Source organism: Gouania willdenowi, unplaced genomic scaffold, assembly GCF_900634775.1.
Source record: "Gouania willdenowi unplaced genomic scaffold, fGouWil2.1 scaffold_1_arrow_ctg1, whole genome shotgun sequence".
NCBI classification, from domain to species: domain Eukaryota; kingdom Metazoa; phylum Chordata; class Actinopteri; order Blenniiformes; family Gobiesocidae; genus Gouania; species Gouania willdenowi.
In genome coordinates this window covers 1-144,179 of record NW_021144952.1, presented here as the reverse complement: position 1 = coordinate 144,179, position 144,179 = coordinate 1, and the positions used below count along the sequence as shown (strand labels likewise).

At 40.7% G+C, this 144,179-nt stretch overlaps 7 protein-coding genes and 1 pseudogene across 10 annotated transcripts; 5 read left to right on the top strand and 3 right to left on the bottom strand.

Moving 5' to 3' along the window:
- Window positions 1–915: 915 nt before the first annotated feature.
- On the bottom strand, window positions 916–9,624 carry LOC114458875 (neural proliferation differentiation and control protein 1-like). Of its 2 annotated transcripts, none has more exons than XM_028441257.1 (9): window positions 9,469–9,624; window positions 6,426–6,581; window positions 4,788–4,877; window positions 4,535–4,672; window positions 2,831–2,897; window positions 2,123–2,204; window positions 1,875–1,957; window positions 1,225–1,318; window positions 916–1,141 (listed from the first exon to the last, which is right to left on the bottom strand). In XM_028441257.1, the coding sequence occupies exons 1-9, from the start codon at window positions 9,572–9,574 to the stop codon at window positions 1,070–1,072; spliced, it is 888 nt and encodes a 295-aa protein (XP_028297058.1). In that variant the 5' UTR covers window positions 9,575–9,624; the 3' UTR covers window positions 916–1,069. The 2 variants fall into 2 exon arrangements, with proteins under 2 accessions (XP_028297058.1, XP_028297059.1); XM_028441258.1 differs by having other exon boundaries at window positions 1,875–1,954.
- A 909-nt stretch (window positions 9,625–10,533) lies between these two features.
- Window positions 10,534–14,297, top strand: LOC114458877 (ubiquinol-cytochrome-c reductase complex assembly factor 3-like). Its single transcript, XM_028441259.1, has 2 exons — window positions 10,534–10,689; window positions 14,081–14,297. The coding sequence occupies exons 1-2, from the start codon at window positions 10,573–10,575 to the stop codon at window positions 14,207–14,209; spliced, it is 246 nt and encodes an 81-aa protein (XP_028297060.1). The 5' UTR covers window positions 10,534–10,572; the 3' UTR covers window positions 14,210–14,297.
- Window positions 14,298–15,652: 1,355 nt separating this feature from the next.
- LOC114458874 (activated RNA polymerase II transcriptional coactivator p15-like) lies at window positions 15,653–23,851 on the top strand. 2 transcript variants are annotated; one of them, XM_028441254.1, is made up of 5 exons: window positions 15,653–15,761; window positions 18,590–18,659; window positions 19,433–19,552; window positions 23,428–23,536; window positions 23,603–23,851. In XM_028441254.1, exons 2-5 carry the CDS (start codon window positions 18,591–18,593, stop codon window positions 23,680–23,682), a joined length of 378 nt encoding a protein of 125 aa, XP_028297055.1. In that variant the 5' UTR covers window positions 15,653–15,761; window position 18,590; the 3' UTR covers window positions 23,683–23,851. The 2 variants fall into 2 exon arrangements, with proteins under 2 accessions (XP_028297055.1, XP_028297056.1); XM_028441255.1 differs by lacking the exon at window positions 15,653–15,761 and adding an exon at window positions 15,818–16,013.
- A 2,487-nt stretch (window positions 23,852–26,338) lies between these two features.
- LOC114458866 (RING finger protein 223-like) lies at window positions 26,339–29,950 on the top strand. Its single transcript, XM_028441239.1, has 2 exons — window positions 26,339–26,925; window positions 29,710–29,950. Exons 1-2 carry the CDS (start codon window positions 26,339–26,341, stop codon window positions 29,948–29,950), a joined length of 828 nt encoding a protein of 275 aa, XP_028297040.1.
- Window positions 29,951–38,230: 8,280 nt separating this feature from the next.
- LOC114458865 (atrial natriuretic peptide receptor 3-like) lies at window positions 38,231–55,752 on the top strand. The gene is made up of 5 exons (XM_028441238.1): window positions 38,231–39,055; window positions 43,745–43,867; window positions 51,064–51,239; window positions 54,682–54,817; window positions 55,619–55,752. Exons 1-5 carry the CDS (start codon window positions 38,401–38,403, stop codon window positions 55,750–55,752), a joined length of 1,224 nt encoding a protein of 407 aa, XP_028297039.1. The 5' UTR covers window positions 38,231–38,400.
- A 40,509-nt stretch (window positions 55,753–96,261) lies between these two features.
- On the top strand, window positions 96,262–113,126 carry LOC114458863 (uncharacterized). Its single transcript, XM_028441235.1, has 5 exons — window positions 96,262–96,326; window positions 100,568–100,976; window positions 101,056–101,252; window positions 108,320–109,414; window positions 110,117–113,126. The coding sequence occupies exons 1-5, from the start codon at window positions 96,302–96,304 to the stop codon at window positions 111,748–111,750; spliced, it is 3,360 nt and encodes a 1,119-aa protein (XP_028297036.1). The 5' UTR covers window positions 96,262–96,301; the 3' UTR covers window positions 111,751–113,126.
- On the bottom strand, window positions 112,082–119,443 carry LOC114458864 (protein PAXX-like). Of its 2 annotated transcripts, XM_028441237.1 has the most exons (7): window positions 119,267–119,443; window positions 117,737–117,797; window positions 117,564–117,613; window positions 117,179–117,336; window positions 115,497–115,547; window positions 114,969–115,062; window positions 112,082–114,611 (listed from the first exon to the last, which is right to left on the bottom strand). In XM_028441237.1, the coding sequence occupies exons 1-7, from the start codon at window positions 119,374–119,376 to the stop codon at window positions 114,560–114,562; spliced, it is 576 nt and encodes a 191-aa protein (XP_028297038.1). In that variant the 5' UTR covers window positions 119,377–119,443; the 3' UTR covers window positions 112,082–114,559. The 2 variants fall into 2 exon arrangements, with proteins under 2 accessions (XP_028297038.1, XP_028297037.1); XM_028441236.1 differs by lacking the exon at window positions 119,267–119,443 and having other exon boundaries at window positions 117,737–118,007.
- A 2,044-nt stretch (window positions 119,444–121,487) lies between these two features.
- On the bottom strand, window positions 121,488–143,508 carry LOC114458878 (phosphatidylinositol 4-phosphate 5-kinase-like protein 1; annotated as a pseudogene).
- Between the last annotated feature and the right edge of the window lie 671 nt (window positions 143,509–144,179).

Below are 144,179 nucleotides of genomic sequence, written 5' to 3'. Positions count from 1 at the left end.
CATGCTGCTTCAAAGCTCACAGAAACACGTTTCATTTCCTTTTATGATTTTTCAGCTTGAATAATACACGTTGTGTATAAATCTACAGTCATAATTGACAAGCTCACAGGAGCAGTAAATGCATAACGACTCTCAGGTTTTCATGCATAGAGGAGCTGTGAGGAAAACACCACGGATACGTTACATTGTAGGAAAAAGCACAGTAACAAACCAAAGACAGATCATGGAGAGCCCGAACACACAAAAGAACAGCTCGGTGACAACAGAAAAGCACAAACTGTGTTTTTAAGGGAATTCATGGTTCATTTTACCCGTGTGAGGTGTTTCCTGTAGGTTTTAAAGCTCATGCTAAAGTTTTTAGCTTTATCAAAAGAGAAGGAATCTCAGCAGCAGCTACTTGATTAAACTGAATGAGGTCCTATCAGCCAACTCATATTTTAATGACTGTAAAAAAAGAGAATGTAACATCAAAACAGCAGATCGTCCATCTGGAACAATGCTAATGCTAAGTAGCTTCAAAGACATGCCGACACATTGTAGATCAATGAAAGCAGAGACTATACCTGTATTTTTCTGACTTTATTTTTACTTTTAAAAGAGTTTGTAAAATCATTTAAAAAGAATAGCATTAGCTTGCATCCTGAATCAGGACAATAGCTAATGCTAACTAGCTTTAAAGATGTGCTGATTGACTTCAACCCATTGCAAATAGAAAACCAGAGATTTTGCCTGTGTTTTTACGTTCTTTTGACTTTTACAGAAGATGCCTATGCCTTCGCTAGCAGTTTAGCATTAGCCTGGTTCAAGGTATCACAGTTACTTATTAAAACTAAAAAATAAATCTCCACAACTAAATAAAGAAAAGTACAAGACTTGTGAAGATGTATCCGTTAGCATGAGCTTTAACATGTGACTGATGGTTGAAGTGGATCTCTTCAGGACGTTCACTGAAAAACTCAGTTCATATTTGTATAAATTGTTAATGTAACACATCCTTAAATGTCCTTTAAGGTTCCTCAAATTGTCTGTCCATCACATCGTCTCTGTCCGATAGAAAGAGTCCAAAGGTTCAGTTCTGAAAGCGCTGGAGGTAAAGAGTGGAATCATCAAAGAGAGGATTCTTCACCTCCATCTCACCTGTCTGAGAGACACACACACACATATTCTATGGGAGGGGTCATGTGACCTTGAAACAAGACAAAGGAATTAAGGACGAGGACTTACAGGTGCAAGTCCTGGACATTCATAGACGGTGAAATCTCCGTCATCATTCTCCTCGTCTGTGGACGCTCCAGACTCAGGAACAGAGTCTCTGTGTCTGAACAGGAAATAGAGGAGGACACATGGGGTTGGTTAATGGTTTAGATACTGCAATATTTAGGATGATCTATGGTTTTATTGTTGATGGTTTAGGGTAGGGGTGTCAAAATAATTTTAGTCTAATGGTCAAATATGGACCCGTTAGATCACAAGTGGGGTGCAGGTTTTAGGCGGGAAAATGAACAATTTCAACATTAATGTGCCCAAGTTTGCACTTCCAGTTATAAATTAGACAAAGTATGGAAGGCATCAACAATATCTATAAAATAAGTGACAGATATTTAATGTCCTTTGGTTTATTTAGTTTTTGACCAGATTTTATCTAATTTGGGGACATTTTGTGGAATAATTTGAGAGAAATTGCAGGATTTTGGAAACATTTAGATTTCTTTCAACAACAATTTACAACTGAATTATTTAGCAATTTACAACATTTTTCATGTTTTCCCTGTCATTTTCACTTTCTCTGTGATTGGTTACTGAGCCACAAGGGAGGGGCGAGGGAGCCAAAAGTGACAGCTAACTTAGAGGGTTGATGCTATAGAAGAACTCACTTCTCCATGGAGATCATCTGCTGCTTCTGGTGCTGGTAATGGTACATCTGAGCGTTGTGAGCTAACTTCCTGTCTCCAGGCTGCTGCAATAAAAGATGAACAAAAATAAAACCACAAATCTCAACATTAAACATACAAATAAAATACAATTGTAAAAGATACAAGTGGTGTGTGTGTGTGTGTGTGTGTGTGTGTGTGTGTGTGTGTGTGTGTGTGTGTGTGTGTGTGTGTGTGTGTGTGTGTGTCACCATGGTGTCGGAGGTCTGAGCTCGGACCAGTCCGTATAAAGGACCGCCCACTTTCTGAGTCAGACGCACTCCTCTCTGCAGCCTGAACACAAGATATAAAGAATATAAAATAAATAACAATATTCATAATAATATACAATACAACTAAATACATCAATTAAAACAAAAATATGAATTCACAAAAAACTAATACACAAAAAGCACATTATCCAAAAGTAGAAAAAGAAAAAAAATATCCTAAAATAGCACAAAAATAAGCAATTCCCACTGAAACAAATAAATCTCAGCTGATCTTATCTGATCTTATCTTGTCTTAATTTAATCTGAAATCAGTCTGAAACCGTTTGAACCAGGCCAAAAACCAGCTTAGACATTATCAAACCACTTGGAAAAGTCTTAAACCAGTTCCAATCAGCTTAAACAACCAACTCAACTTTATATATATATATATATATATATATATATATATATATATATATATATATATATATATATATAGCGCAAATTACAACAAAGTCATGACAAAGTCACGAGAATAAAATAATTTCAAACCAGTATGAAATTTGTTTTAAAAAACAAAACAAAACTCAGTTCCATCTTCAACATATCTAAAAAGAGTGAACAGATTACAATACAAACTAGTATGAAAATAGTTTGAAGCTGGTTTTATATTGGATGTGATCTGAAGGAGGATGAGGAAGATCTCACCTGACCCAGCAAGCGCCAGCTAGGATCAGCAGCAGGGACGATGCTACGATGAAGATGCTGCTCAGCACTGAGAATAGACGGAGAAACAGCATTAGTGGAGCCGCTCTGATGGCCAACGAGCCCATGACGGTCTGAGCTCTCACACTCACACCAGCCAGGCAGAGTCTGAGGTCGGTCCCGAGATCTGAGACCATGAAGATTCAGCACAAAGAGGTCATTCAACCCGAGGAAAATAGAGAAGAGCTTCCTCAGAGCTGCTGAGGACTTTAACGCAGCTTTTGAGAGTTAGCTCAACTGTCTGAAACCAGTCAGAGACAGCCTAAACCAGTATAAAACAACTCCAAACCAGTCTGAAACATTTAACACCAGCTAGGACCCATGTAACTATGAAACTCATCCAAACCAGTTTGAAACCAGTTTAAACTATATTTTAAAGAAATCTAAACCAGTGTGAAACATCTACAACTGTTTAAACCAGTCTAAAACAGATTAAACTGGAGTTTAAAAGATCTGACATCAGCTCATACTAGTCCCAAGTAACTATAAACCAGTCTGAAAAAAGTCTTAACTAATAAGAAACCAGTTTCAACCAGTTTGAAAGAAGTCCAAGCTAGTTTAGAACCAGTTTAACCCAGCTTGAAACAAGTCCAAATTAGTTTTAAGGCGTTTTAAAGCATCCGACACCCAGTCTGAAACCAGTTAAAGAAAGTTTAAATCTGAAACCAGTGTGAACAGATCAAATATTCTCTGTATGCAGATCATGTGAGGCTGTTTGTCAAAAACGCTAGAGTAAGTTTTTTCACAGATTATGACTTTTCTTCTTCGATCTTTCAAAGCTAAAAACCAAGTCAAAAACCTTGGTGTTCTGATTGACTCAGATCTTACATTCAGCAGTCAGATCAAATCTATCACAAAAACAGCTTCTACCACCTAAAGAACATCTCCAGAGTGAAAGGTTTAATGGCTCAGAAATATCAGGAGAAACTGGTCCATGCTTTTATCTCCAGCAGACTGGACGATTGTAATGGTCTTCTGACAGGAATCCCCCAAAAGAGCATCAAACATCTACAGCTGGTTCAGAATGCTGCAGCTCGGGTCTTAACCAGAACAAAGAGGTCAGAACACATTCCTCCAGTTTTAAAGTCTTTACACTGGCTCCCAGTCAGCCTCAGAATAGACTTTAAAGTTCTGCTGCTGGTGTATAAATCTGTGAATGGGTTTGGTCCAGAATACATCAGTGACATGTTAGTCAGGTATGAACCCAGCAGGTCTCTCAGATCTATGGACACAGGTCAGATAGTGGAGCCCAGAGCTCACAGTAAACATGGTGATGCTGCTTTTAGTTGTTATGCTGCAAAGAAGTGGAACAAACTGCCAGCAGAGCTGAACTCAGCATCTAATGTGAACATTTTTAAATCAAAGTTAAAGGCACTTTTTTTCTCTACTGCATATGATTGAGAGAGAGATTTTTGGTCATGTTGTTGATGTCATGATGATTTTACTGATGATTTTATTGATTTTAAACAATTGAATGTTTTATCATGTAAAGCACATTGAGTTGCCTTGTGTATAAAATGCGCTATACAAATAAATGTGACCTGCCTTGCCTTGCTTTGCCTAATTGGCTGCATTAAAACCTTTGACGAACATTTCTAGGATTGCTTTTAGCGATCACATTCAGACGGTTACGTCACTGGGACTCACCAATGAACTGGTTGTCGTTGGAGGTGTATGGTTGGATGACGGGGTCGCTGAGCAGAGCCGAGGCGTGGCTGGTGGGTGGGGCATCAGTGCTGCGGTTCGTGATGGAGGCGGGACTTGGATGCTCTGATGTCTGAGAGTCTGAGTGAAGAAACAGAAGAAGAGGTGGGGTCAGGGGGATATTAATATATCATATTAAACAATGTAAACAACTGGTGGGGTTCATGGGTGGGTGGGGCTTATGAGTGGGCGGTACCAGGCAGTCTGCTCTCCGTCTGCTGCTCACTGATGACGGCCGACAGAAAGTCGATCTCTTCATCCAGCTCGGAGTTAGCGCTGACTTTAGCTGACGGGGCAGAAACACAGAGAGGAGGAGCTAAACACAGGAAACATATTTTTATTGGACAAAGTCGTGTCCATATCACATCCCTGATAACACTCCATGTAGCTACTTTCAGCCCATAGTCCCTCCAGCGCATAGTGAGAGCAGCTGAGAAGGTAGTTGGTTCCTCTCTCCTTTCCCTCCAGGACATTTACAGCACCCGTCTCACCCGCAAAGCCCTCTGTATTGTGGGTGACCCCACCCACCCACCACACAATCTTTTCAGTTTGCTGCCATCTGGAAGGAGGCTGCAGAGTCTCCGGGCCAGGACCAGCAGACTGAGGGACAGCTTTATCCCTCAGGCTGCCGGGAAACTCAACTCTCTCCATGGACTGCAACATTTCCCCCCGGTGTTGTTATTTTACTGACTTAAAACCAAAGCAGGAATACCTAAAAATCAAAAACCAGACAAGCAGCATTTTTCTGTTTTAAAATTAAATATTCTGTTTGTGTGATATTTGGATATTTACAGGAAAACTACAGATGAGAGCTTTATGTTTTAAGCTCACCACGCAGAGTGACCCACAATCGAGGGTGGACTTACTCTGCTGAATTTGATAAAATAATCTTGTAGCATGTTGTTCACCTCACACCGATGGCAAACAGGCCAAACCTTTGTGTCAATGATGTATCGTGAAGGAGTTATTGATGCTGGAAGTTTGAATCTGTGAATATCGTGCCAACTTTACCCAACAGCGATACAGTCCAAATAGTATCCAAATCAACTGGTGACTGACTATTGACTGTGAGGCTGGTATGAGGAATAGATATTAGAACTTTTTTGACACTTTTGCAAAAACATGTAAAGCTTTTTTGAGAGCAATAAAAAATATATTTTTTGCAAGTTATAATACTAACAGCAGCTGTCAACACACATGAAATTTGATCACAAGAAACGAGGTGCACCAGTAGATTCATGACACCACCTCTGGCTCCTTCAATCACATAATCATGTGCATGTTTTACCTAACATTCTTTTATTTGTTTTGATTTATTTATGTATTAATAACATTTCAATTCAACAGTTATTCAGTTGTGAGACTTATGCATTGCTCCTTTTTTGGTCCAGGAGTAAAAGTCCACCTCCGTCTGTGGGTCCCCTCCGTGTGGTGAACTTAAAACATGAAGCTCTCGTCTATAGTTTTCCCGTAAATATCCAAATATCACACAAACAGAAGATTTCATTTGAAAACAGCAAAAATGGCTGCTTGTCTGGTTTTTGATTTTTTCTGTAAATCAAAATAACCACACTTTATTTATTATTCTGATTTGGTTTTAAAACAGAATAACCAAAGAATGAAGGGTACATGGATTCTTGTACAAATAGTGGAATTGACAATTAAGCTGACTTTGACTTTGACTTGACAGGGTTTCTATGCCAACACATAACCCATTGGTTTGCAGTAGGAACATAAACTATTCAGTGAACAAACATTTGTTATCGCCAAATAAAATAAATTATAAATATACAGTGTATAATATGTCTGTCTGTACTGCAGCTGCTGGACTCACCTGTCAGGAGATGGGCCGGTCTTCTCCGGACCACACAGCGCCCTCTGGAGTTTTCCACCAGAGGGCGCAGGCAGGGGCCGCAGTTCCAGCCGCCTGGCGGGCAGAAGTGTCGCCCCACCCGGGCACAGTCCAGACTCCGAGGGCAGAGGTGAGAACCTGAGGACGGACACACGTTTTAGTTATAGACTGAGAATGCATGGCCATCATTAGCCCACTAACCCTGCTACATGCTAAGCTAACCCACAGACTGTCAGAGAAAGCCAGCCTTCTCACAGGTTCAGCCTCTCACTTAATAAGTTCAAAGATGTAACAAAAACATTACTTGGACCTGTTTCATTAAAGTTCAAATTGGGGGAAGTTCTTCTTTTAGATCAGTTCAAGTCATCCCACTCAGCCGACATCACTGACCACACCACACACACTGATTAGATCGAGCCGCCATCGTTCTTCATCCCTGCAGTTACCATGACGACTGCCATGGTAACAGAGGAGTTGTGACATCATCAGTGGTGAGTCACCACTCTGTCAGGGGAGTCAAATGTGATTTATGTCTCTGAAAGCTCAACAGCAGCACGGCTTGGTAGAAAAAGCACGAAACAATCCACAAAATGTGCGGAATGAACAAAGATCACAGAAAATCACAGATTTTGGGAAGAAGAAACTAAAGGGCGATCGCTTCTTCCACAACACAAGAGATATGGGAGTCACAGTTTGTTTATGAACAATATAACAGATGTTTTAGTTTTACCTATGGTTTTCATACATCTCAGTCACATTCTGTGTGTCAAGTACAATATCGACTATAAGAAATACAATACATTGATCCCTTGAATAGAATCTCCTTATTTCAGTATTGAATACTTTTCACATTCAAAAGTATTATTTTCTGCACTAATTTACTCCCAAACCAGCAGCTGTTTACAGGCAGAGAAGCCTCAGAATAACATCTTCATACAAAAGGTTTACTGACATTAGCTCATGTATGTAGCCTGTGCTGCTAAAGCTAACAAACAGAGGCATTAGTTTGAACCCCTCACACGCAAGACACGTCTGCTCTGATAAAGCTGATAATCCTACACAAAATCCACCAAATGTGTAGCTACAGCACCTTCTTCAGACACTCCAAGCCCAACCTGGCAACCCAGCTTCTGCAGCGGTTCGCTCTCCTGTCTCTGTTTAGATTATTCTATCACTTACAGTCACCTCTTATTTCCCTTTAAAATAAATTAAAATCTCATTAAGTCATGTTTACCTATTTATTTTTAATCAGGCCCCTTTTTTTTATTCTTTATCAAATTTGGTAAATATAAATATATATAAATAATTAATAGTAAAAAACTGGACAGTCAACGCAGGACGTGCGTGGCAAAACCCAAACCAGAAGACAACAAAAGGCAAAATGACACAAAACAACAACAAAATAATAATAATCAATGGCCACAATAATAATAGTAATAATAATAAAAACACAGTAAACAGCCATCCTCAGGTCGCCTCTTTGTTTGGGTCAAAGTTCACTACAATAACAAAAGTGATCCATCTGTAACCATGGTAACAGAATCAGTCAGTCTGGTAACAGGGTGATGACCGTGGTAACACCGTCAGTGAGGTAACAGGATGGTGTCCATGGCAACAGAGAGAGCAAGTGGTGATGCTGCTGTTATAGGACACGTTACAATAGAAGTTATTTACTCCTTTCACTTCCATTCCTCTGTGTGATGGAGTAGGAGACGTTACTCAGGTCGGACACACGTGGACAGCAGGCAGTCCGGGGCCCTCCACCCCAAAGTAAACGCACAAAATCAACAAAAATACACTAAATGACTCTAAGAAACATACAAGATTACAGAAAGAAACACAAAAACGACTCAAAAAACACACAAAATGACTCATAAGTAACAGAAAAATACACAAAATTGCAACACACACACACAAACTCTTTGTTGTTCACTGTGTTAATGCTCTGATTGGTCGTTATGCTGACATGAATGTTGATCATGTGACCCTCAGATCAGATGTTTGTGGCCACAGCGAAACCACGACTCAGCATATACCACTGAGGCAGGCGGTGGTGTTCAAACCGTGGCTCTTCTCGACTGAGAGCCGCTCGGTGGAGCTTTGGTGGGTTTGAAAGCTTCTCTGAGAGAGTTGGAGGTGACGTGGTGAACAAATCTGAGCTCTTCATCTTCTGACAGCAGGAATGTGTTAGTGAGCGTGCACAGAGCTGACACCTCCACACACACACACACACACACACACACACACACACACACACACACACACACACACACACACACACACACACACACACACACAACTCAGTGTCCACGTCAGCAGGTGGAAAACATCTTTAGTTGAACATCTCCACAGAGGAGCAGAGAGCATGTGGACCTCCAGATGTCTTCTTTCTCCTCAGCGCTGAAAGCTCAGTGAGGAGCTTCACATTCCATGTTCTCTGCTGATTTAATTTAATAACGTGCAGCAGCTATTTCCATCTTCCCTGAGGGCCTCGCCTTCACGTCACAGCAGTGAAGAGCTGCTTTGTCTCCACACAGTTTGATTGATTGTCTCTGCTTTCACTATTTCTGTCTTCACATCTGAACAGTCCAATCATTTCAAACTAAGGCTTTTCACTTAATAAAATCTGCTCATTGTTACAGATTGATTCAGTGTACACATATATATATATATATATATATATATAAATGATGCTAACTAAAGTGAGTCTGATAACGTTTTTGTCAATGATATATAGTTACAAATTCCCACCATTAACAAATAAATAAATAAAATAGATAAGCTCCATCAATATGTATTCTTAATTCTACATCATAACTGACAAATGTGTCCACTGATTAATTACTAATAGAGTAATTAATGTTTCCATTTAACGTGTTTCGTTCTTAACGCAAAACATCCAATAATAATAATGAAAAGAAATTAACAGTTCGGTCCTCACAGCTCCGATAATTCCTTCTACTCCAGCCGCACACAGCAGCGCCTCCCCCGGTCAGACCCGGTCCGAACCCCCGCAGCCTCTCACCTGTCAGCCCGGAGCTCAGAGTCAGCAGGGCCGCTAACACAGCGGCCTGAGCGAGCAGCGGGGTCCGCATCCTGGGCTCAGGAGGACCGGGGTCGGTGCTGATCATCCCTCCATCCCCCGGAGTTTGGGAGGACGGAGGGTTCGGTGGGTCCGGAGGAGCAGCGGGTCCCGGCCGGTCACCGATTAGTCGGTTGTCAATAAGCTGTCCGTCGGTGGTCCGTACACTTGCTGTTTGCCGCAGGATGAATGAAAGTGATGCTGAGCTGCAGGAGGGCACGTAGGGGTATGACGTCAGCACGCAGCAACGCCCCCACAACTTGTTATCTATTTATCTATCTATATCAAATAAACAAAAATAAAAAAGTTTTTATGATTTTTCATCATCATTCTTCTTTCTAATAAAAATGCAATTTACAAACTGCAGTCATTCTTTAAGTGTTAAATCAAATGAACAACAACAATAAAATGTGTCATGTATTTTTTTTTTCAAATAAAAAAGTTCATATAACAATATACAGTCTTTCTTATTAAAATGTTTTAAACACAAAAAAACAAAAACATTTGATCACCTTTCATGTTTTGCATACCTAATACGTCGTAGGAGGGATAAAAGTAAGTTTGAAATATATATAAAATCATATTTACCTGTTTGCTGTTGTGATGGGCGGCCTTGTTTCCATGCACAGTTCCACATTCACTTTGATTGACAGTCTCAAAAGATCAGTTGATTCAGCTTGGCCTGGAGATTTGTGCAGTGTTTTGCAATAAAGCTCTGCATTAGTTTTCTGAAGCATAGGAGTGGAAAAATGCAGAATTGACGACTTTTCCCTCTCTGAACGTAATAGAATTTGGATTGGCCACAGTTTTAGATGAGTTTCTTAGGATTTTTGAAGAGGCATAGAATGTGTGAATCAGTCATTCTTCCACACGCACACGCACGTGCACACACATTTTTTTCTTGTCTGTGTTATACTGCTGTGAGCCTGCAGGGGGCAGCACTGCAGCCTGCTCTCCCCGTTAGTGCGCAGGTCACAGTGCAGAGTTAGAGCTCCACTTATTCAATCACCGGTCAGAGTGTGTAGCTGTATCCGGAAAGGAGGCTCAATGAGCGGCCTGCGGACCATCCTGACCTCCAGCGCCATGGTGGCGGTCCTGGGTGTCGGATACGGCATGTGGTCGGTCATTTCACCCGGAGAGGAGCGGCGGAAGGAAATGCTGAAGGTGAGGGTGAAGTCCGTGAAACACACACACACACACGCGCACGCACACACACACACACACACACACACACACACACACACACACACACACACACACACACACACACACACACACACACACACACACACACACACACACACACACACACACACACACACACACACACAGTGCTGCTGATGGATGAAGTTTGTCAGGCTTCTTGTTTATGTTGTCATGAGTACTTGTATAGTTAATTTGGACAAATGTTGCTACAATATGTAGATTCCCCCCTGGGGATGAATAATGGTGTATTGTCTTCTAATAAATTCAATGATATTTTTTTGTACTACTTTGTCACTGCTAATTAAATTTCATATGCATACACTTGTTAAAACAGAAGTTGGGGGGAAAAAACTACAAAACAATATTACAAGCATTAGTTTAACTTCAAAAACAAGCAATACATTATGTTCATAATACAGGATATTTAGATCACACCGAGCCACTATTCACTGAATCAAAAATAATTCACAATGGCAGAAAGTGTAGCTTTTCAAATTATGCAAATAGCATTTAAAGCACGAAAATATTCAGAAAATTTTAAAGGCTGAGACTTCAAATAAACTTTTGATCACTACATGCCATAAATACATGAACTGTATCTTTTCAAAGCATCCGTGTTCAAAGGAAAAAAATATTATTTTTAAACAAATAGATGTATATATGTATGTTTAGACAGATTAATGTATAGGTGAATACATTAATTGTGAATACAGATATATCAATTATTTATGTCTCTCTATGTATAGTCCTAGATATTACAGGGGGGAATAATCATAAGTTTGTAATGTTGGATTTTGTAACTATTTATTATCTGCTTTGAGTTTTGATTTTCTCTTTGTGGTAAATGCACTTTGTTCATGTTGGAAATAAAAAATACTTAAAATTGAAAAGCTGTGAGTGCTTGGAAACTAACCTAAAAAGCATAAAAGCACAAATTTTGGTGCATGATTAGCTCTACAAATAAAGTGCACTGTAACTTTTTTTTTTAGCACTCCATGTGAGACCTTTATCACTTTCAGCTCCTGCAATTGTGTACTGGGTAGGAAATAAATGTCAAAACAACTGTTTAAAAACACACACATGCACTTTACACATTTATACCTTTACTTTAAACCAGCGATTCTCAACTGGTGGGTCAGGACCCAAAAGTGGGTCGTGGAACTTTACTGAATGGGTCACAGACAGCTGGTCAAAAAAAAAAAAAAAAACACTTCATGTCTCTAAAATTGTCTTTTATTTTGAAAGAAACTTTTCTTTTGACAGACATGCTGTGAAATGCATGTTGCACAGGAAAATATATAGATTTATATTTTAAAAAAGATTATATACTGTATGTGTGTTTTCAACAGCTATTTTTGAAAAACTAAATTTTGTTGGTTGATTTAATGACCGTGGAAAAATGTGGGTCCCAGGGTGAGACCAGTTGAGAACCCCTGCTTTAAACTACGGCCTATTGTCCCTGAAAAGGTCTAGTGTTTTGTACATATCGTCTTTCCAGTCTGGGAGTATTTCCTCAATAGGTCCACAATCGTTTGGGAACGATGAATATACTCGTTTTTCTCAAAGTAAATTTTTTTCCTCCAGGTCTACTAGCTTGAAATCCACCTCTGTGTCATGCCTCTTCCTTTTTTCCCCCCCGAGGATTTGACTTGGACCTGGAGCCGCCGAAGTGCACCAAGTGTTGCCGGCAAATCCGGTGGGCAGAGGAAGGATTGTAAAGATGATCCTACTTTCTAACCTCCTCCATAAACTCTCATTTAAATCAATCAGCTCCATTGCTGATACGAAAGACTGAGTTGTGAGCTGACCAATCACAGCCCTAGCTGACTACACGTCAAGGCGTTGCGTCTTGGATAGTCAGGATTTTTGGGAGGTTACAGGGGAGGGGGTCTACGCCTACGTGCGTCTACGGCAGGGGATTTTACGCAGAACCATAAATCAAGCTTAAGGATTGTACCTTTAAGGGCCATGTTAACGTAAAGTCAGAGTTAAGTCAGATCTGCCTTCTTCTTGATTTGTACTGAGCGCATGGACAGAGTTTTATGTTACTTTTCTGTTACTGTCTCATCTGAAACAACATATAAGTAGTGTTTGAGCTTCCCCTGCATACAGTAAACGTGATCTCTGGATCTCTACTTCGCGCTCGCACACAGTTTTACAGTGAGTGGAGGAGGAGGGGCTGCTTCGTTGGCGTGAGGGAGGCTGAGCATAGTGACTGTGTATGAGACACGGGACGCAGGAGAGGCAGAGAAATAGGTGCGGATTTGCGGTCAATGGAAATAAATGTATTGCTATTTTAACGCAAAATGAACTATATCAATATAAACAATATTTTCCCGTGAGATATCGTGTTTATAAATATATTGTTATAAATTAAAATATCGAGATATCGCCCAGCATTAATCCTCTGCTTGGTAACCGTAATTAACGTCCAATATAAACAGTGTTTCAACCAGATGTAGCTTGTAGCGGCGCATGAAGCTGCTCATCATGTTTCTAACTCACAGCGGATCATTCAACATGCGCACGCACAGATGTGAATATCGTCAGGTTGAAACGTGTTCAGGCTTAAACAGACATCGGCTTCATTTGGATCGGAAAAGTTCGGGCTGTTTTCTCTCAGGCTGGGGCTAAGTTTTCTTTTTTAGGCCCAATTAAAGCTCTACTGTGTGCTTCCTCCGTGTGTGTTACATTATTACTGCAGGTCCCACATTATATATCATTTGAATTTGAAAAGCGCATCTTGGAATCAGTCTTTTTGAATACATTGTTATTTCTTGTCTCTACAGTGTCTGTTTTGTAGTGGAGGACTTATACCAAGCATGAGTAACTGTCTAACTACATCCATCATCACCACCCTTCACCATGTCAACAAATAACTTCAAAGTAAACTGAAAACTTTAGCTCTACTACACTCATTTTGACCCTCAGAGTTATACTTTTCTCCATTTTCTGCACCGGTGGCACTTGCTCGATCACCCTATGCTGTGAAGAAGCCTGGTTGTGCTGCTGCCTTTTGTTGAACTTTGCAGCTGCACTCACTCTGTCGCCACAAACCCAAACCAATTCCAGATAACTGACGATCCTGTTCTCTGTCTTGCGCTCGTTGGCAGAACCCATGTTGTTGCTGTGTGCAATTGTGAGAAACGAGGGAGGGGGGAGCTACAGAAGCTGGCTTTGTTTTTTAATTGTCTGCAACAAAATATTCAAATTTAGAAAATCAATGAATCGCGTTAGCCGCGGTAGCGTCTACGATGCCGTTAGACGTCACTTGACGACATGACACTAATGCTAATAGTCACGGTGTCACAGACAAACGTTAACGTGTGTAAATGTGTGACTCCTGCAGAACTTTCCCGAGTCCAACCCGTTGCGGATGGAGGAGACCCGGCAGAGGAACGCCATGCTGTTGCAGGTCCTGAAAGATGCTGCAGAGACCAAGGACAATATCGCCAGAGGCTATGGCCCGTCAAAATAAAAGGACAGGGTTTTTTTCCTGTTTAATTTATACATTGGATGTTTAGTCATGTGACCATTGGATGTTTATTAAAGGTGTCCAATAAGAATCTGGGATTTCCTGTTTCTTTCAAAGTCCAGAGAATAAGGAAAGTGTCCTCCAAGGGTATTAATGACATTCTCAGCTTTTACCTGTGATTTAAATGCAACATGTTTGTGATACTTTTACAAAACTTAACTTTTGAGTTTTTCTTGCAGCTAAAAATCTGCAGAACTTTAATCTAGATTTACTTTGTTTATGGACTGAGTGTAGAATGTTTTTATGCTGATGTCAAATCAGCACCATGAGTAATGCATTGAAACACATTTAGAGTCTAAGTCCCAGAGGGGAAACTTTAATCCCAATATTAACCAATCTGAGCATTAATACAGGACACAGCAAAATGGGTTTATTGTTTTAGGTCTTCTTGAAGTTTTGTGTTGTTCTGCGTATTCTCTCATTTTGTGCCTTGTGTTGTTTTTCTGAGTCAGTTTTGTGTAAATTTGTTGTCATTTTGCTTCCGTGTTGTAAATTCTCTCGCTGTCTTTCATGTTGTATATTTTTTGGAGTCATTTTGTGTATTTTTTGTTGACTATTGTAATTTCTAATGTTTATTGGGGTTATTTTGTGTGCATTCTTCTGGGGATGCACAAAATTTGAGCAAGATTCTGCATGTGGCCCCTGGGCCACCAGTTCAGCTCACGTCTACACTAAGTCTACCAATGGTTTGAACGAACATTCAAGAAAAGAAGAAAATAAAGTGGCCATTGGGTTTATAAGCATTTAGTTTGGTTCTTACTTAATACACAATAATTAATGTTTATAAATCCGTTTTTAGTTTAGTTTTTACATTTATTTTGATGTGTATGTGTATTTTATCAACTTATTTGGTGTTTTGTCCTATTATTATTTAGTTGTGTTTATTGATTTGAGTGTTCAGTACCTCGTTTTTTGAATCTCAGTCATATTTTATTGTTTTTTATTATTACTTATTCTACATTTTCTGCATACACCTAAAGTTAAATATACATCTATTCTATACACATGAGTTGTGCATGTCATAGTTAAAAGCAAATTTTGTATTTATTTTTTTTGAGAATTTTAAAGTATATTTAACTTGTTTAACTTACAGACTCGTTCACTCTACGTTTGGAAGCGGAAACAAATCTTTACAATTGCCATTGAATTTTGAGACATTCATGTTCATGCATGTGAGTAACGATAATTAATGATATTTAAATCAGTTGTACAGCGGTATATGATATATATGGTATATGATCCGTCAAAAGAAGTCAGTGCGTTGTTGCCCTATATCAACACTCTTGGAATGTCTGTCGTCCAATGAAATCACTTGGTCGGAACCAGCTGTTGTCTAAAATGGTTTATTTGTCCTTTGTACATTTGCCATAGAAAGTGTAAAACGTTATTGAACAGTTTGTACTGAACTCTCGCGATAATACGGCTATTCTCGCGGAGGCGCGCTACTCCAATTGTGGTTCCCAGTGAAGCTAGTCGCTCCACAGAAGCAGAAAACGTAAGATTTCACGGTTTTTCTCCTGAAAACTGCACACTTGTACCAACTGTTCTCCGCAGAGCGCTTTAGTGGGCTTCACCATTCTGTCCAGAGACGTAACAGTAGACCGTGGTTACCCGTAGCTCCTGCTAACCGCGCTATGTTAGCATTTAGCTCCTGAAGCTAGCGGGTCGAGAGCGCGCTGCACACAGGTTTTAAAGGAGTGCTCGCTGCGGGAGCGCGCTCAAGCATCAATCAAAGCTGAAAGTGGAGGTAAGTATAACACAGAACAGCCAAAACATGAGGAACAGTAGCCAGAATCCTAAAGAGCTGAGCCGGGAGCACGTTCGTTAGTGTTAGGAATGGATTGGTGATCATGCTATCCTGTGACTGGTTTGTGGTTTTAACGAAAATGAATGTGATTTGTGACAAAGCGTTCAGAAGAATGTACTCGCTAAGTGACAACATTATAGCATCACCACTTACGACTACCAGTTGGTTTATTACACTGACAGGTATATTGTATTTAACGTCCTAACCTCTGAACAATATATACACTAGGGGTGTGCATTGTCATGAATCTGACTAAATGATTGATGATTTGCATGTCACGATATATGTCCCATTGCTAAATGATGTGATATACATCGTGATATATCAATAACAACAAATCTCACCTTACAAGTACAAATTTTAGGAAATACAATTTTTTTGATACATGGATAACAGATAGTTAGCTACAGTGGCTGGGAAGTGTCAGGTGAATGCATTTACAGAAACGAACACAAATGCAAACAGGTCACAACACAAATGCAAACCGGCCACAACGGAAGTGTTTCCGACGGACGGGTATTATGATATGATAGCCTGATATGAAAAATATAAGAGTATCCTAATCAACTTTCACTTACTTTCATACGCGTTTCTATGGCTTCTTCTTGTTCTTCTCTGTTCTGGTGGGTTAAAAACATCCGCCAGAAACGTGTCCGTCTGTAATACCGGTCCGTCAGAAACACTTCCGTTACTGGACCGGTATTACAACTTTATTGCAAGTTTTATTTCTCATCATTATTTATTGCCATTGTAGTTGAAACAGCAGCAGTAGCTACATGTAGCCTCACGTCGGTTACGTTGTGACGCAATATGAGTTGGGCTGGGCGATATGGACCAAAATTGACAGCTCCATATTTTTTCTCAAAATGGCAATATACGATGTCACAATATATTTAACTTTTTAAAAGTTACCAGAAAGAATATTCTTGGTTAAATTTGCGGATGCAAGATACTACGTAAGCACATTTATTAAGCTATGAAAACAAAAACATAAATATAAGAAATGTGGTAATTTTCTATATTGCCAAAACACAAATCGCAATATATCTTGACCAGGCCTAAATAATATAACCTTTATCACCGTAATGAAATTAAATATGAGGTGATATGACAGACCTCACCTTCTGACATGTGAATATATATATGACACACACTAAAACTAAACCCTCACCCACATGTTTTTACTAGGACTGGGACTTTAACGCGTTAATTGCGATGAATTAATTACACAAATAATGCAGTTCATCACTTTTTTTTTTTTTGCACTTCAAACAGCGTAGAACCTTGCCTATTTCAGGAGTTCCCGGTATGACCATATTAGTGATGCACAGACCACAACAGGAGAACCAGAGGAGGAGTCGTTGCTGTACTTCATGGGCGTTAATTTGAGTTTAAATAAAAACACAGAATGGAAAACAAAAGCCCAGTTGTGTGGAAATTGAGCCAGAAAGAGTTTGTGGTTCACCGGAGCTCTTCTAGCCTCAGCTACCACCTCAATGCTAAACATGTAGCAGCTAGCACAGACACTAGGGCAGTGCTAGCTGCTACATGCTCCAAGCAGGCAGCGTTTTCAATCCACACTGGACAAGATGACGGGGTTTAGAGCCAAAATGAATAAGTCCATGAGTGACAAATAAACAAAGTCAGTGGATAAATGTTTATAGTGGACAGTCGACCACTCTCGGTGGTAGAAGATGTGGGCGGGGCTAGAAGCGTTGCTACAGATAGCATCGTCTGACTGAACTTATGAACTGCTATGTAGAAAAACTATTTCAAACTAAATTCATCAGCTTCATCAGTTGCTCTGTTTATTTCATGCCACAGATATTCTAACTATTTTGCACTGTTTAGTTTCCACTTCTCTGGAATGTTTTGCGCTAAGTGCTGTTTTTTTTTTTTTTAATACACAAAAATATATTTGTTTTAGAAAGTTTACAAAAACTCCAGAAAAGCATGAATATAGTTTAGTTAACTTAAGTTTGTGCTTTGTCAACAATTTGTTTCTTGTGTCAAATATTGTTAGGCCATTAATTTAGATTAATCAAGATTAATTTTTTAGGTTTTTTTTTACTGTTGTCCCACCACGTGTTTTGGGGAAATGTGACACATTTCCACTTGTTTTTAATTGTGAAACAGGTGGTGAGTTGGTGTAAAGTGACGCAGGAATGGGTCGACTCAAACTGAATCGGGGAACTTCTGAAATTGAAAGACCACTTAACCAAGTAGTGTTTAGACTCGGCTGGTGACTGGGTGTGGGGGGCGGGGTCATGATGACTCGGCATCTTTAGGAGCGTCACAGGTGGTTTGACAGTGACGAGTGCTCACATACAAACTGTATTTTTGTGTTTTTTCTAAGGATTATATAAGTTGAGCTGACTCCTTAATGTTAGCCTTAGCTTTAACTCCAGCAAATAAGGATAAAACCTCCACTTTGTGCATGGTAATAACAGTTAGCTCGCTCAGCTAACGCAGACAGGAAGCACTGGTATCCTAACCTTTGACCTTTATGTGTGCAGGATGCCAAAATCTAAGGAAGTGCTCTCCTCCACCTCAGGGAGTGACTGTGACAGTGACACAGAGCCCAAGGTCAGTGCTGCTCTGCTTAAACTGGGCTTTGTGTTAACTGATGACCAGCTGCTTTCAAACTGTTAGCTTCTGCTAACTAGTCAGTACTCAACAGCTGGCTCTTCTCTCTCCCGCAGTTTGTCTTTGTTGTTTTGTGTTTCTTTAGTGTATTTATGTGTCAGTGTTTTGTCGTCTTTTGGGTGTTTTTCTGTATATTTCTTTGGTATTTTTTGTGTATATTTTTTAGGGGTGTCCCGATCCGATATTGATATCTGATATAGGTCCGATATCAGCCAGAAAACGAATATCGGATTTTATCAGACTGCATCCAAAATCTCAAATATATATTATATTTATTCAATCGTTGAATACTGTAGATGTTATGTTAAAGGTTCAAATGAATCTAACCAATTGGTTAATAATAAATGGGTCAGTTTTGCTCATACCTACTGTTGCTGATTATTGTTGATCAAGCCTTTTTTAACATTCCACACTGTAAAATAAGTAATAAAAGTATGTATGATTGGTGTTGATATCACATAGAATCGGTATCGGCCAATACTCAAGGCTGCAATATCAGCATCGTATCGGAAGTGGAAAAAAAAGTTGTATTGGGACATCTCTAATATTTTTTGTGTACAATATTATTTTTGGTGTGTTTTCACGTATTTTAACTGGAACATCAGACTGAGCTCATAGTTACTGTCTTTGCTTCTGCTAACTAGTCGGTACTCAACGGCCTTTGGGTTAAAAGGGGAGGAGCTATGGGTGTTTTAAACTCGCTGTGTTTGCAGGCGAAGAAGAAGAAGGCGAGCGCTCCAGAGAAACCGGCGAAGAAGCCAAAGAGCGGCGAGAGCTCCAAGCCCGGAGGATCCTCCAAAGGAGGCAACGATGAGGACGAAAACAAGTTTCAGGTCCGACTCACAACACGACACACAACTTTCTCTTTCACACACGCTCCCAATGAAAAGACGCATTTAGTGAACAGAAAACTTTTTGTAAAACATTTATTATTAAAGATTTCAGAACCGATTTGTTGATGACCCTGACAGGTGTATTTCATACATGCAAATCATTCACCTTTCGGCGAAATTTATCATTTTGAACTCAAAATAGGTAATTTATGTGAATCATAGTCTATGCTCACTGCATGCTACTCACTTGAAAACAAACCAACATGGCAACCAAACGACACAGCTGCTGAATGATTGACTGTTTGCCTGTCACTGGTGACGTCCGGGGGTATGATAGGCTGGTTCCACCCGTCTGTTAGCTGATTGGCTGTTTGTGTGTTTCTGTCGGCTGAACCACAGACATGAATACGTGCTGAACGAAGGCAGCTCCGCTTCGATAGAATTACGGTTCAAAACAAAAACAAGCTAAAGTTCTGTCTCGCCCAGACGCACACACCGTCACAAACACTAGACAACACACTCAACATGGCTGAAGCACCGGAACCGAGCGGCGAGTTTGCCGTGGCGTCGATTGTCAGTGGCATCACTAATTTTGCTCAAAAAAAAAAACTCCAAAAGTCACCTTTGGAACTATTTTGGCTTTAAACAAGGTAGAGACGGTAAAGAGGAACTTCTATCAAGCTATAGAAGCCAAAGGAGGGAACACATCTAACCTCATAAAACTGTCGTCACACACATTAATATCTGATACCAGATTAGTACGCCCTGTTTATGTTCTAATTGGTAATATTAGTTAAAGGATGTCAAAGTATACGGCAACTACAAAATGCATAAAAATATAGTTTTCACAGGGAATCAGTGTTGGAGAACAAACGTGATTGTCAAATAGATTTTTTTTAAAAGACAGTGGATTTGTTATTCGAAGTTAATTATTTATATAGTTAAATGTGCAAAGGAAACTGTATGATTATTTAATTTCAACCATATAAATTCTAACTTTTATTTGTTTTTTATTGCTTATATACAGTTGTATATATAACTTGTACAAATATATTGGCAACTTCTATCATTGTGGGGCCACAAAAATTGGTTTGTTTGCTAGGAGAGTCACATGATCAACATTCATGTCGGCATTTAGAATAATGAGCGATCAGAGCATTAATACAGGAAAAAACAGAGTTTTTTTATCGTAATTTTGAGTCTGTCATTCTGTGTATGTTTGTTGTCTTACTCGTTGTCAGACTTTTTGTGCATTGCTGTAGTCTTTTTGTGTATTTTTGTTGTAAAATATACGTTTTCTTTGAAGTCATATTGTGTATTTGTGCTGCCGTTTTTCATTTTCTGAGTAATTTTGTGTATTCTGTCTTGTGTATTTTTGTTGTCATTTTCTGTAATTTTGTATATTTTTGAGTAATTGTGTGTATTACTGTTGTTTTTTGTAATAGTTTTTTGTTTTTTGAGTATTTTCTGTGTTTTTCTCTTGACTTTTACTGTATTTTCCTGTAATGTTGTAATTTTTTGTGTTATCTTGCTCTTGTTTTGTGTATTTTTCTGTCATTTTGTACATTTACTTTGGGGGCCACATAACATTAGACGAGGGCCGCATTTGGCCCCCGAGCCTCCAGTTGTCTATACCTGCGCTAGTACATGTTGTATTAATTAGGAAACGCATCTACAATTATCTAATGGGTTTAAACCACTTACTAATGTTAATGGCAAATGTATTAAGCAATTAAAAGTGCAGTTGGGGAATATGTCACTATAAAATTACGTATCTTTAAATTCAGAAATGGCAATAAAATTATTATTTTTTAAAATATTGTACTTAATATTTAGCAAATTTTAGGTACTTTTATATCATATATATATATATACTGTATATAATCGTAATTTTTCACAAACCACAACTTAAGTGGTGTAAATACATGTTTTTAGGCTTGAAGGAAATAGTGTATTTTGCCTTATTATACTATTTAGAGTGTTCCAGATTGCTTAATTTGTGTGTTAAAATCAAAAAAATTATCTGGGGGAGGATCCCCCCCAGACCCCCCTACAATGGCTTTTGTTGTCCCCTTTTTCATGGTATTTAGACCAGGGGGGCATTTCATCAAAGTGCTTTTACGATGAATGAGAAACCAATAGGAACCAATGCTGAGACCAACAGGAAGTGACATCATCTGTTACTGAGCAGTAAAAATAAATGGACACTTTAAAAAAAAAAAAAAAAAATTAAAAAAGGATTCTGTGTTTTGAACATTTAAAAAGTAATAAAGGTGTTATTTAGTCAATTTATCATAGAAAACAACTGAAGCATGTGATCACACACTGATCGTGTGCGTTTGATAAGTTTTTTTACACCTGTCAGCGTTAAATAAGAGATGATGTAACTCACAATTAAATAATATGTAATTTATGAGACTTGTGAGTGTTTGAATAGTTTGTGGAACTCAGCACTAAATGAACATCCAACAGCGGTGCTGTTGGATGTCACATCCAACACTGCAGGTGAGCTGTGCACGGGAGGTGCGTGCATTGCACGCACATACCAAAAAGCTTTGTCATTGGGAGCCTTAGTGCTCTGCCCTGTGACTGTCCCTGAAGCCCCTCCCTCTCTGTATATCCACAGTTTTCTCATTATTAATCTCTGATCAATGAATGGACATATTTATACCGTGCGTTAACCGGAGGCGATGGATACGCACGTATCCTTATATATTATTACTGATGGTTTAAACACATGGAGACTATGATATCTCATTAAAAATACGGTACACATAAACATGTAATAAGACAATGATTTTATCGTCATTTGTATGGATTTAAAATAATATTAAAACATTTACCATGATATTCTGTTTAATTTCCTTTTAAAATACCGTATTAAAGTGGTATTTAAAAAAAAAAGTCTCCTTGACTTATTTTTCCTTTTGTAGATCTTTATTGAGTGTTTTTAATGACTTCTTTAATAATGATGACGTGGTTTCATGAAAGTGCGTCTGCAGCTTAAGCCAAGCCTGCTGCTTAAACCTGGTCAGGAGCAGGTTAGACCCACAACTGTGTTACTATGGTAACCAAGGTGTTTTCTCGTTGATTAAACCACTGTTCCAGTTAGAACCCGGTTTAATGGAGCCGGACTCTCAGGTTAAACCTGGACTTAACCCTGAGCTGGGTTTGATGACATACCTCCCAGGGGTTCTCAACCTGGGATCGTGAAACACTGGGAGGGGGTGACCTATTTTTGAACAATTTGGGCCCATTTTTGCTTATTTTCCTTGTTTCTGCAACACCAAAACTTACTCATTATGTGCACGTAAACGAGCTCTACAGATAATTTTTCACTAAGTTGGACATTCTCGTCTCTCTGTCTGTAAACATGCAATATTTTCCCACAACCTGACTGTGAGGCAATATTCAGTGTCAGATTGACATTTCTACTTGATCGTTTTGTTTTTTAATAAATAACTAAATATAACAATATTCCCATTTCTGTTTTCTGTGATCACAGACTGTTATTTAAGGATTAAGATGAAGAAGCATTAACGCTCCACATTTGTATCAAATTATTATATTATGAAATAAATGAATAGATTAATTACTAAAATTAGCATTTATTAATAATTGTAATATTATAATTTGTCTAAATGATTCACAGTTTTGTGTATTTATACATGTTGGGTTTATTTGTTGAATAAATACAATAAATTAGTAGAATAAATGACATTTTATAAATCTATAAACTACGGTACTTGATGTTTCAGAAACGGACTCCAATTTTTAAAAAAAAACAGGAACTTTAATAGATTTCATTAAAGTTTGGATTAGATAATTCCACCCTGCTGGGATTAATAGTTACACAAACCCAATGTTTCCTGCAGATCGGGAAAATGCGATACGTCAGCGTGAGAAACTTCAAAGGAAAAGTGCTGATTGACATCCGGGAGTACTGGATGAGCCCCGACGGAGAGATGAAGCCTGGGAAGAAAGGTGAGCGACCATCACGTTCATAACACCCTCTCAATGCAATCCTAATCCCTGGATTCGTTCTTGCAGGCATCTCCTTGAACCCGGAGCAGTGGAACCAGCTGAAGGACCAAATATCAGAGATCGACGACGCCGTACGGCGGACCTAGACGTTCCCCTAGCGTTCTTTCAGAAATGCTGAGCGTGTTTTTTTTCCCTCATCTGTAGGTTGTAGCTTTACTTAATCAGATGTGTGTGTGTTGTAACGTTGGAGTTGTTGTCTCAGTTTTGTTTTTGTACTGAATAATAAAAAACGGGCACTGGCTCAAATCTGTCACATATCTTGTCTTTGTTTGAGGCGGAAAAGAAAGTTGGATTCACAAAGTCTGAGTTTCTCCAATTTAACACATTTTTACTTAATCTAAACTACACACACACACACACACACACACAGGAAGCAGTTTGATCCTCCTGCTTTGGATTGTCACCAAACAAGCAGTGAAACTCCAAATGAAGTTATCTGCCCCATGTGGTGGTTAAAGTCAGACTTTGCCTCTTTTTCATTCTAAACGTTTGGTGTTTTTTTGCAGATGAACAAATAAACCAAATGCAGATAGGAGCTCATTCAGAAGTTTGTTTCAGAAATAATAATACAAATTTCTAAATGAACTATTTAACTCGTGTAGGGAAGTAAAGTCAAACTACATGTGTGAATAATCAAGTCTGATTTGATTTACTGTATTTCACAGATAAACAGCTGATCCTAATCTCAGAGTTGGTCTCATTCAGGTTTTTGTTTTAGAATTAACACAATTTAAATGAAGATATTCATTCTCCAGAATAGATTAGTTTATCGGGTTCATGTCAGGATTAACCAACTCAGTCTTTACCGTCACTGGAAACATAAATGTTGGGGTTTTTTCTTATTAACAGATAAATAAATCTGAATGAAATTACATTATTCACACCAGAAATCATGAAGTCAAACTTAAACTCCAATAAACTAAATTCACAGATTAAATAGTAATCCTTAATTCAGACTTTATTCTATTGAGAAATTACAAACTCCAAATCAAGTTGTTGTTTTTGTTTTTTTTTTTTTTGAGTAAAGTCAGGATTAACAAACTCACATTTCACATTATTTGGACTTCCATAATTAACCTATTAGTAAATCACAGTCTGACCTTTGTCACTAACTCACATTAACCTCCTTTTGGATGATTCAAATTAAGCTTTTTTTTTAATTTACAAATTGAATGATTAACTGTGTCAGGATTAACAAACTCAGAGTTGAAAAGGCTCTGATTGGTGCCTTAATTAAAAATAAATGAATAAAATACATTAATATTGACCTGAACCCAAACTCTGGTCTGATGTGATTTCTGGATAAACTAAATCAGATGTTCCCGCCTCATTAATCACCCTCAGGTGTGCGGGTTGGTAATCACGGTGAGTCCTTGAACGCAACACACCGCAGTGTCACGGGGAGCAGAACCAGGTAAGAGCCGAGCCCCGCGCACCAGAGTGCGTTCAGAAAAACGGAGATTGAGGTTTTCAGGACGACATAAATATTTACCGGAAGAAGAATCACATCATCTTGTATGTTTTACACCGACACTGGTTTAAAATGAACTTCGGCTTGTTGGTCAATGTTAAAGTTCGAGTTAAACTAAGGAAATGTTAAATACATTTTACATTGAGACCAAGCTTTGCATCGAAACAACATTTTAATCAGTTAATATTCTGGGTTTATTAAGGCTGTTTGATTTGTTGTTTTTTGTGTTATTTTCACCCCCAAAAGTTTTTCAATTAAAATGGTTATTTTAAACTTTCAGATAAATCTTCGGGTTTTCGGACTCTATCAGACAGATAAAGAGACTCCAGTCGGAAGAAGGAAACTTTTACTTTTTCTGAACAAAAGTAAACATATTCCGACAATGAAACGCGTTACTCTGAATGTCTGACATCAGATGGTCTGAGGTTGACTTCGGCTCTTTGTTTATTGATGAAAAGTTAAATCACCAAAATGTGAAATAAACTCTGAACCTGACGCTTAAATCAATTCAGATATTAGTTCAGCCTGTTGGAATAAAAGGCTGTGCTTCATATTCACCTTAAATAATCAATTTTAATTCAATATATCTGAATCTTCATTTATTCAGACTCTTCAAAGACATTTACTAATAATAGTTGAAGTTTAAGGTTTGAAAATCTAAATAAATTTGAGGTTTTTAAAATGATGAGATCCTTTGTGAGATGTCTCTGCAGGTAAATGTGTATGAAGTTGTAAACAGAGCAGATATGGGAAGCTCGTGGCACACAAAGTAAACACACTAATAACATACAAAATGACAAATAAAAAATAAACCACGAGACGACTAAAGAAAGACAGAAAAATTAGTCCAAAAATGAAAACTTTCCCGTGTAAAATGTTTTTGGTCATTATTCTAATGAATGTTGATCATGTGACCTTCAGGTGTGTGTTTAAATTTCACTCATTCTGCAGAAGAATTAAATTCAGCTGTTGGTTACATGATGTGTGGGAACCAATGAGATGAAGAGTAAACAAAGTGCAGCTTAATCACTTAATCATCACCTCAAAGCATTTTAATCAGTTCTGTTTTATTAAATTATCATTAAAATTGTATTTATATTTACGATAATCACATTTTAATTAATTCAAATTGAACAATAATACAGAAATGTGTTTTTTTTTAAAAAAAAAAAAATTCATTTTAATTTGACTGTAAATTAAATTGTAATAAAGTCTTTTTTTTTAATTGGATGAAAGGTTTGAGCTCTACATTAATCGTCCAATCAGGCGACATGAATCCTTCCGGATATTCAACACCGGCCTCTGTCTCCGCTCCTTATTCCTCAGAAGCTCCGCCCACCTCCACACTCATCCCCACATGTCACAGCTCGGTCTTCTGTCACGTGTCTGTGCTGACCAGAGTCCAGGCAACGCCTCCTCCTCCCAGCTCTGCCCTGCCGTTCCCATACCATGCCCCGCCCCTTCCTCCTAGCTCCGCCCTGCCGCTCCCACTTCCATCCCCGGGTTCTGCGGTTCCATCCCCATTCACAGGTCCCGGTGCATCGCGGCTCTCGGTGGACTCCGGTCTGGACCTGGACTGCTCCATCTGCTTCAGCCAGTTCAACAACGTGTTCCGCTGCCCAAAGATGCTGCGCTGCCGCCACACCTTCTGTCTGGAGTGCCTCGCTCGCATCAACGTGAAATCGTCCGAGCCGGACGCCGTCCAGTGCCCGCTGTGCCGGCGCCGGACGCCGCTGCCCGCCCTTGGCCCCCCCCGGCTGGCCACCGACCGCACCGTGTTGTCCCGCCTACCGGATGCCATGCAGCGCGTCTACAGCGTCCGCTTTGTTCGCAACAAGGGAAAGCTGCAAGTGAAAAGGTCAGAGGGGGCGGGCAGGGTTGGGGTCAATTACATTTTTCAGTTACAATTACGTCTTCAATTATCCATGTTCAATTACAACTCAAAAAAATATGTGCTTGGCATAATCTAAAGTTAGCTGAAAGTGTGAATAAAAATGAAAATATAAATTATATCTAATATTTTTTATAACTTATCATATTAATGGTAGTGGTACTGTGAGATGGTGATAATACACAGAGAAGAACAGAATATATTGTATTGCCTATTTCTTGACTTGGTCAAATCTTGATGTGTTCATGACTAACAATTGATCCATATCACAGACATGTACTGTACATGTATATAAACTAGCCATTATATGACACCAGGGATGTGGCAGGTATTACAGTATGAGTTCTCAATTTGAAAAGGTACATTTATGAGGTATACCATTCATTAACCAGGTCCATGATTATTTTTTATTAAGCTATTATATTATTTAAATTTACAAATTTGAAGGAAGTGCACAAGATGGACAGGTCATTTTATTTGCACATTTTCTTTGTGTAGTCTTGCTCTTTTTTTCTGTGTATGTATAATTATCATTTAGTGTTGTTTTTTTAATACACCGCTATGCCGTTAATACTATACTTGTATATTTTATTAAACCCCTCAGTGTTTAATATACTTTTATATATATAAGTATTTTCTGATTAAGTGAAAGAGCACTGATCAGCCGATTCATGTTTACAATATGTGACTATAACCTGGGTCACTGTTTAAACGTCAGGCGAAACCATAATTTTCAGCTTGTGTGCAGCATTAGCTTTAGCAGCATTAGCTTTAGCAGCATTAGCTTTAGCAGCTAACTCGGTCTTTCTGCCTGGGAGACTGATGCCACGTTTGAGCAAAACATTATATAAAGAATCATTGCTCCAAAGGCAAAAATAATCAAAATCTCTGTCAGACTCGCTTCCTACACCGTCAGCCATGGCGAGTTTATACCTCTTGACCTTTGACGTAATGCGGAAGAACTGAACCAGAGCAAGACTATGAAAAGGCTTATAGCTTCCAGGTAGGGTAGGTTGGTGGGGGGTGCGCTGGGACCTCTCGGGTGTGTATGTGGGGGTCGGTGGCTGCCTCTCGGCTTGGGATCTTTGGGGCATCTGGGGGTGGCCTGAGGCTCCCTGGCCCCCGCTCTCTCTGCTGGCCTGGCTGCATATTTGTGTCCGTGGCAGCGCTTGGGTTTACAGTAGCAGTTCTTGAACATACATTGGTCTACGATGCACTGGCATACCTTGGACTGTGGGAAAACTTGTACCGGGCTTAACCTTAGACACGTTGATCCCAAATACCTGTTTTAGGTATTACCACTCACTCCTTCCCTCTGTCCACAGCCATCACCATTATACCTAAGCTTCACACTTGTCACCAGACTGGCTTGAATACACAACTATAACTTCACATCTCACTTTAAAATAATCAACTCTTCCCCACCCTTTCCATTTCTTACTTTGAGTCTCTCTTTCCTGTTCCCTTCCCCCCACCCCCTCACCTAGGTGTAACACTGCCCTCTCTTTTTATATTCTCCCTTTAATAAAGTGTTTCTGACCCTTCCTTAGGGAGGGCTGGTGTTGGTCACAATTATGCAATAAAATACATTCATTTATTTAATTGCAATAACAAAACATGCATTCCTGTCTTAAAGTGGTTGCACTTCTTGCAGTGTTGACCTTTGACAGCATTTGCAGAAAAAGTTAAAAAGAAAAAAAAAAAAAAAATGCTAGGGTAGGCAATTTTCTCCAGATCCACTTAAGTGTTAGGTTGAAATCTTCTTTATGTTCTGATAGAAATTAATTCAATTCAACTTCTTTTGTATAGCGCAATTTACAACAGTCATGTCAATGTGCTTATCAAAATATAAAATTAATAATAAGAAAGAAAAAAACCCAACAAGATCCACATGAACAAGCATTTAGTGACAGTGGGAAGAAACAACTCCCTTTTAACAGGAAGAGATCTCCAGCAGAACCAGGTTCAGAGGTGGCAGCCATCTGCTTTGACTGGTTGGGGTTAGTGAACAGAATGATTTGTTTGCAAAGGTTTGAAGGTAAATTCTGGAGCAGCTCCACTCTAGCTTAACCAGCTGTGCGCTCTAAAAATGGGATCGGAGCTGAAAAGTCAATGCAGTTTCACAACAAAATGTAATAACTAAAAAAGTTTAAAAGATTCAAATTATAAAAGCGATGGCATAAATGTTGGGAACTTTCTCAACGTTTTGCTTATTTGTCAAAAGGTAGTGTTGTAGTAGTCAAGACCGGTCTCGTCTCGGAAGCATTTTGACTCGGTCTTGGCGCTCTCTCTCTCTCTCCTACGGTTTGGACCACGGAGCAGAAGAGAGATAGAAACTAATCACTGGTTAAAAAAAAAAAAAAAAATCCCAGTAAAATTCCGGAAAGCACTAGGAATAAATATAAAACAAATGAAAGACAAATTAGATGATATATTTTTGTGTGTGTATTTTACAGCTGGTTTAAGACAAAAGTCAAACTGACCTGTTATCATAAGAAATGCTAACACAAGAGGAAGGTTGTTTTACAAGGTTATTTATTTTATGACATTCAAGGGAAAAACAAATAATTGTAAGTTGGAAAAAAAATGTTTGCCACTGTAACCATAATTGAGTTGAGATTGGATGAATATTTAAAGACAAAATTGTAATTAAAAAATGACCCCAATCTAGCGGTGGGGTCAGAGGGGGCGGGGTTATGCTGAGTATTAGCCTCGGTTCTTTTATTCATTCTGTTTAATCTTCTCTGTAAGGTCATCTGAAGGTCAGTGGGGCTGGGGACAGAGGTCACTGGACCACTCCCTGGACGTGGGGATGCCCAGTCCTCCTGCGGTGACACGTGGCGCTGAGGGCGAGGCCAGCCAAGGCGTGCTGGGTGTACTGGGCCGGACCGCCTGCAGGGCCATCCTCCTCACCTCCATCGTCCTCATGGTGCTGCTGATGGGAATCATCATCTTCCTCCTCATCTTCCACAATGACACCAGAGTGCCGTGAGAACATGCAAACCTGCCCTGAGGACAGTCGCTGTTAATGATGATCAGAACTCTTTCCTGTGCATGAAGCTACCAGCAGGTGGCGCCTTTTTACCAGACTTTATACCCAAAGACAGCTGAGGAACAAACTGGTTCCTCTATAAAAGAACAACAAAAGAGAAAAAGTGTCGCTGAAAACAAAATGTCTTCCTGTCTACAGTTATCAGTCACAGGACTGCAACCCTCCAGGACCACCTTCACATGAAGCCACCACCAGGGGGCGCCATTCAGCAGAAAAACGGGCCTAACGACAGAAAGGAGAACCTGCAAACATCCCCCCAACCATTTAGTTCTTGCTTTGTTCCAAGACAAACTGCCTTTACACCAACCCACCAGCAGGTGGCGCTGGGAGCAGAGTTTAGACTTGGTTCTCGTCACTGGAATTGGACTCGGGTCATGACTAAAATCCAATGTCAGATTTTGGTTGCACTACTGTTAATTTCATTCAAACGCTTTGGTGCATTGCCGTGTTTGTCCTGAGGGGGGCGGTATTGCACAGTCTAATTCTCACTGGTCCTGTACTGGTTCTGATGGTTCTGCTGTCTATTGGAGGAATGACCTTTGACCTTTTTACATGTTTTAATCTTTTAATCTTATTAAAGGTGAATTTTTACATATTTATAATATCAATGTTTTATCTGTAGATCAACTTTAATAAACTCCTGTTTTTCACTTCAACACTTTGCTTCATTATTTGGTAAAAACAATATAAACAGATATAAAGAAATCAAAAAATGATGATGTGATGAATCTAAGACGTGAAGCTCAAAATGATTGTAATATGAAAGCTAAAATTAAAAGCTTAGATATATGTAACAAAATTCTGATTTAATTTTAATGTGAATGTTTGGATGCCATTGGTGATGACCTTTGATTTAAAGCCTTCAGTGGTGGTTGGAAGCTTTTTGGTGACGCATTTGGGTTTTTTACAATGAACATACATTTTCTTACATGGATTTGTCTTACATGTGAGGAGAAATGAGCTGAATGTCAAATGTGATAGTTTTTTTTAATGTTAAATATGTTGGTAAACTGCAAATGTAACTATCTTTTTAAATTAAAGATACTGCAGAAATTAAAACAATGCAAGAACAATATTTAAATATTAAAATCACAAGTGACTTCAATAAATAATGGATCATTAATCATCTAATAACATGTGCGTGTGCACACATGCACATCCTTCACAATTATGAGTTAAAATAAATCAAGTTTATGAAAGTTTTTCATCTGGATAACTTAGCTTAACTTGACTTAATTGAACTTATTTATGTATCTTAACCTAACTCAACTTATTATTTTAATTCATCAAAATTATTTTATTTTGCGTTAATTTGTTTGCAGGATTAAGTCAAAGGTGCTTCATTGTTTTCATGTACTGTATATACAGGTATGTATATATTTAAATTACATTTTTAGATCACCAGCCAGCATGGCTCGTAGATTCTTAAAATTACCAGCCAACCAGAATTTCCACCAGTCAAATTTTTTTCCTGCAGAAATAAACTACATTATGAGCCACAGAATATATTTAGGCGTTCATGTTTCTTTAAACAGTTTTTAGGCCAGGCTACTGGACTCAAAACGCCACTCTGTTCTAATTCTTGTTGTGTACACTATTTACAATCGCTACTACTCTGTTATTCGTGGACGGATCGGGCTGAAATTTGGTAGGTATAATCTATGGATGTGTACGCATCAATGCTCGGAGCCCCTCAAGTCAAAAATCACAACTGTTGGTGGTATCAATACCAATATATAAATGGGGTTCATTACCCCGTACGTGTCATGGGGCGCCCCATTTTTCAAATGACTACTCATCCATTAGTTCCCGTTAGATCGGAATGCAGTTTATTACAAACACTCTATGAATGAATATGATGAGATGCTTGGAGCCCATTTCCGGTCATTTCCAGATTCATGGGAACATAGTCGTGTGATCAGAGGCGTTGCAACAGGGTAGGCAACACAGCCAATTGCCTAGGGCCCCGAGCTGAAGGGGGCCCCCGACAGATGGCTGACAGTCAATTTCAATGACAAAATAATGTAACTGCTTTGAGATGCTGCAGCGACAGAGCATCAAAAATCCTCTGCATGGGGCCCTTTCTGAGTAGTCACTGGCTATTTGCTAGTAGGGTGCCCTGACAGACATCAGTGACACAACTTGAAACCCCCCCGGACACATTAGTGATACGTCGGGAACCTCCCTAATGGGGCCCCACTACTACCGGTCCCTGCATCAACGTGCTGATGTTATCAAACACACACAAATGAAGCGGACATATCCCTCAGGGCTCATGAAAAGAAGAAAAAAACAAGAAAAGGATGAAAAGAAAAAACGTGACAGTGCTAAGTATGAACGTGTAAGCTATGTGTGTTAAATTATAAAAAAGTTTGTCCCAGTTAGTATGGAATCAGAACAGTATCATAATGAATGAACTCTTGCAGGGTTATTCACAAATGCACATGATCTGTTTCACAAATATATATTTGTTTCGCAGGTGTATTTCAGATTCACAAATGCACACGATCTGTTTCACAAATACAGTATTATTTTGAGGCACACTTGTAATATAAATCCACAGCTAATGCAAATTGCTGAATGTGCATTTACAAACCACTTCTGTGAAATCGCTGCAGTGAATTCTGAGACTGCCCTGACGCCGCGGGTCAACGAACATCACCATTGGCTGATAAAACTAATTGACAGATTCATCAGCCAATCAGGTGTGTTTGCTTTCAGCCTATCATATGGCTTCTTACAATTGCAGAGCTCTGATATTTGCTCATGCGCAGTGTTCAAACAAGACGAAGACGCGCTACAATGGCGGACAGAAGAGACAGCATTGAGAGACCGAGTCATCCCCAATCTGTAATATGCTTTAGACCATATTTGTAAATGCACATTCAGCAATTTGCATTATCTGTGGATTTATATTACAAGTGTGCCTCAAAATAAAAATTGTGAAACAGATCATGTGCATTTGTGAAACAGATCGCGTGCATTTGTGAATAACCCTGCAAGAGTTCATTCATTATTACTGTTCTGATTCCATAAATTAGTCCCAGGCACTTTGTCCCAAACTCCCAGTCATCCACCCAGCACCAGAAAACTTCACTGCACATTTAAGTCTGTGTAAAGTGAATTCAGCCATTTTATTCTAAACACATTCATAAAGTGTGTTTATATGTACTGTATATATTATTCATTCAAATTTGACAGTGTGGTTAACAACAAACTTCTGTGTTATGACAAAGCACATATTTATTCTTACTTTACACCAATTTTAACAGCTTTCTGTTAAGAAGTATTCCAGCTTTGCTTACACATCATAAGTCTTGTTGCCAATGGCTGTGTACATACTGTACATTCATAGTCACACAATAAGTCAGTCCTTTGCTGCCAATGATATTTTCTCCCAGAATAAAGTGTTTGTTGTCCAATGGTAAAACTGATACATCCATAAATGTTCTGCTATTGCCTAAATATTACATTAAATAAAATGTTAACATGAAGCATTAAAGATGTTATTGCAAATTAATGTTCATTAATTATTCCATACATATCTCATATGTTTAGTGTTTGTGTAGCATGCACATTTACAAATACATTGTGCTCTTTTCTTTTTTCTTCCTTGAAGTTTTTTGGACCACCACCACCACAACAACACCAACATAAACAGCAGCAGACCTCTCTACATGAAAGTAGGAACTTATTTAGTTTAACTTTTTAAAATACATTTTAAAGTTTACAATATATCATGGGAGCTATCTGATTTAATATGACCACAAAAATATTGGTCTTAAACAATTGCTTCTTATACTATTTTCTTTCTAGCAATATCAACCTCAGATCATGAGGGGGGTCTTGAAGAAGAAGACATGATGGCACCACCTCCTCACCACCCACATGACACCACATCACCAGAACAGAAGGTACTCAAATAATAGCAAATCAAATAATATCAGATGATCCTGCACTGTGGCCAAAAGCTATCAATGACAATGCTTGGTGTCAAATTGTGAGAAAAGAACCACTCCAAATATATAACAGACATGGACTTCCCCAAAGTTCAGAAAATCCATCTCGGGAGATTCACCAAAGAAAATTACAAACTGACAATGAGACATGGTTAGAAAATCCAATGAGAAATGGTTAGTGTACTCTTGCTTTCCACTTCAATTTTTTTTGCTTGGTAGCCTTCTTATCATACTTAAAAATTGCACATTTCAGTTGTGTTTGTTTTTCTGGCATTTAATGTATATATTGTGTGTAAAGTTTGCATTTAGTTTAGATAGCTATGTTATTAATTTTATATGTTAATTATTTAATAAAGCATTTCTTTACTGATCCATCGTCCAGGACTTCATTCATCACCATTCTGGGGCCGGGAGGCCCCATAGTCCTTCTTGCCTAGGGCCCCCAGGGGGTCTAGAAACACCCATGTGTGATATATCGTTTCAAAGGTAATTCAACATAGATTACAATTATGCCAATTTGATTAGGGGCCCTTTTTTTTTTTTTGGCAATTTCCATTAAAGTCGTTTTCTCATTTATTTGTGAGTCAAATTTGCGACAGTTGGAGGTACCGAATCATTGACACATACCAATATATGAATGGGGCCCATTACTCTGTATGTGCCACGGAGGCGCCAGGGGCCCCCATGTTTTTAACTTGGTGGAACCATGTCATTTGACTGAACTCACGGGAATGTGGTACGTGCTATTCAGTGCGGAGACGTTCCGCGGGCCCAGCCGTAGTTCATTCAAACTTGTTATTTTAGTTGATTGCAGAAATACATTAAAATGGTAAAAATATAAACATTTATTTTAAAAACAATGTTGTAACAATGCGTAAAAGATGCAATATGGGTGTGTCAAAGTGAACCTTTTATAAAATATATTCTAATAACTTAAACTTAACTCAGATGAAAATTGGTTCCCTGGAACACTGTTCGAAGTTAAAAAGAATAGAAATAATCAGTACTAAGAATTACATGTACTGTAGAGAAAAATCTTTTACTAACATTCATTCTCTTTAAATGTAAACAAATCTTACTCCCCACAAACTGCATAGTGCACATTTTAAAGGTAAACAAATGGTCGAATACCAGCCACTCATGACCTGACATCCATTTAGTATTAAAACTCCTCACTTTCTTCTTCTTTTCAGATCCTCTTTCATCTATATTTTCCCCTGTGTCGGCAGCAGCCTTTCTTTTTTGCAGTTCAGGTTTTTCAAAACCCGATAAATATCTCCAAGTTTGTTTGTTTTTTCCTAACTAATATTGCAGCTTAATTTCAGCTCCTTTTGTTTGTTTTGCGCCATTCCGTTTGTCCTCTCCGGTACCAAACTATAACAATCACGCTAACGTAAGCATGTAGCCAATTGTATGACACATCCCGACATAGTGTTTATGGGAAATGCTGGACTAGTACAACCAGCAGTGTTACCAGATACAAATTACATTATAAAGTCTAAACACACACAAAAACCCTCAAATTTATTGGTGGAAAACAGCCCAATCTGGCAACAATGACTTGTCGCATCGTTTCTGCATCCTGCCGATTCAAACAGACGCAGTGGTATTTGTTTCATTCTTCACCAGGCAAATAGGCTTGTAACACTACAATGTTACCCGCCAAAGTAAATTTTTACCAGCAATAGGTAGGTGTTCATTTAAAGCCCTGTATATACAGTATATATTCTAATCAAGGAACATTAGGACATGGAAGATTCCAGATTCCATGTCCAGATTTGGATCAATAAACTGATTCTGGATCAGTTTGAACTTTTTTTTTAAATCCCTCTCTCTCATCATCGGTGAAATTTCAAAAATTCCTATCTTGATTTGTAATTGATTGATCTTTATGAATCATGACTCAGCTTTGTCGAGCTGGTTTAATCTGGATCAGATCTGGATTGTTGCATTGCGATTTTTCTAAAAAAAAAATGTTTAAATGATCTCAGTACCAGGATCATTCACACTTCGATATAAATTCAAAGATCAAAGTGTGATCTTGAAGGAGATATTTTAGACATTTTTTCCTGCTGTCATCATTGTATAGTTGCCGAGTCATGTTTTACGCTCTGGCCTGTTTCTCAGGGTTTTTCCAACGATGGGATCGCCTGAAATGTCTTGTAATAATAATAAAAAAATACTGATTTAATTATATCTTTTTAAAAAACGTTATAATTTGTATTTATTCATTTTGCACAAAATTATCATACATAATATCACATAAATAGATATACAGTGCAGGAAGAGGCAAAGAGCTAAAAGAGATTACATAAGTATTATTCTTTTTTCAAATTACAACACCACTATCTCAAAAAATGGTATTCTGTATTTTCAATTTCTTAAATATGATTCTAGTTTAAAAAAAAAAAGGAAAAAAAGCAATATAATAATATCTGAGCTGGCACATATTGTCACTTTGTGCACTGATACAACTCTGTATTGGTAACAACACAGAACAAAAAAAAACATGTTTAAAAAAACTAATTTTTTGGGGGGAAAGTGTCTGGGGTCGCCAGAAATGTGTGATATAAAAATGGAGTCACAACCCAAAAAAGGTTGGGAGTATCTGATCATGCTTTGAGGGAAAGTTTCCTGCTAGTCTGTAAAATAACTTTCCTGTCCAACAAGTAGAAATAAAGAATCTCTAATGATAAAGAACAAGAGCTGAAGCTGCAGTGGAAACATGGACGTCATGAGTGACACGTGTTAATGAGCAGCCACTAATCAACATTATTTACTCCAACCAATCAGTATCTCTCTCTCTCTCTATCTCTGTGTGTGTAAGCTGAGTGAATGGACCAATCAGCATGCTGTGTGTGTGTGTGCTGAGTTAACAGACCACTTGGCAACGTGTGTGTGCACGCTCTGAATGAACGGACCAATCAGCATCTTGTGTGTGTGTAAGGTGAGTGAATGGACCAATCAGAATCCTGTGTGTGTGTGCTGAGTGAATGGACCAATCAGAATCCTGTGTATTAGCACTGAGTTAACAGACCAATCGGCAACGTGTGTGTGTGTGTGTGTACGGACCATTCAGCATCCTGTATGTGTGTGTGCTAAGCCAATTAATCAATCATTATCCTGTGAGCGCGCGCTGAGGGAACGGACCAATCAGCAACATGTGCGTGCTTTAGACACGTTGATCCCAAATACATGTTTCAGGTAAAACCACTCACTCCTTCCCTCTGTCCACAGCCACCACCATTATAGCTAGGCCTCACGCCTACAACTTCACATCTCACTGTACAATAAACTCTTCCCAACCCTTCCATTTTCTACCATGAATCTCTCCTCAATGCTCCCTGATTCAGAATAATGTAAACACTGAGTGACAGCACTAAAGAGTCATCAAACAGACAAACTGGAAGTGTAACAGATGGATTGGTGATCAAGTCCTTTTGTGACTAGCTGCTGAAAGCGTAGTTTCTGAAGTTTTACTAAAAGAGTCACAAAGTGTTGCTGGAGAATGTCTTCTTTTATTAAAATTGATTTAAAATCTTTAATATGTGTTTTTAATTCAAGTCTTCAGCTGAATGAACATAAACGTTGGATGTTCAAAGTTAAAGAGCTCAGAGGCAGCATGTGCGCTAACTCCCATTTCTGCCACTTCTCCGTCAAATTTCAATGCCTTTTCTGCACATTTCTTCCACTTTCAAGACATTTTTACCACTCATAAACCATTTCCACCACTTTTCCCACCTAATTTTGCATATGTTGACCCATTTTTGTCACTTTTAACTTATTTTCATAATTATTTTTTGCCAATTTAACTACATTCATGATTTTTCATGCTCATTGTTTGCCAAGTTAAATGAATTACTCCTACTTTTTAAATTACGATACCCCCCCCATTTCTGCCACTTCTCCATCAAATTTTCCAAATGTCACCACCATTTTTGTCACTTTTAACCAATTTTATTTCGGATCAAAACAATGATTTACATCTTTAAGATGACTATATACAGTATATGACCCAAATATTACTAAAGTTTCTGGATAACAGTGGATATTACTCAGATCAATAAATAAATATGGTTAACCCAAATTCATAGAACTGTGGATCACATCAATTTGCTGTGCGTGTGTGTGTGTGTGTGTGTGTGTGTGTGTGTGTGTGTGTGTGTGTGTGTGTGTGTGTGTGTGTGTGTGTGTGTGTGTGTTTGTGTGTGTGTGGGTGGGTGGCGAAGCGGCTCACTGAGCACGTGTCGCTTTAAGGAGGAGGTGCGCGGCGCCCCCGATGACGCACGAGACACCCTGAAAAAGGTGTGCGAGCGCTCCGGGCCGGAGGCTGTCAGCTGCCGGCGCTTCAGTCCGAGCGTGCACTGAGCGTATGCGTGCGCGGAGGGCTCAGCGGACCTGCGTGAAGACAGCCCGGGAACCAGCGGCAGCATGGCGCGTGCGCCCACCCTGTGCGTCCTGCTGCTGAGTGCTCTGAGCCCGGTGCTTACCGTCACAGAGGACGTGAACGTGCTCGTGTTCGTGCCCCTAAACGACTCGTTCCTCTTCTCCTACGCCCGCGTGGCCCCCGCGCTCCGTTACGCACAGGAGCGGCTGCGCGCGGACGGCTCTCCGTTCTCCGGGCTGCGCTTCCACGTGCACTTCGGGGACTCGGACTGCGTGAACGCGGCGCTCTTCTCGCTGGTGGAGCGCTCGTGCGCTCACCGGCCGGACCTGATCCTCGGACCCGTGTGCGAGTACGAGGCGGCAGCGGTAGTGCGGCTCGCGTCCCACTGGGGGGTCCCGGTCATCTCCGCTGGCGCGCTGGCCACGGGCTTCGGGGCCAAGGACGGGGAGTACTCCCAGCTGACCCGCATCGCCCCGTCCTACGTGAAGATGGCCCAGACGTTCACGGCCATGTTCGCGCACTTCAGCTGGAGGAGCGCGCTGCTCGTGTTCGAGGACGACAAGCACGAGCGCAACTGCTTCTTCACGTTGGAGGGCGTTTATCACCTGATGGGGGAGCACAGCATCAGGACCGTGTCCGTGTCCACCGAGGAGCCGCTGAACGTGGACGAGCTGCTGCAGAACATCTACGACACTGAGGGTACAGCGCGCGCACACACGCACTCAGGTTCAGGTTCGGCTCCGGGGGTCTTTGGTCCCTCACATCAGTCCAGAGGTTACTTAAGTAAAAGTACTGTTACTAGATAGGAATTGTACTCAAGAACAAGTACAAGTAAGTCACAAATAAAATACGTACGAGTAAAAGTAGCTCAATTAAAAATTATAGTTACTTTCACCCCCCACGTTTTTTGTTTTTTTGTAGTAAATCTCGCCACGTTTCCCTTACATACAGTAAACATATCATGGAAGAGACCAAATCTTGCACAAATCCTAATTTATTTTCCTCAAAGGCATCTGTATAAAATAAAAGGTTTTTCAAAATGTACAATTCTTTTCAGAATAAAATAACACAAATTAATTCAATTCAAAATAAAGAATTATCAGGCTCTTAGTAAAGCCACATTTATGAACTCTGAAACAGAAAATAACCCTAATTCGCTGTTTTGGTAACGTGCATTACGTTTAATCTGATTTGTCGGCTGTGATGTGATGCATTTGATTGTCTGGTTATTTAATTTTTTTTGTAGTTTCACAATGTTCATTTTAAAACAAATAATAATTTACTCGGTAATGGTTGGGTGTAGAAATGTAACAAATGACTTCATTTTTATTAAAACGTATAATTACTGATTTAGAACCTATAAAAGAAAGTAACAGGAGTACTTAATACATAATCTGTTACTTTCACCTCTGTGATCAGGTCAGTGTGAGATTGAGATCAAACTCAAAGCCAAACATTACAATCTGTCCCACAGGACAAAACACGACTCATTCAAAGATATCTCAGTCCCTCCGTTATATATTCACTCAGACTCTGCAGCTCATATCACGTGATGACACTCATTTTTATCCTCAAACGCTCAAAATAACTCAATTCTTTTTCCAAAATCTTGCATATTTTTTTAAAATATTCCACAAAATCTCCCCAAATTGAACTAAATTTGGTCACAAAAGTAAATAAATGAAAGTGAAGCTGCTGCAGGGACTGATACCTGTCAGTTATTGTTGGATTGTGTCATTTCTAAGTCAAATTCAAAGTCAGGCACATTAATGTTGAATTAGCTCATTTTAATCAAACCGCTTCATTTTTGGCTCGTGAACTACAAAGAGTTGATGATGATAATAATAATAATAATAATAATAAGAGTTGGACAGTCTGAGCTTGTCTCAGTTCATCGTAATGACTGACACACACACACACACCTAATTATTTAATTCATTTAAAGAGATTGAAGTATTTATTGAACATGTTAAATCAATAAGATTATTCTGTTTATTAATCTATTACAACTGTTAAAGTATTTGTTTTTTAAGACGGCGTGGAAGCTACTTCCTTTATTTATTACCACATTAATAAATGAATGAATGAATAAAAACAGAATGAGGAGGAAGATGCTGAACTCTGAGAACTCAGACTAACTGGTGTTACGGTCAAAATGGGGATGGTGCTAATTTGTGACTGTAATCTAAAATGTTTCTTGTGTGAGGAATGAGTGGTTCCCATTATTTTTGACCAGTTGAAGTGATGCACCAACAGGTGCATCTGAAGTCAGTCATCAGTTAACATGGACACCAGCTCCTGCTGCACAGCGCTGTCCTCTGCCAGTCACACTGATGAGTGTAATCTGATTACAAAGGCACAGCCTCAGGCTCATAGGAGCGATAACGATGATGATGGTCAGATGGTGTTCAGGTTCACTGTCAGGTCGTATCTGGATCACAAATGTATTCAGGTAAAAATAATAAAACCTTATTATTGGTTTTATTTAAATCCTTTCAACGAACATGAGCTCATTTAGGAGTAGAATTTACGGAGTTTGTTTGACTGACTTAAAAAAAAAGAAGCATTTACTGTAAATCACACATTTTAAACTCAAGGCCTGGAGCCCAAATCCGGCCCTTTAGAGCATCCAATTCGTCTCAGAGCAGAAAGCAAAAAAGTCTGAAAAACCATGAACCATTGTGTAAATTACCAACTAATTCAGTTGTAGATATCTCCAAAATAATACACAAAGTAAATGAAACTCCAAAATATTAGCAGGGCTCTCATTTGCCCCATGCTTACATCACGTGATGGAAGTCATTTTTAATCTGAAATTGTTGAAAGAACTCTCAATTTTTCCCAAATTCAGCAATTGTCTTCAAATTATTCCATAAAATTTCACCAAATTACATAAAAATTGGTCACAAAATCAGTTAAATTGAAAATGAAGATTGTGCAGTGACTGATATCTGTCTCTTATTGGTTTGATATTATCAGTGCCGTATATTACAAATTAGAGTACAGTATTGATTAAATTACTCATTTTCCACCTAAAATCTGCAGCTCACTTGAGATCAAACTGCACCGTCTTTGGCCACTGAACCATATGAGTTTGATAGCCCTGGTTAAAATAGTTGAGGACTGTTGTTTTTTTAAGTGAAGGTTTGTCTTCATCCTCCTCCTCAGCATTTCACTAACACTGTTGCTATGGAGACAGAGACACAACAATCACTGAGGTTTAAAAGCGTTGAGATTCGGTGTTGGATGCTGGAACTGTACAGATCTACTCAGAGGAGGTGAAGATCAGAGGACGGCGGTGGAAACACTGTTACATACAAACATGCACAGATGCACACATGACGATGGTGATGACTAGGGCTGCACTGAATGCAATCTTCTGGCCGATCACCGATTTTTAAAATGCCTGACCTGCTGATCCCGATATTTTTTTCTGACAGCCTACACCTTGAATGTTCCAATCTTATTTTAAACATTGAACAATACCCGTGAAACAATACAAACTTGTTGTTTTAACTGCACATGAGGTAGTTATTTAAAATATAAATAAAAAGTTTAGAGCATTGCTGTCCAAAATACTTAATTATGATAGTTCCTTTAGTCTTTCATTTTTCACATTTCAAAAACAAACAAAACTTGTCCAACATGTTACACTGCAGACCTGTTTGGAGCTCCTTGCCAAAAAATAAAGTGCACAGTCAGCAGTATTTTGGTTTTTGAGGTAGATGATAAAATAATCTAAAGAACAAACTAACAAAACCTCTTAAACCACAAATAAAATGTCCTGCATTTTAGGTTTTCTTGTAACACAAAAACAACAAATGTCCAAATGCAGCAGCTTTGTGGATATTTAAATATAAAAATATTAAAGTCAACATGTAATGAGTAAAATGAACATTGCTCAGGTAAGTTGTCCTCAGACTTATTTCAGTCACTCGTGCATTGGTGAAATGTTTTTCTTCATGTCTAAGGCCATGAACTTCATTTTCTTTCTAGTAGCTTTGCTCTTTTCACTGCTCATAAGTGCTAACAGCGGCCTGTGACTAGCTCTTAGCTACCGCAAAGCATTTACCATTAGCTTGATTGCTAGCTTCAAATGCTGCATACTCAGCAGTGTGGTGGTTTCTTAAATGCAAATGAGGTTTGCTGTAATGTTTTGTTTGCCGTGGCACCACGACTTATTTCCACGTTACACAAATTAAAAATTGCGATCCTTACTATAAAGTGACCTTCCTTCAAGCGACGCAACTTGTGTGATTCCAGCAGCTCCATTGCGCGATCTGAGTCACTGGAAGTCACTCAAAGATGAAAATTTGGAACTTTTCAAGTGACTTTGAGTGAGGCTGTGTCGCGACATCCAATCGGCAACAAGTTCCTCCTTACGTCACTCCCTGGTTGTCACTGTCTTTAGAGCCGGAGGTTGCACTGAGAGGGCTTTACACTTCTTCAACTTACTGGGGCCAAAATTAAAGTGGCATACTCCTTGAATAAGCCTTTTAAATTCTAAGTATATTTTGAGTGAACTCATCCTTTAGTAACTCCGTAAGCTGATCCTTTAAACCGTAAGTACAAATGGTGCTGTCTATTAGGGATCGACCGATATGGGTTTTTTAGGGCCGATACCGATTTTTTTTTTTTCCATTAGCCTTAGCCGATGACCGATTCGGGCTGCCGATTATCTTGAGCCGATATTTGGAGCCAAAAAGAAACACACACACACACCAAACCTCCGGACAGCTGCTCGTTAACTAGAAGTGCGACACAACACGTGGACCCACGGAACAGCTAAGTTACAGTAAAAAGATCCTTTGAAAGTTTAAAACCTGCTGTTGGGATTGAAGAACTTGCTTCACGCTCTGCTCGTGGGGGGAGGGGCTCTGCTCTCTGTCTGCAGCAACACAGAGCCCTGGAGCAGCCGCTCTGTTAATAAATTGGATCGGCGAACGCAGAAGCGCGCATTAGCCAATGCCAATACACGTAAAACACGCAAAAATCGGCCGATTAAATCGGCCTCACATGTGTTCCTGTGAGTGAGTGCGGAGCTAAGAGCTATAAACTAATCACAACATGTGGGACTGGTGGTGAGTAATAAGTGAGTCCTTAACGTTGTTAGCTTAGCTCACATGTTTGGTTAGCTTCTCATGTAGCCACTAGTCCTACAGTGGTGCAGGATGTAGCAGTGCTGGCTGAGGTCAAAGGATAAATAGATATGTTAAAACTGTTCCTCAGATCAATAAAAAACTAATGCAGTACCCCTCAGCTCTAACTCACAGATAAAAAAAAGTTTAAAATAAAGACTGAGATTCAGTTTTAGTGGGGATGGAGAAGCTGGATTTCAACCTCTGACCTGATATTTGACAGTTGGATGTTCCATTTGTTTTCTTGCAGTGGTCATCATGTGCATGGCGGCTGATAAAATCAGAGAGGTGATGCTGGCCGCGCACAGACGTCAACTGACCAACGGAGGTTGCATGTTCTTCAACGTGGAGCTCTTCAACGCCTCGTCGTACGGTGAGCCAATCGCCATCGGCGGCTTGACTTCGCTCTGTTTTTAAAGGAATCTTCCACTGTTTTCACAAATGGAGCCTAAAACATTTGAAATGTCCTTATTAGAAGATTAATGCCTAACAAAATGCATTATTTTGCACCATATTAATTTTTAATAACTTTCAAAATTGGGACTACCCTGTGCACCGCCATGTTGATTAGCCCGTTTTATTCCATTGAGTCCTATATGAGTTTAAGCATTCAGGATCATTTAGCTGCTTTTTCAGTCAAAATGACATCTTGTGGTGCTTTGGGTTGCTCTAAATATCAGTAAAACTTAAAAAAAATGATGTAAACATCTTGTTTACTAAGAGATGATCAATTAAAATCGTGATCCAAAAAAAAATCTGTTGCCACAGGTGGCGACAATTCCCACTCTGCTGTTTCATAGACGCCATTAAGGAGAGAAGAAGAGCTCCCTGTGCATGGAAATAAAGGCAACCAGGATTCACTGCTGCTCATTAGAATCAGCAATGAATCCACTGCTGCTAAGTAGCAAGCTAGCTAGCTATAGCAAGCTAACTAGCAGAATAGCATCTTTCTACAACAGAATACAGCAGTTTTCGCCAAAAGATTTCTGAATTGGAGACTACAGTGCGAGGAATACAAGTAAACATTGAGGTTAATGGACACTGTGGATATGGTAATGATACGACTGTGCCATTGTTTCAAAACAGCGGAGAGGATAAAGCTAACTTGCTACCAACCGGTGCTATCAAAGCTAAGGTGGATTCTCTTGCCGTTGATAAGCCAACAGGTGCGAATCCTCCCTGGAATACACTGGGAGCTAAGCCTAAGAAAAAGTAATATCCACTTCAAAGGCTAACGGGCCGAGGAAAGGGCCCTACTATCAGTAATGAGACGGACTGGCCTGCACTCTCTTCTCAGACTGCAGCCTCAACGACAACTCCATTGTCTGCCCAGGCATAAAAGTAGACATCTGTTCAAGGCAGAAGTATCACCAAATCACAAACCCAGTTTCATGTAGAACTGGATAATCGATTTGCCCCACTGCTGAATGACCTAGGATCTTGCTCTAATAAGGTCAACACACAACCTTCTGGAACTGCAAGGACTGAAAGGGCTTCAGGAAAACAAAAGCGACATGGTAGGCCAAACCAACAACCTCACACACTGATATTGGGGGATGTTTCTGTTAAAGATGCTCAGAAGATGTTCAGCAACAACGTGAAAGTGATCTGCTTACCTAATGACAGTATCAGACCTGGCTGACAAAATCTTGCATATTGTGGCAGATTACCCACATTTGAAGAATGTTGTGATTCATTTTGGATTAAATAATTTAGCCAAGCAGAAGTCTGAGGTGTTAAAGCAGGATTTCACCCATAAAAACTGTGAGCTGTTTGCAGCCTAAAGTGTGCATTAGAAATCGACCGATATGGATTTTTGCGGCCGATGCCGATACCAATTTTTTTTCCATCAGCCTTAGCTGATGACCGATACGGACCACCGATTTCCTTGAGCCGATATTTGGAGCCGATACTACTTTTGCTCCCTCAAATTTACATCATAAAAATTACACAATGATGATAACAAATGTTGCAAGTCTCAATTTAAAAAAAAAAGGAACATTTATTGAAATTAACAAAGGTGAGGTAGAACGACACCAAGTAAAACGTATTTAACCTCCAAGGGCGAGCCCCCGGGCCAAGCCCTGCGGGGGCAAACCCCCCACCCCAACCCACAAACCGGCCCCAGCCCAGCAGGACTGCACAGCCCCAGCTGGCGCAAGGACAGCAGCCCAGGCCCCGCCCCCCCACCAGACAGTGCAAGCCACGGGGCAATGCCCCAAACCGGCGCGCGAGCGACTGGCGGCCACCACCGCGTGAAGGAAGCAGCCCAGCGGCACACATCCAGTCCCAGCCAAATGGTACAAGTCTCAATTTTTTAAAAAAGGAACATTTATTAAAATGAACAAAGGTGAGGTAGAATGACACCAAGAAAAAATATTTAACAAATAATAAAAACAGGTGACGTAGAACAAGAACAAGAACAAACTCTCCTCAGCGCAGCACTGAGTAAGAAGCAGAGAGGGAGAGAGAAAGAGAAACACACACACACACACACCACCAAATCTCCAGCCAGCTGTTCGTTAAATACAACTGCGACACAACACATATCCACGAAACAACGTCAGCTAAGTTAAACAGTTAAAAGCCTATGCGTATCTGCACCGAAACTGCTCCGCTGCATGATTTCAGCGCATTCTGCAGTCAAGCAATCCCCACCGCCTCCGGTTTTGCTGCTCACCTGTGTCATTGAGCGATACTGTAGGGATGGGAATCGAAAACCGGTTCTTTCTGAGAATCGGTTCCCAGTCATCCAGTTCCTAAGAATCGTTTGTTTGCTTGCCTGTCGATTCCACTTATCAGTTCTTCTTACGTCGCAAATACGTAATGATAAACTCCTCCGGGTCCTGTATATTGGGATTATGCTAGCACCAAGTGAAGCTCCATATAGTTGTAAGCTTTCCACAGCAAAGAATTTCACCCGCAGCTGTGCTGTCCTGTGTGCTGTGTTTGTAGCGTCTTTTTTGCTACGCTACTCACTTCCGGATTCTATACACCAGGGGTGCTCACACTTTTTCAGCATGCAAGCTACTTATGAAATTACCAAGTCACAATGATCTACCCCAGATCTACCCACCTCAAAAATGCAAAACATATATTTCACATGTATTTATTTTCACATATATTGAGGATTCTTTACATGTACAATGTATGTTGATGTACCTTGCATAACCCCATGAGCTAATTTTGTACAACACAACATAATTAACTATGAACATTTTTTGTAATTACCTGAGTTTACTTTGATGACTTGCACTGAACTAAATCAGCGAGGGATGCATAGTCCGGAGAGTAGCTGCTGACAGCCAGCCTCAAGCACACTTCCAAATGTTCATCAGTCATGGTGGAATGGTACTTGGACTTAATGATCTTCATGTGGGAAAAGGCTGACTCACATAAATAAGTGGAGCCGAATAATGCAGTCAAGGAGGTAGCACATTTCCTCATGTTGGGGTACTTTACCTCTGTGAGTAAGTTCCAGACTGTCCTTGAGCTCTTGACTTCAGCTCAATGTCGGCTTGTAGAGTCAAAATCTCATCTTCCACTCCAGAAGAGTTCCGGTCAAACAGTGTTGCAATTTTTGATGTGAGTGAATCAACATCAGCATCTTCCCGAAAAAGGATAGCACATGAATGTAGCGACTGGCTCGAGCAAAGAAAGTCTTGAAAGCCTTTGTCAAAACTCTGACAGACAATTGTCAATCTGCTCCGTGTAGCGCGCACTGTCAAGTTGCACGCAGGCCTTCCCTTGCATCTCCAGCTCTGACGCCAGGTTCTGGAAATTTGCCACATCCATGATCTTTTCATGTTGAGCATTTTAGCGCATAACGCTGTTGGTGGATTATGCAATGGTAATTCAGGAAGTCTGGGAAAGTATCGTCCTGCCTGCACTTGGCAATAAAATCCATTCACGCGGCCAACCATTGCAGGTGCTACATCCGTGGTGATGGACACCAATTTGTACACTGGGAGCTGAGTTTTCTCAATAAAGTTTTTAAATGACTGAAATATGTCCTCTCCTCGCGTGTGTTCTTTCATGGGAAGTACTGTTAATAGCTCCTCTTTTGCAGTGATATCACTAAACACCATACAAATAAAAATGCACATCTCGGCTGTGTCACTCACGTCAGTAGATTCGTCCAACTGCAGTGAGAAACACTCACAATCTCCGATGTCCTTCCACATTTGCTGGGTTACATCCTTAGCCATGGCTTCACAGCGCGGTGTATCTGTGCTTCTTGACAGCTGCAGAGCTTTGATTGAAGATAATATTTCTGCCTTATTTTTAAAGTCTCGAAACAATGAGTCAGCTGCTTCAACGAATGCCTCTTTTACCATCTCTCTGTCTTGGAAGGACTTCATGTTATTAACGATGTCGTGACTCACCCGGAACGATGCTTCGGTGGCAACTTTTGCTTTTGAAGTATGTTGTATGAAAAATGACTGCTGTCCGGACAACTGGGATTTTAGTTCATTCACCTTTCTCTTTCTCAGCTCGCTTTTTGGTGGGAAGTCGGTGTCGTATTTTCCATGAACAGTCCGGAAATGCCGCTCCACATTTCCTTTCTTTGGTATTGTGATGGCAGACCGGCAGATGAGGCAAACGCACTTAGAAAATGACATCGTGAAAAAAAGTCCACCTCCCATTCCGTATGAAAGTGATACGTTTTTGCCTTCTTACTTGGTCCAGCAACCCCGCTCATTTTTGATGAATATAGGCTTTCTTTAGCTTAAAATCGGAGGTAACTTGCTGACTAGCTTGTTAGCTTTGCTGCACTTAGCGCTGTTGTTTGCGCATGCGCGATGACCTAAAGGTCAGGAAAATTCAGTACTCATCTGACTGGCTGCCCTGCATGTCAATCAAGTGACGGAATGGCTGATAGGCTGACCTTTAGGTCATCGCGCATGCGCAAACAACGGCGCTAAGTGCAGCAAAGCTAACAAGCTAGTCAGCGAGTTAGCGCCGATTTTAAGCCCTCGCTTTTTTGACAGGATGGATGATAGGCTGACATCAGCCGCTGACGTCTGTTTTTTTGATGTCATGCGATCTACCAACACTACCTTTGCGATCGACGTAGTGAGCACCCCTGCTGTACACTCTCACGCAAAAGTTGCTTCTTGCACCGACTTTATGCCAAAAAACAACTAACTTCCATAAGAACTCACATCTCATCTGCAGTTTATGTCCTTATAACAAGTAATCAGACACGGGAGAGGGACTCGTACTGATCGTTATCTTTATTTTGTTCCTTCACATGATCACACACAGGGCTAATGACGTCACGTAACAACCAGGGAAAAATGTGTCATATGTTGTATTATAATAGTAATAATTCATCAATTTTATATAGCACCTTCTGTATATATTATCCAGTGAAAAAATCTGGTGGAATAAAAGAGAGCTGATATTCCTGCAGGAAATTAAAGAGACAAAGATAAGATAATTAAGAATTAAAGCAAACAAATCCATTTGTATTATTTCATTCCCTCACCCAATGAGAATTGATAGGAGAATTGATAAGGAATTGATTAGGAATTGAATCGATAAACAGTGTCGATGATGGAATTGTAATAGCTAAATTCTTATCAATTTCCATCCCTATACATATGTGTGATTCAACCATGGATAAATGCAATATTTATATGTGAAATACAATTTTAAAAGTGCTTGGATCGGGCCAACCATGGTATCAACGGAAAGGTCTGGTCCCCTCGAATCCGAATTTGTGCTTGGTTTTTGGGTAGAGTCAGAGTCAGGACAGGTTTTACTCCCGAGTTCGAATATGTGCTCGGTTTTTGGATAGAGTTTGAAATGGGTCTGTTGGAGATTCCTATTTAGATGCCTGAACAAACACCCCCGAACACAAATAAACACAACATACTAATTGCAAAAAATAAAAATTGACCCATTAGAATCAAATGATACGACCAGTTTAATATGCTAGTTACAGATAGCATTTGGGTTCATTATTTTTTAATGTTTGACCAAAGCATTTCATGTAATTCAAATAAAGTTAGCATGAATAAAAGCGGTAAAGTGGAAGTAAAATCTGTTTTTTTTTGTTTTTACACTTTAGGGCGGAGGTCAGGGATCTTGGACTTGAAAAGGTTGGAGACCACTGCTGTAGACCAACAATTTTGTTGCACAGATTGCAAAGATGGGTTGGACTAAATTAATAAGTAATGCAATGGTTTAAATCCTCCTTGGAGGAGCGAAGTTATTTTAGAAACATTGTAAACTCTGACAGATTACCAATATCCTGTGGGGTTCCTCAGGGATCTGTTCTTGGACCCTTTCTGTTTAGCATTTTATGCTTCCTTTAGGACAAATTTTACAGAACTGTAAGGTTGATTATCAGAGCTACGCAGATGGCACACAACTATATCTATCACTGAACCCGATGATTATGGTCCCATTGAGGTGTTGTGTGTGCTTAGAAAAAGTAAACTGCTGGATGAGTGAAAACTTCCTTCAACTAAATCATGAAAAGATGGAGGTGATTGTTTTTGGTAATAAGTAAAAGAGGACTGCTGTCAGCGAGTATCTTTTGTCTTGATCTTTAAAAGCTAAAGACCATGTTAAAAACTTTGGTGTTCTGATTGACTCAGATCTGAAATTCAGCAGTCAGATCAAATCTATCACAAAAACAGCCTTCTACCACCTAAAGAACAAATCCAAGTTTTAATGACTCAGAAAGATCAGGAGAAACTGGTTCATGCTTTTATCTCCAGCAGACTGGACTATTGTAATGGTCTTCTGACAGGAATCCCCCAAAAGAGCATCAAACATCTACAGCTGATTCAGAACGCTGCAGCTCGGTTCTTAACCAGAACAAAGAGGTCAGAACACATTACTCCAGTTTTAAAGTCTTTACACTGGCTCCCAGTCAGCCTCAGAATAGACTTTAAAGTTCTGCTGCTGGTGTATAAATCTGTGAATGGGTTTGGTCCAGAACACATCAGTGAGATGTTAGTCAGGTATGAACCCAGCAGGTCTCTCAGGTCTATGGACACAGGTCAGATAGTGGAGCCCAGAGCTCACAGTAAACATAGTGATGCTGCGTTTAGTTGCTATGCTGCAAAGAAGTGGAACAAACTGCCAACAGAGCTGAACTCAGCATCCAATGTCAAAGTTAAAGGCACTCTTTTTCTCTACTGTGTAAGAAACAGCAGAGTGGGAACTGTCGCCCCCTGTGGCCACAGATTTTTTTGGGTCACGGTTTTAATTTATCATCTCTTAGTGAACAAGAGGTTTACATCATTTTTTTTTAAGTTTTACTGATTTTTAGAGCAACCCAAAGCAGCACAAGTTGTTATTTTGACTGAAAAAGCTGCTGAATGATCCTGAATGCTTAAACACCGATAGATGACCGATAGTCATTTCAACATGGCTGCGCACAGGGTAAAGTAGCCCCGGTCTAAAAAGTTAAAAAAACAAATATGGTGCAAAATAATGCATTTTCATTAAGCATGGATCTTCTATTAAGGACATTTCAAAGGTTTCAGGTCACATTTGTAAAAACAGTGAAGGATCCCTTTAAGTCCGTCTGACCAACATGTGTTCTCTCAGGTAATGGCTCGTGGAGGAGAGGAGATGAACACGACGACGAGGCTCGTCAGGCCTTCGCTGCTCTGAACACGGTGACACTGCTGAGGACCGTCAAACCCGAGTTTCAGAGTTTCTCCATCGAGATGACCAAGTCCGTCCAGCAGAGTAGACTGTACGACTGCCAGGACTGTGGGAACGTACGTTCAACCTCAGTGATCACGTTTGAGTTCCCTGGGTGTACAGAACCAGATGGTAGTGGTTTAGTTGGTGATTGGCTGTCAGGAATTGAGGAAGAGGAAAACCACATGACACTCTGAGGTGGAAAAGTAGCTAACCTGAGGTGTATCACTTCAACTGGTCATCCTCATAAGTGGTGACTCTTTAATGCTACCACTCAGTGTTTACATGATTCTGAACCTACGAAAGTGTATTAGGGCCACATGAAAATAAGAAGAAATTTGAGAATTAAAATTTTAAAGTTGTAATATTTTGAGAATAGAGTTGTAATTTTATGAGAATAAAGCCATATCTTAAAAACTGGTAGTGATACAGCGCTCAGAATTCCCTGTTGAAGTGAACGCAACTAGGAAGTCAGTGTCCCGTCTATAGACACGCCCACTCATGAATATAAGTAGGCCGCAAATCAGCCTGTTTGTGTAGAGTTGCTCAGAAAGTGACTTTTCAGAGGCTAAGACTCTGGAAAACAGGCGAATTTGGGGGAAATAAACCTATGTTTTTGGGGTTTTTAGAACAAGTGGAGATGGGTGAAAATTAGCATGATATAGGACCGTTAAAGTCCTTAAACTGATAACAGTGTAGTGACGATGGGCCAAAAGGTGCAGTATTTCACCATGTGTGAAACATTATCTCACTAAATGTTCCACATTCTCCATAACACTAGTGACCACAACACACGCAACATTCTGTTTGGATTTAAATTTTATTCTCATAAAATTACCACTTTTTTATTCTCAAAATATTACAAATTTAATCTCTAAATATTATGACTTTATTCTCATGATATTGTGATTTTATTAAGATACAGCTTTGTTTTCTTAAAATACAACTTTATTTTTGAAGTATTATAACTTTATTCTTGTAATGCCCAGGTCTTGATTTTATTGTGTCCATAATATGCCATCGTATGAACAACTTGTTCATCACAACACAATAAGAAGACACTATAAATGCAGCTCTGTATTCACTCGCAGTTTCTACATCATCAGTCACAAGATTACACCATCACTTGTTGAACTGTAACCTTTCCTGATTTTCTCTCTTCACAAAGGTTCACTGTGTAAAAGGGACTTATTTAACTTTGGAATCAGAACAGTATCAAAATGAACTCTTGCAGGGGTTTTCACGAATGCACATGCTTTGTTTCGCAGTTGTATTTCAAATTCACAAATGCACGTGATCTGTTTTGCAAACATATATATTATTCAAACTTGTAATATAAATTATGAAATGCACATGCTCTACTTCACAAATATTATTTTGAGGCACACTTGTAATATAAATCCATGGATAATGCGAACTGCTGAATGTGCATTTACAAACTGCTTCTGTGCTGTGAAACCTCTGCACATTTGTGAAAGAAATCTGTGGTGATTTGCCTTGACGTTGCGAGTCAACAAACGTCACCATTGGCTGACAAAACTGATTGACAGATTAATCAGCCAATCAGGTGTGTTTGCTTTCAGCCAATCATCTGGATTCTTACATTTTCTCCACACTTTTAAACCAATTGCAGAGCTACTGATGTGTGCGCATGCACAGTGTTCAAACAACAACAAGACACGCTAGACTACGATGGCGGACAGAAGAGACAGCATGGAGAGACTTACGTCACATTGACGACATGCCACCGGCGTAAGTCCTGACGCTGAACCTTAAACCAGGCTTAAGGTAAAGTTAGAAAGATATTCACAGATTAGGCTGTTCCGGACCAACCGATAACTTGTTGCAATCACAGCAAGGTGGACTGCAAGCTACAACCGGATTTTCCTCAAAACGAGCCATCCTCCGCGCTTCGGAACTTATATTGGCCTCTACGGGGAGCCGACTGTGGCTGGAATGCGCAATGACCATCTGCAAATTGCAACACCGGAAAAAGATACAAAAAAAACCCCAATAACTTCACACAGGAGAGTGGTAGTGTCATCACGCATATATGTGTGCTGTCATACATAGTATGATTATACTTTAGTTTCAATAAATGTGCTTTCATGTATTTTTGGTGATTTTTATCATTACATTAAGTACTAACATAATGCAATAACTGTATTATAGCATGTTGTAGTGTCAAACTCAGAGCACACGTAAATATCTTTCTAACTTTACCTAAGGCCTGGTTTAATGTTCAGTGTCAGGACCTACGCCGGTGGCATGCCGTCAAGGTGACATGGAGGTTGGCCCTTTTACTTCTGCGTAGAGGGAACGCCTCGCTATGCGATTGGCCGCCCTGCCGCTCGGGGGTTGTGGCTGTGTGTTATAAATGATATAAACATAAGTAACTCGTAAACAAAGTATAAAAGTGTATCGAGTGGACTTTCAATTGCTCCGATCAACAGTCAGGCCGGGGTTGAGGGGGCCTTGACCCCTCCGTAGAGCGGAGAGGGAGCAGTGAGGTAACCTGGTCCACGGCCCCGGAGAGTTGGGAGCAGGACAGCGCTGTAAAGATCGCTTTAAACATAACATCATGTCTACTCCTCTGGCAGACTCCATAGCATGTTGGTCATTGTTTACTGTTAATGAAACACACAAATACACTGTAGGTACAGAGTCAAGGTAGAGTAGCGATAATTACAGTAAATACACACCTTTTGTCTGTGGTTGACTCCTTTTGGCGGTGCTTCACGTGCTGCGGCCATGAAAGGAAATAATAAAACTCTGGCACTTCAAGTCCATCTCGGTTCTCTCTGTGACTCAGTCCACTGTCAAAACAACTCTTGTATTGCTAAGTCTCTCCATGCTGTCTTTTGTCTGCCATTGTAGACTAGCGCGTCTTGTTCTTATTTGAACATCAGTAGCTCTGCAATTGGTTTAAAAGTGTGGAGAAAATGTAAGAAGCCATATGATTGGCTGAAAGCAAACACACCTGATTGGCCGATGAATCTGTCAATCAGTTTTATTAGCAAATGGTGACGTTTGTTGACCCGCGACGTCAGGGCAGTCTCAAAATTCACCACAGATTTCTCTCACAAATGCACAGAGGTTTCACAGCACAGAAGCAGTTTGTAAATGCACATTCAGCAATTCGCATTATCCGTGAATTTATATTACAAGTGTGCCTCAAATAATATTACTGAAAGTAGAGCATGTGCATTTCATAATTTATATTACAAGTTTGTATAAAATATATATTTGCGAAAAACAGATTGTGTGCATTTGTGAATTTGAAATACGGCGAAAACAAAGCATGTGCATTTGTGAAAGCCCCTGCAAGAGTTCATTCATTATGATGCTGTTCTGATTCCATATTTAACACCTTTATAAAAAATGTGTAAAAACCAAAGTAAATGAGGAATGAAGAATTGACAATAATAAAACATATCAGTAATGAATAAACACTGAATAACTACTAACAGTGAGGGAAACATTTCTAACTGGTCCAACTCTTGATACTCCTCTTCTCAGGTCAACGTGTTCGTGGAAGGCTTCCATGACGCCATGCTGCTGTACGCCATCGCCCTGCACGAAGCCATGAAGAACGGATACAGCAAGAGCAACGGCACTGAGGTCACAGCACGCATGTGGAACAGGACCTTTGAAGGTTCGACCCCCTCGGACACACACGTTCACTCAAGAATACCAGTACAAATCAGTATAAACAATACAAACAACCAGTACAAACCAGTACGAACCAGGACAAAGCAGTATACACCAGTACGAACTACTATAAACAAGTACAAACCAATACCAACAAGTATGAACCATTATAAACCAGTATACACTAGTACAACCAGTATAAACCAGTACAAACCACTCTAAACAACTACAAACCAGTCAAACCATTATAAAACAAAACAAACCACTGTAACCAGTACAAACCAGTATAAACCACTACAAACCACTATGAACCATGACAACCATTATTAACCAATATAACCTGTATAACCAGAATAAATCAGTATTAAACTGTAAAGACAACTATATCTAGTATAACCTATTATTAACAAGTACAAGCCAGTATATCCTATATAATCAGTATAAACCAACCAGTACAGCTAGTATAACTAGTATTATCCGGTATAACCAGTATAACCGATATTAGCCGGTATAAACCTGTATGAAGCAGTATAACCAGTACAAATCAGCATAACCATAAACCAGTATAAACCAGTATAGAAGTCGTGTCAAACTGATGACACGTGCGTTAACTGATCACCAGCTGACTCTCGTACTCAGTCACAAGTTAACACGATCACCAGCTGGTTGGAAACAGTGTTTTGTCATTACAAACAAGTCAGTACTCAACGGCAGGCCGAATGTGGACCAATAAGATGTCTGATTAGAGGACATAGTTGAACTGAAGTTGCAATGTGTCTTTGTCTACTTCTTCATTGGTGGACAGGAATCGCCGGTCAGGTCTCCGTGGACGTCAATGGCGACAGAGAGGGAGACTTCTCTCTGATGTCCATGACGGACAGAGAGGCGGGAACCTATGAGGTGAGGACCTTTAGGGGGACTGGTCCGACAGGACCTTAGGCTGCAGAATGACACACCTACTCCTTTTCAGGTGGTGGCCAATTATTTTGGCGTAAATGGGTCACTGCAGCTGCTGCCGGCCTTTGACCCTGAGCACTTCACCCTGAGAGAACGGCACAAGACCAGAGCGGACACGCCAAATAAATCATGTACTTACTTCCTGTAGCCGATAAAATAAAAGCCCAGAGAGAGAAGGAGGCGTTACTCATGATCTCTGCTTACTTCAGGTGGACTGGGAGTGTCGGCCATAACGGGAGTCGTAGTGGGAGCCATACTGGGAGTCCTGATGCTCATAGCTTCCTACTTCTCAGGTGATTGTAACGTCCATCACTTTGTAACAAGGCTGTACATTGCCATTAATCTGACGATATGATTCCCGATTTTATGTCACGATATGATATCCCAATACTAAAAAATACGATATACACTGTGATATATCACAATATCGATAATTACAAATTTCACCTTTACAATTACAAAATGGTATCAAATACAATTTATTTCCTTTTTTTTTAACTGGTGAGAACAAGTAAATGGTAACTAACTGTAATATAAGTACAAATATCAAAAACATACGGTATGTTTATTAAACTGTCAAATTACTAAGGGTGTAAGAGAGAATTGATTAAAAAAAGTTTAACTGGGGGTGGCTACTCTTGGGGGCGGCGATTGCGTCCTGGGTTGTTAGGTGGCGGGGTGTTGCGGTGGGTTGCTCTGCCGGCCGGTCTGGGCACCTTGGCCTGGTCCACTGGGGCGCGCCTTCGCTGAAGTGCCGCTGGCAAGGTGGGCCGGGCCGCCCCCTCCCCCCCTCACCGGGGCTCACTTGGGGGACCGCAGGGGCCGGCTTGTGTTGCTTCGGGGGGAGGGAAGGGTGAGTTGTGGGGCCTCGCCCTTGGTCCCTCGGCAACTATGGGCGTGGTCGGACGCTGCACTTGGTGCTGCTTCCTTTCCGGGTCCTTCTGGCCTGGAGTCTGGTCCCTGCTGGCTCTGGGCTCGCCGGCGGGTGCCCGCTGTCTGCTCTGGCCATCTGCTGGGCGTGGGCCTTGGCTCCGCTGCTGGGGTCTCGGGCGGGGAGCTCTCTGGGCCCTCCCCTCGGGGGTTGGGTGGTTGGTGGGGGTGGGTGGGGGGGGGGGGGGGGGGGGGGGGGGGGGGGGGGGGGGGGGGGGGGGGGGGGGGGGGGGGGGGGGGGGGGGGGGGGGGGGGGGGGGGGGGGGGGGGGGGGGGGGGGGGGGGGGGGGGGGGGGGGGGTGGGGGGGGGGGGGGGGGGGGGGGGGGGGGGGGGGGGGGGGGGGGGGGGGGCGGGGGGGGGGCCTTGGGGTTGGGGTTGGTGAGGTGCCGCGCCGCCTTGTGCGGGGTGGCCCCGCTGTCTCCGGGCTGTGCTGTGCGTCGGGGGTGTCTCGTTCGGTACGTGGCTGGCGGGGTGGCCCTGCCTGGGTGGTTGGTGGCATCGTCTCGCGTCGGGGGGGCGGGGCCGTCCACCTGTGGAGGGTGCTGTGTCGTGGTGTCGTACGGGCCTGCGCTTCCCCTAGTGTGGGAGCTGGCCTCTCCTGCTCGGCCGCCGCCTGCTTTGGCGGGTGGGCCGCTCTGGGCCAGCAGGCGGTGGGGGTTGCCTCCTGGGCTGCTGGGGATGTGGTGCCTGGTTTCTGCCTGAAGGGGGGGTCCCGCCATGCTCCGTACGGCCGGCATGGTTCGGGGGGGGGTGCCGTGGGGGGTCTCCGTTGTGCTGCTCGTCGCGTCACTGGGCCCGCAGTGTCACGTACCCGTCTGTGCCATCTACCCTCCCGTGGCCTGCCATGCCGATGGGCCGGGCTCTACCAGAAAGGCCTCCTACATGGGCACGTCACATCACCACTCACTCCCAGCTGGTCTGGCTCACTCACATACCCAACCCGGGGGCCTGGATGGTGGGCTGGGGGTGGAGGGGGGCCGCCGCTGTGCTACTAAGTAGTGGCACGGGGCGGCACTCCCACCTCTGGCTGCCCTACTAATCCCTCCAATTTTAATTACACCTCAACACAACCACCCCCCGGAGGGTGGGACAACCACTTCCACCCTCTGGAGCTATTGCACCACATACACATATACACACATAGGCTGGATGGGGAGCACCGCTCCCCTCCATCCACCCTTTTAATAGCACTTCATACATTCACTAAACACATACATTCACTCAGGGGATAGGGAAGTGCCTCTCCATTGGGGAATGGGCTCATTGATCGGGCGGCATCACGGAAAGGCAATCTGGGCGCTCTGGGGTGCCTGGTCGGTGTGCCTGGGGGCCGGCGGGGCAACTGCAGCATCCCCTTGGTGCCCCCGGCGACTATGGCGTGGTCGCTGTCCCTGGGGGCGCTGCTCTTGGTGCTGCTTTCGTTCCGGGTCCTTCTGGCCTGGGTCTGGTCCCTGCTGGCTCTGGGCTCGCTTCCCGCTGGCTGCTCGTTTGGCGCGGCACTGGCCGTCTGCTGGGCGTGGGCCTTGGCTTCGCTGCTGGGGTCTCGGGCGGGGGGCTCTCTGGGCCCTCCCCTCGAGGGTTGGGTGCTTGGGTGTGGTTGGGGGGGGCGGGATGCTGGCGGGGGGCGTTGGGGTTGGTGGTTGGGGGTGGTGGCGGGATGCGCTGGGTGCTCGGCTGCTTGGGGCTTCCTCGGAGGTGTGTGTGGGGGCGGTGGCTGCTCTCAGCCTGGGATCTTGGGGCGTCTGGGGGTTGCTCGGCCGTGGGGGGTGGCCTGGGGCTCCCTGGCCCCAACTCTTTCTGCTGGCCTGGCTGCATCTGCGGGCCCGGGGCAGTTCCTGGGTTTGCGTAGCGTTTTTTTGCACATACTGGTATATCCTCCCTATAATAAAAGCTTTTTACCCTTCCTTAGGGAGGGCTGGTGATGGTCATAATTAAGCAATAAAATAAATCAATTTTTTATTGCAATAACAAAACATGCATTGCTGTCTCATAATGATTGCACTTCTTGTCTCCTGACAGCATGTGCAGACAAGAGAAAAAAAAAAGTTTAACTTTTGCTTCTACAACAAATTCTAATTGTGGGTAAGTTATATCTATAAAAGTGCACAGTATGTTTTATGAAAATAAAGTGCAATCAACTTAAATCTAAAATTCAGGCGTGTGGTAGTTTAACAAGGTCTGGTGTGGTTCACTGACACTAGTGACTGGGAGTTACGTGCTATGCATATGTTAGCACAATTAAATAGTTTTTTTATTAAAAAACTAAAACAATTGATTTGGTCAACAATTTTTTCTTACACCCCTATATGTAACCGTTCGTCCTCCTTTGGTGGAACAGAAGTAAAAACAAAGTAAAGAATAGTGGTTATTTGTGTAAGAAATCACTGAAGGAGGAAAGTAACACAGTACCACAGCCTCCCTGTTGGGGGAAGCGTTATGCATGTAAAACACACTGAGATTATAAACAATAAACCAGGTTAGCATAACTTCTATTCTTAGTACAGATACAGAAAAACGATATTGGAAACATTAAGTTTAGATACGTTCCCACAGATTAATTTGTTTTTAACTCGTTTCTCTTCAAAGTAAATGTACATTTGTCTACATATGGAGCTTTTTCAAGGGTGTGGTACAAATTGATTACTATGTTTTCGTATTTCAGCTTTGCTTGTTGATAATTCTGACTGTTCATTACCACAGCAACTAGCAATGCTAACAGAAGGCAGTCTAGAGTTACAGTGGTCGCCACCTAAACCACAACTGTACCAGTTTTACATGTTTGGCTAGCTTAGCACATAATGACCAATCCACATGTTTGGTTAGCTTAGAAAATAGCAACCAGTTCCACGTGTTTGGTTAGCTTAGCACATAACGACAAATCCACATGTTTGGTTAGCTTAGCACATAATGACCAGTCCCACATGTTTGGTTAGCTTAGCTCATAGCAGCCAGTCCCACATCTTTGGGTCACCTAGCACATAGCAAACAGTCCCACATATTTGGTTAGCTTGTGGGACTGTTTGCACGTAGCTACCAGTCCCATATGTTTGGTTAGCTTGGCATGTAGCAACCAGTCCCACATGTTTGGTTAGCTTAGCACATAGCGACCACTCCCATATGTTGGGGTTAGCTCAGCATTTACCGACCAGTCCCACATGTTTAGGTTAGCATAGCATGTAGCAACAAGTCCCAAATGTTTGGGTTAGCTTAATATTTAGCTGCACTGGCTAAGCAGGATCAAAGAGAAAAGGGCGTGGCTTCACTTAATAATTGCCACTGTATAATCGGTCCAATAAAAATAACTAGGACATGTGCAGTTATTTTGCGATATTTTATCCGATGTTGTAGTTGGTCCGTACACAGATGCTAATGCTGTAGTTTTTTTCACAATCTTTTATCCCTTTCAGGAAAAATTACCGTATCACCATTGAGCGCCGCACACCTGGCGAGGACTCTGGAAAACACCGTCAGCTACGAGAAGATTCCATCAGATCCAACTTCTCGGCAGCGTAATGCTTCCTGGAAGATCATGTGACCGTAACCAAAGACTTTGTTCTGGTTCCAAACCAGACCTTTGTGTTCTAGTTCTTCAGTGCTTTACTTATCACCACTCAGGACAGCTGGAGCACGCCGCGGGAGCAACACACAGCTTTAGCTTCAGTGTAAGATTACCATTGCAGCAGTGACGTGTGGTCAGGAGAAGAAAAGGAAAAAAATATTGATAAATTAAATGCTGACATTTATCACAGATTTATTTATTTTACACATTATTTCCACAATTAATAAAGTTTTGTTTTAACAATGGATATTTTTGTCTTATGAACATTGTTTTATTGCAATTTCTTCTAACCAATGTTTTGTCACAAAAGGATTTTGTAAATGAAAAAATAAAATAAAATAAAAAAACTAAACCAATGGAATGACGAATAAGTGCTTTTAAAAAGTCAGATCCCAGTTGCACGCCACTACTCTCTACAAACAAAGCTAAAGCTAACTGAATAACAGTTAGATGATCTCAACCAATGGGTTGGGGACCCCAAAGGATGCTTCTCTGACTCATTTAAAGAAAAGCACAGGATTTCAAAAGCCTGTGCTTTTATTTTGAAGAGGACATGTTTTTTGAGGCATGACTTATTTGTTTTAACAGTAGGTGGTGCAATTTGTTACATTTACGACATCAAACTGGTTTGTCTGTGAGCTACTGATGCTAGCTACTGATGTTTTATGGTTTTTATACATGCACCAGCAATGTTCGGATAGGGACATGTTTTCCATCCTCAAACTAATCAGACAACGTCCCTAAAAACGTCCCTTTAGTCAACGCTGCTGTTTTAAGATGGCGTTACATTTGTGCCACTATTCTGCGTGAGCAAAGACAAATTTTGTGCAAGCTGAGAAATTTAGAGCAAAAAAGAAAATTTTTTGTGCAAATGAAAATTTTTGAAGAAAAGATTCATGCAAAGAAATATGACAAAGTTCTGTGCAAGAAAAGACAAATTATTGCGTGCAAAAAATAAATACATAACTAAGAAAACAAAGAAGAAAATTGTGAAATAAAATAACTTTACATGAACAAAAACTAATTTTACACGAGCAAGGAAAAGTTCTCAATTAGTAAAGACAAAAATTCCAGAAGCAGAAAAAAATTCTACACAAGCAAAAAAAAAAAAAAGGAATTGCATGAAAAACGACAATTTTGCATAAACAAAAACTAATTGTATGATTATTTTTTGCTCGCACAGTTTTATAGCATGACAATAAAATTATTTTGTGTCTCTGTCCACATATTCATGGACAAGTGTCTCCTGTTACTGTTTCTATGAGCTCAGTTATTGGTTTATGTTATTGTTTGTTCTTTACTGGGTTCTGTATTAACATGAAGAATAAATTATTCTATGATGAAGTTCTTTCAGCTTGTCTGAGTGTGTGTTGACCAACTAGGAGCTCAAACATCCCTCAAAACACATTGATCATAATTAATCGTCAAAGCCACAAATGGCTGAAGTGCGTAAGCAGTGAATGCTGACATCAGTGTGGTTTCTCTGACTCTCGTCTGTGTTTGATCCTCTCACAGTCTGAGGAATGTGTGTCAGTCAGGCCAGCAGCTGCTTTCACTCCACACCAATAGCTCTTATTTTGGCGGTCAGCCCGACAGATTCATCTGTTTCCATCCGAATGCATGTCTGTCACAGCAACCACAAATGAGTGATCGTATCTGATCTGAATGTCACATGGTTAGCGTTCATCAGAACAATGACCGATCATTAGCATTGTGTGTTTTTTTAGTTTTTCACTTTGGGGGCCAAACAAAATTAGACCAAGTGCCGCATGTGGTCCCCGGACCATTAGTAGCCCATGAGCTCTCACTGCTACTGCTGTTTTGACTTTGACTTGGCGGCCATCTTGGTGAGGTCCAAAGCTAAGCTTCAGTGAATGTGGGAAATACAAAGTCAATGAGTAGATACGGTCTACTACAGTGGATATAAAAAGTCTACACAGCCCTGTTCAAATGCCAGGTTTTTGTGATGTAAAAAAATGACAAGATAAATAATTTCAAAACTTTTTCCACCTTTAGTGTGACCTATAACCTGTACAATGCAGGTGAAAAACAAACTGAAACCTTAAATGGGGAAAAATAAAAAACTCAAGATAACCTGGTTGCATAAATATGCACACCCTTAAACTAATACTTTGTTGCAGCACCTTTGGCTTTTATTACAGCACTCAGTCTTTCTAGGAAAGAGTCTATCATGGTGACACATCTTGACGACGCAATATATGCCCACTTTTCTTTACAAAATCGCTCCAAATCTGACAGATTGCGAGGGCATCTCCTGTGCACAGCCCTCTTCAGATCACAACACAGATGTTCAATCGAATTCAGGTCTGGACTCTGGCTGGGCCATTCCGAAACCTCAATCTTATTCTGGTGAAGCCATTGTTTTGTTGATTTGGCTGTGTGCTTAGGGTCATTGTTGTGTTGAAAGGTAAAGTTCCTCTTCATCTTGAGCTTTCTAACAGAAGCTTGAAGGTTTTGTGCCAACACAGCTTGGTATTTGGAAGTGTTCATAATTCCCTCTACCCTGATTAAGGTCCCAGTTCCAGCTGAACAAAAACAGCCCCAAAGCATGATACAGCCACCACCATGCTTCACTGTAGGTATAGTGTTCTTTTGGTGATGAGCAGTGTTGTTTTTGCGCCATATATACCTTTTGGAATTATGGCCAAAAAAAATTCAACCTTGGTTTCATCGGTCCATAACACATTTTCCCACATGCGTTTGGGAGACTTCAAATGTGTTTTTGCAAAATGAAGCCAAGCTTGGATGTTTTTCTTCTTAAGATAAGGCTTCCGTCTTGCCACCCTACCCCATAGGCAGTGACATGCCATCAGGGTAGGCAAGTACCTACCCAAGGGTGAATTGATAGTTTGATTATTTGTTTTAATTATAATATAATTATAAATTATTTATTTTTCCATTTCCAATAGCCGGCAGTACCTATAAGTTTGAAAGTGTCCGCATTTTGTTTGTTTCATAGCCCAAATTACTAAACAGCGCTATTTCCTGGAACGACTGCCGTCTCACTCCGCTGTAAGGCAGGAGGAGGCCACGCCCCCTCCCAAAAGCACACGGCTGCTCTGCCTCTGTTCCCATTGCGTTGTTTTTATGTGTTTGCACATGCGCAGTCAGTTCCCCAAGATGACAACCATTTATGTCCAAAGGCAGCGTAGAGAGCTGCCTTTGGACGTAACCACGCCATGCTAAATGCTATACGTAAGTTCACAGTACATTAGTGAATTGATCCCACGTGACCGCTGCTGCTACGTTCTCTAGCTAGTGGGCGGGATAACACTACAGTCAGGATGACAGCGCTCGAGACGATAGAGAAACTTTTTTTTTAGGAAAAACGACAGCTTTTAAAAGATGGAGACCAATACCTGAGTTACCAGAGCTTCAGCAAAGGTAAGGTCAGAAAATGTTTCATTCTTTTCTACAGTGAATGGTACAAAAGCAAGGATTGGCTTTGTGGATGCTCCTCACTGAGGCTGTTCTGAGTTGTTGTTGTTGTCATTTTCTCCGTGTTTCTGCGTTTCCAGCACAAACAACGGATGTGCTGCCGTGTCATGAGATATTTTTGGGGAGAGTATGGAGGCTGTAATAAATAATTATTTATGTTTCTTTAATGGTGTTTATGATGTTGATTTTGTGAGATGGCTAAATGCTTGTTCATGTGGATCTTGTTGGGTTTTTTCTTTCTTATTATGAATTTTATATTTCGCTAAGCACATTGAGATGACTTTGTAGAATTGAATTGAATTAACACTTGCCAGCAGAAACAAATGAAATTGTCATTGGTGGTCTTGATTTGCAAAGTGCCTACCCAACCCTAGTGGTCACGACACGTCACTGCCCATAGCCCAGAGACATAGGAGAAAGACAAAGATTGTTGTCACATGTACTACACAGTCAGTACTTGCCAGAAATTCCTGCAGCTCCTTCAATGTTGCTGTCGTCCTCTTGGCAGCCTCCCTGAACAGTTTTCTTCCCGTCTTGTCAACAATTTTGGACGAACGTCCTGTTCTTGGTAAAGTCCCTGTTGTGCCATATTTTCTCCACTTAATGATGACTGTCTTCACTGTGTTCCATGTTATATTTAATTATTTGGAATTGCTTTTGTATCCTTTACCTGACTGATATCTTTGAACATTGAGATCCCTTTGATGTATTGGAAGCTCTCTGCGGACCATGGTTTGTGCTGAAAGATGTGGCTACAAAAATGTCAGGAAAAGTCTACTAGAACAGCTGAACTTTATTTAGGGTTAATCAGAGGCACTAAATGGTGACAGGTGTGTGCTGACTCCAATTTAACATGAGATTGAATGTGATTGGTTAAATCCGAACACAGCCCCGTTACCAGTTATAAGAGAGGGGTGCGCACACTTTTGCAACCTCATTGTCTCAGTTTTTTATTTTTTACTTCACCCTCCTTGAAAGGTTTCAATTTGTTTTTCAATTGCATTGAACAGGTTATAGGTCACATTAAAGGTGGAAAAAGTTGTGAAATTATTTATCTCGTAACACTTGATTTTTTTTACATCACAAAAACCTGGCATTTGACAGGGTTGTGTAGACTTTTTATATTCACTGTATATACTATAGGTATGATTAGGATGATAAGCGTTCCCACTTAAGTATACAATCATTTTTCTGAACTGCATTTGGAACCTACAACAACAAAAACCTGAAGCACACTGAAGCTAAATATCTCTGTTGGTTCTCCCACCTTTGAAAGTTGTGAAAACATTTAAGTGAGAAATCTGTCGTAGAATATCAACATGTGCTCAAAGGATACACATTGCAATTTTAGTCCAAAGATCTTTAGTGTTTTAATAGTGTTTTTATTATTCATATTACACATATCCAGACTCGAGGAGAGGACCAGGGTTTCCGCTGATGCCACTTTCGGCCCGATCCGAGCACTTTTAAAAAACGATGGGAGCAGCACAGCAGCAGTATGGAAGTCTTATGCTTCCACACAGGTTACCTCTGGTGGACAAAAACACCCAACTCCCTGGGACTCTACCCAGGAATGATGCACACATTCAAGCACTTTAGTGAACCGATGAGAGAAGCAGTATCAAAGCGACAGACCTCCTCTGCTTCCACACTCCTCTCCCATTGATGGGACTAAGGGGCAGATTCACAAAGGTTTAGGGGTATTAAAACGTGTGCAAACGTCACTCCACGCTCTAATAAAGAGTACAAAGCCCAAGGAATCAGGCGTGCGCCGCTGCTGCACTTCCAAATGCTCCTTATTCCATTTAGCGCGTTTTCCCTCTGATGAATATGCATAGGTAGGCGGATCTCCCAGGGGGACCAAAAATATGGGAGGAGTGAATGCAAATAAATGAATGCATGCGATGCAATGCGCTTCATGAAATCTGAAACTGTTTGCGGTGATAGTTTTAGTTCTAGAAAATACCACGACTGAGAAGGAGGAGCAAAAACACACATGCAGAGATCATTGTTGCCGTAAATGTGGACAGAACACACAGCGGGAGATGGGTACGAGTGTGTGTGTGTGTGTGTGTGTGTGTGTGTGTGTGTGTGTGTGTGTGTGTGTGTGTGTGTGTGTGTGTGTGTGTGTGTGTGTGAGAGAAAGAGGTTCGCTGTGTGCAGAGATGAATATATGGATATGACCATGGAAAGTGTTTTATAGTTTTTGAAAAGTGCTTATAAATAAAATGTAATATTATTATTATTATTATTATTATTGATGGGACAAGCGAGATTTCCGAGTGTGGAAAGGACAGTGAGAGTTTTCACTTTGAAAAGGTAAATTTACGAGGTCCACCATTCACTAACCAGTCATTGATTATTTTTATTAAGCTATTATTTTAATTCCATTTACAAATTTGAAGGAAGTGCACAAGATGGACACTAAACAGGCCGATAAGTGACCAGCTGATTGATCAATCCTTGAAAAGCCAGGAAAAATCTGAATTTTCAGCTTGTGTGCAACATTAGCTTTAGCAGCTAACTCAGTCTTTCTGCCTTAGAGATTCCACGTTTCTGAAAAAAAATCTTTCAAGGAATCAATGGGAAAAATGTAAATCTCTGTCAGACTCGCTGCCTACACCGTCAGCCATAGCGGGTTTATCCCTCTTGACCTTTGGCCTCATGCGCTGGAACTGAACAGAGTGAGATTTCAGAGTGTGAAAAGGCTGTTTTATCCTGCCCTATGCTTCTTTAAATATGATGATATTGATTTACTGTGTATAGAATCCATGATGTTATATATGTTGATAAAGATTTATACACAATTTATGAGTTCTTTGTGTTTGGTCTCAAGTCCAGTGTTGTTTTTTTCTTCCTGCTGTTGTTCGCTCCATCTTTGATCCTGTCGTTCTGCTCCAGTCCTTCCTTCCTGTCCTTCAGGCTGTTACTGTGAGTCGTCCGCTGATTGAATCTGACTTCCCGGTCCTCAGAGGATCCACACGCTGGGAGCTACTGGTTAGTAACTGCTCTGTGTTCCAGCAGCAGAGGTTCTGTGTTTGGGTTTTCAGCGTAAACACATCCATGTGTTGATCATGTGCTGGAACAGATGACGTCAGAGCGCCGTTATCAGATCTGCTGCTCGCCGCGCTGACAGGAACGTCCGCCCGTGCACCTCCTGCTCATTAGCTGGTTCCACTCTGTCAGGAACCAGGAGGAGAAGAGAGACTTTCAAAGTAAGAGCATGAATCCATCCTGGACAAGTGTCAGCATTTTTTAGTGTGATCATGAGATGTTTGCCTCCATGACGGGAGCTGATCTCTGCACTCTGTAGGACGGAGGACAAGTCCTCACCTGTAAACAGCAGCTCTGCAAAGGTCACTGATCTGTGAATGGAGGAGATGTCAGTGTCAGGAACCGTGTGTGTGTGTGTGTGTGTGTGTGATCTCCTACAGCTGCAGGCCTGATAAGATAACATACCTAAAATACTTTCCAGGTTGTGTCAGAGGTGAGAACCTGAAGGAACACAAACGTGACACGCCCTCACACCTCACACAGGTTTATGCATCCAAACACAACCAGTGATGCTGGGTTTCAAGATGGTCAGTCAGAAAAACACTTTCATCCTCCCCCAAATTTTAACTTCCAAACAACTTCAACAGTTTAACATTTGTTTTTCTGCAAACGGGAACCATGATGGTACATTAACATACACCTGTTTATGTCTCCTCCACGTCTTTCAGGGCCTTTCCTGACAATCTGTGCAGTGGCCGTTTTATATTCCTTCCAAACATGTTGTGTAGAAACCAGCCCCACATGTTTAGTTATGTTTTAGTCCTTCATGTTTGGGTTAGCTTAGCATGTAGCCAACAGTCTTACATGTTTGAGTTAGCTTAGCATGTAGCCCCCACTCCCACATTTTAGTTAGCTTAGCATGTAGCGACCAGTCCCGCATGTTTGTGTTGGCTTAGTATGTAGCCACCAGTCCCACATATTTTGCTTAGCATAGCATATAGCAACCAGTCCCACATGTTTGACTTAGCTTTGCAAATAGCGACCTGTCTCATATGTTTGGGTTAGAATGGACTAAATGGTAAATGGACTTGATTTATATAGCGCTTTATCACCACACTGAAGCAGTCTCAAAGCGCTTTACATATCAGCTCATTCACCCAATCACTCTCACATTCATACACCAGTGGGACAGGACTGCCATGCAAGGCGCTAGTCGACCACTGGGAGCAACTTAGGGTTCAGTGTCTTGCCCAAGGACACTTCGACACATAGTCAGGTACTGGGATCGAACCCCCAACCTCTCGATTAGAAGACGACCCTCTACCACCTGAGCCACGGTCACCACGGTTAGCTTGGCATGTAGCCACCAGTCCCACATGTTTGGGTTAGTTAGGCATGTAATCACAAGTCCCACATGTTTATGTTAGCTTAGCATGAAGCAACCAGTCCCACATGTTTGCATTAGCTTAGCACATAGCAAACAGTCCTACATACAGTATTTGCCTTAGCTTAGCACGTAGCAAACAGTCCCGCATGATTGGGTTAGCTTAGCAAGTAGCCACCAGTCTCACATGTTTGGGTTATCTTAGCACATTTCATTACTGGACAAGCGGGGTCAAAGGCTAAATGGGCGGGACTCTGTAAGCTGTTTACTCAGAGTTATTGAAGGTATGAGACGTGATGATGATGATGATGATGATGATGATGATTGTGCTGCCTTCCTCCTGCTCTGAGCTGGGCGTCACTTTCTCTCTCTGTGTCTGATCCTCATCAGACTGAAGCTGTACGTTAAGGTAACGCCACCGAAACCCAAACGTGGACCTGACGCCTGATTACAGACGCTGGGATTACATAACCCTCCCATGTGTGTCATCTCATCAAAGTGAAATGTTTGCTGCGGTAATCTGGGAGTCATCAAGGAGACAAACCATCACACGCGGCTCATTTCCCAGCACTTAGCATGTCACGGGAGGACGGAGGGAAAGGGAAGCCAGGCGTCCTTATCGGGCCGCGTGAGGCTCTGCAGGCCGTCCGTCAGCGCCCGCTCTGCTTTCCTTTGATTCCTGTTTAATCGCTGCTTCCCCCGCGCACATGGGACGTCTCGTGCAAACAAACAATCCATTTGCTTTGTGCCTTCATTTCCGAATGCAGCGTATCGTTAGTATTGCTTTAATGGAAAGCAGGTGCAGCAGCAGCAGGAGCACAAACACAAACCCTGAGAGCGCAGGAAGTTTGTTCGTCTGACTGCAATCTGCTCATTTCCTTGTTTGGATGGTGCTTCTGGTTCTGTGAGGATCTGAATCTGATGAAGCTGACCTGGGTCCAGAAGCAGGGAGCAGCTCCTCCTCCTTCAGTGCGTCACATCAACGCAAAGGTCAGAGGTCAAAAAGGCATCTGTAGGCTGTTCTGGGACAATATCGCACATTTACAAACAAAGAAAGTGGAACAAATACGTTCAATTACGCCCATGGACAAGTTCAAAATCTCACGCTGCGTGTTAAGCTTTGAGAAGTGATCATGTTATCTGTGATAACAGGAAAAAGAATGCAGAGCTTCATCTGAAGTGTTGTTCACATTAATATGACTGCGTTCAAATGTGAAAAGGCTCTGGCATGAAGATAGGTTTAGCTGATGGTGTATTAGCTGAACTGGTGATCAGTTTACCTGGTGACACGTCACAGCTGAAGCTTTCCAAATCACACGCTGTGCAGAATTGTTTTCAAAACGTGAGGGTGATTCTTTAAGTTAAAGATTTCATTTCTCACACATTTCAGTGGGATTTTTCCAGTTTAACGGGTGGCTGAGGATTAGCATGTGGCTATAACATCGCTCTTGCTCATGAGAAGGAGGAAGTGGGTTAAAAAATGATGGACAGGTTAAATGAAAACAGGAAAAGTCTGAAAAGGATGACAAAGGAGCATCTAAGGCTGCTGACAGGCACAGTGCTTGGATACCACAGCACACCTCTACAGCTCTGCAGCAGCTGTGTGTTAGCGGTGCTAACATTTCCCAGCTGTGAGGCTCAACCACACCTGCAGCACAGATGTTCTCCCAGTGATGGACTGGGAGGCGTAATGGTGTCACCTGGAGGTCAGACCAGCAGTGACTTATTTGGACATGAAAAGTGTGAGTGAGGCCCAGACCAGACCCTGGACCAGTGAAACCAGTGAGAACCACACGCTCCCACTCACAGGAGGAAAATAATCAGCGGCAGCTGGATTTGACGTCAGAGGACATTCCATGGACGCCGCTCTGCGAAGGAGAAACATGTGCACGCTGGGGCTGTTTTTACCTGCACTGGGCCTGCAGGCAGACTTCACCTGTGAGCCACAGCAGGCTGTTTATCTGTCCCTGCACACACACACACACACACACACACACACACACACACACACACACACACACACACACACACACACACACACACACACACGCACACACACACACACACACACACACACTCTCCCAGTTTTTTTTAATTCTTTGCACCAACTACCAAGTCAAATTCTTTGTACTGTTTTAAACTGTACTTGGCAAATAAAAAAAACTTTCTGATTCTGATTCTAAGCATGTATATCTCCATCACTGACAATGATTCGACACATACCTTGATACTCTACCAGCGATACGATACATTAGTGATACATTGTAGCCCCTGACGATAGATAAAATGCAATACGATTCATCCTTGTTCCTGATTCAATGTGATTGATATTGACTTGATGGCGATTCAATCCTTCACAATGTGATACAATGCGATTCAACATGATGCAAAGAACGTATACCAAAAATGTAAATAGAAAATATGAAGCTGTAATTCATTATGGTACTACAGGCAGATTATTTATTGTATTCCTTAGAAGCAGTGAATTTAACAAAAAAGTTTTGCTGATAATCTCTAATAGTAGTATGCAAAATAATGACCTTTCACAAGTAGGTCTTTCACAACTGCTTGTGCAAAGAAAGATGCAAACTATTATTTGTCACTAGTCACAGCTGCTGTAAACAGACCCTCACTGAGTCATATTCAATGTCCAGAAGACAAACAAAAGAATAAAATAAAATGAAATGAAATAAAAAACACTTCTGAAAACAGATCTGGCATCAGTTATGGCTTTATCACGGGTAGAGGGTGCTGCCAAAGTCATTTGAGGTACTTTTCTCACCAGTTTTGCTGGAGTTCTGTTTACAATCTGCCTCTGAGGAATCTGAGTTACGGGGAGCAGTATCGATACCAGGCTTTTTATTCGAGTGAGCACCTAAGTTTGTTGTACTGCCAGAGTAAAGTTCAGCAGCACTGCATTCTTTACACACCACCTGCATCTTGTCAAGTTTACCATCTTTCTATGCCTGATTTGAACTTTTTAGGTGCATTATAATTCTCATCTATAGCTATTGCTGCTGCTCTCGCTGACCTCCATGTTTTTGTCATTTTGTTGCAGTAGAAATGTGCTTCCCGGTGTCATGTACTGAGTGCACATTGTACTGAGATTGTATATGCACATGCACACTACCGGAAAATGAATTTTTGCTAAAAAAATACGAATTAATTTTTGTTTATTTTTGTTTTCAAAGTGAACGGACACGTGCTTTATTTGTTTATTGGATTAGGTTAGGGTTAGGTTAGGGTTAGGGTTATAATCTACGGAGGTAAACTCAGTACGTGACACCGGGTTCAGTCCATGTTCAAAACAAAATGCAAAGCAGTGATGGTGCATTCAATATGCCTCTGAAACACAGGATAGAATGTAATACAACATGGAAAAATCACCTTGCGACCCTGAAAACAGGAACAAGGGGGTCAGAGAATGTATGTATGTATATATGTATGTATGTATGGATGGATGGATGGATGGATAAACAAATTGATGCAACCATGGATTTTACCAATGCAGGCACATAGTGTTAGATGCATTACAATTTCACTTGTCAATTGTGCACACTGAATAAATAATTGCACTCGCATTGCGCACGTTTGCATCTAGATACCGATTTGTATCGATTAATCTCCACATGCTTACTGTATACTGGTTTGTATTGATTAAACTGGTATGTACTGATTTTTACTGGTTATACTGATTTTTACTTGTCTGTACTGGTTTGTACTGGTTTATACTGGTTATACAGTTGTCCCTCACTAAAACGTGGTTCACCTTTCGTGGCCTCTATGTTTCAGTGCAATTTTTCATGCATTTTTTACAGCGTATGAATGCGCATTGTGTTCTGTGTCCTGATTGGCTAATGCGGCGTTCACACCAAATGCCACACGAAACATTCCACATCATGAAAAAATGTCCCCATTCGCTTCATATGCGCGTTTCAAGTGAAGCACCGCCCACCAGCGACACATCCAACACGGTGAGTTTCACTGCCTGCTGAAGCAAGGAGTTGCGCTCCTTTTTCTCCTCTCACAAACATAAATTACCAGTGAAAAAAGCCAGTGTGATTAGTGGCTAATGCTATCATAGCTCAGTGCCGACTTTGAAAGATGAAAACTACAGAGAACTTTTACCTGCTACTACCACCTCCTCGCTGATTCTCCTCCACGCCAAATCCTTCATAGTCCGGTCCCGGTTATAAAGGCCGTGTCATACAGCTCCAGGTGGTCACACACAGCTTCGACTCCATGGTTGAATGGGTGAACAGATCGGTGTACATGTTGACGGCCTGACGTCATCGTCAACAAAGACTCTGATTGACTTTCGTCATCAATTCTGAAGTGCTGTATGTTTGAAAACAGGTTTATGTTTTAAAATCTATGAACTTTTGAACTTTGAGAGTGTTTAAACAAGAAAGAAATGTGAGAAAATGTTCATTCCTGTCTGAGAAAAGTGTATAAAGTATGTGATGAGGGGTTTTACAGCCCTAAAACGTATAATAATTTTAAAAATAATAAAGCTGACTACTTCACGGATTTTGCCTATTGCGGGTTATTTTTAGAACGTAACCTCCACGATAAACGAGGGACTACTGTACTGGGTTATACTGGTTTTTATTGGTTTATACTGGTCTATACTGGTTATACTTGTTATACCACTTTATACTTATACTAGTTTATACTGGTATTGCTCAGTAAATCTGGCATTAATCAATGAAGGTTGATAACAGTGTCAGAAAGTTGTGCCTGTATTTGTTCTTTCATGATGAGGCTGATAAACAGCTTCCCGCACCCACAGTTTGAGAATAATAATAATAATAATCCATCAATTTTATATAGCGCTTTATCATAGTGCTATCATAGAGTTGCTTTACAGAATTAAGGCATTATTCTTTCACTCCACACTTAGTGGTGGTAAGCTACTATTGTAGCCACAGCTGCCCTGGGGCAGACTGACGGAAGCGAGGCTGCCATAGTGCGCCATCGGCCCCTCCGACCACCACCAACACACTACATTCATACTAGGCAATGTAGGTGAAGTGCCTTGCCCAAGGACACAATGGCAGATACCACTGGGGTGACTGCCACCCCACTGTGGCACCTGGAATTCTCAGTGGTCTCCCATCCACCTACTAACCAGGCCCAGACCTGCTTAGCTTCCGAGATCGGGCACACAGACTGGTGTGGCCACCAGTCTGATAATAGAATTTCTTCAGCATTTATCTGCTGGACACACACACACACACACACACACACACACACACACACACACACACACACACACACACACACACACACGCACGCAGCTCATGCAGAGTAGCATAAACTAACATGTGTCTGAGTTTAGCTTAGAGCTGTGAGCGTTTGTTTAGTTTGCTTCCAGTTTACTCCCAGTTTGCCTCCAGTTGTCTGAGCATCTGCAGCCGGAGCAGCGTGTGTTGGAATTCCACGGATGCTTGTGATATTGGTTCACAGCAATCGGCACATCTCCCTGTAAAGAAAAAAAATCCTCCTCCTCCATCGACGGCCTGTCGCCACGGAAACGCCAACTTAGTGCCTTCCCCCGCACGTGTTGCTCTGACAACAGGAATGTCAACGAGGTTTTGTTGGTTGCCGTAAATCACCTTTGACCTTCTACTTTAACCATTAAAGCTCCTCCTCATTACATTAAGCACCACTCACACCTTCATCTCTGCCTGCTGAACATCATCATCATCATCATCATCATCATCATCATCATCCGCAGCAGCACTTTATCCCTCACAGGAACGCACACAGACACAGACACACACACGTTTGTAAGGAATATGCAATGGCCACTGCACAGGTGGAGGTGTAGAGGAGACGTTTGTGTTCCCTCTTCCTTCACCTGTGTCTTTAAGAGGAAGATGCTGTACTTTGACCTCACTGAGCAGCTGGTGTTATGGTTCAACTGGTGATGATGTTATCATGTGATTGATTCTAAGCACAGATGTAGTATAGACGATGCAGCACTTAGTTTGAAGTGTGCGTTTATTGTGTTGTGATAAACAACATTGATGTAAACAAAGAGCAAGTCACCAGTTATCATGATGACGAATTGAATTGAGACACTGCAGATGAGCTGCTTCTTGTGCTCTCCTACAAACATTCAACCTTTAATTCCATCCTTTGAGAGACAAAGACGTTGTTCCTGTCCACAGTCACACAGGCTGCGTTAGAAAAGTAAGGGCTGGTGAAGTGTCGTTGAATGTGTTTGTATTAAACTTGAGCTACTTCTGTGACTCTGGCTAAACAAACACAGTGAAAGGGAAACTTTGAGTGTCCGATTCCATTACAGCTGGTATGAAGGGGGTCTGTGGGCTGAGATTGGTGCCACTTGAAAATGAATTTTTATAGTTGGTATTGAATTTGAAAGTAACAACTTGAAATTGAATTTACTGTTTTACTGAATTATTAACTTGAAATTGTGTTTTTCCTGTTCAGATTCACTGCATGCAATTCAATTTTACTACACGGAGACACATTCCGCAAAGTTGAGCAATCAATCACTGATTCATAGAATTCCTGTTTAAGTCTACAAAAACTCATTTACGGCCGTTGAGGGTGTGACCATAGATATCATAACAATAAAGGCATTTATTATCTATATCTATATCGCCCTGAAAAAACTTCAGACTAGTAAATTGGCATGGAAGTTATGTTATGTAGACTTTGCTAATAGATGGGTTCCCGATTGCAATTTGAGCATGCGCTGCGATTCTTTGACGTCACGGGCTGCGGGGTGATCTGGACACATCTACACGAATCCCATTCACTCCCTTCTCTGAAAAAAGCTAAAGAAAGAGGAGAATTAAGGATTTTTCAGTTATCAATACAACACCATTCAAACAAAGTAAGTTTCCGACGCAATGTAAGACACTTTTCCGCTTGTGTCGTGTTGGGTTTGTGTGTAATTTTTGTGTTTTTTTCCGTGTTGTGTTACAGTAGGATATAGTGTTGTGTTCAAGACCACACGATCCAAGACCAAGACTTGCCCGAGACCAGAATGCACCGAGAACAAGACAAGACCAAGACTTCCGGGAGCCGAGACAGAGTCAAGATCAAGACCGAAACAAGCCGAGACCGAGACCAAGACCAAGTCCATAAACATTTTTTTTTTAATTTAAAAATATATATAAATAAATAAAATTATGACAAGGTTCGACAGTTAAATAAGATTCTCTCTTTAGTTTTAGTTTGTTTTAAATACATTTGACGGAGAAAAAAGGTACCTGTAAAAAATGTACTAAAATATTAAAACTACCACTGCTACTGATAAATTCACAAATTTTGTACATATTTACCCGAGTCCGGGCAGCCCGAGTCCGAGATTAGGCCGAGTCAAAATGCTTCCGAGTCCGAGACAAGACCGAGACCTTTAAAAGACCGGTCTCGACTACTACAACACTAGTAGGATAGCATGCTTAGGCATTGGAGCCGTTTCAGTTCAACACACGTTTTCAGGTGAACTAGACGATAAAACGAGAAAATGTGAAAATGTTGCCTGTAATTCCTCAGATAAGTTATACGTGGTCCAACTTACTTACAGTCAGCTTTGTTCACTAAATTCCTGGAAACCATAAATCTACAATCATACAGTTTGTCTTTGTGCTTCACTCTCAAAGTTATACACGTTGTAAAAATGTTTAGGAGGAATTAAATGTGTGCCTTTATTATCTTTTTTTTTTAATATTTCAGATGTCATTGATCCACTGTAGCAGAGGATGAATGCTGTAGCTTCCATTGGGAGAAGTCCTCTCACAGCTGTGTGATACACAATACATGGATCAAAGTTTACTTTCCGCCTGTTGTTCCTTTAAATAAATCACTTTGTCATCTGCCTTGCTTCAGTTAATTAATTAATTATTAATTAATAATTGTCACTTAGATTTGACACTACACAGATATATGTATGGCTCTCAGAAGTCTGCTTTATATATTTGTACAAAGATGCATTTTAAACTTTTTAGATTATCTATACTGGAATCAAAAGGGCCCAAGTAAAAATAAACTGGTTGTTAAGCACAGTTTTGCACTAAAAACAGTTATTCATGCTGCATCAAGGCCCTACCACCCCTTTTAAAACAGTGCAAACATGTATTTCCTCAAGAAAGGAAAACCAGGCCAAAAATTCAAAGAAGGTGAAATGAGGGAAAGCAACTGTTTACTCAATTCTTCAGAGGTGAGCTTTCAAACACACATATTTTTTAGGCAATATATTATTTTGTTTGAAATTAACTACGTGCACTCTCTCGCATTTAAATGCTGGTACATTTTTTTTGCATGTCAAATCTTAATTGGAAACAAAGTTATTTAAAAAAAAATATTTGAAGACTACATTTTGCTGCCACCAACTCTTAAGTAGGTGTCCCCATAATTTTATTCATTCTATATTTACCTTTTATTAACCTTTGTACTCATTTTCTTTGTCTCTGTGTTAGTTATACCCCCCTCCCCCCAAAATGATCAGATATGGCACGGAGCGAAGACATCCAGCCTTTAAAACCGGACAACGGTAAGGGGCGAGGACTAACAGATACTCCCCTGAACAAGGCCCAGGATGTGGCTAAACTCAGAGTTGAATGTGCACGCAAGCCAACAGGTGGCTGCAGACCCTGACTCGTATAAGCCAAAGCAATTGCTTCCACCACCCAGTGTGACAAACGTTGCTTAGTAACAGGTTTCCCTTTATGGGACGGAGCCCAAGAGACAAAGAGCCTCTTGAAGCTCCCTGTCATATCCATGTTAGTGTGCACCAGACTCAACAAATGAGGCCACTGCTCACCCAGTGAGGCAAAGAAGACTGTGAAGTCAATAGGAACTAGAGCCCAACACCTTTGACACAAATGCTGGGTTGGGCCTCAGCCCCATCCTCACATTGCCCAAGAAGAACTGAGCTCACAATGAGTGCACTGACAGTCCATGATGTCAATGACACGCTCAGCTGACGCCAACGCCAGTAACAACACTGCCTTTAGGGACACAAACTTCAAGTTTGCACGTCCCATCGGTTCAAAAGGAGGTTTAAGTTCCTCCAGAACCACAGCCAAATCCCACGAAGGCACCAGTGGCAAACGATCAGCGGATGTTGACTCGCTGCCAGATACACCTCCACTGTGGAGAAGGTCTTCTGTTTATCAATCAGTGATCAATGACAAAATCACTCCCACCGAACACTGAAAGGGGTTGTGTCCTGTCCGGCGACACCAGCTCTCAAACACCCTCCAGGTATAGTCATACAGAGACCTAGTGAAGGAACCCTGAGCGCTCTGTATGGTGGAAGATTGCGCCACTCAGGGGCCAAGCCCATAGACTGAACCCTACAGCTGTGACAGTAGGCCAGGGGCAAGCGCACAGCAGTCGGTAAACCTCCATCAGCCAGTGCACGGCAGGCCAATGCGGAGCCACCAGGATCAAAGTATGGCGGTGCTCCCTCACCCTGGTGAGGGTGGGGAGTATCAAGTCCAACAGGGGAAAGGCATAGAGCAGCATGCACGGCCAATCGTGCACTAATACGTCTACCCAGAAGGGAGGAACGGAATGCCTCAGGAAGGAAAACACAGCTGAGAGCTCCAAGTAATTGATGTGAGGGCGCTGGAGGCTCACATCCCAGTGACCTCTTACGGATCGCCTCTTGTGCACCGCGGCCCATCCCGTCGGGCTGGCATCTGTGGTGACCACCTTCCTGGACACTCTTTGTGTCAGGAAAAGCGGGGTGAGCCAGTGGCACAGAGCCCTGGTGCACTTCGGTGACCAATACCCTCCGTGTGCCATGACGCACCGGATCCAGCCCACAGTTGGAATTCTCCTGCACCGGTACCAACGTGCTCTTTTCCATGTTTATCACAAAACCTAGGTCACCTTGGTGACTAACAGAATATGCGTGTGCACTCTGGCTTCCGTCTCCGACTGTGCCAAAAGTAACCAGTTATCCAGATATGTGGCCAAGCGGATGCCCTGCCATCTCAGTGGGGCCACCGCCCCTTCCGTGCACCGTACAAACATCCTTGGGCTCAGTGAGAGGCCAAAGGGGAGGACCCGGTACTCGTAACATATCCCCCAGTTCTGCTGCAGAACGGCCGGTCCTTCTAGGAACATGACACCTTGTCCAGCAGCTCCGGCAAAGACAAGGAGCAGGTCCCTTCATAATGGGACCTGGTCATCTTGGTCACGACGGCAGGCCAGGGGATGGTCAGTTGAACAGCGGTACGTCTGCATATATTCAATATGTCTGAGCCAGGGAGAGGTGGTATGCTTCCCTCAGCTCCCTTCATGGAGTTGACAGAGGCAACGGGCTTTGCAACCCAGCAAAAAAGTTGTCCTCCTTTTCATCCTCTGAAATGAGGAGTTCAGAGGTGAAGTCATCATCGTCCCCACAGTTCAAGTCCAGAATGTCCTCCCCGAGTGGAGGAGCAAAGGCGAGGTTGGACTGGGAACCCCAGCTGGAACCGAGTCCCGCCGCAGGCGCCGCACAAGTCTCCGTCTTCAACTCCGCCACGATGGCCTTGGTGCCGTGAGGGGGAAGATAAGGTCCCTGCTCTGACAAGCTGACTTGGCACCAGGGTTGGAGTCAATTATAATTGTAATCGCGTAATTGATAAATAATTACAATTATGGCATGATTATAATTGAAATTGTACTTGAAAAAAATGTGTTGCTGTTGTAATTGAATTGTAATTGAGTTTAAATAATTTACTTTGTAACTGTAATTAGCATGAAAATTCAATAAAAACTTTATTGCTTACACATATCACTCACTGCACTATGACAGCCTTGTCCCCGCTTACAAAATACATGTGTGACCAACAAGGTCTCTTTAACAAGGAATTTAACACTTACTCAAGCCTCACAATGGCCCCCTATGGTTTCACACATGCACGATCTGGCCCGCCTGGGCTGTAATTGTTCAACATGGCATCCTTGTCTGCTCTACCTCCTAAAGGTGGGTTAATCCCAACATGTTAATCAGGGTTGGTTGTTACATTCTATAGGTGCGCATTCCTCAGATGCCATGGTGAATAATACCTTGAATCTTCACACCCATACAGGTTGTAGGTATTACAGTTTTTCAGCATGAATCCCGGTCGGCTGTACCTCGTAAAGGGCAGTTTTTTTCTTTTTTTTTTTATTATCATGGATTGGCTATTATGAGCAATGTTATTAAGATAAATCATAATAAATCAAGGGGTATACCCCTTGATTTAAGCTTAACAAGATGAGAAACAAATTAGATGACGGATAACTGTTACAGTGTATTTTACAGCTGATTTGAGAAAATGATTAAGACATTTAATAAATGAGAGCGTAATTGTAATTGACTTTCAGGGGGAAAAAATAATCGTAATTTAATTGTAACTAATAAATGCTGGTCAGCATAATCATAATTGAATTGTAATTGAACATGGATAACTGAAGACTTAATTGTAACTGAAAAATGTAATTGACATACTCTTGCTTGGCGCGCCAGCCATCAATGGAGGTTCTTCACCGTAAAGACGACGCAGTGGCGGCAGGAACCGGGGTCAGACCTGTTGTGCGTCGCGGCCCAAGATTTTGTTCCCGCACCTGCTGAGGCGCCCCCCCCGGTATGTGGGGTCTTGTCCTCCATCTTTTTCTCTGTGCTGATGTGCAGCAAGTGGTTAGCTAGCGCTGGCACATGGCTGCTAGTTGCTAAGCTAACTGAGGACCGACACCCTGCGCCTGGCGACCGTGGTGGGGTGGCGAGGGCAATGTCGTAATCAAGCCGCTTACTGGTGTGTTGCATCCGGGGCTCGACAGCCGTGTTGTGGCATCGAGTGCAGCAGTGAGCCAAGCCAAAAACAGGTTTGTCAGCGGTCGGCCCATGACAGCCGTGCAGGGCCTCGAAGCAATGTTACACCAAGCGTGGAGAGCAGGGAAAACACTGGTCGACCTGGTGTGGTCGAGAGCAGAGAAAAAGCATCAACAGCAGGGTCCGGTGACGGAATCCAAAAAAAAGGTCCACATGTGGCCGGTTAAGCTGCTGCGACATGATATAGCTCTGAGTGCGAAGAGGTTTTTGAATGGCGCTGTATTCTCTGCCCCCTCTACTTATAGTAGGAGGGAATACCTGCGGCAGATGAATACATTTCACCAGCCAATCAAGATTGGCGTAATGAGATCGAGCTTCTGAGATATGACACAGAGGCGTATATCCTATATTGAGACATCTAAATGAATGTTTTGAAAGAGAACATGAGCCTATTCTAAAGGTGCGTTCACAATAGGGATGCACATTGTTAACTGGTTTTGTATGGGAACCAGTTCTTATTCAAACGATTCATTGGAATTGCTGAAAAAAACCTTTTCCGATTCTGCTATTGATTGTTCCCGGGCTGCGCCGCCACTATAAACAAACGCATCCCACTCGTAAATTTGCGATGATGACACACACTCAAGCTGCTGCAGAGAGTTTTTGAAGGTTTCTTTTATCTATGTCTGATGTGTGAGGAATATGTTAACGCCAGAGGTGTGCCGAGTGTGTGAGGTGCTTATCTCGGCTACCTGAAGCTGCCGTGCTGCGATACATCATGGACCGCTACTTGGTTAACACCAGATAACCCTCCAACAAAGGGAACCGATTCACGTTCCTCCATCAGATCCACCCAAAGTTCCACAAACACGGGGACAGAAATGAATCTGTAGCAACGATTATGAACTGGAAACTCAATTAAAGCTAACTATGCTAAGCTAACACACCGACACACAGAGGTAATGCTAACCACTCCATATAAGGAATAGACCAAGTAAAAAGAACACGTCTTACTATCATAAAGCCACAGAGAGCCATTGATTTGTTTATGGTCAGATTTAACACTTGTATGGAAGAATAAAAGCTAAACATGTCACACGCTGTGTGAAATAAATGTCAGCATAATATTAATGTCACAATTCATCCATCCCAACTTGTAAATTATATTTCACGTGTTCACAAGACAAAGCTGGTCCCATTAGACTAATGTAACAATTGAGATTATTACACCTAAATATACTGAATGATTAAATCATCAAGATTTATCTGGTTTAATTATAGGAAATCAGAAAGATATATTTATCGACCATAACTTTATGTAACTCATTGTCAAATATGAAATAAACAAGATTCATCAGCAGTAGAAACACTAGTGAAGTTATTTGTGCTTTTTTTGTGCTTTTTTTTTTTTTTTTTTTTTTTTGAAAATAATTTCATTTCAAGTTAGGAAAGAAATAAATTGCATACAATAACACTAATAGAGTGATCCACATGCACAAATAAATTCCATAAAATGTTAGCTTATGAACTCTTTGAGTCAGCAGCTATTGTGGCCTTTTTTAATGTGTCTAGTGTTGATGTATTCATATTTTTTTGTGTTTCTAAGGAACCTGTTTACACTAAGTTGTACATTTTATTTATAGCTTTTATTTATTGTTATTTTTGATTAATTTTTTTAGTCAATATCGCCCATTCCTAGTGTTCATGATGGCGCACCTGATTCAGTACGTCTTCTACATACGTCATGTCAATTAAGCTAATTCAGTAACAGGATGTAGTAGAATACCTGTATATTTCACAATAAAAGCAGCCTGCTGATTTCGGCAGTTAAGGGACTTATGTATTGGCCAATATTGTGTGATAATGATAAAAATTAGGTAAATTTATTATCCTAAGCCAATAACCACTTGACTTCTGGACTAATTTGACTAATTTGAGTATTGTTTGTTCGTTTATTGAGGACTCATTTAGGTATTGTTTATTCTCATCTGTGAATAATTAAAATTTATATTGATAGACCTGATACTTATTTTAATAAACCGGGCTGTATTATTTTCTGTATTCATGTTCGACTGGTTTTTCAGCCTATTTGGGAATCAATAAGAGCATCGCAATCACTAAATCCTTAATCAATATACATCCCGAGGTCACACAGAACGCCACTTCAGCGAAGTCGCTTAAATCGGCCATAATGAGTTACTCAAACATTGTCTTGCTTTTTGGTCACTTCATCACTTCGTTGCTCCAGTGATGACCGTGGTATAATATGAATAGTATGTGTCTGCAGAGCCGTGGCCGCTGCACTGATAGGGCTGATCACTTCTTCTCCGGTCATACGTTTACAGCACTTATCATAGACAGCTCCACTTGTACTTAAGGTTTAAAGGGTCAATTTACAGAGTAAAAGGATGAGTTCACTCAAAATAAACCGAGTATTTAAAATGCGTATTCAAGGAGTATGACACTTTCAATTTGGCCCCATTAAGAAGAGGAAGTATACAGCCCTCTCAGTGCAGCTTTGGCTCTACAGTGACGGCCGCTTGACGTCACGTCATTTTCATTGATTTTGAATGTATTGTAGTTGCCAGAGTGGTCTGGATGTCCAAAAAAAAAAAGACCAAGGTTGGATTCAAATCCCTGACCATGTGCTTCGAAGTGCGCTTTCTTACAGGTTACGCCACTGTATCATTCATATCCAGTTGTATTTTGGTAATTGCTCTTCGATCTTTCCTTTAAATTGACATATCCCACTTTACATTTGCCACAGGTTTGTATACAGGAGATTTTACAAAAGACGTCAACCTTTCTGATTGCTCTGCAGACAGTGTTTTTTCCTAAATGCTCTGCATCCCCAATGTTATAAAGAAAACTACCGTTTGCAAAAATATGTAAAGCAACACAACATTAGTATCGATGTGATGTTGGTGATGTGTGATGTTACAACTGAGTGGTCAGAGAAGAGTGTCAATGTAAATTAAAGTGTTACTTGAAAAGCGGACTTCAGTTGGGCGAAGCCAGGTAGAAACCCATGGTAACAGACTCATAGTAGAACTTATTTTGCTTTCAGGAATGGGAGACTCAGAGTTTCCCTCATTTGAGCCACCAACCAATCACAGGTTGTCCCACAGTCACATGGTGTCTGGTGTGTCATTGATTAAACTTTATCAGCTTTTCATTTAAACATTTGGTAAAAATGCTGTCTATAAAAGTTCAATGAGACATAGTGCTCCAGGACTGATTATTAACTGATGTTTAATTTACTGTGATCGCTGTTCATGGACTCACTGCTGTAAAACATTAGAAGGACCTGCTGGAGACACACACACGCACGCACGCACGCACGCACGCGCACACACACACACACACACGCACACACGCACACACGCACACACGCACACACACAGATTTATGGATCCCAGCTTTCTGCGCTCTTCGTGATGAGCAGACCTTCACAGCGGCTTTAATGAGATCACATTCCTCTGTCTGACGGCCTTTCATGGTGTGTGTGTCACTGCACTGAGGAGCGACACTTTCATGGACTCACACACACACACACACACACACACACACACACACACACACACACACACACACACCACACACACACACTCTGACTTGAAACCATAACAAACATCATGTCCGTGTTTGCTTTCACACTTCACACAGACGCTGGACCAGTGTATGTTTAGCTCTGATTTCAGCCATTTCCAGTCAGTACTGGTAAATAACCAGGACCATCCTTTAGACGGGAAACTGTAATTACACAAATAAACGTGATTATAGTTTTTCTGTCATTTTGTGTGCTTTTGTTGTTGATTTGTGCGTTATCGAAATCATTTTGTTAAGGGAGTAATGATAATCCAATAAATTGATTCATTGATTCATATTCCTACAATCCAACTACATTGATCTGTGCTTGGTGTGTTGTCCTTCCTGATGATACATATCGATTTAAAATGGTTTTAAAAGGTAATCAACTGATTGTATCAATACAAGGAAATAACTCATTGAATTTAAGCACAGCAGACTTTACATGGATGTGTTTTAAAAGCTCTTTTAATAATAAAGATGTTACCATGATGTCATTGCCATGCGCCAGCAGACGACAAAACATAGCATGGAGGAGAAATGGATGATACAGTACCTCCTTTTGGGTCCAGTGTGAGGAAACACTTTGCTGTTAGCACAGACAGGAGTCACCCACTGTGTCCACCGTCGACCACCAGCCCCTTCTGGCAGCGTTCACTGCAGCAGCACATGTAGCGTTCGCTCATTAGCATTAGCTCTGCAAAAGCTGCAGATAACCATCGTTGTTAAAAGAAAAGGTATCAGGTTCAGCCACTGCTCATTTAACCTAAACCGATACTTTTTTATATTAATATTGTATTCATTTAATGTATAGAAACAAGCAGAAAAGTGAGGTAAAGCTAGGGTTGCTACCCGTCCCTTAAAATACGGAATCGTTCCTTATTTGACCATTAAGTGGTGCGTCCCATACTCAGCCAAAATGGAACACTATTTGTTCTGTATTTGCATGAATGACCATAACACTAAACATGTCCATCAGACCGTCACACACATAGTAAAACGCAGGAAATGCCAAAGCCAGCAACATTGTGGCGGTGGGATCTACGTAGGCAAGGCAAGGCAAGGCAAATGTATTTGCATAATGCATTTCATACACAAAGCAACTCAATGTGCTTTCCGTGATAAAACATTCAACAGCTTAAAATCAATAAGAACATTTAAAATCATCAGTAAAATCAATTAAAATCATCAACAAACACATGACATCAACAACATGACCAAAAATCTCTCTCTCAATCATACCCAGTAGAGAAAAAAACAGTGCCTTTAACTTTGATTTAAAAATGTTCACATGTGATGCTGACTTCAGCTCTGCTGGCAGTTTGTTCCACTTATTTGCAGCATAACAACTAAAAGCAGCATCACCATGTTTGCTGTGAGCTCTGGGCTCCACTATCTGACCTGTGTCCATAGATCTGAGAGACCTGCTTCATATCTGACTAACATCTCACTGATGTTTTCTGGACCAAACCCATTTATTCATTTATACACCAGCATCAGAACTTTAATGTATATTCTGAGGCTGACTGGGAGCCAGTGTTAAGATTTTAAAACAGGAGTAATGTGTTCTGATCTCTTTGTTCTGGTTAAGACCTCGAGCTCTGCAACTGAACGTTCAGTTTCTGTGCTGTGATGAAAACAAAAACCTGACTGAAATGTATCAAATATTTTGTTGAATGTTAAGAATTGACTCAGTTGGTTGAAGACCACCTTCCCAATGATCTTGGCCATGAATGGAAGGTTGCTGATTGGTCTATAGTTAGCCAGTATAGAGGCATCCAGTGTTCTCTTTTTTAACAGAGGTTTCACAGCAGCTACTTTCAGGGATTTTGGTACGGTGCCTGATTGGAATGAGCAGTTAATTATCTGACACAAATCAGTGACAATTGACTTTACAACAGTTTTAAAGAAGTTTGAGGGTATTGTGTCAAGGCAACATGTTGATTAATTCAGCTGCTGAACAGTTTCCTCTATTGTTTTTAGGTTCACTGTAATAAACTCTAACATTGTAGTTGACTTATCCCTCAGTGGTTGAAGCTGTTCAAGCTTTTTGTTATTTTTCTGGTTTTTTCTGATGTTTGACCTTATTGATTGTATTTTTTCATCTTTCCTTGACCTTTTGTCTTGTGTTTTCTCTCATCTTTTTTGTCTTTCTGTGTCTTGTCTGTCTTTTCGCATCTTGTTGTCTCATGTTTTGTGGGGTTATGTATGTTGTCTCTTCTTGTCTTGTGTCTTCTTTTTTCGTTTTGTCGCATACTTTGTCTTGACTTCTTTGTCTTTCTGTGTTTTGTCTGTCTTTTAGCATCTCATGTCTTGTGGAGGCATATCATCTCTTCTTGTCTTTTGTCTTCTCTTTCCTTGCCCTTTTGTCTCTTATTTTATCTTGTTTTCTTTGTCTTTCCGTGTCTTGCCTGTCTTTTGGCGTCTTGTTTTCTCATGTCTTCTGGAGTTACGTACAGTATAAGTTAAGTTGAGTTTATTATGTTATGGACAATCCCCTTTTACAATAAAAAGAAGAAGCTTTAGCCTTTGCGCTGAATTTCCAGCTGTAGTCCTCAGCTAGCTGTGAATCGGCAACCTAAAGTGCATAGTTAAAAAATATAAACACAATAAATTACATTACATTTGTGAGGCATACAGACATATAACATGTCACACACAATTGGAGCAAGCACAGTTTGAACAAAGATATCAAAACAGTGCATGCAAAGAAGACAGCACAGAGGAGACATGAGAACAATCACAGAGGCCACATTTAAAGTACATACAAGACATAACATGAAGACAGGCAGCAGTGACCATGTCCCATCGAACAAACATATCACATCTGACAGAGTATGTCGTCTCTTCTTGTCTTGTGTCTTCTCTTTTTGTTTTGTCGCAGGTTTTGTCTTGTCTTTTTTGTCTTTCCATGTCTTGTCTGTCTTTTGGTGACTTGCTGTCTCATGTCTTGTGGAGTTACATATGTTGTCTCTTCTTATCTTGTGTCTTCTCTTTTCGTCACATATTTTATCTTGTCTTCTTTGTCTTTCCGTATCTTGCCTGCCTTTTGGCGTCTTGTTGTTTATGTTTTGTCGAGTTATGTTGTCTCTTCTTGTCTTGTGTCTTCTCTTTCCATGTCCTTTCATGTAACGTTTTGTCTTGTCTTTTTAATCGTCTTGTGTCCAACTTTCTTTGTGTGTATAATTGTGTATCTTTGTGAAGTTCCTTCTCTTGTTTTGCTGCATTTGTTGACCAACGTCTCCGTGTGTGTGCGAGGACTTGTCCGGTCGTGCTGTGCTAGCATTGCTGGAGGCTCCTGGAGGCAGCCGGTTTCTTTTTTGCTTATGAAATATGACAATAAAAGCAAACAGTGGCCGTGAAGAATGCAAGCGCTGTTTTCCTTGGTGGTAATTAGCAGGAGGCTCGGAGCGTGTTATTCGCTCTGTAAATGTTTGGGAATTGGCTCGTCCAAGGAGGAAAAACACAATTTGGAATCTCTGCTGTGTTTTGGAAATAAAGTCCTCGGAGCGGCTGAAATACAAACAGCACGAACACCAGGAGGCTTGGCTGAGGAATGTGGAGCAGGTAGTGAACACGTTCCATCACATGGCGTGAAGAATCATCAGAGAACCGGGACACGAGCAAAGAACGTCGACACAGCCAGAAACAGACACGGAAATAAATGAAATTATTTAAAACCAATTTCAAAACATTACAAAAAGCCATAAAATAAAACATATTTTTTAGATACACAGGATTTAAAATAACAAAAGACATAAAATATTTCAAAAACAATTTAAAAAAAAAAAAACGAATTAAAAGGTACAAACAAAAAGCACTCCAATACAAAAATGAAAAAAGAAATAAAAACATTATAAACAACAAAAATCAATAATAAAATTTTTCAAAAAGTTTGAAAAGCCACAAAAACACAACGATACAAATGAAATGAAAGATTAAAAAAACAGGAGCATCCTTGAGATGTTCCTTCCCATGATTCCATTCCATCTAAATGTCACTTCTTTGTCTCTGAGCTTCAGTCTTTGGGATTCCTCGACAAAGAGCAAACCAACAAAAACCGAGAGTCAACATTAGCCACAAACCAACGTTAGCATCACAGCGCGGTGTTGTCCTTTAGCTTTGTGAGGGACTGTGGGAAAAGTCAACAGTCTGTGTGTGCAAACTGAACGATTTCCGCTGAGGCTGTCGCCAGCCGGTTTTTGACGCTGAAACTCAAAAAAGGGGACACTTGGGCCGAACACAACAGTATTCAACGTTTTCTTTCATCTACCTCGTAACAGCAAAATACAATAGAATGAATAATTAAGTTGTTATTGTCCATAAGGTTTAAAAATAAATTTCTCTCTTTATAAGAAAGACTTTTCAGCTGAATACCTATGTATTTGGGTATTAAGTAGTGCTATTTATTAATCCTAGTCCCACTCTTCAGATTTTAGTAAAAGTATTTTAATTTTGCGTATTTAGTCGTAAAATGTCAGATATATTGGCCACCAAGGGTTGAATGCCGGCTATTACAATTGAATTTTGCTACTGGCCCCGCCCCTCCTATAAAAGCTGAGTGGAGGGAGGAGGGTTTCCTCCAATCACAGCCCTCAGTGAGCATTGATTGACAGTTTAATGAGGAAGTCCACTGTGTTCCGTGTGAAAGAGCCGCTGCAGCTGTGATGTTCTGGACTCCGTGTTTCTATAAAGAGCAGATTCTGAGGGTTCACCAAGCTGGACGCATCCCTAGTAAGGCGTTCAGGGCATGTCCCTCCGTAAGGAGACCTCGAGGAAGACCCAGGACATGCTGCAGGGAAGTCTGAGCCTCCCTGCTAGGGATGCTGCCCCCATGACCCGGCAACGGGTAGGCGGAACAGGATGGGTGGATGGATGGATGGATTTCACCACCTTTTTCAGCATTTTTGGTCACTTTTAACCCATTATATTTCTGATGAAAACAAAGATTTACATATTTTAAGATGACTATATACAGTATTATGGCCAAAATAATACTAAACTTCCTGCATAACAGTGGATAATATTCAGATCAATAAATAAATGTGGTTATCACAGATTTATAAAACAATATTTGGACCATCATTTTACAGGTACAGTGGGGGTCCCCGGTCTCTGGCACCTATATTTTTACTTTCTCCTGAGGGCCGAATTGGATGGTCTAAAAGGCCAAAATTGCCCCCCGGGCCTTAAGTTTGACACTTGTGCACTATAACATGAATCACAGCTCAGTGTTGTACGTGCTCATAAATAAAACGGACAAGCTGCATGGCTTTGTGTCGGTCAGCACCAAATGCACTGAGACCTCCCTCTGTGTTCCTCTGTGGGACTGCACACGACAAAGTGAGAGAAGTACAGATACCAGTACCAGCTCTTTCACACCATGTGTTAGCATGCACACTGACGCCCACTCCTTCAGAATAAAAGCAGCATGGACACACTTTCATCCATCCAATGACAATAAACAGAGCTAAACTTAGCCCGGACCCCAAACTGTGAGCGCAAAGGCTGCGTGTTTGAAATGAAATAATAAAACAGTGCATGTTTAGTAAACCGAGGGGTTATAAAGATAAAGAGCAAAAATAATAAAACATGCAGGTCAAAGTAGGAATAATAAAAGACGAGTATAAACAGAGGACGTGAACGTCTGAACATAACAAATACTTCCAATAAAAGACAATAACAGTAATGCAGACGTAGGCAACTCGTGGCCAGTGGGCCACCAGTGTAGTGTTGTGTTCAAGACCACACTATCCAAGACCAAGACTTGCCCGAGACCAGAATGCACCGAGACCAAGACAAGACCAAGACTTCCGGGAGCCGAGACCAAGACCATAAACATTTTTTTTCCAATTTAAAAAAATATATAAATAAATAAAATTATGACAAGGTTCGACTGTTAAATAACATCTCTCTTTAATTTTAGTTTATTTTAAATACGGACAAAAAAGGTGCCGGAAAAAAATTTACTAAAATATTAAAACTACTACTGCTACTGATAAATTCACAATTATTCTACATATTTGAAAACAAGATTTTTATCTCAGCTGAATGTACAGCAAGTGTTTAAAAGCAAGATTCTTGATTCTGATTCTTTGAGTTGTGCAGGTCAACAGGTCACAGATTTCACAAGATCATTTTTTAGTTTGAAAAAGCCTTTACACAGGCCATTTTTATTAATTCACTTAGTTGATATAGTTTAATTTGGTTGCTGTAATGTAACTAGAATATTCAATTACAAAGGTCCCCGACTGTAACTGTAAAAGTGAAACTTTCTGAAATAAAACTACAAACAAGTTGTCAGCAGTGTAAAAAACATAGAGCTACAGGTAGATGTGAAACTAAATAAAACAAACTCAACCCTGGAACAGTCATGTGACAAATCAATCAGCAGTTCTTGTTGGGAAAGATTATTATGGATACAGTGGAAACAGAAACAACCAAAATAGTTATATTATGAACCTGTTTATATTGTGGGGAACATATTATATACATAAATGTAATTGGAGTCTAAAGCCACAAAAAAAACACCACTTTAAAAAGAAAATAGACTAATATAAGACCTCATTACAGTTATTTGACTCATTTTGGACTTGTGCAACTCTGCGGTGCTGACGCGCTGGTGACGACATAAACCAAGATGGTGGCTGCCTGGACTACAGCCGACACTATTTAATAAAAACCTTAAAAGACATGGATATAATGAAAAGAGTGGATGGACAGAGGCATAAACATGGGACTTAATAAACACACACGAACCTCGGTACATACCTGTCAAGTTTTAAATTTGAAAATAAGGGAAATTTTCTGGCGCCCACTACGAGACGTCCCACCCACTTAACCAAGCTCCAGTCTCCCTTATATTTTAAGATAGATGTATAATAAATCTAAAATACCCACTTGTCAACCACTTACTAAATACAATTATGTGATTAGAATCCGGTAGGTCGACCTTTATTAACAATAAAATGCTGTGAACATTCCTCCTAGGGCTGGGTGATATGGACCAAAACTCATATCTCAATATATTTTCTCAAAATGATGATATACGATAAAAATCTTGATAATTTTATCAAATAAAGTCTGACCAGAAAGACAATTCTGGGTTAAATTTGCTGATGCTACATTTATTAACAAACAGCTGATCAATATGTGCACTCATTAATCATCTAAATGAGCCTTACATATTGTTCTGAGAAGTAAAAGCAGCGAGTCCTAAAACTAGTATTTTGATACATAATAAGCTATATATATATATATATATATATATATATATACATATATTTATATGAAATATTATAGTTTTCTATATCGCCAAAATAGAAAACTCGATACATCTTGAATCTCGATATATTGCCCAGCCCTAATTCCTAAATTATAAAACAGCCTAAATAAAAACATAAATGTGTATATGAAGCACGTGTTTATTTAATAGACTTACAGTTCATATACAAGTCAACACGTTGCATATTTATTATTAATTTCACATTGTTTGTCTTTAAGTTAGATATTAACATTTTATTTTCATTATATTATCTCATGCTCACTCGTGGTTCTCTGGTATTCACTAATGACTTATTAAACACATTTATTACAGACTTTACATTCTTTAACACTTTTTTAAAGCAGTGTAAATTTGTGGAGCTTGTGATTGATTGATTTTTAATGGTGACTTCCGTCATTCCTTCCACTGTGGTAGATGTTAAAATCTCAGTTATTAATCTAATAGAACGTGTAACTGTGTCACATCCTGCTGCTCTTTAGGAAGATAAACTCACTGTCACATTTCACAACGTATTTACACCAGTTCTTTGTTTTTTCACCAGAACGTCTTCATTCATCATCTCTTTTCTGAGTTGTTTTCGTGTTTGTTGCCGCTTTCAGCACTAATTTCGCGAGGCTAGTGACGGCGTTCAGTTTAGTAAGACATCTTTCATTTATTACATTAAAATACGGGATATTTACGGGGAAATACTAGGGAAGGTGGCAAGAAAGAGGCGTAAAATTGCGGGAGTTTCCAGGCCAAAACGGGATACTTGACAGGTATGCCTTGGTAAACAGAACAGGCTCCACCGGCTGGCAGGCACTAGGACCCAGAGACGGAGTAAATGCATCTTCACAGGCTGTAATATCACCAGTTTATCATTTTACCTGTTGTTAGACACTATCTTTACCAGGGAGATAATATTTATTCATGGTGATTGTTTTCTGGAGTTTTACTGGGATTTTTTTACCGGTGATTAGTTCATATCTCCTTCGCGCTCCACGGTCCAAACTGAAACCGGAGCCAGACACACACACACACACACACGAGTGTGTCATACGCGTCACTCTACGTCATTATACGGGATTAAATGATAATAATATGGATTAAAGAATGAATAAAGGATTGTTTATCCCGTTCTTTTACGTGTTATTATCACATTATAAAAAAGTTTAAAAATAGCAGGAATTAGTGCTGGTCGCAAACGGTCTTGAGAGAAAATCCCGAGTCCGGGCAGCGCGAGTCCGAGACAAAACCGAGTCAAAATGCTTCAGAGTCTGGGACGAGACCGAGACCTTTAAAATTTGGTGTCGAGACCAAGACCGGTCTCGACTACTACAACAATACACAAGTGGTCCTCAGTTTGTCTTTGCGTGGCCCCCAAAAAAACACACAAAACGACTCCAAAAACAGAAAAATACTAGAAAAACACACAAAACAGCAAAAATACACAAAAAACCCTGCAAAAAAACAACAAACAACCAAAATACACAAAAAAGCAAAAATACACAAAACCTCCAAAAATTCACAAACAGGGGCGTAGCACCACATTTTTGGCCCTGGGTACAAACCATCTTGTTCGGCCCCTACTGTAAGTTATGTACACTTTTTTTTTCTTCGCCCGGAAACTGTACTAGTATTCTCTAGCTTTCTTTTTTCTTCACATTAACCCAGAAGTTCCCAACTTTTTTTGGATTGTGACCCCATTTTATTATCACAAATGTCCGGCGACCCCAGAGACTTTTTTTTCTTCCTACAAATAGTTTTTGATCATGTTTATTAAAGTGTGTTACAAATACAGAGTACAGTAGCCAGGATTAGTGACAAAGTGACCAGTGTGCCGCCTTAGATATGTTTATGCTGCATTTTTTTTGAACTACATTTATATTTGAGAATGTTTAAGTATAAGATACAGTTATTTGACATTTATTGTGTGTGATGTGTATTTGAAAAATAATAATTAAAAAAATAAAAATAAAATTTTAATCCTTTTTACCTTTGGTTTTTTTTTTTTTTTTTACAATTACTAGACATTATAGGCGACCCCATTTTAATTCCAGGTGACACCACATGGGATGCTGACCCTAAGGTTAAAAAAAAATCTGCAATAACCTAATGACGCCATATCCATTGCTTGTATTTTATAAATCTGTTGTACGATATTTTAGTTATTTATTGAAAATTGTGTTTGTGACATATTTTTGTTACAATTTAGGGGCGGCTGGTAATTTTAATTTTTTTTTGGTGGGGGGGAGGGGGGCATTACTAACACACACAAAGCAAACGTGTACAAAGGTTAATAAAAGGTAAACATATAATAATTAGAATCATGGGGACACTCTGGACACCTACTTAAGACTTTGTGGCAGCAAAAAGTCGTCTTCATATTATTTTTTATTTTTAATAATTTAACTTCAAATTAAGATTTGACATGCAAAAGGAATGTTCCAGCATTTAAAGGTGCAAGAGTGCACGTAGTTTATTTCAAACAAAATAATATATTGCCTAAAAAAGATGTGTGTTTTAAAGATTTCCCTGATTTCACCTTCTCTCCCTGTCCTTTCTTCTTTTTTTTATTTTTTATTTTTTTTTTGTGTTTCCGGCCTGGTTTTCCTTTCTTGAGGAAATGCATGATGCTGTGTATCTGTGTATCTCCTGCTCCTCATCCACAGCGGCAGAAGCACATGTGGGTCGTACCGAGGTGGTTATTGTTTGTAATAATTATTGTTAATAATTATTGTTATTGTTATTGTTAAATTGTAATAATTGTTTTAGTGCAAAACTGTGCTTAACAACCTGCTTATTTTCACACAGGGCCATTTTCATACCAATATAAATAATCTAAAAATATTTAAAATGCCTTTTCGTACATGTATAAAACAGACTTCTAAACACAAAATAACATACAAACACAAAAAACACACAAACACACAAGTTATTCTTAAAAAATGCAAAATAACAAATCAACACACCAAAATACAACAAAAAAAAAAACACACACACAAAGATGGCAAAAATACACAAAATATTCTAAAACACACATACACACACACCAAATAACTGAAGAATACAGACAAAAACAGCAAATACACACAATAACTATGGAAATACACAAAACAGACACTCAAAAGTTGATTCACAAACACACAAAGAACAACAAAATTATATAAAAAACTGCAAAAATGCAAAACACAAACAAAAATACACAATGACTCCAAAAACACTCAAAACAGAAAAACACACAAAAAAGCAAAAATATACAAATTGATGCAATTACACACAAAATGACTCGTAACGCAAAACAGCTAAATCTCCTGGATGACAGAAAAGTATACAAAACAACAAAAAAATCTATGACAGAAAAACACAAATCACTTAAAATACTCAAAATTATTTCTTAAATAAAGATGGATAACTAGCAAAATTTACAACAATAATATCAGTTTAGGGAATAGAGAAAAAAATAATTAATATCACAGCAGTGGGGATAAAAATAACAATAGCATAAACAATTAATAATAATAATAATAATAATAATAATGTTACGCACAGTAATAATTAACGCTAGAAAATACAAATAAATAAACGTGAAACATTCCTTCAGGTAATTAGATAATAAGAATGATTTGCTTTAAATTTGATCTTTTTGGATGAATGGTTTCCATTCTCTATCACATACTTTGGTCTGAGTATTTATTCAAAAGTCATTTTTTCCCTTAAATATATTTATTTTAGTTGGGATGACTTCCAGTCTGAGTTCACGGACGAGCTGCTGGCGCCACCTCGTGGTCAAAGTGTCAGGCTCTGATCCTGGAGGTCTGCTGTCCTGCAGCGCTGCTGATAAAACCCATGTTTATTCCTTCATTATTATGGATTAGATTAGATTACATATTTATGCACACATGGATATGAGCGTACGTGTGTGTGTGTATCCATTTTCATAAAAATACAAATACAAAATAAATACATATTTCATAAAGATGTTCAATAAATAAATATGAATTCAGTTAATCCATGTAGATACAATTCAGTTATTTGGTAGAAATTACAGAGACACAGGGGGAGACCCTATTTTTTGTTCCGCTTTATTGCGTTGCTGGGGGTAATAATTATCTGTGGCACTCACAGAGCAGCACAAGTTGATGGAGAGTCTACCTGAAGTGTCTGAGAGAAGTCCATAAAAAGACTTCGAAGGTTGTTATTTACAGTAAGAAGAATACTTTTTTTTTTTTTTTTCGATTGCTGACAATTGGTCTAAACTGAAGTCACATGTTCAAACTCTTAACACAGTCTGCAAAACAGAAGTCCATGTGGACTAAACTGTGAATCACTTTTCATTGCTTTCACACAAAATGCATTCAGTGTCCACAGTCACCAAAATTCACTCTCTTTTTTCTCAGTCACTAATTCTACACCTAAACACTAAACTTTTACAGCACATTTTTCAAAGGCCAACACACTTTGTCCAAAACAGTTAAAAACACAATCAAAACAGAATGATAGGGGGAAAAAACATGGGAAATGACCAAGAGGGTCTCTGCAGCCACATTGAAATATATCGAGAATAAAAATAAATAAAAGAAATGCAATTCCAAACACAGCTGAGTGTAGTTGTCAGCTGAAAACTGATTCAGGTGATCTGTGTTTGGCATCATTAGAAATAAAGGAGTGGCTTCCGATTCTTTTTCCTTAGCAAGCATAAGACCAAGAGCTTCATTATAGATCACATTGTGCTTTCTGAGATTCTGCATTCTGCTGTTTACAGTAATCTTTAGTACTTCTGCTAAGGAACAGTTGTTCTTGTTTACTGTAAATTGCTGCACATCTGATTCAGTCGTATTGCTATACTGTATATTACATTAAAAACAACAAAAATCATTTAAACTTGAAAGATAAGATGTATTTTATGGAAAGTTCTTTGTTGTTAGTATTGTGTAGTTTTTCTAAAGTGAGCTCTGTTTGCTAGTGTGGTGGTTGAATGAGTTTCTTTTAAGATGTGTATGAAATGTTTTGTTGGTGAGAAACACTTTTGGGGATAAGAGTAACTGTTGAGCTGAGACTATGTTGAGAGTTTTGAACATGTGACCAATGCTTGTTAACAATTGAAAAAAAACTGTAATGCAGCCAATGAGGTATTTTATTTGTGAAACATGTAAAATGTGTCTTTTCATGAGTTAATTTAAGTCTTGTATTTTTTCTTCTTATTCTGATGGCACTGGACGTGTAAAGATATGTTAATAAATGGCTGTTAAAACCCAAGAACGATGTTGACCTCGAATGAACTCGGAGGTGTGTGTGTGTGTGTGTGTGTGTGTGTGTGTGTGTGTGTGTGTGTGTGTGTGTGTGTGTGTGTGTCTTAACACTTGTGGATTTATTTGTTTTTGGTTTCCTTGCTTGTGACCTCAAAAATATGTCATGTGGTGCAAATTAGTGACTTCCCCCATTAGTTCCTGTTAAGCACTGACTCTGTTATCGTAAATCAAAAGAAGGTGGTTATACTGGTTGATCAAGTGAGTCATTGGTGAGTGAAAGCTGCAGGTTGTTAAACGTATGAAGGTCTCAGAGCGATGTCTGAGGAAACGTCAACAGTCGGTAAGTGAAAATCCAATTGCCTCAAACTTCTTTAAAAACAGCTTTTATTCTGAAAAATGACTGGTCTTCAGGAGAATCATCCTTTAACAAAAGCTTAAACAGAGAATTAGTGACATCACAGACTTCACTCTGAGTTCAAAACAAAAAAAAGTAGGAAGTGCATTATATGACGTTTGAAAGGTAAACAGGGTCTGAATGTGGGGCCGTGGATGTGCTGCACATTTTCTTGGGGAGACGCAGGCATTTCTTAAACTAAATTAAGGTGAAGGGGGGCCGTGGAGGTGCGGGGCCACATTTCTAACTACTCCTAAAGGTACAATTTATCCCAAAAATGACTCAAGTACATGTCATGGAGTACTGTAAATGTAACGCGTTACTACCCACCACTGTTCATCATAGTTCATCCATATCAACTTTATGAATCAGGTATAGCTTGGTGGTCACCCTCTCCATGTCACTGAAGGTCAGGGTTCCATTGTGCAGAGAGAGAGGTTGCAGGAAAAACAGCCAGTTGTCCTCTGAAAAGTTGGAGAGTGTTGTATTGAGAAAAGCAGTGAAATCTGCACTTGCCAGGTCTGCATCACATGGAAGGAGATGCCACAACTTAATTTTACTTAAAGGGGCAGTATTATGCTATTTTTCACCCATCTCCATTTGTTCTAAGAACCCCAACAACATAGTGTTTTAGGTTTATTTTCCCAAACTCGCCTGTTTTCCAGAGTTTTAGCCTCTGAAAAGTCACTTTCAGCTGTTTTGGGGTCTACTTATGCATATTCATGAGTAGGCGTGTCTGTAGATGCTGACTCCACACAACAGCTGATCACTAGCAAATTTTTTTTTGATATCCACACACTCTTGTTTTTGTTTTCAGCCAAAAAACTGCACATCACAATAAAACACATAGCTATTTAAGCGGCTATTGTGATTATGAGTCACACAAACACTGCTTCAGGGTGCGTGTGCACCGTGCTTCAGCAGCAGCGGAGTCAGTTGGCTGCTTCAAACACTCACCGGAGCTGCTACATTGTTTTCTTCTCCTCCTCACCACTACTTATTACAGGAATAGTTCATTCAAGGTGATAGTCCACTGTTCTGTCCCACCGCTGTGTTGCATTGGGACACAAACACGTCAGATCATCTCAAAGACGAAATGATTTGGTATAACAGATACAAAAATGGAACTGATTGTAACTGCTCCCTGGGCGCTACATCGTGGCTGCCCACTGCTCCTCATGGAGGGGTTAAATGTAGAGAACACATTTTGTGTATGTAGCTTTACACATATGACAATAAAGTATAATGTACGGTATATTCTATATTAAACTGCAGTGTTTGTTTTACCTGTGAGATAGTTTGAGAGGGAGAAGCTCACATTCTTAAATAGGGTAGGAGGAGCCAGGATTGTCAGGAGGAGGAGCTTCTGCTAGGTGACACCAAGTAGCGAGAAAAATCCAACTGTCCCGTTTAAAGCTGACTTTTTACAAAATGTGGAATAACAAGGGAGGGAGGAAACAGAATTTTTTTAACTTTGTCCCTTTGAATAAGGCTAAAGGGATGTATATCACTGTAGCAAAACTGTTAGAAAGTGATTTTTTTCATTATACCTCCCCTTTAATGCACTTATGCAATATAAATTAAAAACTTTGTTGTTGCTTTTTTTGAAAAGCAAAGGCTACTGGGATATCTAAAAAATGTTAGAATATTCAATAAACATTTACTTTCTTTAAAAAAAACTTGTCTGAAAACTTATTCTAGGCTATTTATGCACGAAAAAAAAAAAAATAGTGGAAAAACTTTGATATTCGGTATTCGGCCAAGCGTTTATATTTCATTCGGCTTCTGTCTTGGTTTGTGGATGGTGTGGACCCAAATGCAAGGAGAGATGGAGACAGAATGTATGCATAGCGTTCTTGGAACCAGTGCATGTTTATTTCTCCAACAAACTTAACTAAAATCCAAAAGAGACAGGAGGTACAGGGAGCAAGGACCAAAACGCAGCAGGACACGAGGAGGGTGGAGAACAGACAGTGAACCAGTGTCCAAGCACTCAGCTGATTAGGAATGGGCCACACCTGGGTGGAAACATGAGGGAGCTAATTAGTCACCAACCAAGCACACATACATCACTGGGGGGTGGAGCCACAAGCAGGAACACTTGAAACACAGACAAGAGTTAAACTAGAACACAGAATAAACAAAGACTCAGAATAAAAGTGCTAAACACAAACAGAACCTGACAGCTTCGGCCTCGAATTTTCATTTCGGTGCGTCCATATTTTAAATCCCTGGTAAGATAACTAAGCCAACAAAAAGACTATTCTGGAAGAAAATAGAGATTTTAATTGTGTGGGAACAGATTCATTTAACCACCAAAGTGCCGGTTAAATATGTTTTATGTGTGGCAAGAAATAAGAAATTAGCATGTGTTGACCACGTGATCATGTGTAATCAAACTTCAAATTACTTTTTGTCGCCTTTCAAATACATTAACTAAAAATTTTTTTTTATATAACATTGTGTTCATGTAAACTAAGATGTGTACGAATTTGAAGATGCAAGACACTGTTTTATTTCTTGATGTCAATTTATTTTATTTCAATTTAAACTATTTTTAAGTAGACATTTACATGATCAATATAAATCAAATCAAATCAAATTAAATTAAACATTATTCTACATTATTTGAACTGTATAGAATTTAATTCACTGTATTGTCTTCATTGAGAAGGTATTTTTTTGGCTCCAGGAGGACTTTAATCCAGGTGAGATGAGGCAAAATGGCTCATTGTAAAGTAAAAGTTGCAGACCCCTGGTATAGTTGTCGTTTTTCAGAATGCATTTATGTGAGCAGTCAGCACTGTTGCAGCTTAGGTTGTTTCTGACTGTGTGAAACACCTGTGTCACCGCGGCTGCAGAGAGAGTTTTGACATAGGACACTGTGTCCCAAACTTTATTCCCTCATACCTTAGCCTTTATTTTTTTTTTATTGCTTATGTTATACATTATTTATTTGTCTTTCTTGTGTCTCATCCAACATTTAGGACTTTTTATTTATTTATTTTTCATGTTTTGCCCATTCTAGAATTTGAACTTCACCTTTTGGTGTATTTTAAAAAGTTGTGCCACAAATTATTATTGATGAATGAGAAAAAAATCTGTCTGCATTAAAAAAAAAAAAATCTATAATGTTAAATAGTAAATTGAAAAATGTGACAAATTTCTGTGTACCTCCTGAGAGGTGTTACCCCAGTACGGGAACCACTGAATATACAGAAATTTTTACAAACATTTTTAATCTGGGGAATGTATAGTGTACTGTATATACTGTATATACACACGATTTCTCTATAAAAGCAAGGAATTTCATAAATCCTTTACAAATTCCGTGTGCATCTAAATGGATTAATGACACTAAACCAAGTCCGGACCAAGTCTGTTCTGATCTGAGGTGATCCGGATCCGTGGAAACAACACACTGGAACTCCATACAGTATCCTTGCTAAAAGCCAAAATATATGAAAACACAATAGTTATAACTCTATACATTTCACAACAAACCTAACGTCCCTGACTTCCCACCTTCAAACACAACCTCATTTGGCCATCCATGAAAAAGCTACTCCCACTTTTCTATAGCAATACATACTTCCTACGGGCACTGCACTTGTTCATGCAAATACGGAACAAACAACGTTCTGTTTTAAATGCACCATTCAATGGCCAAATAAGGAACGATTCCGTATTCTAAGGGACAGGTTTTCTTTTTAACTCAAATTATCGACCACGAAGCACAGCAACGATTCTCCTCTGGTTCTCCTGTTTCCATATGGTGACAATAGGAATGTAAACAGAGAGCTTCAGCTTCTATTGCAGCGTTTCACATTCCTTCCAAACCAGTTGTGCTATTGTTGTCTTGTCAGGTGACGGATATATAGCAAGGGTGATAAATCACCTGCATTGTCACTTTTGTACAGGTATATGACATTTGTTCTCTGCATGTAATCCCTCCTAACGAGCAGTGAGCAGTCATGGTGTAGCACCATAGGAGCAGTTAAGGTTCAGGGACTTGGTGATGGCCAAGGTGAGATTGGAACTGCTGACTCTTCGATTACAAACCCGCTTTCTTAAAAAAGCTTGAAAATGTTTCTTGTTTACCTTTATTATTGTATTGTACAAGGTTTTTTTTTTTTTGCTTTTTTCTTTGGTTTTCTTGTTTTTTAATTGTTGTCTCTGTGTTGCAGGCTCGGAGGAGTCAGAGCTGAGGGTTCTCCTGCTCTGTAACAACGGCCCAGAGAGAACCAGAGTTCTCAGCCTGGTGATGGGAGTGGGAGAGCTGCCCATCGATGAACCCGAGTGCTGCCTGAGGTTCCGAGTTCCCATAGCTTTAATGAAGAAGACAGAGATGGTTGTGGTGGTTCCTCCAGACTTGCTGTTCTCCAAAACCTCGGAGAAGAAGACTCGTGAAATGTTGGAGATCTGCGTAAAGCGCTGTGATCCCGGCCCTCATGTCTTCCTGCTGGCCCTGCAGCCTGAATACTTCAGTGATCAGCAGATGAAAAAGATCAGCAGCATCCTGCACATGTTTAGTGAGGACTCCTTCCATCGCTCTGTGATTCTGGAGCTGTCTCCACTACAGCAGAGCTCCCACAGGTCGGTCTCTATTTCTATTTGCATTCATAGGCTTTCTAATAATAACTTATGTTATGACGGTGTGTAAATATATTTACAGGTGCCAGCAGAACCATCAAGCCTGGTTGGAAATGACCCAAAAGTGTCAGAACCGAGTTCTGTCTCAGCAGGACTTTGAGCGCTCTGAGTTGATGACTGTCTTTAGTGAAATTCTGTGGGAGGAGCCTCAGGGCAGCGCTTTGAAATCAGAGGCAGCTCCTCAGCATCAAAGAAAAGAGAAAGAGTCCGGGGACACTGGTGAGTAGGAGGAGAACCTGCATTCTGCTAAAGCTTCTCATTTAGGTGGAGAGAAGACATTCAGCTTTAGCAGTAGCATCGCTCTCCAGTCTTTGTAGATTTAGCTTCTGGATAACGTGGCCACTCCCCTTCACCTTTTGACTCTACACAGCAAGCAATTAGCAATCGTCTTCACAGACACAAATGTCATGTAAAAAGTTTAAAGTAGGTAAAGTGTCATCTTTTGTTTTTTCTTTGTTCATTAAAGTCTTACCTTTATATGATCCATCAGATGGAAAATAAGAAAATATGTAAAACCTCTGTTCATCTATTTCAAAATTTTGCCAATTCCGTTCGAGACTTTGTTTGTTTTTTTCCTGGTGATTTAACTCATTCCTGTCATGTTTCCGTTTCGTCGTCTCATCATAGGCTATTAAAACTTCCTGCCGAACATGCTTCCTACGGTTAAAGAAGAAGATTGTCATTCATTTTATAGTTCTCACTGTGTTTCCGCTAAACACATACGTTGATTTCACATCCGTCCATATTCTACACTTGCTAAAGCTAACATTAGCCCACCTGCTTTAGGGTTAAAAATAAGGTGGAAATGTGCAATATTGTCCCAAAACTTGCATGTGAGGCTATATTTTGTGTCAAATTATAAGTACCGCTTGATGTCGCTCTGGATGCACAGCTCCAGTGAGCTCCTGTGTCTCTCTTTCCATGTTTTGACCGGAAAACTCTTGTGTCACGTTGATGGCAGGAGCGTCAGGCCAGAATCAGCTGAGCAGCATGTGTAATTTACACAGGGATGGCACAATGTTCACAAATGAGAATGTGCATGACTACTCAGGAGCTCAGAGCAGCTGGATGATGCTCAGTAGATCATCTTCAAATGGTGCAGATTGATTGACAGACTCTGTTGCTGCATTAACCCAGATCAATGGCATCAACAGATCAAAGTTTCAGGACCTAGCGTAGCAACCACATGAAATTAGGGGGAAAATAAATATGGGTTTTAGGTTAGGTTCTCAAGTCGTTTGTTTGTTTTGTTTAAAAAAAAAAAAAACATTTTTATTTGTATATTTTGTTTTCTACTTTATTAAATGTTTGTGCAGCATATAGTCCACCAGCCTTCAACTGAACTTATTCAAATGTCATTTTGTGCTTCTGTGCACTCACCTCTCTACATTGAACTGAATTGAATTTAAATAGGGCGGTCTCACCCACGTCTACACTCGCACCTACTAGTGGCACAATGTTAGTAAATTCCCCACAGCAGGTGAGCAAACAGCGCCATGCACCAAAGGAATTAGGGACGCACCTGGTTTACCACCTTTTATTTCAGATCTTAGTGAATCCGCCCCTCAGTGGTGTGGTGGTTTCTTAAATAGTGAATAGGTAGCGTTTTGTTTGCTGTTTCACCAAGACTTATTTCCGTGTTACAGGAATTACAAACTGCAATCCTTTGCTCTCTCTTTTTTTGTGTAATACTGCTGAACTGCCGACATGCTAAGCTAAACGTGCTCCAGGTGACTGTTGTTACCCTGTGTAGCAGAGGCATGCGCAGGGCACACATGCGCACATGACCTGGTGGGCGGGTCTGTCAGTCATCTCACAGCAGAAGAGGAGAGTGGCTGACTTTATGACAGACTTTAAGACCTTTGCGGAGGTAGAAAAGATCGGCGGAAAAGATCTGTTTCATATGCAAGGATTGGCCAATCCCCCAAAATATGGGAAACCAATCGATCGGTGCATCCTTCATTTTTTCCGTTTGTTTTTTGTGATAATAGAAAATCAGGGCTCGGGGTATTGGCCAGGGAGTTTTTCATTTTTCAAAAGAGGACACAGCAGTACAAGTTTGGGAACTGCTGTCCTAACCTGTTCTACTTACCCAGTCTGATCGCTCCATTCGTTTTGCTCTGTTTATATTCCACACACTGGAGGATGCGTTCAAGCCCATTGGGGATGAGTGAAATTGAATTAGCCGGCCTGTCGGAATGAATTAAAGCCCTGAAACTTTGAGCCTGGTTTCCTCTCCTCTGCAGTGCAGGATCTAGACGTTAACAAAGATGAACAACTGAAAAAGTCTTTTCAGCTGTCATTTCAACCCGTAAATAACACATCAGTAAAGGAGAACCTTTGATCATTTTCATGATCACAGAAAACGGACAGAGAATGAAAAATGGCCCGAGGAAGACCTCACATACATGTTTTGGACCATATCACACGTTTCCATGAAAAACAGCCGGCTGAGTGTTTAGTAAGTTTGGCAAACAGGCGTCAAACGTCTCATGATTTTAGCACAATCCTCCCAGCTTCTGTAAGTCATCTGAAGCATATGAATTAGGGCTGGGATTGTCACTATGTAATTAATTATTAATTACAATTAAGATTTAATTATAATTGTAATTGTAAAAAATCTGTTGCTGTTGTAATCATAATTGAGTTGTAATTGAGTTCAGATAATTTACTTTTTAATACTAATTGACATTGAAATTCTAGAAATTACCAAGGCATAAAAATGGAAACATTTTGGTATTTTTTTCTGAGATAAGGCTATAGTAAGGCATAAAAATAGAACATTTTGGATTTTTTTTCCTGCAATAAATGAAGTTAATGTATTAACTTAGGTTCTGAAGCAGAACCACGCCAAAAACCACACCCTCAATCACCTGACTCATCTACTTATACACAGTCGTCCTCCTCAACTGCGTTGGATCGAACACTTTAAGGAAGAAAACCAAACAACAACACGCTTTGCACACCGCCCACAAGAAGGCCACAAAACGCTAAAGCAACTTACCATGGAAGCAGAGCTGTCTCTACGACTCCGAAGACAACCTGATGGCAGGAATATTTCAAACCGGGGATAATCCAATCTTTATCCATCAGTCAGAGTAAAGTCCAGCAGCACTGCAAAGAAGCTTATGGTCAGTGGTGAAAATACAGCGACCTCGCCTTCGCCGCGCTGCCTTTGTTGCGCCGCCTCCGCCGCGCTGCTTTTTCCTGTGCCCTGCCTTTGCCGCGCCACCTTCGCTGCGATTTTTGTTGTTGTACTAACACATCCAAGAACAATGCTGGAGTTGTAGTTGTAGTTCTAGTAGTAGTAGTGGCTCCAGGAGGAGTGTGTTAAAGTTTGAGCTGACGATTTTCAAGAATTGGCCAATTTCCTATTAACACAAAATGCAGAGACTCTCGATACAAAATAACACAATAAAAAACAAATTTTGCTTCTCAATGACTTTTTTGATCGGGAGGCCAAAACAGAAGCTTGTGAAAAAAAATGTATTTTCCTATATTAAATTGTCTTCACTTTGTAGGGGGAGCTAACGCGCCAATTTCCGTATTTCCACATTGAGTTGTTTAGGGCAAAGAGTTTAACAACTGACTCACATTTGACGCAAATCATAGTTTGTATGCACAAATGGCAGCATTTTCAAAAAATGCAAATTTTCAAAAAATTTTGGCCAAAATACAAGTTATCAAAAATCTATGGATAACTTTTTATGTTCCACTTCTCTCGATGATCTCTAGCGATTTTGAGCCCATCAGTGAAACACCCTAGGTGTCACAGTGTGGACCCAAACGCAGAGAGATGGTGGCAGAATGCAAGTGTAGCATTCTTGGAACCAGTCCATGTTTATGGAGCTAATCAGTCACAAACCAAGCACATAGACATCACTGGGGGGTGGAGCCACAAGCAGGAATCTCTCAAATACAGAGCCAAGAGTTAACACTAGAGAACAGAATAAACAAAGAATAACACAAGGGCTAAACACAAACTAAACAGATCCTGACACTAGGAGGCGTGAGTTCAAATACAACGTTTGCCCCATTATGCATTCTCTTCACTCTGTAGGGATGCTAGCGCGCCAATGTCCGTTTTTCCACATTGAGCTGGTTTAGTGCCGGGAGTTTAACAGCTGAGTCACATTTGACGCAAATCCAACTTTGTATGTGCAAATGGAGCATTTAAAAAAATAAAAATAAAATAAAAATTAGGCCCTGCAAACACTGTAAAAGTTAGCAAAAATCCATGGCTAACTTTTGGTGTCCCACTTCTCTAGATGATCTCCAGCGATTTTGAGCCCTGTCAGTGAAACGCCCTAGGAAAAGTTTGTATTTTCCAAAAACTTAATATTTTGTAATTTTTGGCCAAGATTCACGGCTCCGCCTTGCAAACACCGTGAAAGTTGTCAAAAATCCATGGATAGCTTTCGGTGTCCCACTTCTCTACATGATCTCCAGAGATTTTGAGCCCTGTCAGTGAAACGCCCGAGGAGAAATGGATCAAAATACAATGTGAGCGAAAATAGATTCTGGACTTCCTGTGTATTTTTTGGCGTGGTCTCAATGATATTCTTTAGCCAATAAACTAACAGCAGCAATGGAGAAGGTTGCAATATGGCTACATAATTCATGTCTCACATTAAAAGTAAAGAAAACAGCAACATTGTACTTTGTAAATAAATATAAACTGTCATCCTTTCCAAACATAACTACAAGGGGAAATAATACAAAATGTCACTGAATATCATTATCTGGGTGTCATTTTAGACCCAACTCTTAGTTTTAAAAAACATATTAAACAGATGTACCAGAGTCTCAGGTACAATACCAAAACTTTCAAATGTATTAGAAACTCGTTACCACTGGAGGCTGCTCAAACCTATTTTAATGCAATGATTATGTCTCGGTTTTATTATTGTATTACGTGCTGGTCACAGGCGAGTAAAACCGCTTTGAGGCATTTGGAAACTTTGCACAAACAGTCGCTCAAAATCCTCGACCGAAAACCAAGACAACACCATCACTGTTCAGTCCTTCAAAAATATAGACTAACATTCAAAAATTTGCATTAATACGATTGGCCCATAGAATCTTAAATAATTCTGCACCAGCACCTCTGAAGAACTTTATACAGTACACTTCTGCTGTGACAACTAGAACCACACGAGCCTCCACCAGGGGGCAGTGTACCATACCCAGATGTAAAACTTCATTCGCACAATCATCCTTCTCATAGAAAGCAATAAATGAATGGAACGATTTCACAACAGACCTGAAAAGTAAAAGTGACTATTTTCTGTTCACTGCAGAACTTAAAAAGTGTCTGTGGAACAATCAAAGCTGCTCACATGGACATTGAGGTGGACACTATGTTTGAACCACATGAAAACTTACCGATAATGTGTATATATTCATGAACGAGAACAGATTAACGTGTATTTTATAAAATGTATTGTATTGAACTTGTGGTTAGTTTATAAATAATGACAGAATGAGAGAATGTATTGTCCAGGTGTGTTGCTGTAAATGAGAGGTGTGGATGTAATGTACAGATGTGAGGCTGTTCATGTCTGTGCGTGGGTCAGTGTCAGTGAGTGCATATTCTGAGTGTTCTTGTACATTTTTTACCATTGTAATTTATTGCATGCTATTGTATGTGTTATACAGGTAACCAGGGACTACAGATGGAAACTAGCTGATTAGCTATACTCTGGTGTAGAACATCTTTGTTTTTTTTTTGGTCAATTTTCATGATTCTACGATTAATTAATGTTTTTGGCAATTCCTATCTCGTAATGCATTTTTGGTGTATTTGGGGCTGCTGATGCGTCAAATTTTTGCATTTAGTTTGCATTTTTGAGACTCTACATAATGGTTCAGTGGGTGAAAAGTAGGTGAGTTGGTTCTGACACCGGGAAGGAAAGAAAGAAAAAAAGAAAGAAAGAAAGAAAGAAAGAAAGAATATTAATCCAACCCAATATCAATGTTTCCCCCTTTTTGATGAACTATACGTTTTTTCGGAAAGTGCAGGGTCATGCCAACAACATGACAAGGGTCCCTGGTCACTGACGGGCATGTTTCGTTTGCATAGGCTCCGCCCCTTCCCTCGTAGTTTGGCCACTACGAGAGCAAGACGCCCTTCGCCAGTTCGTGACGCTCGGGCCTAATGAGAAGAAGACGGCTTGAGGACTGAAACAAGACAAGCACAGTGAACTAAGCTACTGTTTGGTTCCACAGATGAATGCAGAGGCATGTGCACAGGTCTTGCATTAAACAGTCACGTGAACGACAAGTAAATAAATGTGTCACAGCTGGAGGGCGGATCGGGCCGCATTTTGTTCTTCCGAGTCTGACCCAACAGTGAAAACCTCATTTTTTCTCAAAGAAATTACATAATTACATAAGCACCAATTTTATTAACAAACAACTGTTAATCTCAACATCACATCAGTGCATGGGTACCAAGCGAATGTCAAACACAAATAGGAGCGCAGTTCACACAAGATACCCATTAGATTTATTTACATAATCCGTGAATCAAAGATAAAGATAGTCCATGTTATTGTGCAGAAAAATCAATGTTTCAACAGTGTATTCCTTTAAAATTGTCCTCCTCAGCTCCATTCTCCTTGCCTCGCGGATCACTGCTCTCACTGTTATACAGTTAAAGCTTCATTCTTCAGGGCTTTAGCAGCTGCAGCAGGAAAAACGGTGCTCGCAAACAACACTATGTGACCGAACCCGAACACCATTTCTGCAGTCGGGTTGCGTCAGGGTTTGGTAGTGTATCCATCCTCTAGTTACAGTATCAGCTCTAAACAGTTGATGCGCGCCCCCCACGGTGGCTTGGCTGATGGCTGCAGTTACTGCCGTGGTGTCACTATGGAGTCTGATTTCTAGATCCTGCCCTATGCTCCTTTAAGCTCATTTATTGTTTTCATTGATTCAGTCATATACCGAAATCCATTTAAATTGGAAAATGTTGCTTCTCGTGTCAAATATTGTTAGGCAATAAATTTAAATTAATTAAAAATTAGTCCCACTTCTAATATAAATATAAAATTAGTAATTACTTCATAATCCCATTTGTATTTAGCATGTTTGGTAATATTTCAGGAAGTTTAATAGCCATTAAAGTCATCTAAACAGAAACCAAGCAGAAATGGGTAAACTGACGCAGAAATGGTTAACTTGTAAAAGTAGAGGTTCTAGTGAAGTGAAACTGGTGAGGGTGAATAAACAGACATTTCTTCAGTTCATTGAAAAAATAAAAGATGATTCTTTGTGTTGTTCAGGATCTTCACTCAGGGTGGTCCTTCTGGGAGAGGACGAGCTGTGTACACTCCTCTGTGAGAGCCAAGAGTTCGAAGTGGAGTCTCGAACCTCTGTGGGTCAGAGCAAGGCTCTGCAAGGCTGGTGGAGCGGAACCAGTCTGACTCTGGTCAGAACCTCCAACATCTACGACGTGGAGAGAAAGAAAGCTAGACAACTGATGAAGGAATGCATGAGCCTCTGCCGTCCTGGACCAAACCTTCTGCTGCTCCTTGTCCAAGCTTCTAACTTCACAGAGAAGAAAAGACACCGGCTCGACTTGATGTTGGCTTTGTTCGGTAAGGAAGCCTTCCAACGCTCGCTGGTCATGACCGATGAAAGAAATTATTGGACAAACCAAGACATGAAACCTCTGGTGGCCTCGTGTGGAGAACACTGCCTCTACATAATGGGAGATGATGTTGGAGCGTTTGTGGAGAAGATGGAGAGTGTGATCAAAGAGAAGGATGGGTTCTTGAGTCTCAAAGAGGAGATGAACATGCCCTTGAATCTAGTTCTGTGTGGGAGGAGCAGAAGGCTGAAGACCTCAGCCCACCAAGCCTTCTCCAATCAGACGGAGCTGTCCATATTGGAGTTACCTGCTCTGTTTGGAGAATCTCAAGAGATTGTGATGGAGCAGTCATATCGGTGTGTGTCTTGGTGTGAGCCTCAGGGTGTCCACTCCTTCATTTTGGTCCTACCTGCAGGTCCTCTGACTGATGAAGACAGACAAGAGATTGAGATGCTGCAGAAGATCTTTGGTCCTCAATTCTTTGACCTCACACTGTTTGTGTTCTATGTGGAATCTGAGCCCCTATCTCCAGATCTCCTTAACTTTCTGAGGAGCGACAAAGAAATCCCACAGCTCTATGAGAGCTGTGGGAGAAGATCTGTTGTTTTTAACCTGCATGACAGAAACCAGATCCCTGAACTGATGGATATGGTGGATCAAAGACGATGTTTACGGCCTTCTGGTTACACCACAAAGACATTCATTAACTTCCAAGTTGAGAAAATCTTGCAACTTGAGAATTTGGTGAAAGAGCAACAAGAAAAGCTTCAGAGGTTACACATCACAGGTGAGAATCAGAAGGTAGAAGGTTAAAATGCTTTGTCATTCAGTTCAAATTGTCTAGTAGAAATAATTATCATACTGATGCATACTATATCATCATGACATACTATAAAGCCTAATTTATGCTTCTGATGCGTAGTCAAGATTTTTTGCAGCTACAAGTCAGGCTACGGTGTTGATGTGACACAGAAACATAAATCACAATTGAGAGTGAGTTCATTTTGTTTTCTTTTTAAATAAATGTACTTTGATCTCTGGACAGGTTTTGACTGTCAACTGCCAGTCTTAGTCAGAGGCATCTGCTGATCACATTGATGTGTCCTTATGAGTTATTTCTGGACCCAGGTGTGGGAGAGTGAAAATGTTCTCTCATCCCTGTGGAGGGTTATTAGAACACCTGCACAGAGGAGTGATCGTGTCTGTAAAAAGTCCCAGCACTGTTGTTACTATATGTCAGCATTCATGGAATGTCCATTCAAATTACTTGGTTGCAACTAACTGTTGTGTAATATGGTACATACTTGGTACACACTGCACCAAATCTGTGTAAATGATAGTTTACATTGGAACAGGTGGTTCTGGTAAGGTTGCCTCTCTTGAGAGGAGTTCCCGCGACACAGATGAAAACTGATAGGACTATAACATGACACATGTTTTCAAGGTGTCACCGACATGGTTAGTAACGTCATGTCTTGTAACTTCACAGGTGAAGACGAAATCAAGAGTCCTGACTGTCTCCGGATCGTCTTGCTTGGGAAGACAGGCAATGGAAAAAGCTCATCAGGAAACACCATCCTGGGAAGACAAGTCTTTAAGACCAACTCTTCCTCTAAAGCAGTGACCAAGCACTGTGAGAAGGTTCAGGGCGTGGTACACGGACGTCCGGTCTTAGTGATGGACACACCTGGTCTGTTTGACTACAGTGTTTCCCACGAGCAGGTTTTTGAGGAGCTGGTGAAGTGCATCAGCATGTTGGCTCCCGGCCCGCATGTCTTCCTGCTGGTGTTACCCATCGGAAGATTTACACCGGAGGACGAGGAGACCCTGAAGCTTCTCAAAAAAGGATTTGGGAAGAACGCTGACAAGTTTACCATTGTTCTCTTCACCAAAGGAGACACTCTGAAATGGGAGCAGCAGCCCATCCAACAATACATCAGGGAGAGCAAGGACTCCTTCAAGAAGCTGATCTCAGACTGTGGAGAAAGATACCACGTCTTCGACAACTATGAGAAGATGAACCATGCTCAGGTCAGCGAGCTGATTAAAAAGATAGATGCCATGGTGAAGGCAAATAGAGGAGAGTGCTTCACCAACAAGATGCTGCGAGAGGCTGAAGCAGCCATCCAGAAAGAAGCGGAGAGGATCCTGAAGGAGAAGGAGGAGGAGATTAAGAGGGAGAGGCAGGAGCTGGAGATGAAGCACAAGGCCGAGATTGATGAGATGACAAAAAGGATAGAAGAACAGAGAGCAGAAATCGACCAGGAGAGAAACCAAAAAGAAAAACAGCTGAAGGAGAAGGAAGACATCATCATTCAGCTAGAGAAGATAAAGCTTGAGCAACAAATAACAGTCAAGGAAGAGGAAGATAAGAAGATTGCACAGGATAAGCTGGAACAAGTGATATGGTACAAAGAACTGGAAAACCTAGAGGCGAGAAGGAAACAAGATTTCAATATGAATGAGATCGTGGAGAAGAAGATGGAGAAAGTGAAAGCAGACATGGAAGAGGCTTGGGCTACTTGTGAGAGAGAACGAGCAGAAAGGTCCAAGGACAATCATCAGAGGGAGCAGGAAAAGTTTAACGAGATCCAGAAACTGAAGGATGAGTACAAACAGGAGAAGGAAAAACTACAAATAGAAGCCAAAGAAAAGGAAAGACAACGTAGACAATATGAGGAATATCAGAGGAAGGAGTTGGAGGAGAAACACTTGATGTCCGTGCAGCATTTGAAGGACTCGTACGAAGAAAAAGCTCGGAAACAGGCGGAGGAATTCAACGAATTCAAGGAGAAGTACAACCAGGAGATGAAGGAGAAACAGAATCAGATCAAAGACAAAGATAAACGTTTAGACTACATGAGGGTGCTTTCAGTTCACAACGAGGAGAAGATGAAGAAAAAACACTCAGAGGAAATCCAAACCCTGGTGCGGTGCATTGCCAAGAGGAGAGAAAACATCAAGAAGATCAGTGAACTTGTCAAGCGTCAAGAGCAAGAAATGAATTCTAAGAAAGACCCGGAATCAAAAGAAATGCTGCAGAACAAACATGAGAAGGAGATAGCTGAGATGATCCAAGAGCTGCTTAATGGATCAAACGTAAACCTGTGTCCTGTTCTGTGAAAGATGAACTGCATCATCAGGAGGAACCTCCCAAAGAAGGAGGGGAACCAACACTGATCATCAGTCCAAAAACTTACTGGCTAACACCAAATTTGTTATACTTTTATTCAGTGTCATCAAATTTAAAATGCTAACATAGCCCCGCCCCTTTTACCCTCTGACCAGTACAACCTGCCTGCCTTAAAACTCCGCCATGTGTGGATTTTTATTCTTTTACAAACGTGCGACAATTTAAATGAAAAGAGACAGTCCTCGGGTCCAAGTGCAGACAGACAGATCATGTCTCCTACAGAGACGTAGAGACTTGCCAAAATAAAATGTGAGAAGAAACCTTATAAAATAACATTCTGATAAAATATTACTGCAATAAAATAAAAAATTAACAAACTTCCTTACAAATGACAGAGGGACACAACAATTATCAGGGTCCTGTACTAAAGCTGGATAAACAAACTCTGGATTTCCCTCCATTAGCGGACTCAACTTAACTAGACATCCACAATCACAGTTCTTGGAAACAGAGCCATAAGCCTTGAAAAGCTAGCAAATGTATGTTTTCTAAATCCTTGCTTTTACATGTGCACTATATACTTTACACTTTTCATTGGAAATCTTAAGGATCTATTGTTTACATTAATATAGCAACAATTAACTTTGTGTTAAATTACGCAATTTTTTTAACTGTGTAAAACATCCCATTTTGTCTTTTGTTTAAGGTAATGTAATGATATTGTTTACATGTGACAGTTAATGTTTTGGGCCTTAACGTATATTTTTAAAGAAGTCGTTAGAAAATTTGTCATTTGTGGCAGCAATAGTTCCGAGTTGCCTGAAACGCAGTTTATGATTTACATGGACAGAAGCTATAGCTGCTGTTAATCCCTGGTATGATAGAGTCCAAATACCAAACAAGTCCCATTTCCTTTTCTATAGGTTAGTTAGGTTGGCTAAGGTTAGTTAGCTGGTAATGGGACAAGCTAATAATATGCTAACGCTAAGCCAGTAAAACAGGTAACGTAACAACCATGGGAAATTTCTTACACAGCGCCTTCACATCTTAATCTTCATGTGAGATACTAATTTATACAGTTTTATATCAAAGCGCGGGAGTCTTACCTATAGTGACGCAGCCAGGGTTATCTGCGCTACATTTTAATAACCTTTATTTACACATGACTGCAACATTTACAACATGGTAATGATTTGGACAAAACAAGAAGTATAACAAAAATGACTCAAAAATGTATTTAAAAAAAAGATTCAAAGATACACATGAAATACAACAAAAACACAAAACGACAACACAATTTAAAGTAAGAAAAAATGATTCCCAAAGGAGATCTTTAATATATGTAGAGACTTTTTTTCAGTGTAGGAAATAATGTTTTTATTATTGACTGATGGCCTTGGATTTGATGTTAAAATAACAGAAAAACTGTGAAAAATGTGTGATTTTTGTCTACATTTTGTGAATAAAATGTGAAAAATGTCAACGTTCTGTTGTGTGCTTTATAACAGATTTAATGTGTGAGAACTGTTACAGATACTCGGAGTGTGAATTATCCTCGAAACACACGTTAAATCCCTTAGTGATAAAGCAAACAGAAACAGTTTGTTGTTCTAAAAGCAATGACTCACATTAAACTGTTTTTAAATGTAATTCAAACCAATGGATGGCTCCGCCCACTGGGCTTCAGGGCCTGCCTTCAGCCACGAAACAAAACAGAGAAATTATTAAATCTGTTTAGTGATAATATGCTTCATCATGTCATCAATGACTCCAACTATGAAGGTGTTGCATAAAAAACGACGTTCATTAAACATGATTAAAAAGATCAAATGAGTTTGTAATATTATTCTAATCCAGGACACCTTCAGATATTTACCCTAAAGCCATGTACTCCCTACTCGTGATAATGTAATGTCATACAATGTAGCCCTACAGTGAAATTTGTGTCTGAATTTTACCTATCCTGTTAAGGAATAATACATAACAAAGGAAGAAGAATCCATAAGCACACAAGAAAACATCTTATTCAGAATTATCACTTGTTTGCTTTTTTTAAATGAATAAATACTGGCATTTTCTGTGAGAAACAAATCTCTTTTTTGGAAAATGAAATCTAATCAACATTAGTTAATTGAACATGTAGTAGTAATACAACATATTCATCACCCTGAAACTGTGAAATATAACTCACTACAACTTTTATGAGAAGGGTGAGATTGAGATGATGCACTCTGCAATGTTTGGCTGAAAGTCATATTTGTGCTTTTCTGATGAAATTGTTTCTGTGTCTAAGGCTGCATGAGGGGGCTCTGCATGTGTAATTTATGGCAATGAATGAAGGCTGCTGGTGTATTACTATTCTAGTTTCCAATGTTGTCATGCTGTTTTTAATTTTTATTCACATACACCCTATGACAATTTGCATACCACACTTTGGGAACCAAGGTTCTAAACCATAGACTAGAATCAAATTAATCTGATGAGAATCATGTCATTAAATCAAAAATTAAAAAAAGAAAATTCAGTTCTAAAGAAAACTTCTGCGAGTATGACAGTGCTGCCACCTGCTGATAGGAGGAATAGATGGCACAATCCCTTTCAAAATAAAGGCACCAGATTGTTTTTGGACTTTTGGTGAAACAAAAGCCTACGTTCCATTAAAACAGGCCCCTGACCCACGTCTGGGTGGCGACAAACCATATGACAATCCTCTGGTTTAAATTAAGCAAAGATGGGCGTCATCCTCGCCTGGGAAGAACCATCAGGAGCATCAGGAACCATCAGGAAAACCAGGAACCATTAGTCTTCATCATCAGCATCATTAAAGGCTACACCTGTTGCATCGGGCTTCCTGCCGACACACAGATACACACACGCACACAGATGTTACACACATTATACACACACACACATGTTACACACGTTACACGCACACAGATGTTACACACATTATACACACACACACACGTTATACACACGTTACATACACACATTATACACACACACACACACACACACACACACACGTTATACACACGTTACACACACACATGTTACACACGTTACGCACACACGTTAGTTACACACACACACACACACACACACACACACACACACACACACACACACACACACACACACACACACACACACACACACACACACACACACACACACACACACACACACACACACACACACACACAACCTTTTAGCTCCTGGGTTGATGAGTGACGCTCCAGGTCTTCTCCTCTTCACGACCTGGGATGAAGCTCTGCTCTGCTGCTGCTGAGGCTGGAAGTCTGAGGAAAGAGTCTGTTCTTAACAATAATCAATAATTCATCATTAATGAAGATTATACAGCAGTGAGTTGGAGGAAGGTGTGATGGAGCAGAGAAGGAGGGGTTAAAGTGGTAAACGTTCAAACATTGTCAGGAGAATGTTAAAACCAGTGGAGCTGATGAAGAACAGGAGCGATGGGGTGAGTGTGTGGAGGAGATGTTTATGTGTTGCCTGGCAACAGCCTTGTCTCCTTATTTGTGTGTTTATTAAATAAACAAATGATCTCTTGTCTCTTCAACCTGTTAAGTCATAAAATGCACTAAAAGAACTGTTGGATAAAACATTAAAAAAAAGAATTACTAACTAATCATTTATTATTATTATAAAATAAAAAGAAAGAAGGAAGAGAGAGAAATGTCAACGTGCGTGCGTGTGTGTGTGTGTGTGTGTCTACCAATGGGCTTCCTCTGAGCTTCCTGCTGCTCGCTGACTGACGGAGGTTCACCTGAGGACAAAACAGCGGAACTTGAGAACTTGAAGCAAACACAAAAGGTAAAAAAACAAAAATAACTCAAAAACAGACAAAATGATGACATTGTAAGTAAGACAGTAGTACCAACAATGATACAGAAAACTTCTAGAAAAATAGGCAAATCAAAACTTCAAAAGAACACAAAGGGCCTGTACTACGTAGCTAGATATCCTCTTATCGTGCTAATTTCAGGGATTTAATACTATACTGTGAAGCTGGCTAACGTCTTACGAAGCTAAATCACCATAGTAACTTAGGCTGAATGACTAACCTGGTCGGGACCAGGTTTTGTTCTGGCTAGGATCTGAGCGAGTACTAAAGTCCCACCTCCTGACCAATCAGTTCTCTTAGAAAATGACCTGTCCAATAAAAGAAGGATCATTGTGAACATGTTTCTGTGTGGATCTGATGTGACGCTGACAGGAGTGTGTGCGAGTGAAAATTTCATCTGGTCGCATCCGTGCGAGTGTGTATGGGTGACATTATTTTGGACAGAGCGGCTGAGCGCCCCATCATGTCCCACAGAGAGCACTTCTCTCTCCCTCTCGCTCCGCGCTGCGGGTGAGAAGACGGTGTGTGCTCAAGCAACTTGGCTGCGGGTATTGCAACGGTGAATGCGCAGAGTATAAACACCAATGTGCTCCTTTGGAGTGCGCGCAGTCTGCGAACGTAGCCCTTCACTGAGTGCACGCTCACATTGAGGGCAGCAGTAAAAAGGAAGAACGTGCCGGGCGCAGCAATAGAGTGTATACGCTCATCAGCGCGTTCTTCCTTTTTATCAGAATCAGCATGGAGGGACCAGAACTGATGGACTATGATACCAGGACAGATGTTCAGCTGTGGTTCTTTGAGGGCAGGGGTCTGCAACCTGCAACTCTGGAGCCTAATGTGGCTCTTGCTCCTGCAATGGCTCCCTATAGCTTTAAAAAAACCCTATTGAAATAAATAGTTATTGATATATTATGACAACGTGTTCAACCAATTTCCACGTAAAAACTGATGCTATGAACTAATGCCTAAATGTTGTAGGGGTGAGACTATTAAACAGAGACACATTACAATACATTTTGATCAACAAAACATAATCAATTGATAATGAGAATGAGAATTGTACATAATAATTTGCATGGATGTACCAAAGCATTTGCAACGTTCAAAGAAATGAGAAACTGCTTTTTTGATGTGAAGATTGAACAGATAGTTTTGACAATTTCAATTCTGAGAAAAACGGTGACATCATCAATTCCTGCATTGGTCTCAATTATGGATTTTAATTCTTTATATTTTTAAATAATTATTCTACATAGTTCCTCTGTGATTGGTCTGACGCTGTACTCTCCACTTCTGTCACAAGAGCGCGCACGTAGCCAGGCTAAAATCAACTCGCTTAACTTAGCGAGTGATAATCAAGATTTGTAGGACAACTTCTGTCTGACGGAGAATGTTCGGTTAGGTGAAGCCCGCTAACGGAGATAAATCCAGCATATAATTATCTAGCTTCGTAGTATATGGCCAAAATGACAAACACAACAACAACATAAACACACACAGAAGAGCATGGAGGCCACGGACATGGAGTGACAGCGTGTTTTCAGGTGAGTTACCGTCTGTGAGCTGCTCAGCCATCCTGAACATGAGCTCCTTCAGCTCCTGTTTGGAGCCACACTCGTTGATCTTAGAGAGAACAAGGTCAGTACGACCAAAGAGGACGTGAGCAGCATCCGAGACACACACGGACAAGTCACCTTCAGAACATGACACTCTGTGTAACACATACACACGCACACACACTTTTTAGTTGTATTGTTATAGCCTAAGAAAGATTGTCGTTTTAACTGTGTATGATGAATGTGTATGGATAGAAGGATGGATAAATGGTTGGGTGGATGGTTGGATGGATGGATGGAAGAATGGATGGTTAGATGGATGGATGGTTGGATGTAAGGATGGATGGTTCGGCGGATGGATGGATGGTTGAATATTTCTTACCTCAGATGTTGGATGTAATCCGTGGTTGAAGTCATGGAATGTTTCTTCAACTGAAGAAAAAGAGAGAGATCATCATCATCATCATCATCATCATCATCATCATCATCATCATCATCTTCATCATCATCATCGTCATCATCATCGTCATCATCATCTTCATCAAGCTTACTTACAAAATCCTTCAGTTCTTCATCACTGTAATCCTTCATCCAAACGTGTTCACCATCTGTCAGGCTGTAGACACACACACACGCACACACACATACACACACACCTGTGGAAAAAGCCTGTGCGTGGGAACTTCTCTCATGTTCAGTATCTGTGATATTCTGTGTCCATGACGTGTCACGTGTGTACCAGAGCCCTTCTGGAAGGAGGTTTCGGTCCATCAGGACCAGAACCTCCAGACACAAAAACAGCTTCTTTCCCTCTGCCACCATCCACATGAACCCACCCCCAGTCACCCACTGAACCCCCCCACCCGATCACCACCCCCATGAAGACATTACCTGCTGCACTGTATATATATATATATATATATATATTTATATTCATCCTATTTATCCTTTATTCTCTATCCTTTATTTATCCCTCATCCTTTATATTTATCATTATTATTATTATTGTTGCAGGCTTGTTTCTTTGTTCTTTGTTTTTCTTTACTTTTTGTTTCGCGCACCGACTACCTTTTTTTTTTTTTTTGTTGACTACCAAGTCAAATTCCTTGTACTGTCCTAAAAAACTGTACTTGGCCATTCAAACATTTCTGATTCTGATTTAGAGAGAGAGTTGCTACAATCAAAGTTCAGAATGCTGACCGTAACGTCATTCATGAAGACTCAAATAGTTCCTCGGAAGATTTGAATCCATTGATTCCGAGAGACATAACTGGGATTTTTGGTAATTTGTCGTCAATAATTGCAGATTTATACAGTACAATTCATATGTATGTGTATATATATACTGTATATGATGTAATAAAACTCAAGAGACACAAAAACAGAACCACACAGTGAGTATCTCTATGGGTAGAATACTGACCAGAGGATTTCTTCAATGTGTTAATCCATAAAAAATAAAGGTGGGGTCCTCTAACAAGGACTGTTTTTATTTACCGACAGGCTATGCAGGAAAAGGGAAAAGAGGGGTGCTGCAGGGCATCTATTCTGAGAACTCAGACTTCTGCCAGCTCTGAGCAGGGTGTTCACAATAAATGGTGGGTGAGCATTTATTTATTTTTAATTATAATTTGATTTGGTTCAAAGGACAGTTTCCAGGATGCTATGAATGTTAGACCAAAAATGAGTCACAGAGGGGCAACTCCAAAATATAAATATGAAAATACTTTGTGTCCATGTTTATGCTCCATCAGGCTTTGACTACACAACTAATACTTGTTAGTAGGAATCAATTATCTATTGGTTTTGGTCTTTTAATATAAACTAAATTGACTTGAGGTGCAGCAAGTTTCATACGACTCCAAGAAACCCGAAATTCCCACTGTCATGAACGATCCTCCGATTATGGTACTGGATGTGGACGGAAGTGTTATTTTGAAATGACAATAACCACACAGCCCAATGAGTCTAAAAATCATCAATAAATCTGCACTTCTGTCCGAACGTGAGAATATTAACAGTAGAAAGCATTTAGAATTTAAAATCAGAGGAAATGTGACCGGACTCTGGCAACGCGTCACTCACCAAACACCAAAACGTTCGTTCCTCCTCCGCGTGAACCAGATGTATTTACATTTACTCTTCTTGTCCACGAACGTGAAGTGAGATGATTCCGCCATGTGCATGTTTACCATGACAACAACAGACAACAAAACAAACCCAAACAGGGGCTCCCTCCTCTTGTTCAGCAAGCAGGAAGCAGCGCTTAGGCACTGCACTGCCCCCTACTGGACACAATAATAATAATAATAATAATAATAATAGTCTTAGACTTATTTTTCCTTTTGTAGATCTTTATTGAGTGTTTTAAAGCATCTCTAAATGACTTCTTTAATAATGATGACATGGTTTCATGAAAGTGCATCTGCAGCTTAAGCTTAAGGGGTATTCCATAAAGCAGGTTATGTTCAGGCTCAAATGATGGAAACTCTGAGTATCCCATTCCTAAACGCGGGGTATGTTCTTCTCTGAGTATGTTACCATGGCAACATTGTCCGTGAACCAAACCTCGCTGTCAGGTTTTATCAAAGAAACCCTGGGTTTCTACCTGGCTCCGCCCACCTGAACACCGTTTGTGAACACTTTAATAAACTTTACTACTTTTCTCTGAAACACATTAGTAACATCACACACCACAGACGTGCTCACATCATTACTAATGTTGTGTTGCTTTAAGTTTTTTTTTTTTTTTTTTTTGTGTGCAAATGGTAGTTTTCATTATAACATTGTAGATGTAGATGTAGATCATTAAGTGAAACAGACTGAGAGGTTGATCTGTATTAAAACATCTACTGACGTCTGTAGTAAAGTTCTCTAATACAAACCTGTGGATAATATAAATGAGATGATAATTTAAATGAATCACTTTTAAGGCTCAATTGTTGTTTATATTGTTATACAGTAAAATCTGTAGATCACAGGTCTTTGAAGACATGATGGTGCAGTGAGTTGTGACGCTGCTTTTGAAAGTGCTGGGTTTGCAGGTTCACGTCCCCTTCAGTGTTTTTTTAGGACGTCGAGGCGACAATATTGCATTAAAAATCAATACAAATGATGCAATATCAAGCAAGCAGCCACTGTCTTTATATCCAGTGTAACAGGAGGACTCTCTATGTAGTCATCCTATGCTGCTGACACGTCTCCTCCGACACATTTTATTCATATTATTCACCGCTCGTCACGGCACTGAAGCAATAAGGTGAGATGAAGTGACCAAAAAAGTGTGACTAATTACAGGTGATTTAAGCCACTATAGTCCACTGAAGACTGAACGCACCTTTAGAACAGGCTCATATTCCTCAAACACTGACTTATTTCACCCATTAGGGTGAATAAATCACTCTATTCCGGGTGGTTACCATGGCAGCTCGAATAAATCTCTGATCCATTGATGATGGCTTTTTGTGCCGTGCGTGCACATCAGTAACCCAAGGTTTACATACTCAGGGTTGATTGACCCACTTCATACCAGCTGTAATGGAATCCGATACCCAGAGTTTCCCATCGCGGGGTATGTTGTTTTGTTTATGGATAGACAGAGTTGGTAACCCTCCTTTATGGAATACCCCTCTGATGATGGCAGGAGGTCCTTCACTGACGATGTGTCCAGGTTTGTACGTGTAGTGTACACAGAGCTTATGTTAATGAATATACAGATATAAATGTATAAGTGTATCTCTATGTAATGAAAAATATGTAGCAATTAATACATTTATCTAAAAATCACATTTAATAAATATTATATTCATGCCAAGGTGGAGACTTGAGAGAGAGAACCAATGACATCTTTCATTTATTGAACACTCCAGATTTGCAAAGCAACCTTAAGTGTAAAAAGTAGCTAGTGTCCACAAATAAAAAGTACCGTTGTTTTAATAACTTAAAGAAGTAATAAGTGCTGCTCTTTAATCCAGTTTACACAGTGACATCATCAGCTGCCAAAACCGAAAGTAAAAGAATAATAAAATAATGTTTTTTCTTTATGAGGTGTCGTGTTTGTAAAAACAGCAAAGTGGAGCATAAATAATAAGTACTTTTAGATTAAGTATTTTTGGTTACATCTTAAACAGTTTTTTATCAACCCCTCATCACCTTAATATTAAAAGGAACTAATTTTTTTTTAACAAAATGCTGTTGTATTGGACTTCCCAACACTAGTAGTGGCACTAAACTAAAGAAACAGAACTGTCTCCATCTTTCAGAGTTAAATGTCAGATACAGACATGAAGCGGTCTAAATGTATCCGTCAGTTGTGACTTGAACGAGTGTTGAAGGTTGTCGGCCTTTGGTTGGTTGGTTGGAAGCCACAGTGAACTGTGGTCTGTCTGAGCATCACTCCGTGTGTTCCCTGGATCCACCTACAGAACCTCTGACAGTACTTGTTGGGGGCTGACAGTAGAGAAGGCCCGGCCCGGGTTACCGGAGGCGCTTCCATAGGTTTTCCAGTCTCTTCCTGCAGCCGTACACGGTGAAAAATGTCGATGATACCCACAAAGTAGCGCAGCTGAGGCCCGTCGATCACGTGCACTGCGTTCTTGGCGTCTGGGCAGCAGTCGTCGGTGGTGCTCATGGAAGTCTCTGAGCTCTGAGTCGGAGCGGACCGGGTGTCGGATCTCCTGCAGAGGGATTTCTTCTGAGGACGGCTGAGGACGAGTCGAGCCGTCATTGCAGTCTGTTGGAGGCTTCAGCAGAGGAACACCAGACTCGTGTTCATCAAAGTGCAAAGATCTGCAGAAGACACACACGTTACTCTTTGACCCTGCTCAGCCGGCGCCGCTATGAGCTTAGCTAACCTAACACGTGGGAATGTTCGCTAAATGCTAAGCTAACCTTTGGGACAGTTTATATCAATGAACCTTCATCAAAAGTAAATATGTCAGATTATAGCCATAGGCTAATTTCCATCTGTTGTCCCTGGACATGCTCTTAACAGTAAAACAAGGATAGACAAAAAACAATATACAAAAGGATTACATACAGGACAAGGAACATAGGGATCATAAAACAGGACAGGATGCTGGATGGCAAAGAAAAGGACAAGGGAAAGAAAAGCAGTTCACTTGCACACGGTGCACACAGTTGGTCAGTTAAAAGAGTGCATACAGATCCAGAAAAAAATGACATATGGATTTAAGTTATTGTAAATCTACATTATTGAGTTTAATTATCTTCTAAAAATAAAATTACTTATTTAAAGTGCTATAATGCATGGACATGGCCCAAAGGTGCTTTCTTATATATAGATAGTGCCTTGCACAAAGCCCTAGGGTGCATTATAAAAATATTAGTTTAAATCAATTGTGATCACAAGTCTGGGTTGATCTGAGCAGCCACTCCTTTAAATTACTTTTAAAAGTGGTTGGTTAACTGTTTCCACTGGACACTGCCTTTGTAGGACAGGACGTTTTGACCAAAGGTAGTTTTTCTCACAGGCACCTGACAGTCACCCAGTGACGTGCCGTGAGCCTAGGGTAGAGTCGGCAGGGCGTTCCAAATCGAGACCACTAATGTCAACACCAATGACAATTTCATATGTTTCTGCTGGCAAGTGTTAATTCAATTAAATTCAACTTTATTTGTGTAGCGCAATGTACAACAAAGTCCTCTCAATGCGCTTATCACAATATAAAATTCATAAAGAAAAAACCCAACAAGACAAGACAAGAAATTATTTTAATATAGCCTCCATACTCTCCCAACAAGATATATCTCATGACACGGCAGCACATCCGTTGTTTGTGTTGGAAACACAGAAACATGGAGAAAATGACAACAACAACAACTCGGAACAGCGTGTTTTACGATGTTGATTTTGTTAGATGGCTAAATGCTTGTTCATGTGGATCTTGTTGGGTTTTTTCTTTCTTATTATGAATTTTATATTTTGATAAGCACATTAAGATGACTTTGTTGTAAATTGCACTAAACAAATAAAGTTGAATTATGAGCATTGCAGTGTGCATGTGTCTGTAGGACAAGTTTTTATGCCAAATGTGGTGTGGCATATCAGGCGTCGCATTAAGCTAAGGGGATTTGGAGACCTGATCAACCTCTTTCTTCCCTGAACCTTGAAAGTGAGGTGTCTTCTTAGATGCTACGGACTAGGTCCTTTGTTTTCATTTGTGCCTGATACTAGTGTCAGTAGTAGACAAATTGTGCAATCCTTGCCAGTCCTGAGATTTTCATTATCAGGATGTTGGTGAATTTCAGGAGAGGTGAATGTAATAGGTGAAAATATATATTTGTTTTATGTTTGAAATATCACCAAATCCTGATTAATATGGTTTTATATGGTTAAGAGTTTTTTTTATTGCCAGTAAGTATGTATAAATGTTGTTTTCAAACTAAAGTGTTAATCTCTGTACTGTCACTTTAAGAGGCTTCAGGCCTACTACCGTCATCCCCAGGCTCCTCTCAGTCTGCGCAACCACTGAGCTGAGAGGAGGTAGGTTAATATTTTCTCGTTAGCTTTGAACAATTATTTTGGATTTATAATGTAGACTTTTACGTTTTTACGTTTTTATCCATGTACAACTGTAGTCTTTAGGTTATGAACATGTTAGTAATGTGTAATCGAGTTTACAATTGAAATATACTTTTTGTAAGTTTTATGGCGCGCATTTTCACGTGTTAGCTTACAGATTTCTTTTGTGCATCTGCTAAACAGGAGCTTGAGGCCTGTTTGCTGTCACTGTGTGGAAGAAACTACATGTTTACAGAGCCTTATGTGTCTTTCTGTTCATTTGTACAGGTGTAAGTGTTATTAAGTTCATTATAATGTCTGGTATGCTGTTCATTTTGTTCACACTGGTGGCATTAAGCATGTGAAAGAGATTATATTATACGATTAGTGATTGTATTCATTTTTTAAATTCATTTTCACATTTTTATTTAAATATATTTCTGTTTTGTGATACTGAAGATTGTATTAGTTATATATAATGTCAGTCTGTGCAACACTGAGCTGAGAGGAGGAGCTTGAGGCCTGTTTGCTGTCACTGTGTGGAAGAGACTACATGTTACAGAGCCTTATGTGTTTTTCTGTTCATTTGTACAGACTACATCACTCTGCCTGTATTAAAAGACCAACAAGCAGCTGATCGTGGTCCTTCTTGATTTCACCACAACACAGAACACAACGCAGTATAGACAAGGGTTAACGGATGTGCATCGAACTTAAATGAAAAACTGATAAAGACTAAGCACACCCGTTACACTAAGCAAACCTCAAGGGGGAACTAGTGGCTACGTGCTAAGCTAACACAAACATGTGGACTGGTGGCTACATGCTAAGCTAACCTAAACGCAGGACTGGTGGCTATGTGTTATGCTAACACAAACATGTGGACTTGTCTCAAGGTTGGAGTTCCTTCTCTGTGTCAGAGGACAACAGCACATGTACTGTCTTTTATACATAGAACACAAAGATTCTTTATCCTCACACGGAAAGATACACAGCATGTTGAAAGGTATATGAAAAGGCCGCTGCACAGACAAAAGGACAAACAAAAAACACACAAAGACAAAAATGTATTTCCAGAGGAAGAGAAAAACATCTCCAAGTTTCCTTATCTGTGACCTGACAATATGTTAGGAAGGAATATGCAATAGCCACTGCACAGAGTGTTTCAGAAATGTCATTCATTGCAGATATGAACCTTCTACAGATTGAGTGTAAAACCTTGGCTAAAACATTCTTTGTGGAACTTACTTCTTGGTGCGTATGACCAGATTGGCCAGTGAGTGTTTGCGGTCCTGCTCGTCTCGGTTGCAGCGGCTGATGTCCCAGAAGAAGACTGTAGTCCAACACGTTCAGGCTCCGCAGGAAGGCAGTGTCCACTTCAACCTGACGCTCAAACCAGGATTTCTCACCGCCTAATAGAAGAAGGAAGAGCGAGTACATAAATGGCTTAGCGTAAAGATCTGTCGTCTTAAAAAAAACAGTGCTTTTAGATTAGAGACAGAAGTTCGGACAGTTTAAAACCAACCTCAGGGTCATCACACTGAGACGAATTGATAACTGATCAGAACACAATATTCTCAACAATGGCTATTTTTTTTGCGGACTCTTTTACCTTGCGTGTGAACTGTTTGCAGAAAAAAGTAGGCCTGCTAAATTTTACTTGTGACTAATTAGAATAAAATACAACTGAGAAATAGTATTACTCTTGTCAATCTGTCCTTGGAGCTGTTTCAATTATAAGATCCGGGAAGAAGGTAGGAAATACCTTACAAATTTGACCTGGATTGGCTGACTGTGGATTTTTTTTTACTTTACAGGATGGATCGACAAGATGGAACATTGCAAACATTCTACAAAAGCTTACTTGAACTGGAGGACCCCTAGTGCAAAGACTAGAAACAAAGAAGGTAACTGGACATTATGGAGACAACAATGCAGCTGTTTGGAAGCAGTGAGGAGGATGAAGCAAGCTCTTTACCAACTGGCTCAGAGGGAGTTGTTGGACCTACTGATGTGAGACTGGAAGGAGAGTGTACTGTCGAGGATGACACCCAGACTCTTAACCTAAGGGGAAGGAAGGACAGATTTGGAGAGAGTGGAATAGGTGCCTACAAGCAGGACTTCTGTTTTGGAGCTGTTAAGTTGAAAGAGAACCAAGAACGCATTTCTTGTTGACAGAGGGTAAGGGAGGATGGAGGAATAGAAGAAGATGAAGAAGACCTACCACTCTGATTCTGGTGATGTGTCTGTAAAAATGCACAGAAGATTTCTAGCAAAAACGTGAAGGTCTGTTGCTTACCTAATGACATGATATCAGACCAGACAAGATCTCTCACATTGTGGAGGAAGAATACCAAAATATGAAGAATGTTGAGATTCATTTTTGAATAAATGATGTCAGGAAAGATCAGTCTTAGGTGTTGAAAAAGGACTTTGTCTGTTGAAAATTGTGAGCTATTTACAGCCTAAAGTGTACATCAGTAGTCTTATCCCCCTATCCGCAAAGGAGAGGATTTATTCTCTGAATAAGTTTTTGTTGCTGCTTGTGTGGAAACATTCTCTAAGTTTATAGAAAACTTTAATATTTTTTTGTGAATGCAGCAATCTTTTCAGAGCAGATTGATTGTGTCTGAATAAGAAGGAGAGACATTTCTGAAATCCAACCTGTTATCAGTGTTGATAAAGACAAAGGGGAACATGCAACATCAGTAGAGAAAACCACGAGGAAGGAAAAGACCATGGGAGAGCTGCCTTCGCAGAAGGATGAGCAGCTGTGTTCACAGGAAAATGAGTCAGGATGCAAAGAGGATGAGCAGGACAATAAACTGAATCCCAGCCCCCACCTCTGAGGGGAATCCACCTCCCTTCCATGAAATTGCTCTACATCCACATCATCGAGTGTCTCTGCTGACTGTGAATCATTGGATTCGGTTGATGAGATGGAAAAAGAGCTGGTTCGTGATGAGATTGGACTAAAAGTAAAACCACTGTCCACGAAGAAGATAGAAGTGTCATTGTCCCTCCTCTGATGAAAGCGTTGTTCAAGAAATTAGCAGGGGTAACTGTACACTGAGCTGTATATGATGTGAGCTGCATCAATAATGTTCTACCTCTGTTTGTAAGAATAACCTGAAGAAATGAAGTTCTTTGCATATTTGTGTGTCTTTGGGTTGACATGATTAAATCATGTCAAAATGGGGATTAAAAGGTTATTTCTGCATTTTTCAATGTTTGTCTGGTAAGCCCTGACACTGTTGCTTTAGCTACATGCTGGTTTCCAACACACACTGTGCATTGTTCACATAACCCTAAAGTCATGATGCAGTCTGCTGGACTGGATCATGGTGATAAATCAGCCAAAAACACACTTTCGCCAGCCTTTCCATTGTTACAGGGCACCACCCAGCCAATGAAGATAGATATTTTAATCCCAATTCTTGGGACACACTCTTGCTTATTGTATTCAACTTCGCGTGAGCTGTTTGCAGAAACAGCAGGCCTGATAAACTTTCCTTGTGACTAATTATAATAAATACAACTGAAAAATAGTATTACTCTTTTCGTCTTTCCTTGGAGCTGTTCAATTAAAGATCTAGGAAGGAGGTAAAAAAAACGTTACATTCTTTTCCTTTTTTGTTTTTGGTTGAAACAAACATTTTTGTCTGTAATGGCTTAGGCCCTGTTCACACGTAACAGGGTATCTTGCAAAACAGAGATATTTTTCTCCGATTTGCCCTATCATCCACATGCAACCAGAATTTTTTTTCATAAAAAATGAAGGTTTATTAAAACTCCAACCAAATTATGGATTTGAGGAAATGCTGGCTATGCATTTGAGCATTGACACTGACAACCAAAGTTTTAAGTTTCCAAAACATCACGGGACTGTGCTGGTCCTGGTGCGGGTTACTTTTCTGCGCGGTCGCTCCCTGTTGCGGCAGGGCTAGCAGTACGGGCCCCATGGACGTGCCAAGCAGCACAGCCAGAAACCCACCCCGCGACAGCCACCGAACCATACCGGCCCCACGGAGCACGGCCGCACACCGTCTGCGCCACCTACCCTCCACGGTGGCCCGCTGTATGGACAGGGCCGGCTCACACCAGAACAGGGTCTCCCACATGGACCGGATCTTAAACATTGTTCGGCTGGTGTGCAAAGCTATAACGGTGCACTGGGACCCCAATGCATTAAGCTGTCAACAACAGAGAGTGACTTCCATTCACTTGTGGATAGCACATTTATGCGGTTTTGTGTGGATGGAATTTTTTTTTTTTAAACGTGGATGTGTGGTCGTAACTTTTTTTTAAACATAGGATGGTGGATATATGTTTATAAAAATACCAGCTACGTGTGGACAAGGTCTTAGTTTTCTGTTGGTTATCAACCTGTGAACCACTGCTTGGAGAGCATGTTACAAACACAGAAGGCGACTTTCCTGCTCACCTAACTCAATGTGGCTGCCCTTTGAAGTTGTTGTCCTTCAGTATTTTGATGATGTGCTGTCCTTCTGTTTCTGGATCTGTCCACCGGCCCACCTCACACCCTTTGATGTCGTACCTGAAACCAAACAAAAAGTTAGTGCTTTCAGTTTTGGATCTTATTGTGAATTTTTGGGTGAATTACATTCTGAAACGTAACGGTTTTCCTCTGTTTAAAATCAGGCTCCAATATGACACGGAAATCCCTTGCATTCATGTTTTGGAACATATCACAATTTAAAAACACATTTTTTCCTGGAGAACGGGTGAGTAAATGTCTACCAAGTGCAGCAAACGGACAAATAATATCAAGCTCCAAATCTATGTTATCACAGGCTGCGCTTAATGTCATGCAAAACTTGATGGTGACTCACTAGTTTGTAGCTTTTAACTGAAAATGAAATGTAGATATCTCAAGGACACAGATTAAACATCATGGACATTTTTTTTTTTTTCATGGACATTTACTGGTATTCTTCATGTTAAACGGGTGGCTGAGTGTCTTTTAACAGTTTTAAACTCTTCAAAGATGTTAGCTATGTGCTAAGCTTACCTGTTAAAAGTGGGAGAAAATACTTCTGTAATTTTTTTGGCTACGTGTGCAAGAAAAGTCCCAATGTGCCGATATGTTGCTCTATTTGATCAGTGTGTGTGTGTGTGTGTGCGCGTGGGTCTAACCAGGAAGTAACTCTTGTGTGTGTCTATGTTGTTCTCTTTTATGTTTATTGTTGTGTGTATTTTTCTTTCATTCTATGTATTCTTGTTCTTAATTACTTTCTTTTAGTGTTTTTTGTGTATTTTGGAGTTGATTTAATGAATTATTTAACTTGGATTTGGTGCATTTTTATGTTTCTAAAGCTTTTTATGTGTTTTTGCTATTATTTTATGTACTTCGTTGACATTCAGTGTATTTTCTGTTGTTTAGTGTATATTTGGAGTAAGTTTGTTCATTTTTTTTAATTTGATTTTTTTGGCTTGTCTGAGACATGGCTAAATAGTGTTTCCCCAGACGCAGCAATAACTAGGTTACCTAAAGAAAAGACAGGGATCTAGGGAAACGAGGTGGAGTTTTATTATATGACAAAAATGAGTTTCAATGTAGTCAAATTGTATGGCAAATGAGATCATGTTAGAATGCATGGTGTAAATATTTCTCTCTCTGCTGAAATGTCACTGACTGTAATTTGTCTTTATCGTAATCGATCTTCTAAAAATGATTTTTATGATTAACTCCAAATACATGCAATCATAAGAAAGAAATCATATTATTAGGAGTTTTCAACACAAACAGGGATGACAAAAAGGACAGGAAAAAATCTTAAATTAATAACCGATCAGTTTAATCTCACAATTTATTGAGAAATTAGGAAATAGATTTGCTTTTCACAAATAAAACCAGAAAGGATTACTAAAACGTATATCCTATTAACTGGTCTTTCAGACCATAATGCTATTCTATGCACAAGAAAATTAACTAAAAAATGCTTTGATCACTCCTTTCCCAACCACTCAGGGAAACCTAAAATACAACTGCCCTCGATGACCACTAGGGCCATAAGCAGGGGTGGACTGTCAGGTTCCTGTGAGAAAAAAACTACCTTTGGTCAAAATGTCCTGTCCTACAAAGGTAGTGTCCAGTGGGCCATGTGCAATGCACTATAGGTCTTTAAATAATAATTTACAAAAAAGCACCTTAGGGTCATGTGCAATGCACTATGGCACTTTAAATACATATAATATTTTTAAAGAGCACCTTAGGGCTATTTGCAATGCACAGCAGCACTTTAAAGGTCCCATATCATGCTATTTTCACCCATCTCCATTTGTTCAAAAAAATCTAAAAAACATAGTATTTGAGGTTTATTTTCCGAAACTCTCCTGTTTTCCAGAGTTTTAGCCTCTGAAAAGTCACTCTCTGAGCAACTCCACACAAACAGGCTTATTTGCAGCCTACTTATGCATATTCATGAGTGGGCATGTCTATAGATGGGACACTGTCTTCCTCCTCCCCGCACGGTGATCAACAAACTACAACATTACAGCCGATCACATTAATTGCATAAAATGCAAAATATCGGCCGATCTGATATAGCCGATCAGATCGGTGTAAGGCCTAATAATAACTATTATTAGTGTTATTAGAAGCTTCAGGAGAACACCTGCTCTCGTCATGATGAGGTGATGAAGATGTTCTGCAACAATGATCAGCAGTGTATCTGTACGACACTGTTTCAGCCGGAGCATAAAGTACTAAGAGGAAAGAGCTGCAGGAGAGTCGAGCTGACATCAACAAGAACATCCAGGACAGAGAGAAAGACCTGCAGCTGCTTAAGGAGCAGCTGAAGAGCATCCATCTTGATCACACAGTGCAGCACAGCCAGCAGATCATCACTGAGCTGATCTGTCTCCTCCACAGAAGAAGCTCTGCGCTGAAGAAGGAGGTCCGATCCAAGCAGCAGACTTAAGTGAGTGCAGTCCGAGTGCTTCAGGAGAAGCTGGAGCAGGAGATCAGTGAGCTGAAGGAGAGAGATGCTGAGCTGCAGCAGATCTCCACCACTGAGGATCACATCCAGTTTGTCCTCAGCTACAGCTCGCTGTCAGCGCTCCACACACTCCTCCATCATCCACACAAGTCATCAGAGCTGCTTCCAGGAGGTCACAGCAGCTGTGTCCCAGCTCACAGAGCATCTTCACAGCATTCTGAAGGAGGACTGGACCAAAGTCTGTTGGACTGTGGAGAGAGTGAATGTTTTACAGCCACCAGAGCCCACGAGGATTCTTACAGTATTCACAGGAAATCACTGGATCTGGAGAGCTCAGTTTATCAGAAAGAAACAGAAAAGTAAGACTAATGAGAAAAATCAGCCTCATCGTCATCATCCAGACAGGTTCACTGGTGGTGTGTTCAGTTCCTGAGCAGAGAGGGTCTGAGTGGACATTGTTACTGGGAGGTTGAGGTGGGAGGGAGAGGACTTGGTGTAGGGGTCACATGCAAGAGTATCAGGAGGGAGGGGCAAGGTTTTTTTTTCCAGATTTGATCACAACATCCTCACTGACGCCTCAGGTCTTCGTTCCTCCGGGATTGGAGGAACTATCTATGAAGTTCCTTGTAATATACAATGTTGTATATATGATCAAACCTGAGATGTGGACTTCACAGAAATAGAAAATGATATCTGACATTACAGTATCGTGTGCAGTAGTAGGGGGTACATAGCTTCTGGTTAAATGTCTGAAGGGGTACGAGATTGTGAAAAGTTTGGGAACCACTGCACTAAAGCATCAGAAAAATATGTGGTCTATTGAAATTGAAATTGGATTTTCAGCTCTGATGCACATGAAAGATTTTCTTGGGCACAGTGGAGACGGTACCTGCTTTTAATCCTCTCATCAGGGTAGAAGACGCTCTGCATCACCAAAAAGTATTTCTAAGGACATGAAGGAGACAGCGTGAGCTCTGAGGAGGGACAGAAAACACCATGAGCGAGCTCTGAGTGAGAGACTTAACGTCAAATACCTTTAGCCGACCAGGAACCAGGATCCTGTGGACACCTGTGAACAAGAGGGGCGGCATTAACAAACACACCTGACTTATGGAGATTAGCGTTTCTAAAATGTAATTTCTTTGTTTAAAGGAGAGTGTGCACACAACTCCACCCACGTCACTCAATTGGCATTCACATGGATCCTAACTGAGGAATATATCTGGCCTGTACTACGAAGCTGGATCAGTATATCCTGATATCTCTCCGTTGGCTTCACCTAACCAAAACTCTGTCAGAGAGCCCCTGTCCTTTGAAGCAGCATATAAACACGTTCACTAATCCAGGTGATTTCAGCCTGGCTATGTGCACGTACTGTGACAGGGCTGGAGATTGCTGCATCAGACCAATCACGAACAAACCTTGTAGAGCCACTTACCTCACAATTGTGGAATAATTCTTTAAAAATACGAATAATTAAAATCCATATTTCAGACCAAAAACAAGACTGTTGCTGCAGAAAAAGCAGGAACTACAGAACACAGGCAGGAAGCTGCTGACACTGCTAATGCGTAAAAGCGTGAGATTATCCAATATTAATCCATGGAATGATAAACGGACAGCTCTCTAATCAGTTTCACTTTATTAGAGCACAGTCATGTTTCTATTCAGGTAGTCCTCCTCAATTTATCACACACACACTGGGATGAGAGCACGTTGTTTCAATGTAGTAGAGGGGTCACCAACCTTCTTAAACACTACATTTACTACATAACTTTAAAAAGTTAGGGAATGTTGAGGTTTCAACATGAAACACTTTATTTCTTCTAATTGATGCAATTGTATAATTTTCATTACATTTTATTAAATCTTGTTTATTGAAACTGATCTTATATATATAAATTATATACAAAACACCACTGACCATACACCAGATCTACAACACTTAAAAACATTTGTCACAATGTTTCTGTAAAAATTTAAAGATGGTAATTTAATACTAAAACTTTCAGCACTATTTAAGTAACTACATCTGTCATATGTATTTATCTTTGTGAGTTTTAATCCTGGAAAGTAAATCAAACTTTAGATGGAACTCATTGGTAACTAGAGCTCCTGAGGGCACCTCACATCGTCTATACGGGCTACCTGGTGCCCGTGGGCACCGTGTTGCTGACTGCTGCTGTTCTTGCTGATGCTGTCAGCATTACTAAAGCGTGTGTATGAATGAATGAAAGAATGAATGGGTTTATCCGTCTGTACCATATGTGCTGTAATTGTTTTACAGTTGTTGATATTGAACGTTACCTAGAGCTGTTGTTGGGATCAGCCAATAGAGTGTGTGTGTTAAGTCACGTGTTGGGTCGCAGCCGAGTGACGTGTGGGAAGTGTAAAAATAAAGTATCAAAGTGATGACATGCAGTCCGACTCTTGTGTGCATTCCTCCAAAGAATAGAAGACGCAACATGGTGTCAGAAGTGGGATGACCGAAACCAAGGTTCCATCACGGTCATCCGCAGATAGAGAGGGGAAAGCATAGCTATGGCAAGTGACGGTGAGGACGAGCAGGGTCGGGTCGGAGTTAGCAGGAGGGCTAGCGCACCCAGTGCTGCATTTAGCATCCAACCACCGGAGGCCTTCGACTTCTCCCATCCGAACGAGTGGACAAAGTGGATCCGGAAGTTTGAAAGGTTCAGGCAAGCAAGCAATCTGTCTTCAAGCTCAGAAGAAAACCAGGTAAATACCTTAATTTACTGCATGGGAGACGAAGCAGATGACGTCTTAAGAGGGTTGAAGCTAAACGATGCCGATCAACACGTATACGCTAAAGTGAAGGAGGGCTTTCAAAACTTCTTTGTAGTTAAGAAGAATTTGTTTACGAAAGAGCACGCTTCAATATGAGGAAACAAGAGCCAAATGAGACTGTAGATGCCTTTGTCACTGCCCTGCATGCACTAGCAGAACATTGTAATTATGGACAATTGCATGAGGAGGTGATCCGAGACAGGATAGTCGTTGGACTGGCTGACAAGAGACTTTCAGAACGTATGCAAATGGGGAAGGATTTGGACCTTGAGAAAGCTATAAATATGGCAAGACAGTCAGAAGAAATAAAGAAACAACAAAGCATATTGAGGAGTGATGCTGCGACTCTGATGCAGGTGGATGCAAGCTCATTGGACAGAGTTTTAAAAGGGAAGCAGCAGCCTGAAAAGTTCCATAACAAGCGTAAACATATGGGAGTGAGATCACCTCTCTATAACAAATGCAAAAGTCCACAAAGGTCTCAGTGTTACAAATGTGGGGGTCCGCCACATTCCAAATACGAGTGTCCTGCGAATGATGCAAAATGTAGATCATGTGGAAAAAAAGGCCACTACCAACGTGTTTGTCACACAGTGAAAGCGGTTCAAAGAACAGAAGAAGAACAGGAAATGGGATATTTCCTGGGTGCTGTGACAAATGATAACACTGCATGGACGGCTAATATTAAAATAATGAACCAGACAATAATGTTTAAACTGGACACTGGGGCAGACGTAACAGCAATATCACAGGCCACTTTTAACGGTTTGTTCCCTCAAAGGCAGACTGTTCTCTGAAAACCAGAGAAACCGTTGCTGGGTCCATGAAGGATACCACTGGATGTGTTAGGCTTCGCCAAGCTGCAACTGAGGTATGGAGATAAGAAGACTTTGGAAAATGTCTATGTTGTAAAAAATCTTACTACTCCATTAATAGGGTTGCAAGCTATCACAGCATTGAGCCTGCTCCTGAGAGTAAACAGCATGACACTTGACATTCTGAAGTCAGAGTACCCTAAGCTGTGTAGGGGGCTGGGAGAAGTGAACCACTCTTATGATATAAAGAGAAATACATTTTACCCTCAGTCGAACAGATTCTTGGAATGTTAGCGGGGGCAAAGGTGTTTAGCAAGCTGGACGCTAACATGGGGTTCTGGCAGGTTCCCCTGACAAGAAAGTCTACAAAATGTACTACATTTATCACACCTTTTGGACGATTTCATTTTAATCGTCTACCCTTCGGCATAAATTCAGCACTTGAGCACTTCCAACGCACCATGGCTGAAATTACTGAGGGGCTTGAGGGTGTTGTGTGCCACATTGACGACCTGCTGATATGGGGTCAGGACCAAGCTAAGCATGACACACGTCTACATGATGTTTGTTTGGAGAAGGCAGGCATCACCTTGAATGTAGAGAAGTGTGAGGTTACAACTAATAAATTGGCTTTCCTGGATCACATCCTCTCTGACTCTGGCATCAGCCCCGACCCGAGGAAAACGGAGGCAATTACAGAGATGCAGGAGCCTACAAATGTTAGTGAATTGAGGAGTTTCCTGGGTATGGTAAACCAAGTTGGTAAATTAATTCCTCAACTGGCAGAAAAGGATAAAGCACTTAGTGATCTCATCACCAAAAAGAACTGTTGGGTGTGGGGTGCAGACCAGCAGAGGGCATTTAAAGTGCTGAAAGAAGCTCTATCCTCTCCACCTGTTTTGACCATGTACGATCCTAACAGAGACACTAAGGTTTCGGCGGATGCATCATCATATGGCTTAGGTGGTGTTGTTCTCCAAAGTGAGGGGGGAGGAAGGCGGCCTGTAGCCTATGCATCGCGGTCACTCTCTCCAACTGAACAGCGTTATGCGCAAATGGAAAAGGAGTCCCTGGCATTACTGGGCAGAGCGAGCTACGCTTACAGTAAAATATGATTTGCTGCTTAAAGACACGACTTGTGATCCCAGCATCAATGCGCAATGATGTCCTTGTTAAAATCCACGAAGGACACCAGGGGATTGTTAAATGCAAGGCATGAGCTCAACACAGTGTATGGTGGCCTGGACTCAGTCAGCAAATTTCTGAGATGGTTCTAATGTGCAGAGCATGTCTGGAGGAATGTCAAAATCAAAAAGAACCTCTCTTACCTTCAGAATGTCCAGAAATAACGTGGCAAAAATTGGCCACAGATCTCTTTGAACTTCAGGGGAAAACATATCTTTTGGTTGTGGATTATTTTTCCAGGTTCATCGAGATAGCTCCTTTATGTCACCCAAATTGTCATTACTCACCTGAAATCCATCTTTGCCCGACATAGCATCCCAGAGGTCATGATGTCTGACAATGGACCGCAGATTTCTGGGCAAGCGTTACTTCTTTTGCACCTTCGTATGGATTTCAACATGTTACAAGCAGCCAGAGGTTTCCACAGAGCAATGGGGAGGCAGAAAGAGCTGTACAGATTGTAAAGAATATCCTGAAAAAGCATCGGATCCGTACCAAGCACTACTCGCATATAGAGCTACACCTCTTCGAAATGATTTCAGCCCGGCTCAACTCCTGATGGGTAGACGTTTACGCACTACTGTACCAGTACTTTCTACTCAGCTGAACCCGGCACTGCCCGACAACTGTGTGGTGGCTAGAAACGAAAGGGAGAAGAGGATATCAGACGCTGTGAACTACAACAGGCGGCACCGAGCGAGGATGCTGAGAGACACAATGATGTCCTTGTTAAAATCCACGAAGGACACCATGGGATTGGTAAATGCAAGGCACAAGCTCGACAAAGTGTATGGTGGCCTGGACTCAGTCAGCAAATTTCTGAGATGGTTCTTAAGTGCAGAGCATGTCTGGAGGACAGTGTTTGGGTCACTGATGTAAAAGCGTCTGGTACCGTGATTCAGAACCACCCCACTCCGAGATCCTATCTCGTTGGTCTACCTCAAGGGACTGTGAGGCGGAACAGAGTGCATCTCATACCTCTGCAGGACAAAAGTGCCCCACAGCAACTGGTCCCAGATCCACAGCCAGATGAACCGCTGGTGATACCTGCTGGGGAATCGCCAGTTCAGGTTTCACCTGGAAACACCCCATCTCTCACAACAAGATGTGGGAGAGCTGTAGTAAGACCTACCAGGCTTAACCTGTGAACCTCAAAAGGTTGAAGGGAGAAGAAAAAAAAATATGCAACTGTTTTGTTCTTGAGTAAATTGTTTGTTCAAAAGTTGAAGGATGTGAAGTTTGAATAATGTATGCTTGTGAGATCCAGTTATAAGGTTTGGATGATAAGTATAATAAGTGTCTAACCTTGTTTACGTTTTCAGGACTAAGATCTTCTTTAATGTGTGAAAACAAAATGCTTTGTCTTTGTTTGAAAAAAAAGGGAGATGTGTTGTAATTGTTTTACAGTTGTTGATATTGAACGTTACCTAGAGCTGTTGTTGGAATCAGCCAATGGAGTGTGTGTTGAGTCACGTGGGGTCGCAGACGAGTGACGTGTGGGAAGTGTAAAAATAAAGTATCAAAGTGATGACACGCGGTCCGACTCGTGTGCATTCCTCCAAAGAATAGAAGATGCGACACCATAGACTGTAAAAAAGATGGACGTGACGTTCTCCATAGTTCCCACTCAACGTTCTTGAAGCCAAAATACAGCGTTAGAGGCACTGCCATCTTGGAAATTTGACGTCATTTGGATCCAGAGTCTGCTCAGTACGGTCCGGCAGGAGGAGCCCTGGTAAAACGCCCCGCCCATTTTGTGTACTGCCCAATGATCAGCTGCAATCATCATCACGTCAAATCCCATTTTTCAACCTCAAATAACTTATTCAAAATAAACCTCACAGAAAAATGAGCACTTGAACACAATGTCGGGTAATAAAAACTAATGATCACAGCAGAATATAGGTTTGGAAAAATCATTGAGGAGGGGCTTATGACCTATACTGCAGCCAGTCAGCAGGGGCGCTCTAAAAAAAAGCTGCACTTCCTCGGGAGGACGTCCTGTTATGAGAAAACTGGGAGGACGGTCCAAGTCCAGGTAAAAATTAAATTCAATACGTGTTGGACCTGAGAGCAAAACTCCACACATTGGGTCACCTGTCACGTGAAAATTTGCTGCAGGCCCAGCAGCGTCAGAAATTTCTGTATGACAGAGGGGCTGAGCTGTGGCAGTTTGCACCGGGAGAAAAGGTGCTTGTATTGCTCCCAACATTCAGGTCTAAAATACTGGCCAAGTGGCAAGGGCAGATCTACCACCTCAACCTCCTGAAATTATGGCGTGAGGCTGTGCCCGTTTCTCTTGTGTCGACAATTAAAGAGAAAGATGAGTTGGGACCAGCGGTATCCAAAAAATGCTAATCCTGCCTCACTGCCCCTTATTAACCATCTCTCACCACCTAAGAAAACAGATGTGCAGAGATTACAGGCAGAGTTTGCAGATGTGTTCTCCTGTCCGAGCTCTCATTGAGCATAAAATAGAGACACACCCTGGGGTAACAATATGTTCTTGGTTCTATAGGTTACCTGAACACAAACGAAAAATAGTTAAGAATGAATTGGCGGCCATGTTGGAGATGAGAGTAATCGAAGAGTCTCACAGTGCATGAAGTAGCCCGAACGTTCTTGTAGCCAAAAAGAACCAATTCGTCACGCTTCCGTTTGGGTTGTTCGCCACTTTTCAATGCCTGATAGACTGAGTGCTGCGCCTGCACACTGCCTATGCGGCGGCATACCTGGATGATGTAATCATCCACAGTAACACCTGGGAGGACCATGTCCGTCGCGTGGAAACTGTGTTGGGTGTGTTAAGGCAGGCTTTGGATTGGCTGGATGATGCCTTGGCCTCAGTCGGGCGGTAGGGGTATGTGGTGGGTGGTTAGCATGGTGGAGAAGGGTCATGTGTGACATATGATTCAGGGATGGGACTGTTGCTGATTAATCACAGGTGTAGCGCATTGTGATTAATCACACCTGCTAAGTGTTTGTGTGTGTGTCAAGTGGCAATAAAGCCTTTTAAAACTCACCTGCATTGTGTGCTGGAGTCTGTCCAAGCCCTTTGTACACAGGACGTGTTACAACCAACAAAAGTGACAACACACCAACAAAAGTAACAACACAAGAGCAAAAGTCACAAAACACCGGAAATAGAGGGGATATTTTCAAAATAAAATACTCCGTGTTCAAAGCAGATTGAAAGAGGTTACGCTGGAGGAAAACACCGACCTTCCGGAGCCTCCAGCTGGCCCATTTAAGACTATACAAAAACCAAGTACATATTCAGACTAGGGCTGGGCGATATGGCCTTTTATAAATACCGCGATATTTTTAGGCCATGTCACGATACACAATATATATCTCGATATTTTGCATTACCCTTGAATTAACACTTTGATGCACAAAATCACACCAGTATGATGATTCTCTATGTCTACATTAAAACATTCTTGATCATACTGCATTAATATATGCCAATTTTAAACTTTCATGCAAAAAGGGGATATCACAACTAAGTCAAAGTTGACATAACTGTATTTATTAAACAGTGAGTGGCTCAAACATAAAATTGTCAACAGAAAGTGCACGTTCTGTGCAAAATTGTCACAGAGACATTTCAAAACAAGACATTAGTGCAGGATGCAACTCACATGGCATTTCAAAACACAAAATTAAAGTGCACTTTTTGTACATAATGCCACTACAATATTTTAAAACAAATAGTGCCCTTTTGTGCATGTTGTCATTAAGATGATGTAGCCAATTGTACATTTACTGTTGGTTAATAAATTTTTTCTCTGAGATTAGTTTCTAGGTTCAAGTGTGAGTTGGGAATGATTACTAAGATGTGCAGAGAATAGACAGACAATTTGTTGTTTATAGAAAATAAGTACCATGGATTTATTATATTACAGAAAATAATAATAAACAAAAGTGGTCTCAAAACAGACTCCAGTTAACCCGCTGGGATTTAGCTCAGTTCATAAGGCGTCACAGCCTGGGGAAAAAAAATAGTTCCACTCAAACGAAAAATGAAGTCAGTCCTACCACCCTGGTAGGACTGAAGTTCGTTGGGTTGGTCCACTGGAAGAGAACCTAATTAAATAAAGTTGATCCTACCACCCTGGTAGGATTGAAGTTCATGCGTTCCTGGTAAGAGGATCGGTGCGGCGGTCCTACCACTCTGGTAGACCTGCAGTTCACCGTCCACTACGTCATCTCCGTGGGTAGTTCACCATCTTTAGATCCATGGGGGGTTTAAAAAACCTGGCCGATGCAATCTGAGTCGCCTATACAAAGTCCTCCGTTCTGCTGCCGATCGCTCCTTTTGTCAGGTGCAAGGCACAACCGCTGGTCTGCACAGTTAGTAAAGTGCTGTCTGCTGAGCACCGGGTGTGCGTGCTACCGTTCATATGCTGCGTTTTCAGCTGCTGCTTGATCGTTTCCCGTATTCAAGCCTTCTCCTCTCGTATCTCATGCTTCCTGTTTATACTAGGATACTGGTCTGTGATTGGCTGGCGTGTGTGCGTGTGGATGAGTGACGTCAGTGCAGTCTATTAGTGCGGTGAAATAATATTCTATATAAATAACTGAAGAGTAGATGTTATAATAAATTTACTTCTGCTAAATATAATATAATTAAATAATATAAATATAATACATTTCTTTATGACGTGGGTTACAATGACATTTCAAAAAAAAAAAAAAAAAAAAAAAAGTCCGCGAGTTTAACGGTATGGTCATTTTCAACACCGCACAGACTACAAGCTGCGATATATCGAGTATATTCGATATATCGCCCAGCTCTAATTCAGACTCAGGAGTACCTTTCCGTTGATACCACGCCTGGTCCAAACCGAGCACTTTTATTCCAATTTTAAATCCAGCTTCGTAGTACATGTCCAATATGATTTTTAAGCACTTCTAAAGCTCTTACCTAGGAAGCGGACCAGAAGAGAGTGAGGGTACTTCTCCAGGTGCTCAATGTATCTGTGCAGGTTGGTCAGCAGGAACCTCACTTCACGCTCACTCTGAGTCTTCAGGAAGAACCTACGGTCATTCCTACAACAACAACGACAACAACAACAACGACGACTGCTTCATTTTGTTCTTATTTTCCTCTCACAAATCTCACCAAATCTTCTGCCACCTCATACCAGATTACAAAGGTATGAAACGCACGCTGACCAGACACAGACACCACACTGCCACTGAGTAGTGACTAGTTTGCTCGTTCTGAGACACTCTGTGATGTAGCAATAAAGCACAAGGAAAAACTCAAGTGTTAGTGGAAACACCAAAAACACACAAAACTACAAGAAAAGCACAAACATGACACAATAAAACACACAGAAATTTTTTTAAATTAAGACCACATACACAACAACAACAGAGCACACAAAAAGACACAAAACAACTGGAAAAACCCACAAACCAGCAACTGAAAAAAAAAACACATACACAAAATGACAGAGAGAGAGCGAACCAGACTGCAGCCACACTGCTGCCGTTGAGTACTGACTAGTTAACAATAGCTGAGCTCACTGTGTGACATCGCAGTGGAACCTAAAGGTAAAGGCTGCGATGTTAGAGAGTTAGCAAGATTTGAAAGTTGCACCTCCACTAAGCTCCACCCCTTCCCCATCAGTGCTCTGTGATTGGAATGTAGAAAGTAGATCCTGTGGAATTACCTTTCACAAGTGAAGTGAGGAATAATGTGGAGTGTAAAATATTCAGACAGGAGGAATAGAGCTGCTCTATGTTCAGGTTCAATCCATATCTTCTCTGCTCCCACTCTCCTTCTTATCTCTCCCTATTTTGTGTTGTCTGCTGTCTCTGTTGTGTAGATCTACAGGAGACTCTCTCTGGATTTATCCAAAAACCGAAATCATGGAATTGATCAATTGGTCTCTTAATACTATCGACCACATTTTTTCAACCAGGAGAGCGGGCCGGGGTGATCCCGCGTGTCCAGACAGAATGTGTACGGCCGGTACACGATGGATTCCTGGAACAAGTGGAAGGTCGTGTGTCTGTCCATGCTTTCCGTTGAAGACGTGGAGGACATCTACATGATTGGATTTATGGTAGCAGGCATACTGTAGATTGGAGCTGGCAGTTTTCTGATCTACCGCAAAGTCTGTGTTACGTTGGCAGCTGTTTTGGAAGGATGTCAGTCGTTTCTGAATGATGGGGCAGAGCAATCAGTCAACAATCAGACTCATACGAGGAACAAACTCAAAAGTAAGCAGGAGGCTACTTTGGAGCATTTAAGTGAAAATGAATCGATCTTGGAGAAGCTAAATGCTCGGCTGACGTTTGATGCCACATTATTGGAATACTGCTGAGACCAAAGACTTCAAGGATACTGAAACAGTGCCAGCCTGAAACGAAAACAAATTGTCTCATCACCATTGGTCCCCTCACACGCCAGCTCAAGGTTTTGACTCTATTTTTACCATGGAAAAATCTGCAGATCTGACGCTCTGGCCCCCCCTCATCTGACTGTATCAGAGGGAAGCAAGGGTTATTTTGTTTATGCCTTCACCGTCCCTCCATCTACCCCCCTCCCCTCCGAGCTGCTGAAAGTTGTCGAGAAGCGTCAAAGGTTGCATGCCGCGCCCCAAAATAGCTGGAAATCCTCTCCGCCCTGCCACCGCCTCCTACATCCCTCCCCGGGACCCACCACCCACCCCACCTGCCCACGTGATATGGTTCTGTGACTGTGTTTTTTTATGTCTTCTGTTGAGTTGTTTTTTCCCCCTTGTGTTAAACTGCTCTCCCCAGTAGGGAATTCAGAATAAAACCTGCCTTTTTCCCTCATCCCCTCTCTGTCCTTGTGTTCTTGCCCCACTTCTCATCTAAACATGATGGCGCCGGATATGACAGCCGCGGTGTGTTGATGTGTGTTCATGTCATGCTAACTCATGTATCAAACCACTGATAGTGAAACATATCATCTGAGACTGTAGCGATTAGGACATGATTTCAATGTATTGGATGTAGAGTATTTAATATGTAATGTACATGAACCCTTCTTAAAGGGATCCTCCACTGTTTTTACAAGTTTGGCCTATAATCATTGAAATATCCTTTTTAGAAGATCTATGTCGAACAAAACACATTATTTTGGACCATATTTATTTAATTGCCTCCTAAAAATGGGACTACTTTATAGTTTTAGAGCCTTTGTTCCATCTTGAAATCACATGATTGATGATGTCACTCGGCCCCACAGCCTGTAAACATCTCAAAGTTAATAATGTCGATGTAACCCTCTTTTGTTTACCGACATAGGATAAAAACAGTTATGAGGGCTCCCACCCAAAATAACTTCTATCCTCAGGGTTTGTCTGTCTTCAACAGTCTGTGATTACTCTTTCACTTCAGCCACCAGAGCGTGTCAGTGCACTGTTTAAGGGAGAGTAAAGGTCCCTTAGGAGAGCTCTTCTTTTCTGCTTCATTGACTACTACCAAACCACAGAGTTGGAACTGTTGCTTCCTGCAGTCACAGAGTTTTTACTCTGTTTTAATCACTGGAGCTCTTCTAGCCTCAGCTACCACCTCAATGCTAAACATGTAGCAGCTACCACGGATACTTGGACAATGGTTCAAACACAAAGCTTAACCTTTTGTTTTTTAAAGTTCTTTCACATATTTTGATGAGTTTCACCTCATTTTATTTCAAAAAAGCTCTTTCAAGCACTACAGAGTCAACATGCTTAAATACACAGACGCAGAAGAAGTACAAACAATCCTAAAACACATCAGAGTCAATAAAAGTCTTTGTTGACATGGCTCGGTCAATAAAGTTCACACACTCGCGCACACGCCCACGCGCACACACACAAACACAAACACACACACACAGACACAGACACACACTCACGTGACAAAGAAGTCCGCTCTGCTCTTGGAGTTGCTGACAAACTGCAGGTAGCAGCCGACCGAGCAGATTGAGCTCATGTACTCAGCCTCGCTCATGTCCAGTGAACGCCTCACTTTGGAGAAGACCGGCGCTGCAAAGGTTTGCATCTCAAAGCCCTGCAAAGGGAGAGTCCACGTAAGACCCTGAACGCATCACAACCCTCAACGTGTAAAGAATCAGCTAAAAACCAGTTAGCATGATTGCAGAGTGAGTCTGTTAACATAGACTTTTTCTCCTTCTGAACTATACAGATTGGAATTTTCATGGAAAACCAAAAAAAAATCTATTTCTGGTAAATAATATTATCATTATAGCCATATTCTACAGTATATACATAAATGCTGCATAGCAAAATTCCAGCATCATGGCTTGCCTTAAAAAATGAACTTTCTTTGTTATTATAAACATTGTCCATTGTTGTAATGGATATCCTTTGTTTTATTTTTACCCACTTATTCTTGTGTATTTTTATATTTATTTATTTTTGTTTTCACACACACTTTACTCTGCATTTTCTTATTCAATGGCTGCTGATATTGACTATTGTTTTATTTAAATTATTTTCTTATACTAAGTATAAGATTAGTTTTACCCTACTGATGATGTGTTGTTGCAATAGTAATCCTGCAGTTATAAGATTAACTGGAGCAGTATTTCCCCATCTCTGTGTTTTGTGTCAACATTCACTGCAGCGATGATCTGTGTGTGAGTTTGCACCTGAATGTCAGTCATACTATTTTGGTGCAAACTGTTCCAGATTTGATGATTTGGTTTGCACCCACTGCAT

What these genes read in the sequence shown, in the direction of transcription:
- LOC114458875 (XM_028441257.1), bottom strand. Translation starts at nt 9,574, where the DNA reads ATGATCAGCACCGACCCCGGTCCTCCTGAGCCCAGGATGCGGACCCCG. An exon ending in GCTGGCGCTTGCTGGGTCAG is followed by an intron (nt 2,205 to 2,830) that starts GTGAGATCTTCC and finishes TCTTGTGTTCAG; the next exon opens with GCTGCAGAGAGGAGTGCGTC. An exon ending in CTCAGACCTCCGACACCATG is followed by an intron (nt 1,958 to 2,122) that starts GTGACACACACA and finishes CTTTTATTGCAG; the next exon opens with CAGCCTGGAGACAGGAAGTT.
- LOC114458864 (XM_028441236.1), bottom strand. Translation starts at nt 118,003, where the DNA reads ATGGTGGCAGAGGGAAAGAAGCTGTTTTTGTGTCTGGAGGTTCTGGTC. An exon ending in AGCTCAGAGGAAGCCCATTG is followed by an intron (nt 115,063 to 115,496) that starts GTAGACACACAC and finishes CTCTTTCCTCAG; the next exon opens with ACTTCCAGCCTCAGCAGCAG. An exon ending in ATCAACCCAGGAGCTAAAAG is followed by an intron (nt 114,612 to 114,968) that starts GTTGTGTGTGTG and finishes GTGTGTCGGCAG; the next exon opens with GAAGCCCGATGCAACAGGTG.
- LOC114458866 (XM_028441239.1), top strand. Translation starts at nt 26,339, where the DNA reads ATGAATCCTTCCGGATATTCAACACCGGCCTCTGTCTCCGCTCCTTAT. An exon ending in GGAAAGCTGCAAGTGAAAAG is followed by an intron (nt 26,926 to 29,709) that starts GTCAGAGGGGGC and finishes CTTCTCTGTAAG; the next exon opens with GTCATCTGAAGGTCAGTGGG.
- LOC114458874 (XM_028441254.1), top strand. Translation starts at nt 18,591, where the DNA reads ATGCCAAAATCTAAGGAAGTGCTCTCCTCCACCTCAGGGAGTGACTGT. An exon ending in AGGACGAAAACAAGTTTCAG is followed by an intron (nt 19,553 to 23,427) that starts GTCCGACTCACA and finishes TGTTTCCTGCAG; the next exon opens with ATCGGGAAAATGCGATACGT. An exon ending in GATGAAGCCTGGGAAGAAAG is followed by an intron (nt 23,537 to 23,602) that starts GTGAGCGACCAT and finishes TCGTTCTTGCAG; the next exon opens with GCATCTCCTTGAACCCGGAG.
- LOC114458877 (XM_028441259.1), top strand. Translation starts at nt 10,573, where the DNA reads ATGAGCGGCCTGCGGACCATCCTGACCTCCAGCGCCATGGTGGCGGTC. An exon ending in GGCGGAAGGAAATGCTGAAG is followed by an intron (nt 10,690 to 14,080) that starts GTGAGGGTGAAG and finishes TGACTCCTGCAG; the next exon opens with AACTTTCCCGAGTCCAACCC.
- LOC114458865 (XM_028441238.1), top strand. Translation starts at nt 38,401, where the DNA reads ATGGCGCGTGCGCCCACCCTGTGCGTCCTGCTGCTGAGTGCTCTGAGC. An exon ending in CTTCAACGCCTCGTCGTACG is followed by an intron (nt 43,868 to 51,063) that starts GTGAGCCAATCG and finishes GTGTTCTCTCAG; the next exon opens with GTAATGGCTCGTGGAGGAGA. An exon ending in ACTGCCAGGACTGTGGGAAC is followed by an intron (nt 51,240 to 54,681) that starts GTACGTTCAACC and finishes TCCTCTTCTCAG; the next exon opens with GTCAACGTGTTCGTGGAAGG.
- LOC114458863 (XM_028441235.1), top strand. Translation starts at nt 96,302, where the DNA reads ATGTCTGAGGAAACGTCAACAGTCG. An exon ending in GAAAGAGTCCGGGGACACTG is followed by an intron (nt 101,253 to 108,319) that starts GTGAGTAGGAGG and finishes TGTGTTGTTCAG; the next exon opens with GATCTTCACTCAGGGTGGTC. An exon ending in TCAGAGGTTACACATCACAG is followed by an intron (nt 109,415 to 110,116) that starts GTGAGAATCAGA and finishes GTAACTTCACAG; the next exon opens with GTGAAGACGAAATCAAGAGT.